The sequence below is a fragment of the Peromyscus maniculatus genome, chromosome X (genome assembly GCF_049852395.1).
Source record: "Peromyscus maniculatus bairdii isolate BWxNUB_F1_BW_parent chromosome X, HU_Pman_BW_mat_3.1, whole genome shotgun sequence".
Classification (NCBI taxonomy): domain Eukaryota; kingdom Metazoa; phylum Chordata; class Mammalia; order Rodentia; family Cricetidae; genus Peromyscus; species Peromyscus maniculatus.
In genome coordinates, this window is record NC_134875.1 from 65484111 (window position 1) to 65628289 (window position 144179).

The 144179-nt window shown below is 37.8% G+C and overlaps 2 protein-coding genes and 1 long non-coding RNA gene across 13 annotated transcripts; 2 read left to right on the top strand and 1 right to left on the bottom strand.

The window, feature by feature from the left end:
• Positions 1 to 22898: 22898 nt before the first annotated feature.
• On the bottom strand, positions 22899 to 65837 carry Fam133a (family with sequence similarity 133 member A). 10 transcript variants are annotated; one of them, XM_042269648.2, is made up of 7 exons: positions 65319 to 65837; positions 64863 to 64913; positions 61434 to 61469; positions 53773 to 53922; positions 46530 to 46610; positions 39823 to 39970; positions 22899 to 25892 (listed from the first exon to the last, which is right to left on the bottom strand). In XM_042269648.2, exon 7 carries the CDS (start codon positions 25785 to 25787, stop codon positions 25035 to 25037), a length of 753 nt encoding a protein of 250 aa, XP_042125582.1. In that variant the 5' UTR covers positions 25788 to 25892; positions 39823 to 39970; positions 46530 to 46610; positions 53773 to 53922; positions 61434 to 61469; positions 64863 to 64913; positions 65319 to 65837; the 3' UTR covers positions 22899 to 25034. The 10 variants fall into 10 exon arrangements, with proteins under 10 accessions (XP_042125582.1, XP_042125578.1, XP_042125580.1 ...); XM_042269644.2 differs by lacking the exon at positions 53773 to 53922; XM_042269646.2 differs by lacking the exon at positions 39823 to 39970 and having other exon boundaries at positions 65319 to 65836.
• Positions 65838 to 65996: 159 nt separating this feature from the next.
• LOC121825864 (uncharacterized) lies at positions 65997 to 72792 on the top strand. Of its 2 annotated transcripts, none has more exons than XR_013048137.1 (4): positions 65997 to 66336; positions 69068 to 69175; positions 69386 to 69426; positions 69589 to 72792. It is a non-coding gene; the product is annotated as an uncharacterized LOC121825864 (long non-coding RNA). The 2 variants fall into 2 exon arrangements; XR_013048138.1 differs by having other exon boundaries at positions 65997 to 66310.
• Nap1l3 (nucleosome assembly protein 1 like 3) lies at positions 66331 to 68953 on the top strand. Its single transcript, XM_006985667.4, has one exon. The coding sequence runs from the start codon at positions 66388 to 66390 to the stop codon at positions 68113 to 68115; it is 1728 nt and encodes a 575-aa protein (XP_006985729.2). The 5' UTR covers positions 66331 to 66387; the 3' UTR covers positions 68116 to 68953.
• Positions 72793 to 144179: the final 71387 nt, after the last annotated feature.

The following is a 144179-nucleotide window of genomic DNA, read 5'->3' on the forward strand; positions in this document are numbered from 1 at the left end:
TATTTATTTATTTATTCATTCATTCATTCATTCATTCATTCATTCATTTTTGTGGTTGAGGAGGTTTATTACCGGTATGACGGAGAAAATAGCTAGAGGCATCTGGAAGGACCAAGAATGAACTGGTCCATGAGAGGTGAGAGAAAGGGAGAGAGAAAAATGAAGAGAAGATGGGAGAGAGGTAGAGGCCAAGAGAGGCCTAAAGATCACCTAGCAAAAGAAAAAAAAGTCTGCTTTGATATGTTAATGGGCACCTCAGTAGGTCATTTGTCATGAGTTTTTTGCTACCTGATAAGGTCCAGGCAAACCCAGTATTCATGCTGTGAGAAGATGTTATCAGACCACACTATTTTTATAGATAGAAAACTCATTATAGATTAAAACATAATTAGAAATCACCTTTTGAATAATTCTGCTCGGACACCTACATCAGAAAAATGTCTCCTTGTTGAAGAAAGGCAGTCTGCCCATGCACATGTGGCCTAACTGTCATATTTTTATTTCAGGGTTTGTTGGCATTCAGTGCTGTGACTGTAGACTTCTTGTAGTGTGGAACCAAAATAAGACCAAAATGTTCTCACCCCAAAACTAAAGGCCTAAAACTGTAAAGGCCTAAGACTGCTCCTTTTAGGTACAGGCCATAAGTTACTGGAACAGGCCAGAAGTTACTGAGACCAGTCAGTTCAGATTCCAGAAACCAGGAAGTGTAAAAGTACAGAGTCACAAGGTAGTCAGGAGGTAATGGCTGCCGGACTATGGAATGTCCTGTCCCTGGCCCCCTAGGCAACTGCTTGACCATAGAATGTCCCAACCCTAGTTTCCATAGTGACTGGGTAATCACCAGATGCCCCCATCTGGGGGCAGCCAATGAAAAATGGTGGTGGGCAACTACTTCCTTAGAAGGAAAACTGAATTGTGATTTCTGGAATTCCTAGACACAAGCCAATCAGAATTGTACCCGTACTAGCACCCCCTAAATGATGTAACCTTGTGATTTTTCCCTTTAAAAACTGAACTTGCAGACAGGTGGGCACTTCCTCCAGCTTCCACTGATTGGATCTGTTGGACAAAGTCCCTGCCTAGGCTTGTATTGCATTTGGATATCCACGATTAAACCTTGCTTTTGCATTCCGGCTTGCTCGTCCTTGGTGGTCTCTCTGGGGGTCGCGATCTGGGCACAACATTTGGGGGCTCGTCCGGGATCCCCAGAGACCCCCCGCCGGGACCCCTAAGAGCTCCGGAGGTCCATCTGCACCGATCGGTAAGAGCGCTCCGTTTTCTTGTCTTTGCTTTCCTTTTCTTATCCGAAGCCGGCGGTTGAATCTGACAGGCTCACCTTGGTGGACGTGCCTGTAAGGTGACCCTGGAGGAGTCTAGAGACGTCTCGACCCCTCGTCAGGACGTGGGGGGGGGGCTCAGAGGACCCCTCCTCCGTCAGAGGACTCCTGTGTGGAGTCCATCCGTTTAAGGGGACCAGGAACCAATCTTAGAGTTCTGTGGCCCTGTCTGTATGGTTTTTGGATCCGTGTACATCAACACGGGTTCCAGAGAACCTCTGTTGCACCCGGGAATCTGTTAAGGCCTTGTCATTTCTTTATTGTCTGTTCTTGTGTTTGTTTTTTGTTTCTCTTCCCTTTGTTCATTAACTTTCTAAACTAACCATGGGGACAACTCCATCTTCCCCCTTGGATTTAACCCTTGCTCACTGGCAGGACGTGCAAGACACGGCGAACAACAACAGTGTGAATGTCAGGAAGCGTAAGAGGGTGAGATTTTGCTCCGCAGAGTGGCCAACTCTTAATGTTGGCTGGCCGGCGGAGGGCACGTTTGATCTGGCCATTATCCAGAAAATAGAGGAAATAGTTTTTAGACCCCGTTCAGGATACCCGGACCAGATTCCATATGTAGTTACCTGGCAGGGCCTGATTGATCGGCTTGAAGGTCCCCTGCCATGGGTCAAACCTTTCCTCCCTGCTAGGAAAGCCAAACAGACAGGTGGCATGCCTGAGGTCCTGCAGGGAGGGACTGATGAAACTGAACTTTTCCCTCCACCATACTCCCCTAGGGCACAACCAACGGTGCAGCCGACAGCGCCACCACCAGAGCCAGCTTTGGCCCCACAACCCCCACGGGGTCCCGCACAGGCAAGGAGAAGCCGCCGAGGGGCAATCCCTCAACCTGACACCACAGTTGCCCTCCCTCTGAGGCCGGCGGGACCCCCAGATGAGGACGGGAATCAGCCCTTCCATTACTGGCCATTTGCCACAAGTGATCTCTATAATTGGAAGGCACAGAATGCCCCTTTCTCTAAAGACCCCCAAGACTTAATTAACCTTTTAGAGACTGTTCTTTTCACGCACCAGCCCACCTTTGACCATTGCCAGCAACTCCTGGGCATCCTCTTCACCATTGAAGAGAGGGGACGGATCCTGGAACACGCCCAAAAGCTTGTCCCCGGGCCTACTGGAGACCCCCTGACTGATCCGGCTGTTATAACTGCTGCTTTCCCTTCTACCCACCCCAACTGGGACTATAACGCGGCGGAAGGTAAGGAGAGTCTCCGAGTTTATCGTCAGGCTCTGTTGGCAGGTCTCAAAGCAGCGGCACGAAAGCCGACAAATATGGCCAAAGTCTATGATATAAGACAGGGAGTGGACGAGAGTCCGGCTGCCTATTTAGAAAGGTTAATGACCGCCTTTAAACAATACACCCCGTATGATCCTGAGTCACCGATGACAACACAGGCGGTCATACTAGCCTACATAAACCAGGCAGCACCAGATATTAGAAAAAAGTTGCAGTCATTAGACAGACTAGGAGAAAGAAACCTCAGGGAGCTAGTAGCGGTGGCGGAAAAGGTATATAATGAGAGAGACAGAGGAGCAGAAGGAAGAAAGGAAAGAGAAACAAAGACAACAAAGAGAGGATAGACGAGATATGAGGCAGGAAAGGAATCTAACTAAACTGTTAGAACAACAGCAGGCACAATTGGAGAGAGTCCTGTTGGCAACTGAGAAAGGAATTCTCCGAGGAGCCGGAACGCCCCGACCCAAGCCAAAACCCAAGGTAGGAAGAAACCAATGTGCGTATTGCAGGGAAGAAGGACACTGGGTCAGGAATTGCCCCAAGAAGAAAAAGGTACCGCATGTCCCAACCCTAGCAACCACTCTGGAAGAAGAAAGTGACTAGGGGGGACGGGGCTCAGCACCCCTCCCTGAGCCCAGGGTAACCTTAAAGAAGGAGGGAAAGCCAATCCAATTTATGGTAGACACAGGAGCTGAGAGTTCGGTCCTCCTGGCCCCTGCCGGACCCCTGTCCTCAAAACGAACCTGGGTACAGGGAGCCACAGGAACTAAGTAATATTCATGGACTACTCAAAGAACTGTGGACTTAGGCATGGGGAAAGTAACCCATTCCTTCCTGGTGATACCAGAATGCCCATATCCCTTGCTTGGGAGAGATCTCCTGTCTAAAATGAGAGCTCAAATTCATTTCTCAGATGAGGGAGCTTGGCTAATGGACCAAAAAGGGAGGACAATACAAGTACTCCTGACAACTGACCTAGTCGACGAATACAGGCTCCACCTAGAAGCTGAGGCTCCCGGGCAAGAAATTCAGGCTTGGCTCCAAAAATTTCCCCTAGCTTGGGCAGAAACTGGGGGAATGGGACTAGCGAAGCATAGGCCTCTGGTCTATGTAGAGATCAAATCAGATGCTGATCCAGTCAAAGTCCGCTAGTACCCCATGTCCCTAGAAGCAAAGAAGGGAATAACACCTCATATAAGGAGGCTTCTGAGTTTGGGAGTCCTGTGACCAATTCAGTCCACATGGAACACTCCTTTGTTGCCAGTCAAGAAACCCCACACAGGGGACTACAGGCTAGTCCAGGACTTAAGGGAAGTGAACAAGAGAGTGGTGGATATTCACCCCACTGTGCCTAACCCATATACCCTGCTGAGCTCACTACCTCCAGACCGGCAGTGGTACTCTGTTCTGGACTTGAAGGATGCCTTTTTCAGCCTCCCTTTAGCCCCCAAGAGTCAACCATATTTTGCCTTTGAGTGGCACGAACCTGAGATCAGGATCAGCGGGCAGCTGACATGGACTAGACTCCCTCAAGGGTTCAAAAATTCTCCAACCATATTTGATGAGGCTCTTCATGAAGATCTGGGTGAGTATCGCACCCAAAATCCAGACATCAGCTTGTTACAATATGTAGATGACTTGTTGATTGCTGCAGTCGATAGAGCAGCCTGCCTTAAAGGGACTGAGAACTTGCTGCTGACCCTAGGACGCCTAGGGTACCGAGCCTCGGCCAAAAAGGCCCAAATTTGTAAGAGGCAGGTCGGGTATCTGGGGTATGTCCTTAAGGAGGGTAAAAGGTGGCTGTCGGATGCCAGGAAGGAGACAGTCTTGAAAATACCCGCTCCTACAACACCAAGACAGGTGAGAGAGTTTCTGGGGACAGTGGGATTCTGCCGCCTCTGGATTCCCGGATTCACTGAACTGGCTAAGCCCCTATATGAGGTCACTAGAAACACAACAGATTTTGTCTGGACAGAGAGGGAACAACGAGCATTTGAGGAACTGAAACGGAAACTGCTGGAGGCCCCAGCACTTGGCCTACCAGACATCAACAAACCCTTTCACCTTCATGTGGATGAGAGTAGAGGCATTGCCAAAGGGGTCCTCACCCAGACCTTGGGGCCCTGGAAAAGACCGGTGGCATATCTGTCAAAAAGGTTGGACCCAGTGGCTGCAGGGTGGCCTCCATTCCTGAGAATAATTGCGGCCATAGCTCTGCTAGTTAAAGATGCAGACAAACTGACTCTTGGTCAAAGACTGACTATTGCAACCCCGCATGCCCTGGAGGGAATCCTTAAACAGCCACCAGATCGATGGATCAGTAATGCAAGGCTCACTCACTACCAGGCCCTCCTTCTTAACCCAGCCAGATTGACTTATCAAGTCCCAACAGCTCTGAACCCAGCCACCCTACTGCCTGATCCTGACCTGGAGGCTCCACTTCACGACTGTGCTGGGATCCTGGCTCAGGCACACTGCATACGCCTAGACCTGCGAGATGTCCCACTACCAGATGCAGAGGAAAACTGGTTCACGGATGGGAGCAGCTACATGCGTGATGGACAAAGGTATACGGGGGCAGCAGTGACTACCAGTGAAACCGTCGTGTGGGCCACTGCATTGCTGCCAGGGACTTCAGCACAAAAGGCCGAATTAATAGCCTTAACAAACGCCCTCCAACTCGGGAAGGACAAGAAGCTGAACATTTACACTGAGAGCAGGTATGCATTTGCCACTGCACATATCCATGGGGCTATATACTTGGAGAGGGGGCTGTTAACTGCAGAGGGAAAGACTATTAAAAATAAACAAGAAATCCTAGAGCTACTAAAGGCCCTCTGGGCCCCCAAGAAACTAGCAATCATGCACTGCCCGGGGCACCAGAAAGGAGAAGGGCCGATTCAAAGAGGAAACAATTTGGCTGACCAGACAGCCAGGCAGGTGGCCATGACGGCCACTATAACTCCTATGCTTGTGGACCCTGGGGCCCGTGACCTTCCCCCTTTACCCCGGTACACGGATAAAGATGAGGCATGGGCGAGATCTCTACCCTTGACGCACATGGTAGAGGGATGGTGGTGGACAGCTGACAATAAGATCATTCTGCCTCAAGAACTGGGATGAACAATGCTCCAAAAAATACATTGGGCATCCCACCTGGGAATCAGTAAAATGCAAGATCTCCTCAGACACTCTGCAGTGAAAATTAAAGAGGGAAACCAGATTATAGAGGACATTGTGGCTAGTTGTCATGCTTGCCGCCTGACTAACACCAACCCACACCCTGCAAACCCAGGGAGTCGCCTCCGGGGCACCAGGCCAGGTACGTATTGGGAAGTGGACTTCACTGAAATCAAGACAGGAAAGTTTGGCTATAAATATCTATTAGTTTTTATAGACACCTTCTCAGAATGGACTGAAGCGTACCCCACTAAATACGAAACTGCAAATGTGGTGGCTAAGAAGATACTGGAAGAAATTCTGCCCAGGTTTGGCTTTCCAGTAATGATAGGATCAGATAATGGTCCATCCTTCGTTTCCCAGGTAAGTCAGGGAGTAGCCACCGCATTGGGGACAGATTGGAAATTACACTGTGTTTACAGACCCCAAAGCTCAGGGCAAGCAGAAAGGATGAACAGGACACTAAAAGAGACCCTAACTAAATTGGCCTTAGAGACTGGCGGTGACTGGGTGACCCTTCTTCCCTTTGCCCTTTTTCGGGTTCGGAATTCCCCTTACCAACTGGGATTAACACCCTTTGAAATCATGTATGGGTACCCACCTCCCATTATACCTACTCTTCACACTGATTTAGTGACACAGTTGGAGGACCAGGACCTCCTGGATGCACTTCGAGGACTCCGCCAGCCCCATAAAGAAATATGGCCCAAGCTCCAGGCTATTTACCAGGCTGCTTCTCCTCCTACTCCCCACAGGTTCAGACCGGGAGACTGGGTCCTGATCCAAAGGCACCAGCGCAAGTCACTGGAGCCCAGGTGGAAAGGACCTTACATGGTGATCCTGACCACCCCGACAGCTCTGAAGGTGGACGGAGTCGCTGCCTGGGTCCATTACTCACACGCGCGATCCGTTGACCCCTTCACGCTTCCTGAGGAGTACCAAGGTGAGGCGTGGGAAGCTACTCAACATCCCTCTAATCCACTGAGGCTCAAGTTACGCCGTGCCAGGAAAAATGATCAGCCTCTACCTGATTCTCCTACTTCTCTGGTGCCACCACGGAGATCAGCCAACCTGATAATCCCCATACACCTTGGAACCAAACCTGGATCATCATCTCTGGAGGGTCCAACCCTAACAGGATAATTAGCAGAATCTCGTCTGTGGCCCCACGAGACACCTGGTTCCCCGATCTATATGCAGACCTTTGTGATCTAGGGGGGCGGATGTGGGGACCTTCTGGAAATGAACCTGACATTCTCCCAAACGGCAAGGAGCTCTCAGCATTCGCTGTAGGATGTGACACACCTGGAGGACGCGCCAAAGCAAGGCAACTGCAATTTTATGTTTGTCCTGGCCACTCTATGACCAAAGAACGGCGTCAGAAATGCGGAGGAGAAAACTACGCTTTCTGTGGCAGTTGGGGATGTGAGTCAACTGGATCAATAAGCTGGGACCCCCCGACAAAAGGAGACTTTATCACGGTACAGCGGGTAGGAGATATGTCCATTCCAGGGATTGGGTGGTGTGGAAATCAGCATTGTGGAAATTGCTATGATATAGAATGCTTTTCCGCTTATGCTGGGGCTAGACGTGGTGGGCACTGCAACCCCCTAATCATTCGGTTTACAGAGGCCGGTAAGCAGGCAGATTGGACCACTGGAAAGACGTGGGGACTGCATTTACACCCAGGGTCAGGCCAGCTAACTTTTACCATAAAGCGTACCCTCACACCAGTGGAAACAGTAGCAGTGGGACCCGACCGAGTACTTAACCCCACAGTAACACCAAGTCTAACCAAACCTGCCCTGATTTCTGCCAAAGGTCTAACTGTTGCACCTAAGAAACCTGCAGAACAGCTCCTCTCCCCTCCGATTCCATCGGATGAGAGTCCCCTGTACACCCTCCTTCAGAAATCTTTCTTGCTTTTGAATGCTTCCAAGCCTGAATTAACTGTTTCATGTTGGCTTTGTTAAGATGCACGACCCCCTTTTTACGAGGGCACTGCAGTAGAGGGCAATTATACAATGACTAGCAAACCACAGGAATGCCGATGGCAGGCTAAGGCCTCACTAACTATCCAGCAGGTACAGGGCCAAGGCGTCTGCGTAGGGACAGTGCCAACCAAGTACCAGGCCCATTGTAATAATACCCGACCCCTCCCTGACCAGGACGTTTACCTGCAGCCTCCTGATAATACTTGGTGGGCATGTTCCATGGGACTAACTCCCTGTGCACATGTTCTGGTCCTCAATAGAACTAAGGGCTTTTGTATAATGATCCGGCTTCTGCCACGGTTGATATACTATTCTGAGGAAGAGCTGGAAAGTCTTGCTGGACCAGTAAGCCTCCGCAGGTCAAAAAGAGAGCCCTTAACCGCCCTCACATTAAGCATACTGTTAGGGACCAGTATTGCTGGGCTAGGAACAGGGGCTGCTGCCTTGGTCCAACAACAACAACACTACTCTAGTTTACATGAGTCTATAGACGAGGACATAGAAAAACTAGAATTTCAGATAACTCACCTCCAAGAATCACTGACCTCCCTAGCGGAAGTCGTCTTACAAAATAGGAGAGGACTAGACTTAATATTCTTAAAAGAAAAAGGACTATGTGCTGCTTTAGGTGAAGAATGTTGCTTCTATATAGACCACTCGGGAGTAATAAAGGACTCAGTAGCCAAGGTCCGAGAGGGTATATAGCCCAACAAAAGAGGGAACGAGAGGCCAACCAGGGATGGTTTGAGGCCTGGTATTCTAAATCTCCCTGGTTCACTACCTTAATTTCCAGTATCCTTGGTCCCCTTATTCTTCTGATACTGCTGTTGATATTTGGGCCTTGTATTATAAACATGTTATTACGGTTCATGAAACAAAGGTTGGGGACCATTCAACTCATGGTACAACGTGGCTATACACCTATTAGCCTCACTGAACCTTATACAGCATCAGAGGAGTTAGGACAAGAATCTTATGAGCTACTCGAGGCCCAAGATTGAGCCTCCTTAGGACCATGAGAAGGGGGAAATGTGGAACCAAAATAAGACCAAAATGCTCTCACCCCAAAACTAAAGGCCTAAAACTGTAAAGGCCTAAGACTGCTCCTTTTAGCTACAGGCCATAAGTTACTGGAACAGGCCAGAAGTTACTGAGACCAGTCAGTTCAGATTCCAGAAACCAGGAAGTGTAAAAGTACAGAGTCACAAGGTAGTCAGGAGGTAATGGCTGCCGGACTATGGAATGTCCTGTCCCTGGCCCCCTAGGCAACTGCTTGACCATAGAATGTCCCAACCCTAGTTTCCATAGTGACTGGGTAATCACCAGATGCCCCCATCTGGGGGCAGCCAATGAAAAATGGTGGTGGGCAACTACTTCCTTAGAAGGAAAACTGAATTGTGATTTCTCGAATTCCTAGACACAAGCCAATCGGAATTGTACCCGTACTAGCACCCCCTAAATGATGTAACCTTTTCCTTCATATTTTCTCTCTTCTTCATGTTTATCCTTTGGCAGCTGTTATCATCTTTCATTTTTGTTTCAAGAAAAGTTCCAGGTGCTTTCTGAAGAATCTCTTTCCCACATGCAAGTCTTACATTACTCAGTCAGTCCTGCTCACCTGTGAAGCAGAACAAAGAGCCTTGGATGGTGAAGAGAGCCCAAGACAATAGCAAAGGATCCAGGTATGCTAAAAAGGATTGAGGAAGGAGTGGGGTAGGTGAACAGGACGTGAAATTGAGTTTTGGCGGATTCTATTTTATTAAATTTATGGAAAATTTCACTGAGAATAATCTTAGATGAGGTACTATGAATTTGCCATTGTTGACAGTGTAGAGAGCAGTCAATTGTTCTCAGTATTTGATGAGTTATGCATCTTTAAAATACCTGTTGCCCACTGAAACCAAAGTTTCTTTGACCCAGACTGAAAGCAGCACCCTGGAAATGGGAGTGAACTGAGCTATTTAAAGGCAGGTTGAGTATTGTAAATGTAGCAAACATCAGTAGTGGTTCTCTGCCTAGAGTCTGTGATCTTCCTTATTATTGCTTTTGGCCAGGTTCCCAGTACATCTATGTATTTCTTTCTGTGGAGTCTGTGGAGCTGGATTTGACACTTCTTAACTACCAGAGAGTAACATTACTCAACATTACTGACTAATCATCTTCACTCACTCAGTGCCTCTACTGTCTCCCAATGCCTCTACTGTCTCCCAATCCCAATGTCATGAAAATTACCTAATATGTAAGAAAGATATGACACAGTACTTGGAGCTACTTATGTCATTCACCCATTCAACAAAAATTTGGTAAGACTTTTACTCCTCACCAGACAGTGTTCTAGAACACCAAAGAACAAAACAACACAAAACCACTTCCTTCATGAAATTTACCTTTAAATGAAATTTGGCAAATTCTCTCTCTCTCTCCCTCCCTGCCTCCTTCCCTCCCCAGCCTTCTCGTGTTTGTGTGTGTGTGTGTGTGTGTGTGTGTGTGTGTGTGTGTGTGTGTGTGTTGGGGCGGGGGGCAGGTTGTGTGTGTGAGATTTGAATTAGGATTTTTGTTTCATAGCTTATGGCATTCAGGACACTTTGAAACAATTTTCTAACTTACTTTACTTCAAAAACACCATAAAGTCATGACTAATGTGGAACTAAGTACTATTGATCTTATACTATATAATAATTCCAGACTATCAGGCATGAGCAACAACAGCGTGTGTTCTGAAGACATACATTAGACCTATTTTCTTGCTTGTGATTGTTGCTATCTGCAGTAGTAACAAATAACATGGTGCTTACTATGTGCTACGTACTAGTCTCTTAATCACACATAAAAACTCCGTTATTGGTAATAATCATGTGACAAGACAGTTACCAAATTCTCAACCTAACGATTATAAAACTAACCAGGTGTAGTGGTGCATGCCTTTACTCCAAACACAGAGGAGGCAGAGTCAGGTAGATTTATGTAAATTCTAGGTCAGTCTCATAAACACAGTGAGTTCCAGGCCAAACAGGGCTAAAAAGTAAGATCCTGTCTCAAGAAAACAAAACAGAACAAGAAGATCATAAAAATAAATATATACAAGGTAAGTTACCAGACTTTTTCAAATATGGTGGGAAATTAAGATTCAAATCTCCATTAAGATGTTGTGTTTGTAACATGCAGTGTTTCATTGTAGTCTCTCAGGGCATTATTATCAAACAATTGTAAAGAAATCCTGGAACATTCAGAAAAGCAGCAATTTTCCCTTACACTATTTGGGAGAGTGGCTCTTGTGCTTTGAATGAGAAATAGTTCCAATAGGCTCATGTGTTTGAATACTTGGTTCCCTTGTTGGTGGCATTGTAGAGGAAGATTATGGGAGCTCTCTTAAGTAGAGTCTCTTCAAAGGAAGTCCATCTATGAGAACAATTTGTGCTGTTTGGAAAGCTGATGAGGTTCCACTTGCTGTTCTCTCTCTCTGCTTCCTGTGTGCTGATGCAAAGTGATCATCCAGCTTCCTCCTACTTCGAACATACACTGCATGCCTGTCATGTTTTCCCAGCCATGGTGGACTCTAAATTTCTAGATCTGTAAGCAAAAATCTTTTTTCCTCTAAGTGCTTTTTTCCCCAGGGTATTTTCTCACGGCAACAGGAAACTAGCAGTAACTAATTACCTTTGTGAACTGTTGACAAAATAACCATCGCCACTTCCACTAATGCTTTCTCTTATAACTAAAATCACTAATTTATCCTCTGCAAATTCCTCATAGAGTCATTCAACTTCTCATTCTTTCCTTTCCATCTTATTCTTTCTCTCATTATTTTCCTTTATGAACTTTTACTTACATTTTTGGATATGTACTGTTTTCTTTCTAGTTGTCATTTGCTCCAAATATTTACCCTCAAACTCATACAAATGACATTTTTGGGGGGGAAATCATGAAATAAGGCTTTTCTATTACAGCAGTTTTCAGATATCTTTGATTTTCTTTTTCTTTTCTTTTTTCCTTTTTTCTGTAACTGGTTTGAAGATTTAATTTCAATCATAAAATCACATTAACTATTATTTAATATGCTCAAAGAGCTTCAATATTCTAATTCTGATCAACTACTACTAATGAATTATATTCAGAGGACAATGTCAATTTTTTAATGCAATTCATTCTTCAAAATAGAATTTATTGGCCAGGTTTACTGAATTTCAAATTTTAATTGTCTTTTATTCTTTGCTGAAAATGGTATTGCTTATTTAAGGCCAACAACAATATTCTGCATTTTTTATATTTTAAATTATAATGCTACATAATGAAGGCACCTAATAAATACTTGGTTTTAAATTGAGTAGTAGAGAGGCTGAGGAGATAGCACAGTGGTTAAGAGTCTATGCTAGTCTTTCACAGAACCCAAGTTTGCTTCTCTGTGTTCACAGTCATATTAGATGACTATAATTCCAGTTCCAGTGGTTTTTTTAAAAGTATGGCCTTTGTAGATACCTTCACTCATGTACACATATTTATGCATGTACAAGTAATTTAAAATAAAATAAATCTTAAATCAAAAGAAAATAATTTAAGTAGTATAAAAAAAGATTAGAACCTTAGTTTTATGTAAAATAGCCTTTCTTGTTCACTTAAGACTCAAAATGAGTCTTGTTTAGATATAAAAACTAACAGCTCCAGGAACACGAACTGCCAAGGCCAGTTTTTCTTGATCCCAGCATGACTTTAGCTGGCACCTCTTCTGGAGAATCCAATCTCATGTCTACAGTTCCTAGGCTTACATTAATGCTTGCCAAAGCTGGCCATATTGGGTTCTCAATCTCCATTGGCATCAGAAGGGTAGATTTTTTCATGAAGACCCATTAGGTCTCTGTCATGTTGGGCTTCAGCAGCAGCCACAGGGCACATTCAGTGCTCAGGAATCCAAAGAGGAACCTCATTGTCCTGAGGAAAGACATAAACCAAACTCCGGGGCCACACCAACACTAGATTGGGTCTCCTCCACGTGCCAGTAGAAAGATCCTTCCATTGCTCCAGAGGGTGATTTGTAACAGGAGCCCTCCCGTGCTTATCTGCATTGGATCCTCCAGCAGAATCCACTGATAAACTCCAGCAGAATCCACCAATAAAAAAATTTAAAATATATAAAACAAGGGAAAGAATAGAATGTGGAGAGGAATGATGAGTCCCTAGTTCTCCCTTTTTTTAATTTATTTTTATTTTTTTTCTTTTATTTTACAATATTATTCAGTTCTACATAACAGCCACAGATTCCCTTGTTCTCCCCCTTCCTGCCCCCCTCCCCTTCCCCCAGCCCACCCCCCATCCACCACCTCCAGATCAAGGCCACCCCCGAGGACTGAGATCTACCTGATAGACTCAGTCCAGGCAGGTCCAGTCCCCTCCTCCCAGACTGAGCCAAGCGTCCCTGTATAAGTCCCAGGTTTCAAACAGCTATCTCATGCAGCGAGCCCAGGACCTGGTACCACTGCCTAAATGCCTCCCAAACAGATCAAGCCAATCAACTGTCTCACCTATTCAGAGGGCCTGGTCCAGTTGGGGGCCCCTCAGCCTTTGGTTCATAGTTCATGTGTTTCCATTCGTTTGGCTATTTGTCCCTGTGTTTTTGTTTTTGTTTTTTTTTTTTTTTTTTTTTTTTTGGTTTTTCGAGACAGGGTTTCTCTATGTAGCTTTGTTCCTTTCCTGGAACTCACTTGGTAGCCCAGGCTGGCCTTGAACTCACAGAGATCCGCCTGCCTCTGCCTCCCGAGTGCTGGGATTAAAGGCGTGCACCACCACTGCCCGGCTTGTCCCTATGCTTTATCCAACCTTGGTTTCAACAATTCTCGCTCATATAAACCCTCCTCTTTCTCACTAATTAGACTCCCAGCACTCCACCAGGGGCCTACCCGTGGATGTCTGCATCCAGATTCCTCAGTCCTTAGATGGGGTTTCTGGCCCAACTATTAGGCTGTTTGGCCATCTCATCACCAGAGTAGGTCAGTCTCGGCTGTCTCTCGGCCATTGCCAGCAGTCTTTTGTGGCGGTATCTTTGTGGATTTCTGTGGGCCTCTTTAGCACTTTGTTTCTTCCTTTTCTCATGTGGTCTTTTTTTAACTTTAGTAAAATGTTTGTTTGTTTGTTTAACATTTCAATTTTGTCTTTTATTTTTATTTTTTAAAATTAATTAATTAATTAATTAATTAATTTTTCTATTATCAGCTTGGTAGAGTATGTATTCTTATCTTAATAGTGAGATGTTTCAGGAGTTGTATCCATGCCAGTGGGTGTCCACACAATCCAGAAGAGAATCTGACATTGCTGCTGCTGCTGTTGCTGTTATAACAATGGTGTACACCACTGCTACTGTTTCTGGGATTACCATTTCATGATTGCTTACAACAGGAAGCACAGTGGAGACCCTGGCAATAAAAGTAGCTAACACAGTTAGTTAATCTTTCATTCTATTGGGCATGATAAATTTAATTTAGTAGTTATATACATCTCGATGGGCTTTGAAAATTATAAACTTATAAACTCAAGTTCCAGTTGCTTTTGGGATACTATCTTACAAGGACTCCAACGTACAGTATGCTCATTAAGGAAGGGAATGGCTCAGTTGCCTTTAGCCTACTGGCTATGGGTGAGATAGGACCTCTGTTGGTCTTTTCTGTATCGAGCACACAGATTGCAAGCCCAGTGCCACTTTGAGATCTTTGGCAGCAATTAACCATGCAGCTCACACATGATTGAGCTGGTATGATAATGAGTATTCAGAGATGGGTAATGCCTGGGGGGCACTCACAAACCTAAGACAGAGCACCTGTGTGGCCTGGGCAAGCATCTCCATGACAGGTAAGGTGACCTGCTGACGTCCCATGCAACCCAAGTCAGAAGCTCATTTTTTAATAAGAGGGGGACCTGCAGGGTCCTGGGCCCCGTTTTGGGTAACTGTTGCCTTGCTTGTGGACCTTGACCTTGATATCCTCCCAATGCTAATTCCCTGCCAGATTCCACCCTCCTGAATGCTTAAGGGAAGTTCCTTGCCTGTGTATCCTGAATAATGGGCGTTAACAGCTTATATGCATGATTGTAAAACATCAGTAGCGAACTTCTGCTCTCCGGGGTCCTCCCATTGTGCTGTAAGCCTGTATTTAACCTCCTACCCCCTTCAAGAAATGACATTCGACATTTAAAATATATTTATATAATTGAATGAAAAAAAAAACTAACAGAAAGAAGATATGATCATCTTTTCCAATTAATTTACTTAAAGTGTTGTTGTAGATAGAATTGTACCCCATAAATGTTTATGCATATCTCACAAACCTGTGAGTTTGTTATTAATAGCTGATATATAATTTTGTGGCTGGACTCAAAAGAAAGAACTTTTAGAAAGAATCAAGGAATGTGAGGAATTTTACCTATTCTTGCTAGAGTGGAATACATGGAAAATTTGTGAGGGAAGGTGAAAAGCAGAACTTGGAAATTAATCACTTGGCTGAGATTTTTGAAGCATACTGATGAAAATTAGGCTAATATCTTCCCAGTGATTCTATTAGTATATGAAAGAGGAGAGAGAAATTAAGGGAAGAACTGTAGAGCAAAAAGGGACCACTTCAGATGTGAAAAGTCATACAAAATGTTCATAGAAGAGATCAAGATCATGATGCACAGATTCTGTCAAGGAAATCAAGAAATCTCTTGTTGTATTAACAGCAAATCTACAAAGTTCTTGAGAATTTTATATCAGTGACACACTGTCAGCATGGCTTGAAAAGAACAGAGGAGGTACATAATTCAAGAAGGCTGGCAAACCTTCAAAATGCTGCTGGAAGTAACCAGGCAGTTAAGCAGCAAGCACATGCAAGCTTCCATGAATAAAGAAGGATGGCTGGAAGGGCTATGTGAACATTCTAAAAAGTACAACAAATATACTTCAGAGAATAGAGAGCAAAGCTGAGAGACACAGGAAATAGTTTCTAGGCACTGAACCATAGTGTATCAGTGATTCCTTTTTTCTTCCCTATCCTTTTTCCCTTTTTGAAAATGTGATGCCTACACTTGCTGTTGTACTTTGACATGAAGTATTAACCCAGGCTTGTGTGTTTAAATACTTGTTTCCCTTCTAATGGCACTGCTTTCAGAGGTTGAAGGCTTACCTGTCAGGTACACCATTTGATACGCAACATAGGGCAAAAGTCTAGTTCTGATTTTAATGTTGTTCTTTGCTTATCCTGTGAGGCTCTCTGTTACATGTTCCTGCAAACAGGGAACTGCTAAACTATGTCTTTTCTGTCAAAATGAAATGGGCCTCCCTTAAATTCTTTGTGTCTGACATTTCAAAAATGTATATTAGGATCAGATATGTTGATTCTTTAGATTCACAAGTTTATAAACAGCGAAGAACTATGTTCATTCAATTGTGCATACTAGACTGTTCTGACTAGTGTTCTGTCTACTTGACATAAGCTAGAGTTATTGGAGAGGAGAGACCACTGATTGAAAAAATTCCTCCATACGATTGGGCTGAAAGCAACAATGTAGGGTATTATCTTAATAACTAATTGATGGGGGAGGCTGCCTGTTGTGGGTGAGACCACACCTGGGTCATGGTCCTGAGCTCTATAAAAAAGCAGGATGAGCAAGCAGTGGAGAACAAGTCAGTAAGCTGTCAGTGGAAATAATGAGATGCTGGTGTGGTAAAGGTAAAACACCAGCCTTTAAGTCTCAGAGATAAAGTATATATAATTAATTCCTGAAAAAGCTAGATATTTTGTTGATCTAAATTTTAGATTATTTATATTCTAAAGAAACTTGAAATAATCAGTTTATCATACACCCCTAGAAATTACTTCAGTAGTAGTCTACTAAGCTGCTGATTGGGAATAAAGGTTGAAAAAATCTGAATTGATTCAGAAGTCCAACTTGAGTTTCTATAATCTTGGCTTCTTCGGAGATTCTAGTGTTAATCCAGTCAAGGCTTTTCAGTTGAGGGAGCAAAGTATAATCTCTGAGGGGTATCCTGAAATGTGGTCACAGGCTTATACCATAAATTTCTGGCAATAGTTTCGTAGTGAAATCTTCAGTTATTAATAACTGAATGTGCACCATACCAAGAAAAACTCTGACCTGAGAGTAGCTATGTACCTGGAATTTGAGTTGTTGCCTGAGATTTCAGACTGACACTGTATCCCACTAGTCAAAGACTAGTCAAAACAGGAGCTTAGTGAAATGACATTAGTGAGGTTCCTTTCACAACACATTCATTTGGACTCTAAATCCATTGTGAATCCCCACCCTACCTCCTCACATGGTAGCAGAATATGTAGTATGAAGAAATATGTGAAGTAATTGACAGGGTTACAAGAACTGATCCTTGTCTGATGGAAGAATAGCTATTATGGCAGAGAAAGGGGAGTGGGAGCTTTTCATGACAGAAAACCAAAGCCTCTGAGGAATTTTTATGTAATCACCAACATCAAATATTTAGGAGAAACATAGGAAAAATTTTTATAACATTTCCTTTATCACACTTGTCTGGATGGTGCAAAAGTAAGCTGGGTGAAGGAAAATAACAATAGGTCATTACAAATAACTAATAGGGAATGCAATGACAGCCATTGTATCAAATGTGAAATATTTATGATAGGAAATCAACACAGATCCTGGAATCTAGTGTATAACTATAGATCTATCAAATTATTTTGTTTCATTTTCTCACCAGCTGGGTTACAAAAAAAAACTACTTTACGTGTTCATGGACAACAATATAATATTGAGTGTATCAACTTAAGGCTATGAACTTACCTATTCTCAGTCAAAATATAGTTTGAACAGACTTTGAGCAAATTGATATCCTTCAGAATATCACTTTGGACTGACCATTAGATTGATAATAGTATGTAAACTGTATCTATTGAGTAGAAAACATTCTACTCAAAAACATTCTACATTAGTTATCAAATTTCACTAACACTGTATCATTTTACCAGATTTCCAATTTAACATATTCGGAAATTATATGATTCATCAATGATTTCTTCTTTTATAAAATAAATGCAAAATTTAAGTCTGTGAAGTTTTTGGATAAGTGTGTATACATTTCAGTTTCTGTAATTATATTCTATTAGACTAATATAAAACATTTCAGATACTAACAAAAGTCCATAGATTGTAAAGTGAGTAGCATTCCCATAGATACTTTAATACGACCTAAAAAAGCCAGAGAGTAGAAAACAAATTATACAGAAATTCATAACTTGCAATATTAATGAATCTCTGCGTGCATTGTTCTTCAATATATGGGGAAAGTTCCCTCCAAAATGAGAGCCAAGTTGCCAAAGTTTTCACCACCAACCATGAAAAACAATTGCAGTGTTTAGTCTATTTCTCAGGATTTGGAAGGCTTCATATCATACGTTTGTTATGCTGTTTTAGCACATCTCTTGGTAACCTGTAAAGCCTCCAATTTTAACTTGATGCCAGGAAAGAATGGTCTTGTCACCAGCTCCAAGTGAAATCACAAATGTACTTTATAAACTAAAGGTACTGAAGGTGTCAGAAGTTTGTGGGGCATAAAGATATATATTCAACCTCTAGCAAATCTTAATGAGAAGATAATAATATATTTCCCTTGGTTGTAGGATATAGGTCTGATTCTACTACATTCTTGACATGAAAATTGTTCTTGGTGGATGAATGAGCTCTAGACAACAGTATTGCTGATTATCAAATAGAATAGTTTTAAATAATCATAAATTTGAATGTGCACAATAACATGCAATTATAAATCAGAAGGTGTACATACCTGGCATAAATAAATCTGGTGAGAATTGTAAAAATTAGAGCAGATGATCCAGCAGTTGCACTTCTTAGTATTTGGTATGATTTGGATATGAAGTGTACCACAAAAGTCTACGTCTTTTGTCCCTGGCTGTTAGTTGTTAGATATATTCTTGAAAGTTTAGGAGATGGAATGCCACTAACACAAATAGAACACATGGGGTGGTTCTTAGGAATACCTTCATTTGTCAGTCTCCTTCTCTCTGATTTCTGTCTGAAATGAAATAAATAAATAAGCTCCTCTGCTGCATGTTCCCACTCCCTTGATATCATGCCGAAATACTTAAGATCAAATGCTTTTGGAATAAATATGAGCCAAAATAAATCTGCCTTCCTTATGTTGTTTATGTCAAAAATCTTGGCCATAATAGCACAGTCCTAATACTGTATTTGTCTCTAAGTAACTGACAGCTTTCGGTCAGACAAAACTTTGAGCAATAATGTTATAGTAGCTTTCTTCATAGTTTCCAAATTTGGATATAACAAAGATATGTTTTGATGGTGAATGGATTGATTGTAGTACACCTTGACAATAGAATGTTATTTGAGTTCCAAAAGAAGTGAATTAATAAGCATGAAGGTTCAGACAGTACAATTAAATGAAAATTGCCAAGTCAAAGTAGTCACCATGCAAAAACTACAATTTGTGATCATAAATAAAAAAATATTCTGGAAAAAGAAAATCTATAAAGACAGTAAGAAAAAATCTGTTTTTCAGTATTTAAGAAGATGGGAGGGATGAAAAGATGAAACAAGGATTTTAAGGCTGAGAAAATATCCTATATAATAAAATTGTGGTGGATACAAATGATTGTTTATGTGTTCAAATCCTACAGAATGTGAAATACTAGGAACTAGCCAAATATATTCTATGGGCTTTGAATAATAATGTGGTATCAATGTAGGATCATAAATTCAATCATATATATCATTATAATACAGAATACTTATAGTGTGGGAAGGTGCACATGTTTAAGAAAGGGGTATTTACAGGAAATCTATAAGTTCTGCTTAACGTTCTGTGAGTATAAAACTGCTCTAAAAATAACACCAATTAAAATTGATAAGCACACATCTTGACCTGTTTTGGTGTCTTATAGAACTTCTTCCTCAAATTTACTACTTTATGAAATGAACCTTAAAATGTTATGCTAATTGGATGGAGGAGAGGGTTACAAGGCCTGATCCATAGCAGAGACGCTGTTGGCAGTTGATGGATGTTGAATGAGGGAGCATCAGTTTTCTTTGGGTGTGTGGCAACTGATAGGTTGCCCATGCTCCAGAGGATGGCTCTATAACCATATGTGTTACCTGGACTCAGTGGGCAATTTTTAAAACTGAGAAAATGGAATTAGGAGGGACCACGTTGTTGGACAGAGTCCAGGAAGAGTTAGATGGAGGTGTTGGGGTACATATGATGAAAATAGATTGTACACATGTTTGAAATTTTCAAACAATAAATAAATATTACTTTACAATCAGTAGAATGACATCTTAAAATGTCTGTAGAGACCAGGAAGCTAGAAAGAAGCCAGGGTAAAAGGGGGGTGTCTGGCATATACCCAAGGAATGTTCAATCACACAGCACAGACACATGCTCAACTATGTTCATAGCAGCATTATTTGTAATAGCCAGAAGCTGGAAACAACCTAGATGCCCTTCAACTGAAGAATGGATAAATAAAATGTGGTACATATACATAATGGAGTACTACTCAGCAGAGAAAAACAATGACATCATGCGGTTTGCAGGCAAATGGATGGAACTAGAAAATATCATCCTGAGTGAGGTACCCCAGACTCAGAAAGACCAACAAGGTATGTACTCACTCCTATGTGGATACTAGATGTAAAGCAAAGGATAGCCAAACTGCAACTCACAACTCCAGGCAGGCTACCTAGTAAAGAGGACCCTAAGAAAGACACAGTGACAATGTGTCTCTGCCCAATGACAGAGAAATGGATGAGATCTATATGAGCAAACTAGACATGAGGGGGTGTAATGGAGGACAAGGGTCGTGGGAAAGAGAGCTTAGGGGAGTGGGAGGTCCCAGATGTTTCAGGAACAGAGTGGGAGAACAAGGGAAGAGACACCATGATAAATGAAGACCCCATGTGAATAGGAAGAAGCAGAGTCCTAGAGAGGTCCCCAGAAATCCACAAAGATACCTCCACAATAGACTACTGACAGTGGTTGAGAGATAGCCCAAGCTGAAATACTCTGGTGATCTGATGGCCAAAAACCCTGTCATGACAGAACTCTCTCTCATCCAGTGACTGATGTAAGCAGATGCAGAGATCCACGGCCAAGCTCCAGGTGGAGCTCCAGGAGTCCAACCAGCGAGAGAGAGGAGGGATTGTATGAGCAAGAGATATTGAGACCATGATTGGAAAAAGCACAGGGACAAAGAGACAAACTAGCAGAAACACATGAACTGTGAACCAATAGCTGAGGAGCCCCCATGGAACTGGACCAGACCCTCTGGATAAGTGAGACAGTTGATTAGCTTGAACTATTTTGGAGGCCCCCAGGCAGTGGAAGTGGGACCTGTTCTTGGTGCATGAGCTGCCTTTTTGGACCCTAGGGCCTATGCTGAGACATTTTGCTCAGCCTTGGTGTAGGGAGGAGGGGACTGGACCTGCCTCAAGTGAATGTACCAGGCTGGGCTGACTCCCCTGGGGAGACCTTACCGTGGAGGAGGTGGGAATCAGGGGAGTATGCAGGGGGGAGGCTGGGGGGTAGGAGGAGGGAGGACAGGGCAATCTGTGGCTGATATATAAAATTAAATTAATTATAAAATAAAAGTATATATAAATAAGTCAAGAAATAGTGCTATTCAGTCCTCTGCAGGAATAAATCTTTTATGGTGCTACATGCCTGTCATCTTAGCTTTCTACAGGCAGGATGATGAGAATCTCAAGGTTATTTTTGGGATACATGTTGAGCTTTGAGGCCTACCTGTGATACACAATATTTTGCTTCAAAAAACAGTTTTTAAAAAGATAGCACACATCGATAATACATAATGTCCTTTTTGCAGCTCAGGAAGGAATGAAAAAGTCATTTCACCTCAAGTACAATACAAGGATGTTTCTGAATATCTGCCTAAAATGTACATAAGGCATAAATTAAGATAAGTATCTTAAATAATTTTGTGAAATATAGCTGAACAGAAATGACTGAGAGCTCTGGAAATTGTGTGGTGGCAAAGTGTTTTCGATAAAAGCATGAGGACCTGAGTTTGGATCACAAGCATCACTTCAAAGGTGGTATATATCTGTAATCCCAGTGCTGCAAGTGGGGTAGGAGAATTCTAGAAGTTCATTGGTAGCCAGCTTAGCTGAATCGGTGAGGTTACAGTTCAGTGAGAGACCCTGTACAACCCAACCCAAAAAATTGAAGGATAGATGTCAACCTCTGGCTTTCAATCATGCTAACCCTCACACACAATTCCATACATACACAAACACTACACACACACACACACACACACACACACACACACACACACACACACACACACACATATATATATACACACACAACTATCACAATATAATTAACAATTGTAATAAATCAAAATAAATTTATAATTGCAAAGTTATCACTAAATGCATAGCCAGGACACTTGATTTTATTCATTCTCTTACCTCAACTTTATCTTCAGCCTGAGATCTTTCAGATCCTTTATGTCCTTGAAATTAAATTCCTAATCTAGATTTTACTGATTTTTCCAATCTCTCTTCTTATTGATGCCCTTGCTGTTTCCCTTACAATAGTAAAAGTTAGTTGAATGTTATAGTTGAAGCTTTCTTACTAATTACATAAGAAAATCATTAAAAAAATGTCAGTGCTTGCCAGGTGGAGATGCTTCAATATGGAGACTACATGTTAAATCTTCACTTAATCTGCCTAGCCTATTAATCCCTACATATTTCTAGAGCACTTTTTCTATCATAACATTTACTCATACCTAAAAACAGTATTCTTCCTCATCAAAAGTAATGAGTATTTTAAAATAATTTTCCTTCTCAAATTGGTTCCTGGAAATTTGTTTAGGCTATAATCAGAGGAATGAAATAGTATATAAAATCAACCTATTTCAGAGTCAGTATGTGAAAATGAATGCAAATAAAATGAACATGTTTTTTCAATGTGAAATATATGATCTCTTTTGGGTTAATCAGCCATCTGTGGAAATGTCTGATAAAGGTATTTCAATTACTTTTTAAATGATAAACAGATGTGAAGTTCTCTGTTATTGTTCAAGTTAGTTTAGGTGGTGATACAAAAAGAAAGGAGCCAACATCTAAGTGACTGAACACATAACAATTTATTTATTATTCTTAAAATTTTCATGGCAACTTCATCAGTTTTCCAGGACAAAACCTTTCTAAAATGTGACATAAAGATACAGCTTGCATCATTCTTGGAGGTTGGCCTTTGCTTTCCAGTTATGGTAGGATGTAAAGAGACAGCTGAAGTGTCATGCAGGAATTGTTTCTGCTTGAGGATAGAAATGACACATCACTTCTGTTTTCAAGTCCTCTGTTGTAAGTAGTTAAATGGGATCCCCTAACTACAAAGAACAGGGAAGTGAATGGGAGCACAGAGCTATAGGATGAATTGTAAATGTTTTTGACATATTCTACAAATAATATAACTTTTAAAAACATTTAATGAATACTCTTGAAAAAATTCTATATGGATACAAAATACTCCTTAAATGCAATAGTTTTATCAGCAATATACATACAGATATATTTTAAGAAACAGTTGTATTTATGAAACTCCAAGGTGATCTAGTATGGCATTACTACATTACTCCAAGAACAATATTGAGAGAGTCTAATATTACCCCTGCGACATCCTTCAGAGATATCAAGTCATTTATCTACTAGATCTTTTATATAATTTTGCTTTAGATTCAAAGAATCTGAGGTTAAATCACCTGTCTGAAAGAAAGAAACACTGAGCCTCTCTCATCATGCCAAAATACTTTGTACCATGACATTACTTGTGTATCTACTGCAATAGGTGTTTTTGAAACATAAGCTTATAATTTATGCTACTCTGATATAGAAATGTAAAGTAAAAATATTTTTCAACACATTTTTAATATTAGTAGTGAACACGAATCAGCAACAGACAGACACAAGGCACCGGATCTTAGTAATATATGGACACAGAAAGATAAATGATGTCATTATTACCTAAATTTAACTTCCATTATACTTCAGTACTAATGTTTAGGACAAAAAACTTTTAATGAACATACTAATATTTTGGCAGTAGTTTATGTAACAAGACACAGAGCATACTAGAAGTCTGGCCCTCAACTTGCTTATTAGTAAACCAGCATCAATATGAAGGCATTACAATTTTTTTACATGCTAAATATTTTGGCAAATGTGAAATTTAAATGCACTAATGAGATGAAATTAATATCCAAAATTTAAGATATGAAAAACTTGAATCTTACATCTTCACCATAAAAATTATATTTAAAAGGATCAACACTCATCATAAAGAATATCACTGGATAATTAAAATGACAGTATGAAGTGTGCAAAAATCATAATGCTTATGAATAAAAACAAAGAAACAAAACCAGGGACAGTTTAAAATGATTCTCCTTCAAATAATAACAGTTAATTCAAATTATGTAGTAATTGAATATTAAATAGCATTTAGTACCGGAGAGTGAATAGTGCTGAAATGGAGGTAAATGTCATAGCTTTGGGGGCTTTATGCTGTAAACTGCCTTCTTGTTCTCTTGATACAGTACAAAACAACATTCTACAATTTCAGCATATAAGAAATAAATGGTTGCTGCACTGGCAAAAATAGGATGTGTAAGGATTAAAGGCACACTATTCAGCTAACCAGAGTAGCAAACACACACCCCTCCCGCTCCCTGACGTGAGCCCTTCCCCAATGTAAACAAAAATGTCTTGAAAGAAAATGCAACACCAACTAAACATAGCTAAAAAATTAATTTTTGAACAACAATGCTGTCATATCTTCAAAATGTCAACTGTAATTGTCACCATGTTTCTGACTGTATTTTAAAGATATGTAAAAATTACATACATTTAACGTTAGATATATTTTTGGTCAAAATTATTCATTATCTAAAACATTTTAATTGAACTCCAAACTTTTTAACATTAGTATGACAACTGAGTTTTGGTTCCCAGAAGAGTACCTATTAGGCATAATGACCGACATTAAACAAACAAAACTCTATATATAAGCTGCAGGCAACAAATACAGCCTTTTCTGGCACAGTGGCATTTTACTGGCAACTTAAAGTCCAGAATAACTCTATTAACACAGAGAATCTCATGCATTTTGGTAAATATAACCTAGCTTTTCACAGTTGAAGTTTCCTTTAGATTTTGCTTCATTTTAAATATGGAAAGCCTGTTTGGTTTTCCTTTCTGTTACACTGACTTGTGACTTGAACTAGACTTCTTCTTCTTCTTTTTCTTACTGTGTTTCTTGTGATGTTTCTTCTTTTTCTTCTTTTTCATCTTTTCCATTTCTCTTTCTTGCTCATCGTATTTTCTTTTCTTTTTTGCCTGCACCTCCTCTTCATAATCTGATTCGAATGAGGATTCTGAAGAGGATGGCTTTTCCTCAGGACAAGTCTTCTTTCTTTTCTTGCTGTAGCTTTTGGTATATTTTTCTTTTTCGGTTTCATCCTTTGCTTTTTTCTTCTTTGGGGGAAGCTCCTTGCTTGGCGATTCTGATTCAGAGGTGGAGTTTTCAGATGATTTGTGGGAACGGTTCTTCTTTTTCTTTCTCTTTTTCCCTTGTTTCTTGGGCTCATCCTCAGAATCTGAAGAACTGCTTGACGAATCAGAGCTTGATGAAGAGGATGTATACCGACAAGACTTTTTCTTTTTCTTTTTCTTTTTTTCTTTTCTTTTGGATGAACTGACATTTCCACTTAATACTTTCTCTCTGCTTTTCTCAAGCTCCTTCTTCCAATTTTCATTCATTTTTTCTTCAAATTCAGCCAATGCCTTGGAGCCTTTCTTTTTATTCTCTAATTGTTTCTTTACTTCTTCCCAGGTAGGCCTTGGTCGATTCAGATAATCTTGTATAGTTGGGCCTGTAGATTGGCTTGCACTCCTCCATCTGGCCATTGCTATAGGATTCATATATGCTACTCGGTTATCACGTTTCCCCATGGTGTGCCAGGTGGTTCTCAGAGTAGACTACCAGTTGCCAAGGGGAAGAAGGTTAGGCACACTCCTCAAGTTCTTCATCTGCTAGTTTACCAAGTAGTCTCCATTCTGTGATAGAAGCAGATCAAAGAATTACTGAACACCTTTAAGACAAAAAAATATATAAGTCTAACTGTTCATTTAATCAATAACCATTATGGAAGAGGAAGGGGAAAGTTTTATAAATGAAAGGTAGGGCTGGAAAAGAGCAAACCAGCACTTTCTGAACATGCAAAGATTGTTGCACTCATGAAGTCATAGTAGCTGTGGTTGTCTGGACAAGATCAAGCAGTCAACATTCTTGTACAGAGCTGAGAAGAGCTCCAGGCTCTGCCTCTAATAGAGGAGCTATTGAGTTGATGGATTCTAGGGAGGAACAGCCAGTTTTTTAAGGGTGTGGCTCCTGGTAAGATGACCATGCTCTAGTGGATGACTCCATACCTATGAGTACTTGAGCAGCACAAATTAAGATTGATAGCATTATTTTAAAAAGAAAACTCAATGTTTGGGGGTAGAGGATGGAAGAGTGGATATGTGAGAAATTAAGAGGTAAGTGGGGGTAAATATGATCAAATTACACTATATGAAGTTCTCCAAGTATTAAAATATTGTATTTAAAAAGAAAATTTCGGGCTGGAGAGATGGCTCAGAGGTTAAAAGCACTGCTTGGTCTTCCAAAGGTCCTGAGTTCAATTCCCAGCAACCACATGGTGGCTCACAACCACCTGTAATGAATTCTGGTGCCCTCTTCTGGCCTTCAGGGATATGTGCAGCCAGAACACTGTATACATAATAAATAAATAAATAAAATTAAAAAAAATGTTTAAAAAAAAAAGAAAATTTCAAAAATATTACATTTTAGGTAATATTATATCAATTTATTTTGCATAGCAAGACACCATTCTATGAATTGTTATAAAATTAAACACATTTTATATATTTCACATAAGAGACTGACAGGTACCAGAAATGTTTAATAAACATTTTCTTTTACATAGCATTTTACATACCATCTTTTCTTTTCTTTCATTATTGCCTTACATGGTAAAAACAGGAAAATTTACAGCTAAATCTACAAGGCAGATAGATATTCTTTAACCTAGGTAAGTACAGAAACATCTATTCCACTTCTTTTGACAGAAACCCAGATATCCACAGAGAAACCCTGTCTTGGGGGGGGGGGAAGAAAAAAAAGAAAACCAGGTGTCATACCTGGGAGATCCTTATTTCTCATTTCTCATGTCCAAACCATTACTAGATTGGGCTGTTTAAACCTTCATGATAGTTTTCATTCTATTCCCTTCTTTCCAAATATGTTGCAATCAGCTTTGTCCAGGCCACTATTACTTCCCATTTGAGTTCAATCTTTAGTATTTATTAAACATTTATAACCATAGACTTCTTTAATCACTAAAATGAATTGTTGCATTCTTATCTCAGCCTAAGACTATGAAAATTTGAGCCTATTATTATACCCATTTCACCGATAAACTAAGGCTTAGAATATTTGGGTATAACTTTCATGGAGAAACAGAGATAAAATTAAGACATAAATAGGACTTAAGTCAAAGCTGCTTTATTTTCAGCCCCTAAGCACATAACACATTGTATTTCTCCTTCATGACTACTTTTAAATTAGTTGTCCTATTTTAATTCCTATCTTCCATTACAGGCTCACAGTAATCTGAGAGATCATGAAAAAAATCTAGAAGCTTTACATTTTATGAGAATTCAATAAAATTGTTATAAGTGTATTATTTGAAATACCTTGTTTCTCACTCTTACTTTAATCTAGTCACTAACTCTTGTTCCCAGTTCTCTTGGTTCATGAAACATGCCAATTTACAAGCTTGAGCATTACAGTTGAATTCATACATCCTTCAAGTTTCAGTTTAAGTATCAGTTCCTCAGTAAGAAAAACTGTAGAATTATATAACTTCTCCAATGTTATAAGACACACTGTTATTAACACCAACAATATTATATAACTCAAACTTATAATGAAGTAACTTGCCCCACTTCCTCTTCATCCTCTTTTTCAACATGTCAGCACCTTTTCCTTAATTTTTAGGACATGTTAAATCAATAGTCAATTTGTTTGTGCATGTGTGTGGACTTCTAAACATAAGGCCAAAAGGGAACATGTTTGACTTTTCGTATTTCTCATGGTGTTCCCATAAGAATGGGAATATAACAACATAATCTGGCCTATACTAAAAACTCAAAACATTTGCTCATTTATAAACACAAGAATTGATACATGGATTGACTATAAGAAAGGAACATTCAGAAGGAGATACCCAGAGGCAGTCTTATTTATTTATTTATTTTGAGACAGTGTTTCATTATGTAGTCCTTGGTGGCCTAGAAATCCCATTGTCAAAGAGATTTGCCTGAAACTCATAGAAATCTGTCTGCCACTGCCTCAGAAGTGCTGGGATCAAAGGTGTGTGCCACCATGCTCAATCAGTGTTAGTCATTTTTTTGTACAAAAATCTGGAGAATAAACAAATTCACCTTGGAAATGAAGTAATCAAAGACATGTCAAGAAGGGGAAACAGTATGTGAAAAAACACTGGGATTACAAAGCATACCATGCAATTACTGATGGCATAGGCTAAAGAGAAGATAGTACAGGGTGGGGGGAGGTATGGCTTCATGGGCAGTTAATAGCTGAGGAGGCCCTTCTGACTCTCAAAATTCTTTGTTCTGTAGTTGCTAAGAAACCATTGCAACCTTTTAAGCAGAAGATAAAGATGATCAGACACATTATAGATTTTTCTGTTGGTCAATATCTTCACTTCTGGCCTGTTAAATCAACCTATAATACCTACCCATCACAATATGGACTGTAAAGACATGTCAGTGAGTAGGTGATAGTTTCCTGTGTTTATTTACTGTGTTCTTTTTTTTTTTTTTTTTTTTTTTTGGTTTTTCGAGACAGGGTTTCTCTGTGTAGCTTTGTGCCTTTCCTGGAACTCACTTGGTAGCCCAGGCTGGCCTCGAACTCACAGAGATCCACCTGGCTCTGCCTCCCGAGTGCTGGGATTAAAGGCGTGCGCCACCACCGCCCGGCTTTTACTGTGTTCTTAATCTTACTTTTATCCCACTCTATGGATCCAAGTTTATGTCCAGCTCCTATCAGGTATTATGTCATTTTCATGCTTACTTCTACCCCAAATACCTGTCCAACTGTATTTTCCTTCTGATCTGAACACCAGAAGCCCATGAGCACTTTAGTTTATATTGGATTTGATGGTTCATTATGTTACTCTATGCATACAATAACAAAATCTATTCTAATTTTCACTCCTTGAGCTTTAGTTCTGACATCAGTTAGAAAATCAGGGTAAGGTCAGTTCAAAAAGGATGTGGACCTATGGTAAGGAGGTTAAGGTTAACTGTAGCAGGAATCTAAAAGTTCTTATTAATAAAATCAAACCCGAGGCCAGTTATTGAGGTCCATGCTGGTAGATCAGAGAGACAGAATAAGCCACAGCTATCTCACCTTACCAGTTCCTCAGCTGGTCCTGTTTCCTCAGACTGGAAGCTTCTGTGTCCTCATCCCAATAGCTCTCAGCTGAACTGTGTTGCTCCAAAGCCTGAAAGCTTAACCAGCCAAATGCTTAACCAGCCAAATGCCTAACCAGCCAAATGCCTCTAGTTTCTGGTCCTCACGCCTTATATATCTTTCTGCTGTCTACCACCACTCCCTGGGATTAAAGGCTGGCTTTCTGGGATTAAAGGTGTGTGTCACCATGCTTGGCTATTTCCAATGTGGCCTTGAACTCACAGAGTTCCAGAGGGATTTCTGTCTCTGGAATGCTAGGATTAAAGGCTATCACTGACTAACTAGTGGCTTGTCTGTTCTCTGACCCCAGGTAAGTTTATTAAGGTACACAATATTTTGGTGACACAATACCACCACAGTTAACTTTATCTAGGGATACATACATCTAGGGAAATTAATAGTTAGATGCTATTTTAAGCAAGAAAGTGGCATGTTCATTTATGTGAGTGTTTAAGAGACCATTTTTTTTTACAGAATGAATGATGGGTTGAAATCAGGAAAAATTTAAGGTAATGAAAATATTTATGCAGTCATGTAATTGGGGATGAAATATTTTAAATAAAAATAATGATGCTATGATTTTTTGAAATGGCAAAATGTATGTAAATTATTTGAATATTTTCACACTGAATTAGTGAACAATTACATATAAGGGACAGAGAAGAGAAAAGAATTAAGGTGAGGCTCCAGTTGAGATACTAGACAAAAGCAATAACATTTATGACTTAACATAAGAAATGAAATAGTGTAAAGGCTCAAGGCTCCATTTTAGACTTATTCTATCTGAAGCACTCCTAGATACATGAATTAATTCATATGTAGAACATTGGATATATGAGTATTGGTACTCTGAAAATGAACTGAGTTAGAAGCATAGTATCAGCAATCAGTCAGTGATGGCAGAGGCCATGAGAGAAAATTTAAGTATAATTTTCAGGAATATTTCAAAGTAAATTTTATAAGATTGAGTCGTAGATTTGGCCAGATAAGGATTGGCAGAGAAAGAAAAGCCTATAAAGACTACTCTATAATATTAGCCAGACTATAAGAGCTAGACAAGAAAAAGAAAACAATGTAAGTGTCTAAGGGTTTCTATTGCTGTGAAGAGACAGCATAACCACTGCAACTCTTACAAAGAAAAACATTTAATTGGGTGGCTTACTTACATTTCAGAGGTTTAGTCCATTATCATCATGACAGGAAGCACAGTAGCATGCAGGTAGACATAGTGCTAGAGCTGAAAGTCCACACATCTTGATCCAATGGCAACAAAAATCAAACTGTCTCACTGGGCATGGCTTGAGTGCATATAAGCCCTCAAAGTCTACCTCCACAATGATAAACTTCCAAACCACCACAATCTACTCCCTGGTCCCCAAAGGCTTGTAGCTATATCATAATGCAAAAAAAAATGCATTCAGTCCAACTTCAAAAATACTCATATTGTATAACAATCTCAACTTATTTAAAAATCTAAAGTTCAATTTCTCTTTTGAGATTCATGCAAGCTCTTAACTGTAATCCTCTGTAAAATCAAAATCAAAATGCAGATCACATGCTTCCAACATATAATGGCACCAGATATACATTATCATTCCAAAACATAGGGAAGGAAGCATAGTGAGGAAATACTGGACCAAAGCAAGACCTAAAACAAGATGGGCAAATTCCAAGCTCTGCATCTCCATGTCTTGTGTCAAAACGCTCTTCACATCTCTAACTCCTTTCAGCTTTGTTGACTGCAACATACTTCTTTCTCAGGCTGGTTCCACTCCCTGTTATCAGCTTTCCTTGGCAGGCATCACATGGCTCTGGCACCTCCAACATCTTGGGGTCTCCAAGGAAATCCAGGCTTCACCTTCATAGCTTCATGCAATGGCCTCTTTAGGCCTCCATTCAGGGACATATCTGACACATGCCTGGCCTCAGCCATGTTCCTTAGTCATGGAGGAGGGTTCCATAATACCTTTCTTTTATTCTTGAAGCCAGAACCACGTGGCTAAAGCTGCCAAATTCTGCTGCTAACTGGGACTGGAACATGGCCCCCTCGTTCAATTACATCTTCAACAGCTTTCTGTTTCAGATAGTTTTCTTCACTGCCTAACCTTGACTATCCTGAAACTGGATCTGTACACCAATTTGGCCTTGAACTCAGGGATTTTTTAATTATAACTTTATCAGTTTTCTGTTTTCCATGATTTCCTTCATTGTCTAAGCTTGGCTGTTCTGGAACTTGCTCTGTAGACCAGACTGGCCTCAAACTCAGAGATCTGCCATCCTCTGCCTTCCCAATGCTGGGATTAAAGGCATTCACCACCACTCCTGACTCTAAGCTTTTCTTTAATTCTTTTTCACAAGTTGGAAACTTAGCTGGGTAGGATCTTACCCTGAGGTCACCACCCATTTTATTTCATTTCTTAATCTGTTTATTTCCTTGAATACAGGACATAACCCCATTCCACTTAACTCTACTTCTGGTGCTCCTTTTCTCCTCAAATTGTTCTACATCTTGTATATTTTTTTCTTGCTCAGCTTTCTCCTTTTCATTATAAATCTTCATTAGAGTTACCACTAATAACCACATGGCAGAGTTTATACTAGGCTGTTTTGAGATTTCCTCTGCCAATGAATTAATCAAAAACTCTTCACTTTAGCCTCAGGCAGACTCTTCAGACAAGGGCAAAAAGCAGCCACATTCTTCACCAAAATATCACAAGAATGTAGGCCACATATTAATATTGTTCTCCTCTTGATCTAGCCCCCCATGATTCAAATCAGCCTCAGCACAACTGTCTTCCATGCTTCTAGGATGCCACATTAAGAGCATTTAAAGCATTCACCTGCTTTTCTAACCCACAGTTCCATGGTCCATGTACTTTAAAACCAAAAACACGGTCTGGCCTATCACAGCATTACCCAAGGCCCTGATACCAACTTCTGTCTTAGGGTTTATATTGCTGTACATAGACTCTGTAACAACTATAACTCTTATAAAGAAAAACATTTAATTGGGGTGGTCCACTGACACTTCAGATGTTTAGTCCACTATCATCATGGCTGGAGGCAAGGCAGCATACAGGCAGACATGGTGCTAGAGGTGTGAATCCTTATATATTGATGCAAAGAGAACAGGAAGTAAACTGTCTCACTGAGCATGACTTGAGCATATATGAGATCACAAAGCCCACATCTACAGTGACACACTTCCTTCCACAAGATAATACCTACTCCAGCAAGGCCATACTTCCTAATAGTGCCTCTCCCTTTGGGGGCCTTTTAAAAAAATCACCATAGTAAGCAACACAAAACAGATAAATCATTTCATTTAGAAAAACAATCCTTACAACTGTGTAATATAGTTTCAGTGATAAGCAAGTACTTTCTATCTTTAAATATTCAGAAAAAAAAGTATTGAAAAAGAATATTAAGTGCAGTAGATGATCAAGTAAATTTACATATAAAAATACCCACTGAACTCTTCTTTTAAGAAACCAAGAGCAACCTCTAATGCAATTCTATCAATTAATCCAAATAATAACATATTTAAGTTCATTTATATGTCTTTATGTCTTATTTAATTTCAGTGAATTGATTTTACATATGATTATTTTTAAAAAATTCTGTTTCCTGGGGGTTTTCTAGTTAATTTTGATTGGAGAACATTTCCATAGAACTAGTGGATTTTGAAGGGGACATATTGTCTTGATCTTGTGTTTTTGTGAGGTGACCTGGGAATGTGGACTTCTTTTCTTGGTTATGTGTCTGATATGACTCTAGTCTGCCTCTATTGACTTAAGTTTGGTTCTATTTTTGCTGTTTCTCTCTCTCTCTCTCTGTCTCTGTCTCTCTCTGTCTCTGTCTCTCTCTCTCTCTCTCTCCTCAAGACAGGGTTTCTCTATGCAGTTTTGGAGCCTGTCCTGGATCTCACTCTGTAGACCTAGCTGGCCTCCAACTCACAGAGATCCTCTTACCTCTGCCTCCCAAGTGCTGGGGTTAAAGGAGTGCACCACCATAGCCCAGCTTGCTGTTTCTCAAGCTTGGTTGATTTTGGACTTGATCTGAAATCCTTTGGATCATTCATGTTGATTTTTGTTTGGAAGAATGGGTAACCAAGAAAATGACTCTTGACTGGGTCTGTCTGAGCTGGTGCACTTGAGCATATTTACAGAATGTTTAGAACACAGCTTCTTAATAGAGTAGCAGAAATATAGGTTGGATCACAAAACACCTGACAACAGTAAAACATTTCTGAACATGGAGCAAACACATTTTAATTTGAAATCAAATATAATGAATACATGGTGTTTCTAGATATACTTATCTGTGTTATATTTTGTGATTTTACTACCATCTTGGTTTGTAATGTACAACATGCCCACTTTGTGCTGCATATACTATCATGTCATGCAATGCCATCAAAAGCTGCCTGGAACACCCCAGGTCAGATAAGAGACTATTGTATATACTGTGTTTGGTGGTTACTACTGTACAGTCAAAATTGGCAAAGCATATAGAAACTTAATGACTTAATTATCTTAAACAAAGACTTCTAATATTTTCCTACCATGATTCCACAGCATATATCTAGCCAATGTTTTGATTGTATTGCCCTAGAATGATTAATTTGCGGGGAGGTTTTCTCTGTGGGTAGCCCTAGCTGTCCTGGAATTTACTCTGTAGACCAGGTTAGTTTGAACTCGTAGAGGTCTCCCTGCCTCTCCCTCCCAAGTGCTATGATTAGCCACCAACACAAGGCTAGAATGATTAATTTTAGTTGCTGCTTGAATTGCTGACTTGGGTTTCATAAAACAATTATGCAGTGATTTTTTTGTCTTGGGATTAAGACAAAATTTCCAATAATTTTTAAATGACACAAAATATATTTCTGCAATGAAACACCATTCTCTGCATTGATAAATGTAATACAAAAATACCAATTATCTCTAAAAAAATGTCAATGACACTCTATGTCCTAGTATCAGTCAGCTAACATTCCATTTTCCTTGGAAAAAAGCACACATATCTCATTAATGAATAGATTTCCTTTCAGTTTTATAAATGGTAAAATTATATACATACCAAAACTATTTAAATATAATTTCCTTATGATTTATGGTGGGTAAATATTTAATTTATATACTAATTTTATATAGCTATCTCAGGTCATGTAAAAATTAATTTAAATGTAAAAAAAGAGGGATCACAAGTGAAAATGTTTGAAAAATCCAAGCCTAGTTTTTATAAAAGTAAGTTAGATATGGGATAACATGTGTGAAACCAAAAAATAATAGAAAACCAACAGGCATGGTAGTACACACCTATAATCCTAGTTTTGGGAGGTGGAAACAGGACAATTAGGAGTTTAAGATAAGCCTGTGTTACATAGGGAGTTCAAGGTTATGCTGGGGCTATATGAGACCCTAAATCAAAAAAGAAAAAAACTAAAGACTTGATTTCAAGGTACCAGAACACTCCCTGTAAGCTTCTCAATGACAGGAGCAATCAATAGTTCCTCCCACCTAGCTATGACAACAAAGGCAGCATGGACTAAAAACCTTAAAGGTGTAGTAATGGCACAGACATAGTTTGTGTGTAACCTACAGATCTCTAATTGGACTTAAGAAGTGCTCAAAAAGAACAGAATAATGCCTAGCACTGGAAACCTAGCGAATTGCTCAGGGCTAGTGAAGTGATGGATCATGGAGGGAAACCTAAAATTGCTACTTTACCAAATCAGCATAATCTGAATTATGTTCTAAATAGATGTCATTTTACCCACATATAAGTACAGAAAACCACAACCAATTGTTGCTGAAATTTTCTCCAGTCCTGCCTGGCCCATGGTCAGGACAAATTTCTCTCACCTGCCAGTCCTGCAGCCACTCAGACCCAACCAAGTAAACACACAGAGACTTATATTGTTTACAAATGGCAGGCTTCTTGTTATCTAGTTCGTCTATATTAAATTAACCCATTTCTATTAATCTATACCTTGCAACATGGCTCGTGGCTTACCAGTATCTTACATGTTGGTACTCATGGCGGCAGCTGGCAGCATCTCCTGACTTAGCCTTCCTGTTTGCAGAATTCTCTTCTCTGCTTGTCCTGCCTACACTTCCTGCTTGGCTACTGACCAATCAGGATTTTATTTATTTATTTATTACAGAGCGATATTCACAGCAACCAATCCAAATGCATAGTTGTAAATCCTAGTCCCAACTGATATGTCTACAACACAACTCCTATACCTAAGGCTCCAGTATCATTGTTAAAGAGGTGGCAGAAAGATTAAAGGAGCCAGAGGGTCAGGAATATTTTCTGAATCTGTGTCTTCTAGGCATGTCATAAGCTACACCTATAAATTCTCACTAACATGATTGCCTAAACAAACTGAACAAGGAGAATAATAATAGATATTTTAAAATCAACTGGGGCAATCTCATGAGACCTCAATGCAAGACAAGGAATTGCAAGTAACTAAGGAGTAATGAGAGGTAGAGAAATAATCATTCCCTGTAAAGAGCGCACCAATTGATCATTCATTGTCAAATGGTAAGTCCTGAAAATATATAAACATCAGTAACAATATTCAGAATGAGAATGCTGTACTTATGCATTTAGGAATATATGTGTATATGTATGTAACAACAGTTAAAGACTAAGAGGCCATGAATTTTAGAGAGAGTAAGAGGGAGTACATGGGAAGGTTTCAAGTTATGAGAGGGAAAGGGAATTGATGTAATTACATTATAATCCTCAAAATATTTTAAAAATCATCTAAAATACTCAAAAAATAAATGGAATCAAACCCACAAGCAGAGGGAATCTTTCCTTGTAAGAACTTAGATGAAAAACAGAACATAAGGGAGGTTGATGGGAGACAAATATATTTTACATATTATGTTGACATAAACATTGGCCTTTGCTTTTGCTCAAAAATATGTGTTAAGGTTATCTCTTAAGAGTAGATAACATAGGAATTTTGGGGTACACTAATCAAAATTTGAAATAAAGACAGAGGGAAATAGAAGGCGGCACTGAAATCAAGCAAATATGTAAAATATGTGAGAGATCTTTGGACCTAAAAAATAAATAATCCTTTTCTAAACGATAATGTACAATTAATAAGAAGAGTCACACTAACAGTCTCCTGATCATATATGACAATACGTATTTTTTCTTATTAATTAAGTTTATTTTTTAAACAATTTTATATATGTATATACTGCATTCTAATTATTCCTTGCCTTTTCTATACTCTTGTTTTCCTTCTATCCCTTTCTCAGATTCATAACCTTTGGTTTTGTTCTGTGACCCATGTAGTTTAAGCATGAACACCTTTGTTACTACTAGATCAGGACTATCCATTGCAGCCTGGTGGGGAATCACCAATGGATGCACAACCAAAGACATGGACTGCCCCTTTCCATGAGTCTATCTACAGGAAATAATTAAGCAGTGGGGAATAGGGAAACTGCAGTACTCCCATCCTTGCCTGACTATTTCATGGGAACATTCTTTTGTAGAACCAGTGCAGTTGAGCAAACTTTAGTTGTTGAAAATTTGGGATGGCAGAGGCTGTCTATTGCTCAGGGATGGAATTTTGAAGCCTTTTCCACTATCTTCTGGCTATTATGATCTGTCAGCCCGGTTTTCCTCAATTTTCCCTGAGGATTAGAAAGGATGGTACAGATGTCCTTTTTCAGTTTTGAGCACTCAACTATTAGTTATTGTCTGCACTTTATATATGTGTCATTCTCTGCCTTTATCACAGCACACAGGAAAGAGCAGGTTCTCTGTTTGAGTCCAAGAGTGGTAATTGTGTTCGAGTATAAACGTGTTTAGAAGGAATCCACACCATTTAAACATTGCACTGTTGTAGGGGTAGTTGTCTGTACCCTGAAGCACCACCACTAGTAGGCAGCAGGTAACTGCTAGGTCCCCCCGTCCCCAGGTGTGGCTGAGACTGGGACTCCTTAAGACCTTAGAGGAGTACGTGCTCGCTCTCTCTTGGCTATCTTGTGGTCTTCGATGCTAGATGCTGGTGCTGTAGATCAAGGCAGAACTCTCCAGAGAACTGCATTGGTCAGCAGCTCCAGCATCCAGCACCCAGCATCCAAGACCAGGAGGTAGTGTCCCTTCTCGGCCATGCCCCCCAAGGGGCAGATACCTAGCAGTTACCTGCTGCTTACTAGGGGCAGTGCTTCAGGGTACAGCAACCACCCCTACATACTGTAGTTGACTTGCTATTTCTATTTATCAGGCACATAGTAGTATCTGTTCATTGTTTCTTATAATCCCATTGTGGCAATCTATTATGTGATAGAGACTATATTGTACGCCTTGGAGAATGTGGTCTAATAAAATAGTCATTTCACAGATATTAAGCAAATGAAAATACAATTATAATTGTAGTTAGAAAGATGAAAGAAATATAAAGGATGTTAAGATAGATACAATGAGGGTCCCGATTCAGAAGAGAAGTTGACACATAATGTTATACCTAAGCTAGGCAGATGAATAGTTCCTTAGAAATAAGAGCCGAAACTAACTGAATATCTAATCTGAAAGAATCACATGGTAAGATCTTGAAGTAAGATCTTGAAGTGGAAACAGAAAAGTTGAATGTAATGCAAATTACTCAAATTTTTATACTGTAATAAACTAATTTATCCCCATTTCTTCCTTCTTAAAAGTGATTATATGTTTGCCATTTGTCAGTGATCATGCTCAGGTAGAACTAAGGATAAATGCCTGCTTTTATTAAAAGCATATATTAACATTTCATAGTATAGTTCCTACTGTACTAAAGCTATTTACTTTATGGATCTCTAGTTTACAAATTGTTATGCTGAATTTTCAGTGATACTTATTACTAGCTCAGAAAGCCTCACATATAAATGCACTTGAGTTGACTGCATTTTTTAAAATGGTTGTCAATTGCTCTGAGACTTAGCTTGAAGGATCCAATTTTTTTGAAAAGATTTGGACACTGAAAAACGCTTAATATTTTTTGCTCACTCTAGCTCATGTAAGATTAAGTACCCTGCTACTAGAACCTCTTGGAAAGCTACTTGAAGGATTTTAGATAGCAACGATTCTACTAAACTATAAAATGGCAATAATTTAGTCATATATATTAGCAATGTTTCAACACACTGTGTTTTGCCATTGCCCACTTGTTGATAACAGCGAAACACCAAGATACACTATAATACACAGGTCAAATAAGAGATAATGAGGATTTATGGGCAAATTTAATGATACTTTGAAATTCTTGGGAATCTTTTGTTCTAGCAAGTATGTATGTATAATCAGATATATTTTCTATGAAATAAAAGTCTAGAATAAACAAACTATTTTGATTATTTACATGACTCCTCTGAAGGAGGATTTGTGGCTCTTATCTTGACTCAGATCAGTATACTAGATAAGTACTATGTTAAAACCATTTTACTCCAGTGACTTCGCTGTAGCATAGCTCTGCCGCTGAATATTTGTTAGTCAGGAAAAAAAACAGTATAGAAATTGAAAATGCTACTTCTAATTTCTTACCTTCTTTGTAATTTTCAAATGCCAAAGGATCAATTTCTACAGTCCTGAAGGTGATACCAGAAAGATTATAGTAGCAATGAAAGATTGCAGATGAAAGAGATAAAATATAAAACAATGGCTGGGGAAGGCACCCAGGCATACATTTAAACAGTTGTTAGAATTAGATAAATGAGTAAAACACCCTCTGATGTTTTTGAAGAAATACATTGTAAATCGAATACTTGGAAGATAAGCCACAGTATACGGTTTAAATGTATAAATTTTATGCTAATGAAGCAATGTCATTTCAAATAGTTAATATGAAATTGGCAAATCATAGTTGCATGTATTTATAGGGCACAAAGTAATGTTATGACTTATGAATCTTTTGAAGAATAATTACATCAAGCTAATTAACATGTCCATCACCTCACCCCCAAAACCAACACTTTATTTAAGATAGCTTTAAATTCATAGAAAAGTTAAAGATAGTACAAGGAAGTTTGGTAGCCCCTATTCTTAGTGTCCCTTATGGTTAAATATATTACAATGTCATGGAATATCTGCTAATATCTATTCTTCATTTAAAGTGTCTTTGTTGCAAGCTAATATCAGTATTCCCCCAGAAATCCATATCCCATTCAATTTAGTTATGTCTCCCATCATACTCTAGTTAGTGAGTATTTCTCAAAGTATGCTTTTGTTGACATGTGTATTTTGAAGAGTAATGATCAGACATTTAATTGGTAGAATTTTATTTCAATTTGGAATTTTATGATTTTTTGACCAGAGTTAGGTTTGGGTTATATGTTATTACAAATAAGAACACATGGAAAAAGTACTATTGCCATTATAGCATATTCATGGTTTATATTACTCATAGATAGGACTTACCACTATTGTCTTTGATTGGCAGACAGGTATTATGCCAGTTTAACTCTAATGTATAATTATTCTTCCTCATTTTGCATGCTGCATTATTTTCCTGAAGGATGTCAGTACATTCAATCCACACTTAGTGATTGGGAAGATATATTCCACTCTGTTGATGGAGAAATATATAAATTATATGTCCCTATGAAAGACTTCTTTTCATCCTTATTTATTTATTGACTAAATTATTCATTTCACTGTGTATTCATGAGTATTGATATTATACTTTATGTAAATATTAACTTATTTTGTCATTCAAAATATATTAGCTTTGGCTATTAACAGTTTTTTAATTTAGCTCCTTTTTATCTTGTGAGCAGGTATTAATTTATTCTGTTGTTTATATAATTTAGCATTAGCCATTATAAATATTTGTCTCCCTTTCACATATACAGATCATTTTGTATTCTTCAGTATTCATATACTTTCTGACTCTTAGCAGGCAGTGTAGAATATTTTGTCTATACCCTGAATTATCCCCAGAATCAGCCTCCTCTACAAAGAGTTCTGGTTCTTTCATTTACAATAAAATTACAACAAGAAGACAAGGGTGCTGAGCATGTGCTCACTGCCATTGTGTATTGTGATGTTCAGATTTATCAACTAGACACAATCAAGAAACACCTGGGGAGAGAATATCAACCAGGATTTGTTGGGTTTGTTTCTACGCATATTTGTGGTGTAATGTCTTAATAAACTCATATGGAAAGACCCAGGTAACTCTGGGTACCAGAAATTCAGAGCATATAAATAGAGTTCAGTGCAAATAGGAAATTGAGCATGTTTCCATTGATTTATTTCAGCTCTTGACTGTGGATATGATGTGAACTAGCTGTTTGAAGTTCCTGTATTGACTTTCTCACAATGATAAACTAACCTGGAGTTATAAACAAAAATAATCCTTTTCTCCCCTAAATTGTTTTCTTCAGAATATGTTTATCACAGAAATAGAAATCAAACTATGACACGTACTATTTTTCTCAGACTCTCTCACATACTGAACTAAGAAGTATGCAAACTGTTTCTAATAACATATTTTATGAGTTACAGATATAAATTATTTACAGATGCTATACATACAACTTTACTGCCTATAATATAATATCTAAGTATTAAGATTGATTCATCTTAACTAGGCTTAATCTTTTAGTTATTACTGAGGTAGTGGGGAGAGATTTCTGCATATATTTCTGAAATTACTTGAAAACAGCAGGAATATGGTCTGAAGAAAAGAGCAAACTACATCAGAAAAAAAAACTAATGTTGCTCTCCACTTTGTTTTATCCAAGAAACCACTGACAAAAATGGCAATAGCCTATATAGTGCCAATATGAATGGTTAAAGCTGGATGTACACAAGTTCCTAATTTAATTAAGCATTTCCCCAAATTTTATTTATTCTGTCAAAGAATTTCACAAATTTTCTATGTGCACATTTTCATTCTTTGACAAAATATATTTTTCTAGAGTAGTGTCTTTTATGAAGTGAGACATGGTAGCTATATGTTATAAATTCAAAATATTCTGTAAATTCTAGTTATTCTTTTTAAGAGATTATCTAACATATGCTGTGGATATCATTCTGTATAAATAAAATACTGATTGGCCAGTGGCTAGGCAGGAAGTATAGGCGGGACTAACCGAGAGGAGAAAAGAAAGAACAGGAAGGCGGAAGGAGACACTGCTAGCTGCTGCCATGACAAGAAGCATATGAAGATCCCGATAAGCCACCAGCCACGTGGCAAGGTATAGATTTATAGAAATGGGTTAATTTAAGGTATAAGAACAGTTAGCAAGAAGCCTACCATGGCCATACAGTTTGTATGCAATATAAGTCTCTGTGTTTACTTGGTTGGGTCTGACTAGCTGTGGGACTGGCGAGTGACAAAGATTTGTCCTGACTGTGGGCAAGGCAGGAAAACTCTAGCTACAAACATAAACCAAAACTAACTGAACACTGGTTATTTTTCATCCATGTGACAATATGACTAAAATAAATGTATTTCTCAAACAAATATGGTTTTTACATATCCTCTCCCCATAATCCCAGTTTCTATTTAACAAATACTTCACAGTATAAATTTTATAGAAGTTCTTAGCCAGAATTCTTAAATTGAAAATTTAAGACAGTATAAAGTTCCACTATAAGCATCTACAGATTAATTTAATTCATCACCAGTATGCAAATGGGATATTTTCAAAGTAGATTGACTTACCTTTAATTTATTCCATATTTACACATATATATTGTGGGTGTTTGTTAAATAGAAGTGATATATGTTTTAGTAAAGGAACATGAGATACTTTTAGAAGCCCAACACTGAGCAAAGAGATTTATATTATAAAATGTGTCAACTTTCCCCTAGGATCCAGTTTTACCAAGATACACTTGTCATCTCTTCTAATAACTTATAAAATATTATGGCCCTACATGGAGGAAGCAAAATACCTTGGGAACTATTAACTATTTTCCAAATAACGCAGATAATTTAAAAGTGATTTTCAATCACTTTACTTGTTTTTTTTCAATGCTACCTTCTGCAACCCCCCCACACACATAAAAAGGTTTCTTTTTATAAATTTTTGAAAACAGAACAGAGATTTGTGATGCACATGTTAATAATTTCACAGCGAAAGAGGTAAATGCAATATAATTATCATTGAAGCTATGGATATTTATATGTCACAGGGCTTCTCCTGGTACAAATGACAGCATATGCACATTTCCTTAAAATTCCAGGTCCACAACATATCAATGTGACAATGATTTAATTATAGATAGCTACTAAAAGTAATGGTACAGTATATTCAGAAGCATCAGAAACTGAAATTTGTATTAACATAACTTCATTATGCCAGAAGCAAAAGGTACATCATTTGCATATCTAGTCTAGTTTGAAAAACTATGCAAAGAGATCATTTAGTGTTCATCCTCGAGGGTATGGGGAGAAGAAAGCTGAAAATTGAGAAGAACACTAAGCTAAATAAAGCATGTTAAGACAGACAGTTCACTTCATATGATGGCCTAGTTGTTCTGGGATCCATTGCTGAATGCTCACAGCCAAATGGTACAACCTCTCTCCATTTTATTTTCTGAAAATGGAATTGGTATAGGATCATTACTTTTTACAGTCCTAGCTACTGTCCCTGTTTTCAAATAGAATCCTCTTTAGGATTAGATTAGAAATTGAAAATGTTTATATAAATATAGAGATGATATACTTATGACAGTTATCATCAGTCATATATAATGGTTGATAGCTGCTATCAACACTCATGGTGAGCAGGTACTGTTCTGCGTGGTTTGCATGTTTTGTCTCATTTAACTTTAGATAATTCTATGGATTAGGTACAATTCTTTTCCTTAATTTACAAGTGAAGAAACAATCTCAAAAAGGTTAAGCATTGTGTTCAAATTTCCCATAGCTAGTAGGGAATAAAATGAGATTCAACCTTCAGCAGTGTGATTTCAAGTCTGTGCTGTATAGGAATGTTACAAATAGAAGAGTGCTTGTATTATTTGTAGCTGTATATTGCACTTGGTGTTCAGGTCAGAAGTCAAATATTTCTTTGAGAGGGTAGGAGACAATTTAATAAAAGTAAAATATAAATTATCTGACAAAATCCATTTTTATACACTAAGACATCTTAATGAAAATATTTTGCAAATTTACCAAATAAATCTAAAAGTTTCAGGAATTCATAGCAAAAAAATCTTAGTTATATGGCAGGACAGAGATGAGACTCGAGGATAGATTAGTCAGTAGATTATTCTGCATTGTCATATGACTACTTGGAACTTAACTTTCACAATAGTCTGTATAATTTTGGGAGAAAGGAGATAGGTAAAATATAATTTATTACTTTACAAGTCTTTCCTTCCTTATTCAACTTGCTTATAAGTACTGTTAAACTTACACTGATTCAAGTTTTCACTTGTCTTTATACCCATGAGAAAACTGATGGTTAGTTAATAGAGTTATTTTAATCAACAAAAAGGAAAAGAAGACTACCTAATTCTGTCTAAATAGTCTAGAAACTCTACTAAATATTTTCTCCTTTTCTATTTCAGATTATTACTTATATCTATTATTCAGCAAAGCAATATGTTTCTTCCATTTTATCTTTAGATTCTTATTTGAATTTTTCTTTTGCCTCACTAGATTGACAGTCCCTAAGGATCTAAAAGCATAAGCCCCACATTGTTCCAAAGTGAGATTGCATCTGTTTTATTTTTCATCCTTTGACTGATATTGAGCTAACTTGCCTATATAGTTGCTGGAATTATGGATATAAAGTTCTCAATCAATTCATGTTGTTTACGCTAAGCCCAGTAACTTCTTTTTCTTTATGTGATAATTTAAGAATTTAACTTTTTTAAATGATTTCAATACTTTTTTTCTTTTATTTATTTTATTTTACAATACTACTCAGTTCTACATAACAGCCACAGATTCCCTTGTTCTCCCCCTTCCTGTCCCCCTCCCCCCCAGCCCACCTCCCATTCCCACCACCTCCAGATCAAGGCTTGATCTGTTTGGGAGGCATCTAGGCAGTGGTCCTGGGCTCGCTGCATGAGATAGCTGCTTGAAACCTGGGACTTATACAGGGATGCTTGGCTCAATCTGGGAGGAGGGGACCGGACCTGTCTGGACTGAGTCTATCAGGTCGAATTTAACTTTTTTCCTTTATGAAATTAAGTTTTAAATTCTAATTCAGCAACAACCATGAATGTGAGCACACAGATAAATTATTTATTACCCTAAGTATTCTAATAAGCACCTCTATAAACATCTTATATTTTATGTGCTACATGACTCCAAAATGTGTCAATACAAAATGCCTCATCAGAATAAAATCAATAATTAAACAAAACAGACAAACAAGTAGCAAAGTGTGGCAGCAGAATCCTATAATTTTAGCATGTAGGAGAAGAATTCCAGCTTAGCCCGCACTATATAGCAACAGATTTTCTCAAAATCCAAAGGGGACAAATAGAGAAACACTTTAAAAGTTTATAAACAGCTCACATGGAGGGCAACTTGCTTTTCATCAACTTAGAAAATGAATCATGATTAGGTAACTTTAATATAACCATAATCATTTATAAATGGGAAAAATTAATTGCCCCAAAGTTTATCCTGAATGGCAAAACAGGCAATCATAATTTTGGGGCTTAACTTTTAAAGGAAGGAATAAAAATTAGAAAAATTGGGTTTTTGCTTAAAATATGTCAAAAATGAGTGGAACCAGTACTCTGTCAGCAAATAATGAGGATGTGTCATGCAAAGTAGACAGAGGAACAAGTTAAATGATATAGTGAGGAAGTGTGAAAAATACAGAACTTGAGATATTCTGTGAAACAACTAGTTACATAGAAAAAAAGAGGCCTATTTAAGAAAGGAAATATTTAAATAGGTATAATTAAATGGCATGGTTTGTTTTTAATTTGGTTTGATAAAAATATATATGAGTAAAAATATTAAGACTCTGTGACTTTAGATAGTGCATATATAACTGTAATAGTATTTAAAATATTATAAGCTATGAAATATATTAAATTACAAGAGAGAAAAAAGCCAGTAGAAGATATTTAGTGGTAGCCATAGTGATTTGTTACTTATTATCTCCAGAAACCTGTTTATTGTGTGATTTGAGCAGTTATAAAATCTCTCAGTTGCTTGCTAAATTCTAAAAGAAATAGTTCATTACAAAATAATTATGAAATTGCAGATCTTCTTGGTAAGACATTCATGACTGCAGCATCATGAATATTGGCCACACAATTCACCTTTCAAAATTTCTTCCTAACTCTTCTACTTTTTACTTTTCAGTTTTGGTTGATTCACTTTTCATGAGCTCAACAAATAAAACCAAAGACCTTCATGGCTCTTAGCAAACAATCCAAAAACCTCAACTGAGTCTATAATATCCAGCCTGAACAACTTCATCACTGTGTTTCTCTTCTACATTACCTTTTAGCACACTCATCCTTTCCTTTCTCTGTACTTCCAACTCAGTGGTCTTCCATCACTATTTCAGATATACCACATTCTTTCTATCCTGGGCCTTTGCATATAGTATTTGCTTCTGTGAGCATAACTTGATTGTGTTTATTTTTGAGAAGCCTTTTTATAACCTTGAAAAAAGTCAGGTCTCATAAATATACTTTTATAGCATTTTATACATTTTATTTTATTACTTATCACATTTAACAATTGATTATTGGTATAAACATTTTTATTTTCCTCAACCAGATTATGCTTTTGTTGTTGTTGTTGAGTTTTATTATTTATTCATTCATTCATTCATTCATTCATTCATTCATTCATTCATTCATGTTTTTTACATCCTGACTGTCACTTCACCTCCCTCCTCCACTCTCAGTATCTCCCACATTCACCCTCTGCTCCCATCCCCCAAACCACTCCTCATTTTTATCTGTTTAGGAAAGGGCAAGTCTCCCACAACTATCAACATAACATGGCATACTAAATTGTAGTAGGACTAAGCACCTCCCTTAGTTATAAGGCTGGACAAGGCAACCTAGTATGAGGAGCAACTTCAGTTGTCTATTTTAGTAATGACTTGATCAGCATTTTTCTTCTCCTTAGCTCCATTATCAGCACCACATGAAAACACATCATTCATCATTCCTCAATTACTTACCTAATTTGGAATCTGGGATAGCACACACTTCTTTTTTCTTTCACCTCTCCAGATTTTCCCTTCCAAATTCCTTTTCCGGTTCTTTCCCATTTAACATATATGAAAGAAATGAGATAGTTTATTAAAGTACTTGTGGTGACTTGGCAATAAGATTTAGGTTATAGAATGAAAACTTAAAGTAACAACAATTGCAACTAAAATTAATGAAGAATGCTAAGAAAAAAGAAATGTTCTTTTATTCAGAAAAACCCTCTGAGAAAAAGTGGATGAGTATTTTCTCAGTATTAGTCATTTATTCAGTTATCTATGTCCTACTATAAACCAATAGATATTACATCCCCCCTCATGTTTTTGTACCCACACTTGTGTACCTAATCTATTTCTTCTTCTTGGCTCATGAAATTCCTCTATCAACAATCACATATATGTCCATATTAAATTTCTACAGTGCTTTAAAATTAAGAAAGTAATAAGATATATCTATTTTAAAGTTTGTATTAGCATAAACTAATTATACTTAATATCAGATTTCATTATTACATTTTCATGAACTCATTTTATGTATTTTGATTATATTCAACTCCCATTGCACATTCTTGCCCCCTTCTACTCCCTCTTATCTCTTTCCACTTCCCAACTAGTTCCTTTCTACTTTCAAGGCTTTTTGGTTTCGTTACCCAGTAAGTTTAGTAAGGGTTTGCGTACAGGAGTGTGGTTGAAGGGTGATTTATAGAATGGGTAACTTACCAGGATATACTCCACTAGAGAAAATGTCTCTTTTTCTCCTAGCAACTGTTAACTTACTACAAATTCTCAGGGGGTGGGGCCTCTTGAGCCCCTCCCTCTCTGTGATCTCATGTACAGGCAACTTAGCTGCTGAGAGTTCAAGAATGCCCTGCCATATCATGAGTAGAATACAGTGATTTATACTTCTCTAAACTTCATGTTCTTAACATTCTTTTGGCCCTGCTGTGGGATGTCCTGTATGCTGTAATATATGTTGCTATGATTGACTGATAAATAAAATGCTGATTGGCCAGTAGCCAGGCAGGAAGGATAGTGTAGGCAGGACAAGGAAGAGGAGAATTCTGGGAGGTAGAAGGCTGAGGCAGGAAGACAGGACCAGCCACCATGAGGAGAAGCATGATGTAAGACAGCAGTAAGCCATGAGCCATGTGGCAAGGTATAGATTTATGGAAATGGGTTAATTTAAGATATAAGAACAGATAGCAAGAATCCTGCCACGGCCATACAGTTTATAAGTAATATGTCTCTGTGTGTTTACTTGGGGGATGCTAGTAGGAGAGATTTGCCCTGACTGCTGGCAGGCTGGGACACAGGAAAACTTCAGCTACACTTGCCCCTCTTTTCCATGATGTTAATTGACCCTTTGAGTGGTTGATAAAAACTTTACTTTATGGAGTAATTAATTTTCTATTTTCCATACCGCTCCTAAATTTTAATGTCCAATATAAATTGATTAATATAGAAATTTTTAGTAACAGTAACACATCTAAGACAGAACGTCAAAGTGTCATTGCAGTATATATGTATCTTCAAGATTTTTCTCTTCCTAAAATGGTATTACAAATAAGGCTTGACTGCATTTATGTACTTCAGCTAAAATATACCTACAGGAGACTACATTTAGAAGAAGATATGAAAATTATTAAGTTGTATATGAAAGAAAATTGGAAAACATAAAGTGCTATTTTCTTGGCACTATTTTCATTTGGAAAATATGATATTTAACCGAAATTGTATCTAGATTGCACATAGGTTTGTGATTGTTATTTTTAAATATTTAAAATATGTATTTTAGTTTTAAAGCCACAAATTCCGATTGGAATGATAGAGATCACAAACTATTTACCACATAAAGAGATGCCCCTTAGGGTCCTCAATAATTTGTCAATAATGGAAAATATTCCTTATCTGGTAAAGATTAAGAACCATAGCTTTGAAAAAAATTGCCTTTCAAATAATGTCCACTGAACACCTGAACTAGAGTCATGTGGGACACTATAGATCTTGGAACTCTGCATGATGACAGAAACCTGTCATCCCAGAACATAGTGTGGACAAAGGAAAATTACCCACTTGATGGCACCTTCAGGCACAGAACAAGATCTACACCTACCTAGATTACACTGAGAGTTCCAGACAACAAAGACACTGTGTTGAAGTCATATATCAAAAACAAAAACAAAAAAAAATTATATATAATGAAACCAGCTCTGCATGCTTATAAATCTCAACATTATATTTCCCTTCTCTTATTTTCCCCTACCATAAATCTGGGGCTGTCTTTCACATACATACTCAATAAAAGACATATTTATTTAAGGAGGCTCAAAATGGTTTACTTATATCAACACAAGCTTTAGAGACTGCAACGCAGGCTTTGGGAAAAGATAATTTTTATGTTTTTCTTTCCCTATAGTCTCAGCCATCAAGGAAGCTGAACCAGGAGGAATGTTTAAGCCTTGAGGTGGAAACACAAGGAGACCATGTCAGAAACAAACCAACCATGCTTTTCTTTTAGTTTTAGTGGCAGTAGGAAGATTTGGTAATTTCACAGGAGGCATGGGATATCATAAAAGAGTACAAGGTGGGATCATGCAGTGAGGAAGAGAATTCCGCATACTAGAGAAATTCAAGCACTGAAAGAGCTCAGATTTCCAAGGATAGGAGAGATCTACCCATGGTGAGGTAGAGTTACCAGAGAAGAAGGAATGCTCAAAATGTGAGGGCAGGGGTTTCAGAATCATTGGGTGCTACAGAATGTGTGAGCTGAATGTGTGATTGAGGAGGAGGTTCTTTCCAGATGTAGGGGTTTATGGGGTGTGGGGGGGCATTCTGGAGGACAGGTGTCCAGGAGCACAAGTGTTTTCTGATGTGGAAAATTAAAAATATGAGGAGCACCCAGAAGTTAGAGGAACTGGAAATTTTGAGACTTAAGGCATTTACACAGGAGGGTGGTTAGGGCATTCTGGAGGGTGAGGGCAATAATCAGCGATTTCTAGCAGGGTGTTTTAAGGGGTACAGTGCTTCAGAAGTGACGGTGGCAGTATTACATATGTGGGAGAAACCATTTTCAAGAAGGTATGTAGAGCAGATTGTGTAACAGAAGTTGTACACTGTTAAGAAGTGAGAAAGGAAGTGGGAGAACAAGGAAAGAGAGACCATGATAAATGTAGACCCCCTGTGAATAGGAAGAAGCAGAGTGCTAGGGAGGTCCCCAGACATCCACAAAGATAACTCCACTATAGACTACTGGCAATGGTCGAGAGAAAGCACAAGCTGACCTATTCTGGTGATCTGATGGCCGAACACCCTAACTGTCATGATAGAACTTTCATCCAATGACTAATGGAAGCAGATGCAGAGATCCACGGCCAAGCCCCAGATGGAGCTCCAGGAATCCAACCAGCGAGAGAGAGGAGGGATTGTATGAGCAAGAGATATTGAGACCATGATTGGAAAAAGCACAGGGACAAAGAGACAAACTAGCAGAAACACATGAACTGTGAACCACTAGCTGAGGAGCCCCCATGGAACTGGATCAGGCCCTCTGGATAAGTGAGACAGTTGATTAGCTTGAACTATTTTGGAGGCCCACAGGCAGTGGAACTGGGACCTGTCCTTAGGGCATGAGCTGGCTTTTTGGAGCCTGGAGCCTATGCTGAGACACTTTGCTCAGCCTTGGTGTAGGGAGGAGGGGACTGGACCTGCCTCAGCTGAATCTACCAGGCTGAGCTGACTCCCCAGGGGAGATCTTGCCTTGGAGGAGGTGGGAATGGGGGAGGGAGTATGGGAGAGGAAGCCTTGGAGGTGGGAGGAGGGAGGACAGGGGAATCTGTGGCTGATATGTAAAATTAAATTAATTATAAAGCAAAAAAAATGTAGAAATAAAAATAGTAGTGAGAAAGGGAGCATGGGGTTTCAGAAACTAGGGGACTGAAGAGGTGTTATGTGTCAGGGAGTAATGGGAGAGGCAAGAATTCAATGGTCACATGGCCAGGTGTTTTGTAAGTAAAATTGGAGAGGTTGGAGTTGCCAAGGTGGTGGATTTTTCTTAGAGAGGTGTTCAGAAGTGCTTAATCCAGTTCCCTGAGATGGTAGTCTTTGAGAGTTGAAGAGGTAGTAGTGTATCCCTGGCAGATCCTTGGCACCCGCACTTATTATTTACTTCTGCTAATGAATAGAGAAGGTCTGCACACACAGAATCTTGGAAGAATTCCATCTAGGGATTATTATATAGTTTTGAGACTATAATCATATGGTAATATCTGTTAAAATTATAAACAAAACAGAAAATAATATCCCCTCACATCAAATAGTTCTTTTATTGCTTACAAACAGCTAAATGTTGTCATATACATGATCATTCATCTAGACATAATGTTTACTTCCTTTCATGGAAATACTTATTTACCATCGTATCAGCATGCCAGTAGTAATCAGGAATATGAAGGCTAGTTCATGCTAGCTGGCACGACAAACTATGATAGTATAAGTCAGAGTACTCTATTTTTCAGCTTATAAATAAAAATTAGTGAAACATTAATGTAATCCTAACATGTGGAAGGCCAAAGCAGCTATATCATATTCAAGGCCACTGAGAGCTACATAATGAATGTCAAGTTACCCTGGGCTGTATGTATAGGTATATGTATGTTTGCATGTGTATACAGGAAGAAAGAGAGAGGGGGAGAGGGGCAGGAGGGGAGAAGAGAAGAGAGGAGATTCTGAGACAGCAACAAAGACCAGTTAATTCACATGAATAATCCAGCATAACCCACAGCGATTCATTTTATTTTTGCTTTTAATTTCTCTGGTTTTGTTTGTTTGCTTGGTTAGTTGGCTGGTTTTTCTGAAGCAGCATCTTCTTATTCAGTCAGACTAGTTGTGAACTTGAGCCTCCTTTGTCAGTCACTTCAGTGTTGGGATTATCAAACTGTCACCAAGCCTGCTCACTGTGATAATTTAATCATCACATTAAAGTCAGAAAAATCAACTAAATATGAATACTGTGAATCCTGATATGTTGAAACCATAGATCTTACACATCTTGTTAACATTAATACTGTTTAGCATCCTGAGTCTATGTTTTTAACTTCCTCTCTCCTCAAGAACAAATTCCATGTACATCATTAATAAATCAGTCATTTCTTAAGGAAGCTCAAAAATTTCACATATCAGTGAACTTGCAGAGGCAGAAATATAGAAAACAGGAAAAAGACTTTCCCTTTTCCTTCTATTCTCTGTTATTTTAAATACCATAATCATGTTTTATCACTAAATAGTATATTAAAGTCATTTTTTCTAGGTTTAAAAACCTCTATCACTGTTGATCACTGATTAGTGTTATTTTCTGTAGATGGACCAGTATATTTAATTGGATTATTGCTGTTACCAAAAATTTTAAACTGGAAAAGGTTGCTTTACCCTTTTGCATTAAATCTAATTTTATAGTACTATCATTGAAAATAATTTTCAATTTATATATTCTACAATAACATCTTAGTATTTTTTAATTTTATCCTTTTATCTCAAAATTGCCAGTCAGCTGTACCTCAGATTTATCTATTTAAGCCTTGCTTTTAATATCATCTCATATCAATAGCACCGATATATAAAATTTACACATGGCACTCTTAACATATTTGAATAGTGGATTTGCTGTCCCGCGTGCTTTTAATTATTCTTTTCTAAATTAGTTTGTAAGCTATTCCTAAAGCAAATTTCAAGTTGGTTTTAATTCCATACCTTCAAAGCAAGCAACTACTACATTGGTGAATATATAGTATGTGGCCACTATATTAGTATTAAGTGTTGGTTGAAATGAATGATTTACATTATTGTATTCAGGATTGTGAATGCATGCCTTTTAATGAGCTTAATACTGGAATAAGTTCTATAAAGGAAAAACAGAGTAAATGACATCAGATCATGTCTTTCACGCTTATAAATCTAGCTATGAAAATTAAATCACATGAGTGGTTAAACAAGATTGTCATTCCAAAATATAATCTATGATTAAGAGAGAATGAAGGAAAAGCAAATCAGTGACTTAAGTATTGAAAAATGTGCATGTACTCTTGAGCATTAAAATATATTCTGAGCCATTTTTAAGCAGGAGAAATACACTGAGTAACAAGGAAGGATGTGAGAACTTGGGGTTTATGCATAAAATTTGAGAGAAAATTAAACTCCCAAATGCTAAGGCCAAAAAACAAATCACGATGAATGCCAAACAAAAGAGTCTATACCTCTTAATATAGTCAATTACTAAGCTCTTATGTGAATTGTGCTTTTCATGCATAGTGGACATCTATTTTGTGATAAATTGTTGGACAAATTTTCTTATAATAGTCCAATGTGCTCATAAACAGAGGCTTACCCTACTGTAGCAAACTACCAAGTAATTAAGTTGACAATAAAGGAAGTTCTAGTTTATTTCAGATTTGACATTATGATTATTTTATTTATTACAAACTGATGATGTCCTCTACATGATTGTTTCATGTAGACATACTTAACTTCCTTCCATGGAGACACTATCTTATCAGATAAAAGGCAGAGAGAGGAAAATTAGCAAAAGCTGCTATCTAGCAATTAACAAAGTAAATGATGTTTTAATATTTAGAAATTGGTTGCTAAAAGGATAATACCATAAACCTGAAATTTTAGTGCACTAATGTGATTTGTTGTGTGGCAGTAATACAATTTTAAATTAGGCAAATTAAGTGGACAATTTATATACAAATTATGATGTGATTAAATGACAAAAAAGCTTATTAGAAATAAGTATGTTCTTTTACAAAGAAACTCTGTGTGAGAATGAAGGTTAATACATGAGGAAATAGCTTGCTCTTTTCCTAGGGGAGCTGAAATGTATCAGAAAAGAACATAGGTGTGCAGGTATGAAAAATGACCTATGCAGTTCTGTTATAATGCTTAACACACACACACACACACACACACACACACACACACACACACACACACACACACTGCCATATAAAAACCCTGCCTCATTGTAGAAGCAAAATCCAATTCCCAGAAGTTGTTCTCTGATCTCCACATATAGTGTGACACACATGCACATGTGTGCACATTACATACTTATCTCTCAACTCCCACAGACAATAAATATATAAATCATTAAAAACAGGAATTAAGAAATTTACTTATGATTATCACCAGATAAAAGAGATGGTTTATAACTAGGTCTTACTCTGGACAGTGAAGTATTATTGGAAGTAGAAAATTAGATGGGGCTGGAGACAAGGCTTAGCAGATAAGAGCACTAGCTTCTCTTCCAGAGGATGTGGGTTCAATTCCAAATGCTCATATGGTGTAACTCCAGTTCCAGCCTCTGCAAGTACTACACACATGTGGTGCAAACACATACATGTGAGCTAAATAATTACACACATAAAACAAATAATGTTTTTGTGGTATTGTATTCCCCCAAATATTGTGCATGCTAATAAACTTATCTGGGGTCAGAGACAGAGCAGCCACAATATTAAACATAAAGGATAGGCAGTGGTGGCACACGCCTTTAATCCTAGCATTCCAGAGGCAGAAATCTATGTTGTTCAAGGATACAGGCAGGCATGGTGACTCATCATGCCTTTAATCCCAAAAAGCAAGCCTTTAATTCCAGGGAGTGGTGGTAGAAAGCAGGAAGGTTTAAAGGGTGTGAGGACCAGAAACTAGAAGCATTTGGCTGGTTAAGCATGTGGCTGGTTAAGCTTCAGGCTTTCCAGCAGCACAGTTCAGCTGAGATTCATTCTGGATGAGGACTCAGAAGCTCCCAGTCTGAGGAAACAAGACCAGCTGAGGATCTGGCCAGGTGAGGTTAGCTGTGGCTTGTTCTGTCTCTCTGATCTACCAGCATTGACCCCAATAACTGGCCTCAGGTTTGATTTTATTAATAAGAACTTTTAAGATTCATGCTACATGTTTTAGAAGAACACATAGAATTAGAGAACATATGAAATGTATTTTTAGGATAATTTTTCAAAGAACTGCATACAGTATGTGTAAAAACCTAGGGAACAACTTGGAAGCTTCAGTAACCATAGTGGTCAACTAGCTTAAAAATTTGTGTAATTTTATTCATAGCTAATATTTACTCCAAATTAAAAAGAAAGGTAGAGAAACTCTCATGATGTCAGATAATGAAATAGTAATGATTGGAGTTTCTGGTTACTTGAAATCAGAGAAGACATCATAAAAGATAATGCTTATAAGAGAATCACATTCAATATAATGATTAAAAATTGTTTATAACTATCTTAAGATATTCATTTAAGAAGTAACATAATCAGTGAGTTTTATGACTCTTTTTCCTGTTTCTTTCTCAACAATTAAGAGATTTTTTTTATGAGACTTGAAACAGTTGCTGATTTATGAGACAACTTTCTTATTTAGTACTTGTATTCAATCATGGTGCACTCGCCTTTCTTCCTTCATTACTGAGTTAAAGAACAATAATGTATAAAGTAACTTCACATTGAATGCATTAATATTAGATTGCTGAAGCATTGCTGTTCTCTACATGCAAGAATATAATTTAAGAGAAAAGCCTGCCAGAGGACAGAATAAGTGATCCAAGGACTCCAGTGGTCATATAATAAAAAATATGACTTTCAGTTACAAGGAAAATTTTACATATTCCCTAATTTTAAAGACGTGACACACTTGTAAAATATACCAAATACAGATCAATTAAGTCCATTAGCCTTAATGCTAGATCATACATATTTAACTGAGATGGGAATTTCTACGTATCCTTGCAAAATGCATAATAGAGAATACTTATTGGTATGCAATTTACATAAATTATCAACATTTATTTTGTAATTAATTAATTACTTTTTTGTGTATGGGTGTTTTGCTTGCGTGATGCTTATGTACCACATGTATGTCTGGTACCCACAGAAGCCACAAGAGGTATGAGATACATTGGAACTGGAGTTAAATGTTGTGAAGCATCACGTGGAATCTAGCAATAGAACCCAGGTTCTCTGGAAAACCAACAAGTGCTTTTAACCACTGAGCCATCTCTCTAGACTCCATCATTTTATTTCTTACATCGTTACCAAATGGTACAATTTCTATATTTATTTATTTATTTATTGGATAAGAAAACAGCTTTAGGGAAATGTGATTTATCCAGGGCCATAAAAACAATAATATGGTAAGAATTAAATCCTGGCACTTTGTCTCCAGAGCTGTTCTAATGTGAAACTCACAGGGATATGGATCATTATAATGCACCTTTCTAAGTGAAAATCTTACACAGGACTAAGAAATTTGATTCCATATAACAATTAGTATTAACAAATTGAATAAAATAGTTCCAATATTTAAAATAATTATATTTAACTGTGTAAATCTCAAAAGAGTTTCACATATTTTATAGGTAGCCTCATTTGCTCAAAGTAAAGGGCCCTTCTGTTCCGAGGGATAATTATGTGGAAATGTTTTGGGGGTATTTTTCACTTAATTTTGAATAAAATACTTTGGTATTACCTTTGAATGTATTAGAATTAATGAAACCTATCTTTTTCTCTAGGTAACTTTGTATTCCTTGTTGGATCACTATAAAACTTTTGTGTAAATCAGAGAAATTTGAGGACCGGTGCTCCTAAAGCTGAAGGTAAATAAAAGGTATTAATGCAATAAAAGAGTGGTCATGACTGTAACATAATAATTTTAGTTTTAGTTACAGGAGTTCACTTTTGTTCATTAAACGTAATTCTTTAATAGAACATATAGCCAGGCAGTGGTGGCACACGCCTTTAATCCCAGCACTCAGGAGGCAAAGTCAGGAGGATCTCTGTGAGTTCGAGGCCAGCCTAGTCTACAGAGTGAGATTCAGGACAGGCACCAAAACTACCCAGAGAAACCCTGTCTCGAAAAACAAACAAACAAACAAATAAAAAATAGAACATACAATGCCAAACCATCTGTTTTTATATCGAGGTTGTTCTAATAATAAAATATAGGACTTTGAGAAGTTAGAATACCAAGGAACCTCTTATTGTGTTAACTAAAATGTTACAGTTAAAGGAATGCATTTAGTCGAATACTACAGTAAAAATGATGAAGTTGGATATTATTGTTCAATCACAGCTATGACCACTTTCCACATAATGTTGATGATAAGTATTCACTATTAGTGCACTTGAAAGCTGGATTTATTCTATGATCTACTTCTAAACCAAAATCCTAATAACAATTATCTATGGGATACATAATAATAAAAATAAGTATAGTAACCCCCAAATTTTGTAGTGATGAGTATACAGAACCACCTAGAATGTCCATCATACGTTCACTCAGTGGACATTAGACTGAATTGGATAGCTCTCAAATACCTACCACTTCTAAGGACAACTGATAACTCTAAAGTTCATATAATCAACAAAAAAAAAAACTAAGTGAAAATAAATGTATTAGCTGACTACGTAAACCTAACTCACACAACACACTACATAGAATCTTACTCTGCTGGGTGTGGTGGCACATGCCTTTAATCCCAGGACTTGGAAGTCAGAAGGAAGTGGATCTCTCTGAATTTGAGGCCAGTTTTGTCTACATAGAGTTTCAGGACAGCCAGGGCTACATGGACAACTTTTCTGAGAGAGAGAGAGAGAGAGAGAGAGAGAGAGAGAGAGAGAGAGAGAGAGAGAGAGAGAGAGAGAGAGAGAACACACTCCAAAAATGCTAAATTTTAGCCATAGACGAAGTTCAAAAAAAAAGAGGGGTTATCAATATCAAGAACAGAAGCTATTGTTTCACAAATTTGATGCTATTATATTTTAAGATATAGGTAATTGCAAACAAATTTAATTTTACATCTTTATAATGGAATAAAAATATACAGAGCCTTGAGATACAGTAAATTTGTGTTAGATAAGACAGACCATGTAGCTTAGGAGTAGGGAATTTTCATGATGAATGGGGACAAATTATAATGTGCAAATATTAAATGAATATTTATTTGTCTTTAAAGTTATTTTATTATTATTTTTATTTCTATGTGTATCTTTTGTGTTTTGTTTTGTTTTTGCCTGCGTGTATGTCTTTGCACCATATGTGTGTTTGGTGTCTGTAGAGATTAGAAGACAACACAGATACCAAGGACTGCTGTTGCAGAATGTTGTGAGCATTTATGTGGGTGCTGGGAATCAAACTAGGGTCCTCTGGAAGAGCAGCCAGTGTTCTTAAACACTGAGCCGGGACGAAGAGATGGCTCAGTGGTGAAGAGCACTGGCTGCTCTTGCAGAGGATCCAGGTTCAATTCCCAGTACCCACATGGAACCTCACAACTGTCTGTACTCCAATTCCAGAGCATCTGTCACCCTCACACAGATGTACATACAGATAAAACACTGATACACATAAAATAAACTATTAGGGGCTGGGGAGATGGCTCAGCAGTTAAAAGCACTGACTGACTCCTCTCCCAGAGGACCTGGGTTCAGTTCTCAGCACCCACATGCCAGCTTACAACTGTCTATAACGCCAGTGACAGAGGATCTGACACCTTCACACCATTGTACATAAAATAAATTTAAAAAAACACTGAGCCATTTCTCTAGGCTCAGGTATTTTATTGTAAATGTGATTTTGGGGTTGTTGAAATGAAAGAGGACATTCTATATGTAAATATTAGACAGGCTGTTTAATGACCTTATAACTATTTGGATCAAATAATGTTATAAATGTCAAGAGATTCTCACCATACATTGTATTTCTCCCCTCAGTCAAATTACAGTTTGAAAGGATTTGTCTGTATGTAGATTCATGTGTTACCTCTAAAACATAAATTAGAGCATGTACAGGAGAAATTGCTAAGAGTGTTTAAAATCATAACAAGAAAGGTTTTGTATACAAATTAATGATAATAGACAAAATGCAAAATAGCAAATATCTCTATTTTACGATCCATTGTTAACACTCTTTCAAAGATGGAGAACAGATGCAGGAAACTGAAATGAACTGTCCAATATTTAGAAGAGTTAGTACAGGAAGAAAACAGAATCCAGCTCTGGGAATTAATTGTGACTCCAGAGTCTATACCGAAGAAAAAATATTTTTATGGAAATAAATAAAATAAAATGTTTTTGTTGCAAATCTCTCCACTTTAACTCAAAGAAAAGTTTCTGTGATATATATATATATTTCTGTAAGAAAATGAACAATGGAAAACATGCTGTTTTTTTACTTGTAATCATTCACTTAAAAATAGAATGTAACCACATTATAAAAACAGAAAAGAAAATGAACAAGTTTGAATAGTAATGCATATGTATTTGGTTCTATCTGCAAGGATATCTGCATTACCATGAGACTATTTTTCCTTCAACATAAGCATAAAATGAAATTAACTATGTTTCTTTTATTCTGCCTTGAAGTTGACAGATAATATATCAAGCCATTATGCTACTCCTATCCAAATAAATTATAAATTTTTGAATAAGTTATTGAGGTTAAATACATATTAACACTGTTCTCTACTTAAATTCTTTGACATTTTCCTGTCTTCAATAAGATATACAAAATACAAATAAACTTATAATTTATAAATGGGTATTGTAAGAAAAAAAATCCTTGAATACCCCTGTAAAAGTATCCCTCTGTGATATGATGTTACATCCTTGAACAGTGTATGCAGTTTTAATTTGAAAATTATCATTAAACATAAATAAACAAACTAGACAAATGGGATTACAATAACCTGAAAAGCTATGATCGGCAAAAGAAACAATCAACACTGTAAAGAGTAAAAATGTAGAATGGAAAAATACGTCTGCAAACCATTGATCTCGTAAGTGACTAATACTCCAAATAGATAAAGCATTCAAGGAATCAAAAAAATAACTAGGTTTCAAAATGGATAAAGGAACTAAATATACATTTTCAGAGTAAAACATACAAAGACAACAGATACATGAAAAACAATGTTGTATTTCATTAATCATTGAGGAATAAAAAATTAAAACCACAATGAAATATCATTTCACTCCTGTTGAAATGGTTATCATGAAAAAGAAAGAATACTAATCATTGTTAAGGATGTAGAGCAAAGGGAAACCTTTAACTCTCTTGAAGCAAGTACTAATTAATAAGCCATTACAAAAATGAGTATGCTGAAGAAACAAAATCATTATGTCAGGAAAATAGCTGCTGCCTGTGTTCACTATACCACTATTTGAAATGAGCAAGATATAGAACCAATCTAAGTGACTAAAAACATGAGAAGAAAATTGGAATGCATATAAAATTAAGAGTAGTTAGCATTTAAAAAACCAAAAAACACTAGAAATCTTATTATTTGAGACAACACAGATGAGTATGGAGGGCATTATGTAAGAGAAGTAACAGAAACATGCACCAAAACAGGCACAGAAACATGAACAGATGATCTAGCAGTCTATGACCTAGCTAGCTAAAATGCATATGTGAACATATATGCACACATATGTGTCATGTTATGTGCTATACACACAATTTTACTTGAAAATTCTTTTAAATTATATCAATTATTCAAATCATTTCTTTATCTGCTATTGCATTAACTATAACCTTAGTTTGTACACTTCACTGCACATTGACTAAAATGTAATTAATTCACAGGCAATTACTTTTAAAAAATCAAAAACCATGTCTATACACATTCCGTTCCTTTGTATTTTTTACGAAGGAATGAGAATGAAGTATATTATACTGAGAATAATTTTGTGAAATAATAGACTATAGTTTTAATATTACTTTTCCATCACAATCTATATCATCTTAAAATTATTTGTATTTTAATTGTAGTAAACAGGTGTTTCTGTTGTAAGAAGGACAAAGGCATTATTTATGCTCCTGAAAAGTGCTAAATACAATTTCTATAGTTATACTGTATATATCTATACACTGACAACTCCATAAAATCAACTTGTCTTTTTTTTTATTTGTTCTCTGTATTTATCCTGCTGCTGTGTATTTCTATCTCTCAAACATTTGGAGTAGAACTGAAAGATCAATGATGAAATTTTTGCAGCTTAATTGTCTCCATTGTAATGAAATTCCGTTATTCCACACTGTGGTTCTTATTCCTTACTGAATATATCTAATAAATGCATACCTACCAATTAGGAGGTTAAAACCACTAGACACTGGAACATAATGGACTATCATAAACCCACACATATATAGTCAATTAATGTTTGACAACTGTGCAAAGTCAAATAAGTGGAGAAATAAAAGTCTCTTGACATTGAACCAACTGTATATCTTTATGAAAAATACTAAATTGACATCAATCCACATATTTTTGTCATACACCAAAACATCAGCTTTATTAGCACACTGAAAAGCATTAAATTTCTAGAAAAAAATGAAAAAGAAAAATATCTGTGAGTTTGGATGACACATGGTACCTGGAAGAAATATTACTTGGACTTCATAAATGTAAAAAAAAAAAGCTTCTGCTTTTCGAAAATTATGAAGGGCAGTGTTGAGAGAGGATACAATAAGTTCAGACTAGATTTGCCAGTGTTTTAGTTGATGAAGGACTCATACAAACAGTATAAAAGACCACTCATAGAATAATGGCAATGCAAATAACATGCATTTTTAAAAAGGGAAAATATGATTACACACTTCATAGAACATAGGTGACTGGTAAATCATCATATGAAAAGATGGTCAACATCAGTAGTCATTAGGGAAATGCAAATAAAAACCACAAGACTATGCTACCACTTATCTATTAGGATGGTTACATTTAAAAACACTGACCACACCAAATATTTTTACTCTTGGTAGAGCTGAAAATAACTTATTTGAGAAATAGGTAATTTCTTTTAAAGGCAAACATGTACCTACCATGTGATCCAGCCATTCCACTCCTAGGAATGTTTTCTAAAAGAAATGAAAACATATGTCCATTCAGATACTTGTACACAATGGAATCATAGCAAGTATATTCAAAAACTCAAAATCACACAAATGAATAAGAATAAATTATTGTACTTACAGAACATATCACTACTCAGTTAAAAATAGGGAAAACACTTGATACATACAAAGTGGATAAATTTCAAAACATTTGTGCTAAATAGAATACAGGCAAAAAGTTGTGAATATCCAGTGATATTGTTTATTTACAAATGTAAAAAATGAAAATTGATCTATAGGAACATAAAACAGATTAGTGGTTGCCAATGGACAGAGGGAGAAATCACAGATGCATAGATGTATGAGAAAATTTTTGGTATGACAAAAAAGTCCATTATCTGAGTGGCAGAGATGATGTCAAATTGTAGAGATTTAGTAAAGTTTGTTGTGTATATTATATTTTAATAGTTTTTTAAAATAGGAAATGGGAGTTTAGTCCGATAAAACTGTCAAGATGATCCTTGATCCCCAACTGACACACCATAGGAAAAAAAATGAACTAGTGTCTGTAGCATGGCTCATTGGTAAAGATGCTTGCCATGCCAACTGAGACACATGGTAGAAAGAGAGAAGCAACTCCCAAATTTGTCCTCTGACTTCCATATGTACTCCCGGGTAGTACACACACACACACACACACACACACACACACACACACACACACACACACACACACACACATTACAGAATTTTAATTTAAAAGCTTAAAACAATGAAGCTGCTTATGCATAGCTTTAAAGATATTTTTACCTGAATACAACACTGTCAGTGTGTGTGCGCGCGCATGTGCGCGCGAGGTAACAATACAAGGGACTATGTATATTTATTTCAGGAAAGCTCTAAACAGTTCTCAAAAAGCTATGTGTAGCCTGAGTAACAAATTTTGTGACAAATATTATCTCCTGTAAAGAATGAGAATTTAGTATCTGCTAAAACATCACAAAATAATAGAATTGACACAGCATTCATTGGGGAAGAAGTTTATACATTATCTTTTGATGAAAAGCAGGCACATAATGTACTGGAACTAAATCATGTAAATATACTTACAGTATAAAATATATGCTGTATATGGTGCAACATAAATTGCTTACATGAAGAAATGCCTATGACTTTAAAAAATATATATGTATATATATAATGTTATATAATATAAATAATAGACAAAAATGTCACATAATAACTAAAGAAGAAGATACGCACTTTAAAGTGTACTATGAATGGAAACTGTCATTTAATTTCAAAACTCACAGTTTATTGAAAAAATTCATAAAATCATAAAAATTCATATTTTGTATGAGTTATTTATGAGTTTCTCATTTCTTATCTAAGAATTTCCAATATAAGTTTGTGAATATGAATTTATAATTTAAAATTATAAAAATCTTCTAAAGAGATAACTTTAAATTTAATCCTACAATAGAGTATTATATGGTATATTAGAGCAGTGATATTTTCTAAAATATTCATGGTTGCCTTAATTCAAGGCCCAAGTAACTTTACTTTTTGGATTTCAACACTGATTAATTCTTTTTTTCATTCAGTTGGTGATAAGAAGATAACAAATAATTGCTGAATAGAAAATAAAACTATGAAAAGATATTGAATCTTACTGCTAATCTATGAAATGGATGTTTATAGCATTGAGAACATATTTGGAAATATTAGTTAAACTGAGAATAGTAATAGTCTCTTGCAATATCTTGAGTTACATTTGATTTATTAATTGTATTTAATATACTAATTTATTTCAATCAGTTCATGTAATTTCAAAAAATATAAATTGACCTGAAAAGTCCCTTACTGTTGAAGCAGATCTGCTATACACAGAAAGTTTTGAGGCCACCTGGGACTCACAATGTGACTGTCTCTAAAAACAACAACAAAGATTTGCCCCATTCTATTATTTGCTGAAAATTTGTGTCCAATAAATCAATAAAGAGAATGTAGAAATAGATCTTTTGGATAGATCAATTCAACTTACATGGTAAATAAGGGGATTTAATATGTACAGAAGGAGAGATTACTAAATAAATATTTCACAAAGAAACAGGTAGCTACAAAAATAAAAATTTAAAATATCTATGGTTATAGGTATATCTCAGTGATAAAGCACCCTAACATGTGTGATTCCTGTATTCCAGACCCACCTCAGAAAAATAAACAAACAAATCTAGATCTTAACTCATAACTGACTCAAAAATAGGTAACATGTAAATTACACCATTAAAACAATATAAAATATAAGTATCTTTATTTAAAATGTCTATTATTATAAGTACAGATAAGTGGTAGTACAATATTTATCATGCAAACCCTCTCATTTGAATTATTGTTGACACAGTGTATGTTTACATTAAAATTACAAAACAAGAAGTGAAAGGAAAACACGTTCTATTTAGCATTATATTGTCATCTATCACTAGTGTGTCTGTCACAGGAAAGACACGGGCATTATTGGTTGAATGTTGGAATGGATGAACTCTTATGTACGTTAAATTATAAGAACCTTCATGGACATTTGTGATAGGCACAAAATTACAAAACAACCATAAGACTTAGTTCATATTTCAGTTTCCAGGAATATATCCTATGTTAATGTTCTGAAGTGCATACTAATGCATGCCATAGTTATTCAGGATATATATCTTCCTCACAACAGGACTCAGGTTACATATGTCAAGGCAATTATTATAATGGAATATAGATCTATTTAAAAATAAGGAATTGATTATTTCCTAAGAAATCATAGCCATAAATCAGCAAATTACAAACCATCATATCATGTCACACAGATAAGACAGTATACATAAAGATGCAGGTGTATACAAGCATAAGGAAACTTCTAGAAGGAAATGCATAAAATGTTAAAAATGGATATCATTTGGTTGTTAAAATTAAATGTTGACTATCATCAGAATCTTCTATACTGAATTTTAATCTTTAAAATGTACATATAATTTGACAGTTACAGATAAATACAAATTTATTTTCAAACTAAATGCATTTCTTAACTTAAAAATGTTACTAAATGAAAAGCACAAACTCTCTAATGAAAAGTACTACACAAAGGCTAGTCTCATTTTAATACGTTTCTTCATTTGAAATTAATAATGGAGTAGATTTTATATTTTAACATAGCACTTATAGTCTATGACCAAGTTTAGAGAGTGAATGTGGCTAAGTAGGTTATTTTCTCATTTGTATGCCAAGTCACCTCTGTGGATTTTTTTGCTTGTCTGGAAATATCAAGATATCTTCCAATCAAATCTTTAACAGATTATAGCCTGTGAATTTTTATTAAGTACAGATGAACAATTCTGGTCATTCATAAAAAAGGGGCTAATACGTCCTTACCTTTCAATGAAAAGTAAACACTGGTCTTTTTGGTTGTAGCAGAACTGAATCCTGTAAATAAAAATAGCAAATATCTGTTTTTAAACTTCATTTAGCAAAAGTTTGTTTACATATTACTGGACTTGTAAATCATTCTTTAATATGGATACAATTCAAAATTAGAAGGAAATTGGTAGCAGATGACACCTTAAACACTTACAGATGATGCACTTGCGTTAGAACAAATCCCCCCTCCCATCCTGCTGTTCGTGGAATTGAAACCTGCTGCACAAAAGTCTGAAACAAATCCTCCGCTTTTAAAAAATATTACCTTACGTTTGAATACCCCTTTGTTTTATCTAAAATTTTGCTACAAGCATTGAAAAGAACTACGTGGCAATTTAGCAATAAGATTAGAGTACATTTTATGCCATCTTTAAAACAGAAATACGTTATAAAATGGTGTAACTGACTCACGGCAACATGGGTTCGCAAACCTTGTAGATGGATATAAACCAGGCTTGCCAAACATCACAGACAGCACTTATTAAATCTGCTACGTGGAATGCAATATGCCTGCTGTCTAGCCCCTCCCCCCTCTGCCAATAAACGACTCCCCCTTTTCCAGTGTGAAAACACATGCTCATGGAATATTTAGAGAAAATCATGTTTGTTTGCGTGTTTTCCCCACGTCAGTCATCCGTAGTCACACTATCCAATGACGCCACTTGGAGCGTTTTCACTCTTTTTTTTTTTTTCTTTCCATTAACAGTTTGCGGTGCGGAAGCCGTGATCATCCAAATGGGAATTCAGAATGGGCAGTTGAGCTAAAGGGATCCTTCTCTTCGGTTGCTAGGAACTATAGCTGGCGTTTTTAACCTCATATCTACGCTCCCCCCCCTCACCCCCCGTCTCTCTCCCTCTGAATTAAAAACCACATAGGGAGAGAATTTGGGGAGGGGGGAGGGAACCCGACTTTCGGGGGTTTGTGCCTCAGCTACCAAGGCTCATCTGGGAATGTGGGAGGAGCCGGGAGGAAGAGCGGCTGCCTTCGGCCATTTATTGGTTGTAACGCTCGTCAATCAAGGCTGTCCAACAAATGAGAAGCGAACTAATGGCATCCTGGGAACGAAAATAACGGGAGGGGTATCAGCAAGGGGAGGGGCTCGCCATCCTAACCCAGAAGACCATTCTGTGTTCGGTACTGCGCCATTCGACTGCGGCACGTCTCGGCTTCTGTCTATTGCGGCCTAAACAGGCCAAGGCTCCCGGCCGGCTTCCGCTACCGCGGCTTCCTGCGCGCCGCTGCCGTGGCCCCGCCCCAGCCGCACCACCACCGCAACCGCTGCAGTCCTTGCCGCTGTGGGTCGCCTGCCGCAGCCACCTCCACCACCGCCACCGCGACCGCCGCCGCCGCAGCCGCCGCCGCCGCACCAGCCCGGGCCTTCGCAGTCACCTCCAGAGCATCCGTGAGTCATTTCCTGCCCATCTCTGGGTGAGCGATCTCTGTTGTCACCACTTTAAAGAGGTGTACGGGGCTAGCAGCATGGCAGAAGCGGATCCTAAAATGGTCACAGAACCTGCCGCCCATGGGGTTGCTGAAGAGGCGATGGCTAGCTCAGCTAGTGATTCTGGGGAAGAATCTGACAGCAATAGCTCTAGCAGTACCTCTAGTTGCAGCAGCAGCAGCAGCAGCGGCAGCAGCAGCAGCAGTAGCAGCAGCAGCAGCAGCAGTAGCAGCAGCAGCAGCAGTAGCAGTGGCAGCAGCAGCCGTGGCAGTCAAGTATACCGAAAGAAGAGGGTACCTCAGCCTCCCAGAAGGGCCCAGAGGCCTCCCTCCGGGAAACATTTCTTGGATAAGCTGCCTCAGGCTGTGAGAAACCGGGTGCAGGCACTCCGAAATATTCAGGATGAGTGTAACAAGGTAGACACCTTGTTCTTAAGGGCAATTCATGATCTTGAAAGAAAATATGCTGAACTCAATAAGCCTCTGTATGATAAGCGTTTTCAGATCATAAATGCAGAATATGAGCCCACAGAAGAAGAATGTGAGTGGAATTCAGAAGAAGAGTTCAGCGGTGATGAGGAAATGCAGGATGACACACCTGATGAAATGCCTCCCTTAGAGGGTGAGGAAGAAGAAGAAGCTGGAGTAAAGGAAGAAGAAAAGGATGTTCCAAAAGAAGTACCTGAGGCAAAAGTTGAAGAAAACAAGGCTCCCAAAGAAATTCCTGAGGTGAAAACTGAAGAAGAAGAAATTCCAAAAGAAGTTCCTGAAGAAAAAGTTGAAGCAAAGGAGGCCTCTGAAGAAATTCCTGAGGTAAAGATTGAAGAAAAGGAAGCCTCTGAAGAAATTCCTGAGGTGAAGATTGAAGAAAAGGAAGCCTCTGAAGAAATTCCTGAGGTGAAGATTGAAGAAAAGGAAGCCTCTGAAGAAATTCCTGAGGTAAAGGTTGATGAAAAGGCAGACTCTACAGATTGTATAGAGATAACTCCTGAAGAAAAAGAAGACCCCAAAGACGTTCTCCAGGCAAATGCAGAAAATAAGGATCAGCCCACAGAAGAATCTAAAGTAAGGGCTCCAGTAAGAGAGGCTCAAAAAAGAGTTCCTGAGACAAGGCCTGAAGGAGGGAAAGTTAAAAGAGCTCGAAAGGGAAAACCTAAGAGAGAAGATCCTAAAGGTATTCCTGACTATTGGCTGACTGTTTTAAAGAATGTTGATAAGCTTGGGCCTATGATTCAGAAGTGTGATGAGCCCATTTTGAAGTTCTTGTCTGATGTTAGCCTGAAGTTCTCAAATCCTGGCCAGCCTGTAAGTTACACTCTTGAATTTCATTTCCTGCCTAACCCATACTTCAGAAATGAGCTCCTGATGAAGACATACATAATAAGGTCAAAACCAGATCACTATGACCCTTTCTTTGCTTGGGGGTGGGAAATTGAAGAGTGCAAAGGCTGCAAAATAGACTGGAGACGAGGAAAAGATGTTACAGTGACAACCACCCGGAGTCGCCCATCTGCTACTGGAGCAATTGAAGTCCAGCCAAGAGTGGTTCCGAATGCATCCTTCTTCAATTTCTTTAGTCCTCCTGAGATTCCTTTGATTGGGAAGCTGGAACCAAAAGAAGATGCTATCCTTGATGAGGACTTTGAAATTGGTCAAATCTTGCATGATAATGTCGTCTTGAAATCAATCTATTACTTCACAGGAGAAATCAATGATCCCTACTACCATGATGTCAGGGATTATGGAAACAGGAAGTACTACAAGTGAAAAAGGCAAGCTAAAAATATTTTTGAAGAATGTTAAAAAGTCAAGCAAGCAGAAGTGAAACAGATTCACCTAACCTTGTAAAAGATAAAACTTGCCCTATTACCTGAACACTATTACTCCTTATAGTCTGGTGTTTTCATTTTTCCTGGTAATGTCCTAAAAAAGTGTCTTTAAGCATCTGTCTATTCTACCTTGCCTGTTGTATTGTAATATTCTTCAAAATATGTAAACTGCTGTTAATTTTCCAAAGCATGGTTGTTTTTTTTGGTGCTACAGTGTTGGTTTTGTGAAGTCCTTTCGTCATGTTCCTAGTAGATTGTACCTGTGCAAATTGTCAGACTTGTTAGATAAATCTTTGCCTGAAAAAGCAAAACTTTAAATGCCAATGTGTAAGTGTTTTCTCTTTCTTTTTTCAGCCCAGAAGTTTAAGGACTTAAATCTGCTTGCACTAGTTGTGCCTTCATTACTTTGCCATAGAAATGTAGTAATAATACTAACTAAAACATTTTATTGTGAAATGTAGTTGCTCGAGAAAAAAAGATGAGAATATATTTAAAAATATCTGTCAGTGCCACATTAGAGTTTTGTGAGTTTGTTTATGTGATGTATTGGTCTATAAACAAAAGTATTATTTACCACTAAGGTGTTAAATATGATATAGTATTTTAAAAAGTTGCATCATTGTATATTGTGTAATTGAAAACTAAAGAAACTATTTTATTTGTAATGTGTTCTGCTTTGCCTTTCGTTGAAAATTAATACATTATTTGATACTTTTTCATGTTCTTTTATTGCACCCTAAAATAAATAAATGTCAAATAAACTGCCATGCTATAAAAACGTGCCATTTTCTCTTAATTATAAAAATGTGTTTATCATAAAAGGAATATATTAATGAGTTTAGGACTGTTCAGTAAATATATGACTACTAACGTTCTGATATATTTCCTAGATCATAATTCTTCAACTGGAGGATACCAATGGAGAAACTGGAGAGGAATGGGACAGGAGAAGGAGGAGATCATGGGAGGTAGAAGAGGAAAGTGGAAGTAGATAAAGGGTGAGAAAGAAGTAAATGGGAGGAAGAAGAGGGAGAAATATGTGTATAGGGAAGGGGAAGGGAATGAAGTAGGGGAGGGAACAGTTGGGAGGGGAGGAGGAGAGTATCTTACTCAGAAAGATGTGAGCTGCTGGTTTCAAATGCCCAGGGCCTACCCCGTTCTTTGATCTGCAGGAGGTCACAATATCATGACTTTTGTTTTTTTTATAGGTGACATCATTTTTCATCTGTACATCACAGCTGGTCCCAAGGTAATCACATCCTAAAATTTGGGGTTGAGTCTAGCCAGAGGACTAGGCTCCTTAAATTTAGTTTTACTAATGTGCTCTGTACTGGGTATTAAGACTATAAAGACATAATAAGCACTAGAAGTAATAAAGTACCTTATTTCACATTACTATTTCTCCATACAGATGTTTTCCATCAAGATGATATGAAATGACTGTGACAGGAAGAAGACAGGATTACAGAATTTCTGGGTCTTTGAGCATAAAATTTGGTAATAATCATCCCAGATCCCACCATGTTTCTGCGTATTTACCTTTTCATTATCAAAAACACAGAGAAAAGCTGCTAAACTTTAGTAAGAGTTCTAAGAAGGATGTTGCATGCCAGGTAAAAGTTTTAAAGGTACTGCTATAAATGTTGCCTAGCAGCTACAAAATATATCCACTTTGGCAACCTATGCAGCCACAGAACAAAGCATATTATATTGTTCATAGTTCAGTATCTTTCTTTTATTCTTGCTTAATAACAGTTTTCTATCCCATTTATGTAAAAGGAAAAATATGTATAACCCATGACATGTATACATAACTAGTCAAGTATACTTGGATCTTTAGGTTATAATATAAATGTCAAGAAACACATTGTTTATTTTTACAGTACTGTTAGGCAGCCAAGAATGCCCCCCCCCCTTTTTTTTCCCAAGACAGGGTTTCTCTGTGTAGCTTTGCACCTTTCCTGGGATTCACTTGGTAGTCCAGGCTGGCCTCAAACTCACAGAGATCTGCCTGCCTCTGCCTCCCGAGTGCTGGGATTAAAGGCGTACGCCACCACCGCCCGGCAAGAATGCCCCTTTTAATTGAGATTTTTTTGCACTCATCAAGAGTCCTTAGAACATAGGTAATCCATCTTCAGATGAGCACTCAGTTATTTATAATCAGCACTTAGATCAGTTATGGGTCTCTAAATTAGCTGTTATCCAACGCAGAAAGGAGTGTCTCTGACCAGAGTTGAAAACAGTGTAAATCTATGAGAATAAACAAATATTTATAATGCAGTTTGTCGGCATGACCAGGTAGCATGTTCATATGGACAACACTAACAGGACTCAGGGTTATAACACTAACAGGACTCAGGGTTATAAATATCAAAGATATAAAGATGGGAGGGAGATGGAGAGGAGAGATTTGGGGGGAATTAGAGGGTGGTAGTGGTGGATGGCTATGGTTAAAACATATATAAATATATGGAACATTCAGAGAACATAAAAATTATTTAAAAAAATTTATTGGGTAGATTTACTTGTATGGCAGAGCCAAAATGAAGACTAATAAATATAATATGCTTTGTTCTGTGGCTGCATAGGTTGCCAAAGTGGATATATTTTGTAGCTGCTAGGCAACACTTAGAACCTTGAAAAGTTCTACCTGGAATGAACATCCTTCTTAGAACTCTTAAAAGTTGAGCCGCTTTTCTCTGTGCTTTTCATAATGAAAATAAACACACAGAAACATATTATATTAAAATATGACTTGCTTACAGATGCTGTTTCATTCTCCCAGTCGTTAACTCAAGACCAAAGGTGAATTACAATGGATAGGTATAAGAGAAGCTAAATGGAGTTTCCTGCTATTTGTTTAACTTTTAACTATTGAGAATGGAGAAAGGGATGAAATTACAAAAGAAGGTGTGTAATGGTAACATTAAGATTTCTGAAACACAAGCAGTCTGTGCAGGATGCATCAACTCCTCGGGAAGATTAAGAAGAGCAGGGAAACCTATTAGCCTACAGAATTCATTGGCATGCATGTTTATCTGTTGAAACTCATAAGCCAATGGATGTTGTAAAAAGAAATCTCCAGAGAATGAAGCTAGTGGCACCGTGAAAGATGCTTAGCAGGGTCTTCCATACCTTTCTTATATTCTTTTTTGCTGTTATTCAAAGCTGAAGCCAACTGCCGACCTCAATGCTGCCAACCTGAGCAAGAAAGTGACCTCTGCCGCTTCATCCTTTCACTCTTCCTTAACAGTTAATACCATCTGCTCCATGATGAGTTTATTCCTGTTCAGAGTTGGTCTACCCTGGTCAATCTAAACATTTGCTATTTTCTTTAACAGGCCAGGCTGAGATGACTGGAGACTAGCCCAGGCTACTTGAAAACCTACCTTTAAAAGAAAATAGGGGCTAGAGATGTGACTCAGTAGTTAAGAACAATTGCCTGTATTTCAGAGCACCTGGGTTCAGTTCCCAGCAGCCATATGCCTTTTCACAACCCTTTTCAAGTCCAGTTCCAGGGGATTTGTGCTTTCTTCTGGCCTTGGGAAGCAGGCATGCATGAAGTGCACATATATACATGCAGGCAAACACAATACATATGATTAATTATTGAATATAATTAAGTTATAAATAATGAGCACTATGTGAGGTTTACTGTTATAACAGATTAAAAAGCTGAATATCCTGAAAGTGATAGGGATTTAGATTTTAAGAGGAATAGTAAAGTTGAGAAACAATGGCAAAAATTGAAAACAAAATTAAGAGGAAAATTGTTCAACTATACATTTATGTTACATCTGGACTTGTATATTTCAAAGGAAATGTGTAGCAGATCTAAGCTAGTGTTACACTGAGATTTGATCTTCAGAATATTCAGAAATTGTGAATTGCAATAGTATCACGAGACCAGGGGAAATAAAAAATACCTTTCTAAAAACAATGATAATCACATTTTAAACGGGACGTTCAACATATAGTGAATTTCCATGTTTCTTCTCTTGAAATTTTACAGTGCTTGAAACTGGAATTTATGAAAAAAGAGAAAAGAATGTTAAATTGTGACTTTTGTGAGCTGGGGTTTATTCTGCATGCTTTCTAATTCGGAGAGGAGAGAATGCAGCTCTAGGATGAGAACAAAGTGAAAGACTAGCTGAGATCCTCACTGAAATGTTTATGAGCTCCATGGGGAGTTTTCAGTATCTCAAAAGGATTTTCAGCACCTGACAGTAGTGCATGTTAGAAATTGGCAAAAGCAGATTGCCATTTCTTGCAGTACAGCTTCAACAAAATCACACAATATTTAAAGGGTTTTTTTTTCTCTTTGAAGATTGTATTTTAAAATAGCAAAAATGAAATGCTATGTATTAAAACATATAGGACTTATGAGAAACAGCTGCAGCAAATTTCCTGAAGCATCTTCAGTCATTACTGTGTAATTTAGTTATTACAGTGTCATAAAACTGTAAGAGGAAAGCAGAAAATTCTCAGAACTCTCCATGAAGGTGACATTTTCATGTGGACAAATATACTTATAGAGCCATTGGAGGGGTTTTGGTTTGCTTTGGTTTGGGTTTTGGCTCTAGCTCAAAAATAGGAAGAATTTGCCTGGTGGTGGTGGTGGCGGCGGCGGTGGTGGCACTTTTAATCCCAGCACTCGGGAGACAGAGGCAGTCGGATCTCTGTAAGTTCGAGGCCAGCCTGGTCTACAGAATGAGTTCCAGGAAAGGCACAGAGCTACACAGGGAAATCCTGTCTCGAAAAACCAAAAAAAAAAAAAAAAAAAAAAAAGGAAGAGTTTAAGCCAACTTGTATCAGTTTACCTACATTATTTTGCTGTAAAGACGACAATGGTACTTTATTGGCTCTCATCCCTCATCTAGCTCCCCTTCAGGCCACCCCCAAACCCACTCCCCATCCCCTCCTCCAAAAGAGAAAGGCCACCCATGGAGAGTCAGCAAAGCCTGGTACATTCAGTTGAGTCAGGACTAAGCCCCACCCCCCTGAGAACATGAGGATCTCTTATGTTCTTAATTTACTTTTGCTGAAACTCACAGCCAGAGTTAATACACCTTGAGGTCACTTAAGACTGCTAGCCTATTCTGTACTCTCTTTAATTAGCTTTTAAGAGAACTATGTCTTAAACTAGTGGAAAAGCATGAATTGTGGACCAATAGCTGAGGAGCCCCCATGGTACTAGACTGGGCCCTCTGGATAGTTGAGACAGCTGTTTGGCTTGAACTGTTTAGGGGGCCCCCAGGCAGTGGGATCAGAACCTGTCCCTGGTGCATGAGCTGGCATTTTGGAACCTAGTGCCTATGGTGGGACACTTTGTACAGCCTTGTGCAGGAAGGAGGGGCTTGGACCTGCCTCAACTGAATGTACCAGGCTCTCCTGACTCCCCAATGGGAGACCTTGCCTTGGAGGAGGTGGGAATAGGGGGTGGGTTTGGGGGAGAAGGCTGGGTGGTGGGAGGAGGGAGGACAGGGGAATCTGTGGTTGGTATGTAAAATGAATAGAAAATCTCTTAATAAAAAAAAGTATTAAAAGAACTACATAACAATTAACCTTGGATTTCCTGTGTAATCAGCTTTTACAGCCTAAGCTAATACAAAGCTGCAATCTAAATTACATTTTAACATGCCCCAACCCAAAGCAGTACAGGTATTTCATTTGCTGAAGACAGTAAACACAGAAGTTGAAAATAACTTCCTAAAGTCTACCATAAAGTTTGAAAGGAACTTTTCTGAATTGCTAAACAATGACATTTATTATCTGAGCCAATTACGATCAGCTTGAGCCAGTGAGCTTTCCTTGTAAAACTGTTAAAATTTTCTGTAAAGTATCTCATTCCTTCCCTATAGGATGCTTTCTGCTTTTAAATGAAGACAAAGTGAAGTTCTTTGTTAGGGACAGACACCACTCACACAGGTACACACATAGTCACATGACAGACATACGTAAGGACAGACGGGGCAAACAGGTCCATAAGACAGCCTTCAAGGGGACAGAGATTCACAGTCATGCAGACAGGATGGAAGACAAGGGAAGTGTGAAGTAGAGAATTCAAATCTGGAGTCTCTCTTGGGTAAAGGAGTTCAAGGGCAAGTGCTTTTCTTTCTTTCCTTAATGGGACACCAATTCATTATGGGTGATTAGGAGCTAATCACTAATAAGTATAATCCACACACTACAAATATTTGTCACTTGATTAAAGTAGTAAAATATGGACTTGTGTTGCATAGCATAATGAATCTATCTATAATCCCAGTACTTAGGAGGATGAGGAAGAGAGATCAAGAATTCGAGGTTATTCGGGACTACATAGTGAGTTCCTGGCCAGACTGAACTGCATGAGACACCCTCTCCAAAAATAATGATAATCATAATAATAAATTAAAAATAAACAGTGGAGAACTTGCAGAAAAGAAATAATATAAATTATTGTATATTATGTATTTTTGCATGTACTTGGATTTATACAGAAAAAAAATAATCATAATGAATTATTCCCCAAAGTGGTTTAGGGAAAGTGTAACCTTTTTAAGTTTCTCTTTAATAATATAACCAAATGATTAGGCATATTTTCCTTGCAATAAGACTTATATTCAACTTCATGTTCTGATTAATATATTTATCTGTAAAATTCGGAAAATGTACAAAGCAGTATAAAATACTTCTCTACATTTTGAGCAGTTGTGGATCTCTGTGGTAGTCTGCATTTGTTGCAAAAGGAAGCTTCTATGATAAGAGTTGAGAGCTATACTTATGTGGGCATAAGGATATGTATTTAGAATACAGTTAGAAATTACATTAGTTTAGGGAAATAGAAATAGGTTCTCTTCTAGGGCCTGTGACCTCTTCAGCTACAGATAGCTGGTTTAAGTCCCATTGACAACTGTTGCTTTCCCACAAGATAAAAATGCCATTATACCTTTGGGAATATCCTGCTGGATAAGTCATTACGGTTTATAAGCTTTAATGCTGCATAGGACTATTACTTCTTTCTCTGTGTGGTCTCTTCAAGTTTGTGAAGGAATGGCCCAAGTATTCACAGGGTACTCTGTAGCATGAATCTTAAAGAATCTTATTAATAAAATAAAACCTGGAGCTGGGTATTGGGGTGAATGCTGCAAGATCAGAGAAGCAGAACAAGCCACAACCACCTCGCCTTGCCAATTCCTCAGCTGTCCTGTTTCCTCAGACTGGAAGCCTCTGAGTCCTTATACAAATGTGTCTCAGCTGAACTGCTTCTAGAAGACTAAAAGCTTAACTAGCCTTCTAGTTCCTGGTCTTCACGCCTTATATACCTTTTTGTTTCCTGCCATCACTTCCTGGGATTAAAGGCATATGTCACCATGCCTGGCTGTTTCCAGTGTAGCCTTGAACTCACAGAGATCCATATGGATTTCTGCCTCTGGAATGCTAGGATTAAAGGCATGTGTACCACTATTTTCTGGCCTCTATATCTAGTGGCTGTTCTGTTCTCTGACCCCAGATAAGTTTATTAAGGTGCACAATATTTTGGGGAACACTATATCACCACAGTACTCATCACCAGTTGCTACATTTGCAGCCAAGTCCCTATGCCTAAACTTCAGGAAACATCACAAAAGAGGTCACAGGAGAATTTGTAAGAGCCAGAGGACTAGCATGCCTCTTGCTATACAGTGTCCCCTATACATGACAGGGAAAATGCACTGATAAACTCAAAATGTGGTTGCCTGAACAAGACTGGCATAATTACAGCATGAGTTGACATGCTAACATGGACAACGGAAATTCCACAAAGTCCTCCCACAATCTCAAGAGCTTCAAGTGGTCTGGTGGCCGAGAGGGATAATCAGTTCACTTGAGGGATGAGCTCAACACAGTTTATCCAAATCTCAAGTCGTCACCCCTGAACACATGTATGTACATATTGACATGTTCCATGTGTGGTATAGTTTTCTTTTTTATATTTTTTATTATTAAGAAATTTTCTATTCATTTTACATACCAACCAAAGATCCCCTCCCCTCCCTCCTCCCACCCCCCATCCTTCCCCCCATCCCATGCCCCATTCCCACCTCTTCCAGGGCAAGGCCTCCCATGGGAAGTCAGCAGAGCCTGATACACTCAGTTTAGGCAGGTCCAAGCACCTTCCCCTGCAAACCAAGGCTGTGTAAGGTGTCCCACCATAGATACTGGGCTCCAAAAAGCTCGCTGATGCCCCAGGGATGGGTCCTGATCCCACTGCCAGGGATCCCTTAAGCAGATCAAGCTGAATAACTGTCTCACCTATGCAGAGGGCCTAGTCCAGTCCCTTGGAGGCTCCACAGCTATTGATCCACAGTTCATGAGCTCCCACTATTTTGGTTTGGTTGTCTCTGTGTGTTTCCCCTTGATGCCCTTTGCTCATTAGAATCCCTTTTCTCTCTCTTCGACTGGACTCCTGGAACTCAGCCTGGTGCTTGGCTGTGGGTCTCTGCATCTGCTTCCATCAGTTACTGGATGAAGGCTCTATGATGACAGGCTGGCCTTGAAGGCAGAGTTCTACCTGGTTCTGCTTCCCCAATACTAGAATTAAAGGCATCAGCCAACACAGTTGTTCCTAAGACTTGGAGGTTTTCTCCTACACTGCAGAAGAGTGTTAATTTTGATATTGCCCCATTTATCTTTAACCATTGTTGAATTTTACCAATTCTATTATAAATATCTTAGCACACCAAAATATTTTTTATTTGCTTATCTTTCTAGAACATTTACAGTTTTTACTTGCATCATAAGAAGTTTTGTCTAATGACATTAATTAACTGTTGACTAGCAAATGTAAAGAGCAAGTTCTGTCATTGTCTAATGCATCCTTTTATGGTATAGGACCTATTTCTAATTGTTCATTTTCAGTTATTTTTTTGTGATAGTATACTGCTATAATATAAGGTAAACTAATTTCCTCATGACAGTTGTTTTATAATTTTATTGACATTTTAGCCTACTTTTCCCCACAAACTGCAGCACCATTGGTTTTACAAGACTGACTTCTTTCATCAAACAAAGATAATTAATATTATGATTGGGGTCTGTTAGAATTTGTAGTTTAATTTACAAAGAATTGGGAGCTTCATATCCAGTCGTTACATCCAAGGGCCAGTGTGCCTTGCCATTTTAATCAAGTCTGTCTTATGTCCTTCAGGAGAATTTGTTTATCTTAAGTGGTTTGTATTTTTTTAGAAGTCTTTTCCTGGGCTATTTTCCCCCTTTTCTCTGCCTTTTGCTTAACTATTTTCCTTCTTAGTGTTAAATCATCTGTAGTTAGAAGCTTCAATCCATATTTGTCCCTTACTGGTCTCTTTCCAAATTGTCACATCTGCTAAAGGCCATTTCTCTGTTCAATTGATGCTGCTCTTTACATTCTCAGCCTTCATCATGAGCTATAGTTCAGCATGATTCAGTAAAATGCTGTGAGTCAGAGATGTTTCTTGTTGATCTTAAAGTTAATTTCTGCTCACCTAACCAGCTCTCATCTCTCTAGCTACTTGTCTCTTATCTCTATAGTCTCTTACAAGTGAAGATGATATGCTGCTGTGATTTCTTCTTTACTTCTGCTCCCTTTACAAGTTGTGAAACTGTTTCCTCAAACAGCTGTTCTCTGCTGCCACCGACCTTAATTGAATGGTCTTGGCTTAAGTGAAACTGTACCATGCTTGAGATGTGAAAAGAGGCATTGATTTGGAATTCTACATCATTTTGGCCCAAATTTCACTAACTAGAAGGAAATCTCTAAGAGGCAAGTTTGTAGCAGTCTCCAAATGTATTAACTTGGAAAGAGTTTTGTGTAGCACAGCCATTAACTACTTATCTGACTGAATAATGCTGCAAAAACAATGGTTTTATGAGCAATGGCTTTATTCAACTAAGTAAATCAGCTCAATTTTACCTATAGGTAAAAGCACCCTTTATCACTAATATTTTAATATGTTTTAATTTTGAAAGAACAGTCACAGACGTTTAATAGAAAGTTCCTTTTTGTGTTTCACTCATCAGGCCCCAGTGGTAGCATCCTACATCACTACATTTCAATACAAAATGTAGAAACTTAACAATGGACCAATATTAATGTACAGTGATTACAATCATAAAATTGACATGTGTGTATGTGTGCATCAGTGTCTGTCATTCTATGTAATTCTTTACATATGTAGATTTGGGTAATTACTATCAAAATTAAGAAACATTTTTTTTTTACCATAAAAACATCCTGACTGCTACTAACTTCTCTCCTCCTGTATTTATTTTCTGATAATTACAAATTCTCTCCCAACCCCCACCCCTCTCTTGCTCCATTTGTTTTTTTCTTTTTCTTTTTCTTTCTTCCTTTTTTTTGAGACAGGATCTTATGTATCCCTGGATGGCCTTTAAGTCACTAAATGCCTTAAAATGGACTTGAACCCCTAATCATCTGACTTCAGCCTCCCTCGTACTGGGATTACACATGTGCACCACTATGCCCAGCTTAAAGGTCATCCTTTCTAAAGTCTTAAAGTTTAATATCATCAGTAACAAAATTAATATAATGATTTCTGTATGAAGACATAAATGTTCCTATGGCAATCCTCTCTACAGTCCTCTTAAATTATTATTATTATTATTATTATTATTATTATTATTATTTCTATTTAACAAATGAGGAAATGCAATATATAGCATTTAAGAAATATGTACATGCTCATACAACTGGTAAGCATAAAAGCCAGACTGTAAACTTGGCAATCTATCTAGAGGCCATGCTTTTAACTATTATAGCATGCAGCCATTCTCTCATACTACTCCATGTAGGAAAACATTGTCTTCTCCACACTCAGCGTAAAAACCAAGAGAAATAGCAGAGAAGTAATAGACTATATTCAAGGGGTATGCTTGTCTAGAGGATATCCCCAAATTCCAGCTTACTTAGAACTGATGGTTTATTGAATCCTCCTGTAACCCATGCCTAAGTCATTCTGTAAAGTTGAATGGCTTAGTGGTACCACTGAGTATTACATGGTATGTAGTTCATAAACATTAGATGCAGGGGTACAAGAAATGCCTTGGCAAATTTGTATTTCCATTAAATGGAGGAAATCTAATACCAATTATTATTTGTCTTGGCTTTCCAACCTTCTATATTTTTTCTCACCTCTTTATGGTTATCAACAAACAACAATGAAATCAGAGGAAAAGCTTACTTTGAGAGAACTCTACGGAAAATTGGCAAGTAGTACATTTGGTATTGACTCACACTTTTTCCAACTACCACTTTTTCCAACTACTGGTTATGTGATTATAATGCTAATGTTAATTGTCAACTTGATAATATCTACTATTACTTGAAGACAGACCTCTGGGACTACTTTGGAGAGATTGTCATGATTATGTTAATTGACATATGTATACATCATATTATTATGATTATTAGTTATGTGCAGAACCAGGCCCTAGGCAGTAGATCCTGGACTGCTTAACACATGTTAAGATAGCTGGGCAATAATATGCATGCATTCATTGCCCTCTTTTTATTTTTTTATTTTTTTTTAAATATTTATTTATTTATTATGTATACAGTATTCTGTCTGCATGTATGCTTACAGGCCAGAAGAGGGCACCGGATCAAATTATGGATGGTTGTGAGCCACCATGTGGTTGCTGGGAACTGAACTCAGAACCTCTGGAAGAGCAGACAGTGCTCTTAACCACTGAGCCATCTCTCCAGCCCCCTCTTTTTATTTTTGAGGACATAATGTGACCAGCTATTTCAAGCTTCTGAAGCCTTGAGTTCTCCACCATAACCCTTGAATAGTGACCTAAAATATACTCTTAAGTTACTTTTATAAAATTTCATCTTCTATTCTATATGAAAGGGCCAATTACATAAATAATATGTTTAAAATGATATTAACTCACTAGTTAATATTTTACTTCAAGAAAAAAATATCCCCTGATTCTCATGGACTTTTATGTAAATATTCACTGTTTTGCAACTCAATAGGACTTAACTAATAATCTGGTGTAGCTGCCTTGATTGTCAACTTTATGGAACTGGAACGTAGAATCACCAATGAGACAAATCTGGTATATGTGGGAAAGTGGAGCCAGAGAACTTTAACTGAAATAGGAGACACATTTGAATATAGGAGGCAGCATGCCATGGACTGGAGGGTTTCTTACTGGATAAAAGGAGAAAGCAAGCCGGGCGGTGGTGGGGGTGGTGGTGGTGGTGGTGGTGGTGGTGGTGGTGGTGGTGGTGGTGGTGGTGGTGCACGCCTTTAATCCCAGCACTCGGGAGGCAGAGGCAGGAGGATCTCTGTGAGTTCGAGGCCAGCCTGGTGACCCAAAGTGAGTTCCAGGAAAGGCACAAAGCTACACAGAGAAACCCTGTCTCGAAAAACCAAAAAAAAAAAAAAAGAGAGAGAGAGAGAGAAAGCAAGTTGTGCATCAGCATTCATTATACTTTTTGCACTGGGTGTCATGTGACCTGTTAGATCACAACTCATCCTGCGCATTTCCTGCCAGGATTGAACTATTCCCTCAAATCACAAGCAAAAATAAACCTCTCTTCAAGTTGCTTTTGCCAAGGATTTTGTCACAACAATGAGAAAAGTAACTAATGTTCATGCCAAGCTCTTACTGTCTGTTGTCTCTGTCTTCAGTCTTTCAAAGCCATATTGAATTTGTATTTATTCCTTCAATTGGTCAAGATTTGCTGTCTGACTGAAAGTCTACTATTTACACTCTTTAGCAATATGAAATGACAATGTACCTTTTTGTAGCCCTTAGCTCTCATTTCTTTGTTTATATTTTAGTAATAGACACCAACGAAATAATACAAGCATTTGAAACCAATTTGCAAAGATAACTCCTTTTTCCCCAAACTCTTCTAGTTCTAAGCAGGATATTATTAAGGGGTACAGAAATGGGTAGGTAAATTTCTGACATGGATTTTTTAAATGGAAATTTTTTAAAAAAATTAATCTTTTTAAAATTTTTTCCCATTTTTTATTAAGAAATTTTCTATTCACTTTACATACCAACCACAGATTCCCCCTCTTCCCTTTTCCCACCCCTCCCATCCTGCCCCCCAACCCACCCCCATCCCCACATTTTCCAAATCAAGGGGGAGTCAGCAGCCCCTGGCACACTCAGCTGAGGCAGGTCCAAGGCCCTCCCCCCTGCACCAAGGCTGTGCAAGGTGTCACACCCTAGGCACTGGGCTCCCAAAAGCCTGCCCATGCACCAGGGATGGATTCTGATCCCCCTGCCTGGGGGCCCCCAAAACAGTTCAAGCTAAACAACTCCTGTGTCCAGAGGGCCTAGTCTAGTTCTATGGGAGCTCCATAGCTATTAGTTCACAGTTTGTGGGTTTCCACTAGTGTGGCTGGTCCTTTCTCTCATTGATTGGATTCCTGGATCTCATCATGGCACCCAGCCATGGATCTCTGCATCTGCTTCCATCATCTTTAAGACCTAATTTTATATAGACATTTAAGACAATACAGGAAGTATAAGGCAAGAATGTCCTCCCAGATGATCCCTATTTAAAAGATTCATACCATACCAAGTGAGAAATGAAATGCCAGAAAAATAGTATATTCCTAAAACGTTCACTGCTATTTAAAACTTCAAGTAAAATATCACTATTATAGACTTGCTGAATTAGTATTAGCTCAACCTATTTTTACTTCAAGTGAAAAAAAATCAATAGAAAAAAACTCTGTGAATCCCATACATGACTTATACATATCTAGGTGTACATTTTAATAAGCCTCTTCAGTCTTTGAATTGAAATACAGAAATAAAATGTGTGAAGACTGATATGATAAATTTCTTGTTTATTATCTTGATTATTGCTGAGTTCAGGGTGCAAGGAAAGTACATAAAAATATTTAGTATACTTTCAAATATTGAAAGCGTTGGATTTTCACAGCATAGTAACTGTGTCAGATTGCAAGTTAATTGTTTGAAATTCTTTTCTAAAAACTGCTATATTTAACTGTGCTGAATGACTAGAGAATAAAACACCTATTTTTTAAAAGCCTGTATTTAACTGATGATGAAGATTTAGCAAAAGGAAACCTGACATTTTGCAATTTGTTGTAAGTAAAAAGTCTCTAAGTAACATATTAGGCAATTTTGTTGAGGAAAATCATTGATTAATTTTCTAAACAGTCTTTGAAATGATATTTTAAAGTGTTGGTTTTTGGTTTATTTAGCTTGTTATTCATTATCTCCATAAGCATAATTAGTACTGATTTAATGACTTTATAAGATCAGACAAAACAAATGCCCTACATTAAAGGATGGGTTTAAAGACATATTTACCAAGCACTCTGATGTTGATTTTTAATATATTTATGTATTTGTAGGTTTTAAGCTGATGTTAATTATACATGTGATTGTTCAGTATATCTCCATGGTGGACACACATACCATGAGTTGTTCATATCCAACCATGATTCTTCTTCCTCGGCTTTCCATACCCTTCCTCAATCTTCAGTAATTGCAGTTCTACTTTCAGGCAAGGATTTTTTAATGTCCATGAATGAAGGAGAACATTGGGTACTTCTCATTAACATGTTTTCTAGTTACATCCATTTTGTTGCAAGTGACAAGTTTTAACATCTCTGTGACTTAAACAAAATATACATATCATATTTCCTTTCTTTTTTAAAGGTACTTATCTTTATTTTTGTTTATGAATGTTTGTCTATTGTGGTGGTAATGTAATTATACTGAAATGTGATTTTGATTGTATATTAATAAATAAAGTTGCCCGGGGGTCAGAGCTATTAGAGCCATTGCAAGAGTGTGGCGGTGGTGGCACACGCCTTTAATCCCAGAAAGCCAGCCTTTAATCCCAGGGAGTGGTGGTAGAAAGCAAAAAGATATATAAGGAGTGAGGACCAGAAACTAGAAGCATTTGGCTGGTTAAGCTTTCAGGCTTTGGAGCAACACAGTTCAGCTGAGAGCTATTGGGATGAGGACACAGAAGCTTCCAGTCTGAGGAAACAGGACCAGCTGAGGAACTGGTGAGGTGAGATGGCTGTGGCTTGTTCTGTCTCTTTAAATAGACGAACAGACAGGAAATAGAGCGCTCATTCGGGAAGCTGGGACACCGCAGGCGGAAGGGTGAGATTTTGGCTCTGAGCTCTGATCTCTCGGCTTTCTCTTTTGCATTATTTCTGTGTTTCTTATTTAATAAAACGGTTGGTTACATCAATAGTCTATGTGAGGCTATGTGAAAATGAGGACATGTGCTTGTGGAAGACAGAAGATAGTGTGAAATTCCTGTAAATATTAGCAGACCTGAGAATTCACTGTATTTTGTAGTAAGAATTTGCAGGAAATAAAATATAAATTGATTTATTTGAACATTAGTTGACTATAGATTAGAGTGCTAAGACAAGAGTTTACCAAAGGTTTGGTATAGTAGAACAGTTTTTAAAGTACTTGTTGCTTCTTGGATTTGTGATGATGACATGATGCTCCTAATACAGGAGTTTAGCATATACTTGGGAAGATGGAATAGTTTTTGTTGTTGTTTGTTTGTTTTTTGTTCTTTTGATCTTGGCAATTTTGGTACTTTGAAAGAAAAAGGCCCCCAAAGGGAGTGGCACTAATGGGAGATGTGGCATTGTTGGAATAGTTATGGCCTTGTTGGAGGAAGTGTGTCACTGTAGAGGCGGGCTTTAAGATATGCTCAAGCCATGCCCAATGAGTCAGTCCACTTCCTGTTGCCTTCTGATCAAGATGTAGTCAGCACCATGTCTGCCTGCATGCCTTTATGCCCCCTGCCATGATGATAATGGACTAAATCTCTGACACTAGCCACCACTTTAATTAAATGTTTTCCTTTATAAGAGTCACCATTATCATAGTGTCTCTTCACAGCATTAAAAACCTTAACTAAGACAGATGTTGGTACCAGGATTGAGGTATTGCTGTGATAGGACTGACCATACTTTTGTTTGAAGGAATATGAACCTTTGTAGACAGATTTTTCTTTTGGCCTCTAGGTCACAAATAATGACAGAGACTTATTAATTATGAAAGCTTGGCTTTGGCTTAGACTTGTTTTTGCCTTGTTCTTATAGCTTAAATTAACCCATTTCTTTAAAAAAATTTTTTAATTTATTTTATATACCAACCACAGTTTCCCCTCCGTCCTCTGCTCCGGTTTCCTCCTGTTTTCTCCCCCCACCTCCTTCCTACCCCCATCCACTCCTCACAAAGGGTGAGGCATCCCATGGGGGTCAGCAAAGCATAATTTATCAAGATCAGGCAGCACTAAGCTCATGCCCTCTGCATCAAGGCTGAGAAAGGCATCCCACCATAGGGAATAGTTTCCAAATAGCCAGCTCATGCACCAGGGACAGATCCTGGTTCCACTGCTAGCGGCCCCACAAACAAACCAAGCTACACAAGTGCCACCCACCTGCAGAGGGCCTAGTTCAGCCCCATGTAGGCTCCCTCATTGTTGGCCTAGAGTCCATGAGCTCCCACAAGCTCAGGTCAGCTGTCTGTTTGGGTTTCCCATTCATGACCTTAACCCTCCTGGCTCGAATAATTCCTTCTCCATCTCTTCAATGGGACTCTTGGACATCGGCCCAATGCTTGGCTGCGTGTCTCTGCATCTGCTTCCATCAATTACTGCATGAAGGTTCTATGATGACAGTTAGCGTAGTCACCAATCTGATTACAAGAGAAGGCCAGTTCAGGCACTGTCTCTACTATTGCTAGGAGTCTTAGCTGGGGTCATCCTTGTGAATTCCTTGGATTTTTCTTGGCACCAGGTTTCTAACCCCATAACGACTGCCTCTACCAAGATATCTCTTTCATTGCTCTCCCTCTCTGTCCCTCCCCCAACTCAACCTTCCAGATCCTTCATGTTCCCAACCCCCATCCCCTCCCCTTTATCTACTCCCCAGGTCCCTATTTTACCCAGGAGATCTCATCTGTTTCTCCTTCTCAAGGTGACCCATGCATTTCTCTTAGGGTCTTCCTTGTTACCTAGTTTCTCTAGGGCTATGGATTGTAGCCTGATATTAATCCATTCCTATTAATCTACATTCTGTCATGTACTGCACATCCTGCTTCTTCCATTTCTCCTGGCATCTCTATATACAGATTGCTGGCTTATCTGTGGCCAATTCCTATCAGCTAGTCACCACACCTACCCCTGATTCAATGTATAACTTTATTGGGCAGTCTAAGGAGTGTCAGAGTGTGATAAAACTATCCCACAATAGACCTTGGGACTAAAGATTAGAAAAACAGTTGAATGATTTAAGTGCTGCTTAATGGGCCATACTAGTAGGAACATGGGAGATAGGAACTGGGGCTGATAAGGTGTGGGGCTGGCTCAAGAGGTTTCAGAGGAAAAGAATTTTAGTATGTTGCCTAGAGATTTATCTTGTGATATTTTTTGAAGAATGTGGCTGCTATTTGCCCTTGTCTGGAGAGTCTGCTGGAGGCTAAAGTGAAGAGTTTTGGATTAATTCCATTGACAGAGGAAATCTCAGAATAGCCTAGTGTAGACTCTGTTGTGTGGTTATTAGTGATAACTCTACTGAAGATTTATAATGAATAGGAGCAAGCTGAGATATTAAAAGGCCAAAGTGTACAGATTGAGAAAAGGTGCACCAGGAAGTGGAATAGGGCTCAATCTTCTGTTCAAGGAGATAAATGGATTAAGAAATGCAATAAAGTTATGACCACAAGGCAAGATCCCACCCATCTAAGTTTCCAACTTGTGAAAAGGAATTAAAGAAATGATTAGAGCCAGGTGTGGTATTGCACACCTTTAATACCAGCACCATGAAGGTACAGGCTGGCAGATCCCTGAGTTTGAGGTCAGCCTGGTCTACAGAATAAGTTCAAGGATGGCCAACCTTAGGCAATAAAGAAAAACAGAAAGCTGGAGAAAATGTAATTAACTGAGGGGGTCATGTTCCAGCTCCAGCCAGCAGTAGAACTTTGCAGCTTCAGCCACATGATTCTGGAGTTAAAGTTAGAAGAAAAGGGCTATGGTATTTGCCTCTGTGACTAAGGAAAGCTGCTGAGGCCAGGCATGTGTCAGGGCTGTCTCTGAATGGAGGCCTAGAGAGATCATTGTGTGAAGCTATAACATTGAAGCCTGGATTGCTTTGGGGAACCCAATACATTGGAGATGCCAGAGCCATGGGATACCTGCCATGGAGAGCTGCTAACAGGGAGTTTAACCAGCTCAAGAGAAAGAAGCTTGTTGGAATCAACAAAACTGAAAGGAGTTAGGGATCTGAAGAGCATGTTGACATCACATATGGAGATGCAGAGTTTGGAATTTGCCCAGCTGGTTTTCAGTCTTGCTTTTGCCCAATATTTCCTTACTATGCTCCTTTCGTTATGTTTTGGAAAAGTAATGTATATCCAGTGCCATTTTATATTGTAAGTATATGATCTGTTTTTTATTTTTATTTTATAGGGAATTACAGTTAAAGAGACTGAATGAATCTCAGAAGAGACTTTGAACTTTAGAATTTTAAATATGTTTGAGACTGTTATAAACAATGGGGACTTTTGATAGTGGACTTAATATATTTTTGCATTATGATATGGCTACAAGCCTTTGGAGGCCAAGGAGTGTAATGTTGTGGATTGAAAGAAAATGGCTCTCAAAGGGAGTGCTGCTAATGTGAGGTGTGTTCTTGTTGAGGTAGGCTGGTCTTATTGGAGGAAGTACATCACCATAGAGGCGGGCTTTGAGGTCTCATATATGCTCAAGCCACACTCAATGAGTCAGTCCATCTTCTGTTGCCTTCTGATCAAGATGTAGCTGTCACCATATCTGCCTGCATGCCACCATGTTCCCTGCCATGATGATAATGGACTGAACCTCTGAAACTGTAAGCTGCCACACCAATTACATGTTTTCCTTTATAAGAGTTGCTGTGGTCATGGTGTCTCCTCATAGTAATAGAAACCTTAACTAAGATAGTCATTTATCTTCTTGCCTATGACTGAAGTTAGGGAGCTTTTCACCTGATGATTATCTTACATTATCTTTTAAATACCTGCTTTGTATGAATATTAACATCTTTATTGGTAACATAAAATGCTGTGTATAATTATCAAAGGGATTTTTTGTTTATTTTTATTTAAATTTTTTCATACAAAATACTTTTATCAATTTTCCCCTGCCCCATTCCTCCTAGATCCTCCCCAACCTCCCTACAGAACCAACTTCATGTTCTTTCTTGCTCTCTCAAAAAGATAAAATCAGGAAAAAACAACAAAAGAAAAACAAGAAAAAAAAAGAAAATTAAAACAGATACACTAAAAGAGAGAAACCAATAAAACAAACAAAAACAACAAAACAAAATGAAAGGGCACAAAATAATGTATGGAGTCTGTTTTGTGTTGGCCAACTACTCTTGGACATAGCATATGCCGTGGAGAATGGTTGATGTCCCTAGTGAAACTCCGTTGGAGAAAACTCATTTTCCCTTTCCTAGCAGGTATCAATTACAAAAAGCTTCTTTGTTAGGGGTAGGATTTTGTGTCCACTTTCCCCTTTCAGAGGTAGGACTTCATTGGGATTGAACCTGTGCAAGTCTTAGGCTTGCTGCCAGAGCCTCTGTGAGTTCATGTGTATATCAGTCCTAATGTGACTAGATGGCACTGTCTTTGGAATCATCCACAACCTCTGGCTTGTACAATATTTCTACCTCCCCTTCTGCATAGAACTCTGAGCCTTGAGGGGAGGAGTTTGATGAAGAGATCCTGTTTAGGACTGAGTGCTCCAAAGTCTCGCCCTCTCTAAATATTGCCCAGTTGTAGGTCTTTGTGCCATTTACCATCTCTTTCAAAAAGAGGCCTCTATAATGAGTGTTGAGTGATGTATTGAAATATGTCATTATAAGTCATTTAATTGCTATGTTCATTTAGAAGAATAGTAGTACTAAGTTTTCCCCTAGGCCCATGTCCTATCTGTTTATAGGTTCTCTGACAGATTAATAGTGTCAGGTATAGGTTCCATCTTATGAAGTGGACATTAAATCCATTCAAAAAGCAGATGACTACTCTCATAATATTTATAATCACTGTTATACCAGTATATCTTACATGTTGGCCTCTGTTGTTGGTCACAAATGTTTGTATATGGGTGAAATTGAAGATTACTTTTCTCTTCTGGTACCATGCGAAGTACCTGCCAGCACCATACTCACTAATCAGTAGAGATAAATCTTCTAGCTGGGGACTAGCTGCATTTCTCCATATTCAAAGACATAAGTGCTGTGGGATGTTCTGTATGTCCTGTGGGAGCCCTTCTTGGGTTCTTTGTGGCGTTACCCAGCAGGTCCGCATAGAGGATGATTAGGACCATGGGCCTGAGTGCAGGTGTCTGAGATGGTCTGCACTTGGCTGTGCTGGGGGATGGTCTGTATGTCAAGTTGTTCTGATTGATCAATAAATAAAACCTGATCGGCTGTGGCTAGGCAGGAAGGATAGGCAGGACTAACAGAGAGGAGAAATAAAAGGACAGGAAGGCAGAAGGACTGACTGCCAGCCGCCGCCATGACCAGCAGCATGTGAAGATGCCGGTAAGCCACCAGCCACGTGGCAAGGTATAGATTTATGGAAATGGTTAATTTAAGCTATAAGCACAGTTAGCAAGAAGCCTGCCACGGCCATACAGTTTGTAAGCAATATAAGTCTCTGTGTTTACTTGGTTGGGTCTGAGCGGCTGTGGGACTGGTGGGTGACAAAGATTTGTCCTGACTGTGGGCAAGGCGGAAAACTCTAGCAACACATAAGCAAGTTTTATCTTCCACTATAGTGCCTTATCATCAGCATATAGAGAGTAACCAATAATTTTGTCAGTAGCCTGAGGTGTTTAAGAAATCTATGGGAGCCCTTTGAGCAACAACTCAATAAGACATAACACATTCCTAGTGTTGAAGGTTTTACTTGGAGCATAAAATATCTAGTTGAGGCATTGTCTCCATTATATAGTAACATCATTTAAATTTCATACACACACACATACACACATGTGTGTATGTGTATATATATTGAGGAAACTTCTACAGTAGTACATATTTTCATATGGCATTTCAGAAAGCCTTTTGTGTTAGTTGTTTCACCCCATATTCCATCCTTACCATGCCTTGCCATTCATCTACTTAATACTATTATTCTAGTTTCCCCTTTATCTCTTTATAACATTGTACTCTATTTCCCATCTCTTGGAAGATCTCCTCCAGGCCCTAGTCCCTTAATAGCTACCTAACCTCTGTGGTTATACAGATTGAAACACATATATCTAAACTTTAATGTCTAACATCAACATATAAGAGGAAACTGAAATATTTGTCTTTTGGGGTCTGGGTTAACATATTAGGGATAATTATTGCTTTTAACTGCATATTTGATTATTTCAGTTTTCTTAACGGATGAATAATATTCCATTGTATAAATGCACCACATTTTCATTATCCAGTTATCAGTTGATGGATATCTAGGGCGTGTACATTTTCTGGCTATTCTGAATAGAGCAGTAATTAACATGGATGAACAACTATCTCTGTAGTAGGATGTAGAGTCATTTGTGTATACACACAGGAATTCTATAGCTAGATTTTGTGATAGATATATTTGCAACTTTCTTCAGAATGGCCATACTGATTTCTATGGTGGCTGTACAAGTTTACACTCCTACCAGCAATGAAGAATTATTCTTGCATCATCACCAGCGTGTGCTCTCATTGTGTTATTGACATTCCCCATTCGAACTGAAGTAAGTTGAAATTTCACAGTCATTTTATTTTGCATTCTCCTAATGTCCAGATACGTTTAACATGGTTTTTAGTGTTTCTCAACCATTTGTGTTTCATGTTTTGACAACTCTGTTTAGTTCTTTACCCCATTTTAATTTGATAACTTGTTTTATTGATATTTACTTTTAGTTCCTTATACATTCTAGGTATTAAACCTCTAGCAAATGTATAATTAGTAAAGATTTTTCCCATTCTGAAGGCTTCAACTTTACTCAAATGATAGTATGTGGTGATATTTTATTTATATGTTAATAAATAAAGGTTGCCTGGAGATCAGAGCCATAAACAGAAGTCAGGCAGTGGTAGCACATGCCCTTAATCCCATCACATGGCAGGCAGAGTCTCTGTGTGGTCAAGGACACAGCCAAGCACACACCTTTAATCCCAGTACCAACCATAGGGACCTGGAGGTCTATATAGACAGACAGTGAAGAGGAAGTGATGTGGCTGGGCTTAGAGCCAATGAGAAGTCAGAACAGGAAGGAAATAAAAGCACAGGTTAGACAGGAAGACGCTCTCTCTGGGGAAGCTATGGCATGGTGGTAAGCTAAGGCTAGTTGTGGCTATTCGCTATTTCTCTGATCTCTTTGGCTAATACCCCTGTATTTGGCTCTGTGATTCTTATTTAATAAGACTGTTTAGAAATTCGTCTACAATAGTGTCCTCTGATGCTTTTAAGCTTCATGAGCTCTATTTACTAATAATTGGTCTTAATGCCTACGTTAGTAGTGCCCTGTTCAGAAAGACCATTCTTGTGCCAATAAGTCCAAACCTTTTCTCTCTCAGATTCAGGGTCTCTGGCTTTATGTTGAGGTCTTTTATTCATTTGGAGTTTTTTGTTTTTTTGGTTCTTGTTTTTTTTTTTTTCAGAGTGATAGGCATGAGTCCATTTTCATTCCTCTATATGCAGCCATCTAATTGGATAAGCACCATTTCTTGAAGATGCTGTTTTTTCTCCAGTGTGTATTTTTGGCTTATTTGTTCAAAATTCAGGTGTCTGCGAAAGTGTGGAGCTATGTCCAGATCTTCAATTCTATTCCATTAATTAATATGTCTATTTTTATACCAATACCCTGTGTTTTTATAACTATAGCCCGGGAATACACTTTGAAATCTGGGATGGCGATACCTACAGCAGTCCGTTAATTCAGCCTAGTTTGAGCTGTCTTGTTTGCTTTGTGTGTGTGTGTGTGTGTGTGTGTGTGTGTGTGTGTGTGTGTGCGCGCGCGCATGCGCACACACTTCCATACAATGGTGAAGATAATTTTTCCAATTTCCATGAAGATTTTTGTTGAAATTTTTATTGGGATTGCATTGAATTGCTAGATTTACTTCGGTAGGATGACTATTTTTACTACATTAATTCTACTGAACCATATAGGCCCTATGCTTGCTGCTTCAATCTCTGAATTCATATGCACCCTGCTTACTTGATTTCAAGGGTCTTCTTCTCTTGGTTGTCTTCATCCACTCTGACTCTTACAGTCTTTCAACTTCCTTTTCCATGGGATTCCCTGAGCTCTAAGAGGAGGGATCTTATGGAGACCTTCAATTTAGACTCTCTCTCTCTCTCTCTCTCTCTCTCTCTCTCTCTCTCTCTCTCTCTCTCTCTGTGTGTGTGTGTGTGTGTGTGTGTGGCTATGGGTCTCTGTATCTGTTCCCATATGCTGCCAAAGGAAGCCTCTTTGGTGATGACTGCATAAAGCACTGATCTATGAATAAATACTTACTCTTATATGCTTGGATAAGTACAGTTCTCACATGTCATCAAAGATTTTGTTTTTCAGCATAGAAGGGCTACTATAGAAATCAACAACTGCTTAAAGGGGAAATAATAAGTGACTTTGGGCTGCTCAGCCTCAATTGGGATATCTACAATACAAACCCTATGCCTAAAGATCAGAGAACATTACAGAAGAATTGGTAAATAATATTACAAAAACTAGAGAATTGAGATCCTTGTTGCAAGATAGTGTATTCTAGACATGACACTCAACCTATGAACTGTAAACCACATGGTTGCTCACATAAGGCCTGCATGATACCACACTATTTCACAGACAAACATGGATGGAGGAAAATTTATCAATGCCAGGTCTCTGATTAGGAGCTATAGGCAGTCAGTGGCTACTGCGTGAGTGAGAATTAGTTTTCTCCAGGGATGAGCTCATTAATAAGTTTCCTCTTCCTACAGGATCAGATTTAAACATGTGTATGTAGACAACACTAATTGGCCTCAAGAAGTTGAATAGACATCTGTATGTGTCTGTGTGTGTTTGTGTACGTACACCAATAATAATAGAAAAGACCTTGAGTTTGAGAAGGCGTTGTAGTGGAAACAAGGGAGGAGTTGAAGGAAGTGAAGGTCTGGAAATTATGTACATGTAGTACAGGTGCATATGAAATTCCCAAAATTTAAAATTAAAATCAATTTAAATACCAAATTTCTTTGTATTTAATATTCTTTGTCTGTCTTTCCTTAAAAATTGTCTTGTGATTGTTTTACTGTGAGTAACTTTGTACGTAATTGTTGTGTGATGTTTCTTGAAGACACAAACAAGTAGGGCATGCATGACAAGCCAAGGAAATATTTCCATCCAGGTTTAGTTGGAGAACCTCAGTGTTTACCATAATTGTATACAGGAGCATGAATGAACACCGATGAATGTTTCAATATTATGGCACTGTACACAACTTTCAGGTAGCTCTAAAATAAAATCTACTCTAAGACAACAAGTTTTTACTGCTTATATAGCTCTGAGTGTGGACTCCTGAGTCTTGTAACTTCTGAGCTTGCAGAACCTTATGAGCCCTTTCATCTCCCAGGAGGGAGTACTGAAATTCAGAAGTAACTACAAAAGTAATGAAACTGTAGAAGATATAGAACTCTAGGTTATATTTTTCATCATATTTTAGGATTTACTTTGATATCTTCAACTAAAGTCTGTACTGACACCACTTATAAAACAACATGCAACATGAATGATAAACTTAGAAGGAAACTATTTACTAATGGAGGAATGAAAAATCCAGGGAACTTAGCCTAATGAAATAATAGTAAGTGAAAGCAATTACAGCATCGTTCCTCTCAGTGCTGCTCTTAATTCTAAAACATGGGAATCAATTTAAATGTCCAACAATATGTCAGCTTTTATGTTATTCATAAGATTGAATAAAATGAAAGCATTTAGCATAATAATAGAGACATGCCAACATTGCAATCATTTAACAGAAATATATTCATATATATTATGTATATGTATATATAAATTATGTAGATGTTTATACTGGATTTAACACAAAACATGTTTGAATAAAATTGTATTTGCAAATTTTGGTGTTCTACATGTTAAATGACCAGAATTTTCCCTTGTGATTAAAAAATTGTGGGAAGTACAGGGATATGCAATGCTCATGGAGTCTAGGAAACAATTCTGTGGGGCTGCAGACACAGAGAAGAGGCACAGAAATGTAGATGTGCTCTATGGGTATCAGTGCAAAGTAGTGCATCAGAAGGACACACATAAGTGTTGTTCTTTTGGATGCCTATATTTATTCTAAAAATGCTGATACTAAGAGAATGTTAAATATTCCCTAGTTTGTCTTCTCATAGATAGAAATTTGGGGCTCATTTCATCAAAACACTCAAGGCCTAACAATAGGTACCTATTGGATGGTCCTCAAAGCTTTATGCTTTTACCTTCACATTGTTTTGTTAGCAAAGAACTTTTACTATACGTTCAGTTTTCCAACAGCTATGCTCTTCAAGGATTCAGATGACCATATACTCCCTTTAATATCTTAGAAATTTTCAGCCTTCTTCTTCCAAGTAACCAAACTAACCTGACCAAGTAACCTATTCCCAGTCTTCTTTTTTGTTCAAATATTTATGGATATCAACAAAGATTACATGATTATATATTGCAAAAGTACATATGCATTCCGTTTTTAACTATTTCTTAGGACAAGTGCTTAAAAATATTTTTACTAGTAATTCTATGCTGTTTCATGAATAACTTGGCATATTTCTGATACTGAAATCTGCATGACACTGAGAACTAAAATATCACACTGAGGAGCAACTCCTTAAGTCTGAGTTAATGTATAAGTTTAATGCTTGTACACTAGCATTAGTTTTCTGATAATGTGGGGGTAGTGAAAGTAATATGAAAAGGCAGCAAAAAGAAATATTCAAACAGGCTGTCAGAGATCTATTGTCTCTATCTTCTCACATGTGTCCCTTAATCTCAGTCTATTCAATGACATTGGCACTGCAAATACCAACAAGTTTTCCACACTCTGAGTCCCTTGATCTCCTTTCCCAATTTTCAAGAGACTTTGTTCCTGGTGCTTAGGGAACAAAGAAGGATTTTTTCAATCTGTGTTTAAGGATTGGTTTCTCAGTGGGAAACTGAAAACATGATACATTTAGTTCAGTTGAAAGACCACTCTTGCTATAGCTAATCAAGTCACTATATTCCAGACAAAAATAATTGCAAGACCACATTTCAAAGTCTATGTTATTGTAATATATGTGTAGTGTGTGAATTTCCTTCAGTGGGCTGACATGAGGACTTTAAATTATACAGCATGAACAGGATTTCCAGATGGCTCTTTATTTCCTGCTGTCTCTATTTCACCTGATTTCTTTCATGTTCCCTCCCGTTCCACTTTCTCACTAACATTATTTCCCTTACTCTTCTCTCTCTTCCTTTTATACACCATCTTTTCTTTGACTCATCAGACAGATGGTTATGTCCATTTTGCTTTGACTACTACTTTTTGTGCTATTTCTATGCAAAGTTCAGTATGTTGTAATCTATAAAAAAAATTAACTCTTAGTACAAGCCATGGAATTTGTTTTACTTCTAAAGTGGGTAAGGTAATAAGTCTATCAGTCAAATTAATATAATTCTATGAACTTCAGCCAAGTAACATAGATCAATATATTCATAAAGATACAAAATAAATTAGCAGCAAATGATTCATATGTACATAATGTGATTGTTGCTTTTTTAAATAATTCTGAAGTGTGTATCTTTATGAAATGACACCAATATAGCAAAATGTCACCTGCACATCCATGCTTATCACAATACTGGTCAAAATTCCCAAAATACAGAGCGAGTCTTCATGTCTATCACCTCAAGAATGGATTTTAAAATGTGGTACATGTATGCAATGAAATAGTTATGTGGCCATTAAGCAACAGCTTAAATGTAACTAGAGAGCATTATGTTAAGGTAAATAAGCCAGGCACAGAATGATAAGTATTGTATGATTTTACTCATATGTGAGATATAGAATGTTTATTTCGAGGACGTTCAAAGTACAATTGCTATTAACAGAGGTTGAAATAGTAAGAGGAAGAGAGTATTAGAGACACATTTAGTTCTTATGTTTTTGTCTATAATAAATATGAAATTAATTTTGAGTATGGTAAGATTTAAAGGTTGTTTTTCTTGTGGATGTACAAGAATCATTTGTTGAAAAAATATTCTCTCTCCATTGAACTTTCTTTGGTGCCTTTGATCATTTGTCTTGTTGACATCTGGACTTTATCTGGGATCAACCAAGAAGTGATTCATGAAAGTATTTCTTAAAAGAATTAGCTGAGGGAAGATGATCAGGATACTCACCAGGAATCCTCCAAACTTCAATTCCTAAATGGACTACTGAGGCATCCAGCCTTGTCGATTGGGCAGCTTCTGGTTTTAGTCTCTCAAGTGTGCATTTATTTTTGTACTATCCAGCCCATATTAAGCAAACCCATTTAAAAGGTTTCCTTTGCAATATACATTCACATTATTGGTTCTATTCCTCTAGAGAACCTGATTAATAGAGCACTCTTTATAAAAAAAAAAACAATTAATAATGTAAATATTTCTGTACTCAGTTTTCTTTAATTGATTTATATGTCTTCCCTCATGTCAGTGCTGCAAAGTATTATTAGTGTACTTTGTAATGAGATTTAAAATCAGAAAACTTGAGTGAGTCAACTTTTATTTTCTTGAAGAATCTCTCTATACCAATTTTGGTGTCTGTTGTATAGCAATTTTCTAAAGATTGTAAGATTCTACCAAAGAGGAAGACTAATTAAGACTTAGGAAGTAAAGGATTGACATATCTCAGGAAGTTTCTGAAACTTAGAAGACTTGCAAGTTCCCTCTCTAAAGCTTATATAAACAATAACAACTGTTGGAGAGGAGAGACTTTCCAAATTATAAAACTGCCATGCAGGTGAGTGTTTTTTTTTTTTTTTTTTTTTTTTTGTGTGTGTGTGTGTGATGTAGAATCCTTGAGTCATCCATGTTCCTGTATCTAACCCATGCACAGACTCATATAAGTAATGTCAGTGAATTCCTTGTTTTCTGTGGATGAATTTTAGTGGAATCATTGCTTTGGTCCATCTAGAGTGATGGTTCTCAACCAGTGAGTTGTGAACCATTGGAAGTTGAAAAGTTCCTTTACACTGGTCACCTAAGTTCATCTGTATATCAGATATCTACATTGATTCATACCAGTAGCAAGATTACAGTTATTAAGTAGTAATGGAAACAGTTTTATGGGTGGAGGGGGTCACGAAAACATGAGGAACTATATTAAGGGGTCACAGCATTGGGAAGTTTGAGAACCACTATTTGTAGATATTTGTCTAGTTCTCTCCAAGAAAAGTCAGACATCAGTTTCCTTGATTTTCACTATGAATTTTAAAATCAGCATCTCAAGTGCTAAAAAGGAATAAATTTGCATTTTATTTTTTTTATTGAAAATAAATTTTTCACACAATGTATTCTGATCACAATTTTCCCTTCCCTGGAACTTCTCCAAGATCCTCCTCACCTCTCTACCCTCCCAACTTCATTTCTTTTCCTCTCTCTCTTTAAAAATCAAACAGGCAAACAGAAAAGCAAAACAAATAAATAAATGAATACAGAATAAAAATAATAGAGAAAAATAACAAAGAGAAAGCACAAAAAACACATTCCTACACAATAAAAATATAACACTAGAAATCATAATGTCTAACCAAAAGACCAGTAAAACAAAACTAAATAAACAAACAAATAAATAAAATAAGTGCCCAAAGCAATATGAGAAAAAAAAAATCTGTGAACATACTATTGAGTTCATTTTGTACTACCCATAAGAGTTACACTTAAGTGTGGTTAATAGACCCTGTGAGACTCCTTTGGAGAAAATTAATCTTTCCTTTGCAAGCAGATGTCAGTTGCAGACCCTTTCTTGGTTAGGGGTGGGAACTTATGTTCACTTCCCCATCTCAGTGCTTGGACTCTAACTGGCTTGAATCTGTGTAGGCCCTGTGCATACTTCCACAGTCTCTGTGAGTTCATATGTATATCAGTCCTGTTTCTTCCTGGACGAAACAGTTTCCTTGGTGTGATCCATCCCCTTTAGTGCCTACAGTCTTTCAAACTCCTGCTTTGCATAGTTCCCTGAGCTCTGAAGGCACGGAGGAATCTTAGATTTTACAAAAGAATATGTGGATTTATAAATAATGTGGAAATTATGGATGCATTGACAATCTGAGGTCCATAAATGCTCATAAATCCAAAAACATGTGATGACTTCCATCTAATTAACACAAATTTCTTATTAGAACTTTTTGGTCTTTTTTTTCTATACATTTCATTCTACTTGATGCTATTGTACATTGAATTAAATTGTTACTTAATTTTATTTCAGACTAAAATTCCATATCTTAAGTTATGTATGTACATTATTTAGATTCTGTACATTTTCTTTTAGTAAAGTTTTAGAAATTTAAAACTATTTGTTCTGATGAATAAAATACTTTAAACACCAATTTGTAAAATACACACTCTTCTTTGCATACTGGTATAATACAGATATATGTTAATCTGTCAAATGTATTTAAATTTAGATATAAGGAAAATGTAGAATGTGCAAATTTAACAGTTGTGGAAATTGAGCACTCTTTAGGCATGGAAAATGGAAACTTTCATGCTTCACTATTATACTTTACATAGTTGGATTGCAAAATAATGATGCATTAGTGAGCCTTTGGAAATGCTTTTGATCCATCTGAATACTTTTCATTTTCTTGAACCAATTCTCTTTTTAAATGTTCTACTTTGCATTACCTTATGTTTCTATTAATTTATTTATGATATACATTTTTCACTTAAAGGAAATTACTAATTACTCATTTGCCTCATCTTGGGGAAGAAATAAGAGGAAATGTAATCAAACATGAAGTTATGTGAGAATTCCCATTAAAAATATCACTTTTCCTTTAATTCAATCACAGAAAATGTGACTGTGATATTTTAGAAGATATACCCTCTGTGTATTTCTTAATTAATGCTGGACTAAGCAGGTGGAAATTGGTGATGCTACTATTTCACTGAGCAGAATTTGTTTTTGTGCAGCACAATACTGACTCCTAGATGCAATGCTTAAGGGTTATGTTACCTATGCTACTCTACTAATTATACCACTCGGGTGATTATTATGAATACTTGAGTTGTACAAATTCTTTAAGGGAAATATTTAAGGTTAGACACTTAAAGTTTTACACACCTTGTGGAATTATGTTTTAAATTATCTATCAGCTGGCAGTTTCAAATTTATTACATTTCCTCCCATCCCCAAGAGGGTTATTTTAAGAGGGTTGCTTCTATCAAGTCACCACTTTAATGGTTTATAACCAGTGTAATTATTAACTTAATATTTTACCTTGTCTAGGCCATGAGGTGCTCACATATTTGATGAAACATTATTCTAGCTTTATTTGGTTAGTGATCTTGAGTAAGGCTAACATTTGAATTGACAAACTAATTACAATGGATTGTCCTCACTAATGAAAGTGGGTTCTATCCAATCACTAGGAGGCAGGGGGGGGGGGACACTAAATTGCTGACTCTACCAGGAATAAGAGAGAATATCTTCTGCCTGGCATTTTTAAATTAGACATCAGCATTTTCCTGCTTTCATACTGGAACTCAAACATAGGCTCTTATTTTGTCTCTAGTCTATAAGAATTTGAATGTGAGCGACATCATTTGTTCTTTTTTTTTCCAGCTTGCTGATTACAGATCTTAAGATGTTTCAAACTGTATAACTATTAAAACCAATTCTTTAAACAAATATCTCCATTTATTTCCTCCTTGAAATATATTTTGTTGTGGAATATTACTCTAACTATGCAAAGATGTGTTACATTTGTTTATGCTGCATTTGTTTAACTATGTGAAGTTGTTTTGCTTTGCCTGTCTGAAGCACCTGATTAGTCTAATAAAAAGCTGAATGGTCAAGAGCTAGTCAGTAGAGGGATAGACAGGGCTGGCAGGCAGAGAGTATTTTAGGAGGAGGGATCAGACCTAGGCTTGAGTGTAGAGAGAAAAGAAGAAAGAGAACAAAGGAGAAAGAGAGGGAGACGCCTGGGGCCAGCCAACCAGGCAGCTGCCAACCAGCCAGACACTGAGTAAGACATACAGAATGAAGGAAAGATAAAGTGCCCTGAGGCAAAACGGATAAAGAGAGAAATGTTAAATTAAGTTTTAAGAGCTATCAAGAAATGAGCCCAAGATAAGGTCAAACATTCATAACTAATAATAAGTCTCTGTGTCATGATTTTGGAGCTGGTTCGTGGCCCAAAAGATAGCCTGATACAATATTTCTTACGGATTCTGATTCTTTGTAAAAAAAAAAAAAAAAAAAAAAAAAAAAAAAAAAAAAAAAAAAAACCCACGATCAATACAACCAGTATCATACATTTATTTTATTTGTATTACTTCTACCCAACACCTATAACTACTGTGGAAGTTTGAATATAATTGGTCCCCATAATGTCATAGGGAGTGGCACTATTAGGAGGTATGGCTTTGTTGGATGGGGTATGGCTTAGTTGGAGGAAGTGTGTCACTGTGAGGGCAAGCTTTGAGGTTTCTTATGCTCAGAATACTACCCAGCATCTCAATCAATGTAGGACTCTCATTTACTTCTCTAGTACCCTGTCTGCCTGCATGCCACAATGCTCCCTTGACATGATGATAATGGACTGAACCTCTCAAACTGTAAATGAGTCATGCCAATTTAATATTTTTTCCTTTATAAAAGTTACCATGGTCATGGTGTCTCTTCACAGCAATAAAAGCCCTAAGGAAGAAGGAGACCTTTGGGATTTTGGAGCAAGGCTCTGCCATATCTGCAGACAACTATTATCTCTTTGAAAGACAGCTCTTCGACTGCTATTGGGCCTTAAAAGAAACTGAGCAATGGGCCACCAAGTTACCATACAACCTGAGCTTGGTGTTATCAAACCCACCAAGTCATAAAGTAGGATGTGCCCAGCAGCAATCTATTATCAAATGGAAATGGTATATAAAACATCAGGCCTGAGCAGGTCCTGAAGACACAGCAAGCTACATGAAGAAGTTGCACAAATGCTTATGGTTTCCACTCCTTTTACAATGTCATCTGCTGCCAAGCATTTACCTATAGCCTCATGTGGTGTCTCCTGTGATTGGTTGACTGAGGAAGAGAAGACTAGGGCCTGGTTTATTAATGGTTCTGTAAATTATGTGGGCACCACCCAGATATATGCAGCTGCAGGACTACAACCACCTTCTTGGACAACCACGAAAGATACTCATGAAGGAAAATCTTCATACTGGGCTGAACTTCGGGCAGTACACATGGTCATACAGTTTGTTTGGAAGGAGAAATGGACACATGTGTGATTGTTCACTGATTCATGAGCTGTAGTCAATGGATTGACTAGGTATTCAGGGTCTTAGAGTGAGCATGATTGGAATATTGGTGAGAAAGAAATAGGAGGAAGAAGCATGTGGATAGATCTCAACGAATGGGCAAAAGATGTGAAGATTCTTGTTTCCCATGTAAATGCTCATTAAAAGGTGATATTAGCTGGCGAGAAGTTCAATAATCAAGTAGACAGGATGACCCATTCTGTGGACAGTCAGCCTCTTACCCCAGCCATCCCTGCCATTGCCCAATGAGCCCATGAACAAAGTGGCCATGGTAGCAGAGATGGGGGTTATTCATGGGCTCAACAATATGGACTTCCACTCACCAAGGCTGACCTGGCCACAGCTTCTGCTGAGTGCCAGATTTGCCAACAGCAGAGACCATCACTGAGCCCCAGATATGGCACTGTTCTCCAGGTTTAACCAGCTAGCAACCTGGTGACAAGTTGACTACATTGGACCACTTCCTCTGTGGAAAGGACAACACTTTGTCCTGTAGACGAAATTCTAAATGGTCTTATTAAATAAGAAACACAGAGCCAAATACAGAGTTAAAAGCCCAAGAGTCTGAGCACTAGCAAAGAACTAAGACCACCTTATCTTACAACTCGCTGCTGTCCTTTCCTTGAGAGAGAGAGACCTTCTTCCTGTGTGTCTTGTGTTTTATTGCTTTCCTTTTCTGCCTTCTCATTGGCTCTAGGCCCAGCCACATCACTTCCTCTTCACTGCCTGTCTATACAGACCTCATGGTCTCTATGGTTGGTACTGGGATTAAAGACTCAATGGTCACCAAGCTTGGCTGAGTCCTTGACCACAAAGAGACTCTGCCTGCCATGTGATTGGATTAAGGGCATGGGCTACCACCACCTGACTTCTATTCCTGGCTCGCTAATGACCTCTGATCTCCAGGCAAACTTTATTAACATACAAATAAAATCACATTTCAGCACTATTAAAATATCACCACATTGTCCTTACTGGAGTAGATACTTATTCTGGTTATATATTTGGCTTTCCTGAAGGTAATTCTTCTGCCAAAACCACCATCTGTGGACTTACATAATACCTGATCCTACTGACATGGATTCCATGCAGCATTACTTCTGACCAGGGAACTCACTTCACTGCCAGAGAAGTGCAATAATTTGCTCACAGTCATGGAATCCATTGGTCTTACCATGTTCCCCACCATCCTGAAGCACTTGGCCTGATAGAAAGATGGAATGACCTTTTGAAGACAGTTACAGTGCAAATATATGGTAGCTCCATGGAGGGCTGAGGTAGGGTTCTCCAGAAGGCAATACTTCCTCTGAATCAGTGTCCAATATATGGTATTGTTTCTCCTGTAGCCAGGATCCACGGATCCAGCAATCAAGGGGTATAAAAGGGAATAGTTCCACTCACTATCACCCCTAGTGACGCCCTAGTGAAGTTTTTGCCTCCTGTTCCCACAACTTTAAGTTCTAGAGACTTAGAAGTTTTGGTTCCAGAGGGAGAAGTGTTCCTGTCAGGAGCCACAAACAAACATTCCATTGACCTGGAAACTCAGACATCCCCCCTGGCCATTTTGGGATTCTAATGCCCTTAAACCAACAGGATAAGAAAGGAACAATAATGTTAGGAGGGATGATTGATGCAGATTACCATGGGGAAATTGAATTGCCTCTCCACAATGGAGGTAAGAAGGATTATGTCTGGAGTGTAGGAGATTCTTTAGAGCATCTCTTTGTGCTACTGTGCCCTGTTATTAAAGTTAATGGGGAACTACAACAGTCTAATCCAGACAGGATGATAAAGGGCACAGACCCATCAGGAATGAAGGTATAGGTCACTTCTCCAGGAAAAGAGCCAAGGCCTGCTGAGGTGCTTGCAGAGGGTACAGGAAATACAAAATGGGTAGTAGAGGAAGGTAGTTCTAAATACCATCTAAGACCATGTGACCAGTTGTAGAGATAAGGATTTTAACTGACATGAGTGTTTCTGTTGTACTTTGTTAAGAATATTTTTGTATAGATGCTGTGGGATGGACTGTATGTCAAATAAAACACTGATTGGCCAGTGGCCAGGCAGGAAGTAGGTGTGACAAGGAGAGAGGAGAATGCTGGAAAGCCGAAGGCTGAGGCAGAGAGACACTGCAGCCGCCGCCATGTCCAGCAGCATGTGAAGACGCCGGTAAGCCACCAGCCACGTGGCAAGGTATAGATTTATGGAAATGGATTAATTTAAGCTATAAGAATAGTTAGCAAGAAGCCTGCCACGGCCATACAGTTTGTAAGCAATATAAGTCTCTGTGTTTACTTGGTTGGGTCTGAGCGGCTGTGGGACTGGCGGGTGACAGAGATTTGTCCTGACTGTGGGCAAGGCAGAAAAACTCAAGCTACAAATGGCGCCCAACATGTTGGCAAGAGTTTCCACCTAAAACCTGAGAAAAAAGATTCTAAAACGGAGCTAAAAACAGTTCCTAATTGTCTCTCTCAAATGAGTGGCAGCTGCCGGTTTGAGCTACTGGCGGGTTCCTAGTGTGCACGCTCGGTCTGCAGTATGGCAGGAATGAGGCCTCTGCAAGTGGCACATTAAACTGTGTGGTAGATTTAGCCTTTACTAGTACAAAACAAAAAGAGGTTTCTGGGCTACACGCTGCTTTGATAAAAGCACAGACCCACGATGGCTCCCAGAGCTGGTGGAAAACGTACCACCGCCATGTTGGGAATCTGAAGTGGGTGGAGCCAGCAGCCACAGTGCCGTTTCAGGCTTAAAAGGCTGCAGTTTAAAGCAATAGGCTCAAGGTAATATAAAACATAAGCCACATAAAGATGGCTACCACACAGAGAATCTGGATTATGTTCTCTTTGATATTCGTAACTGAAGAGAAACATTTGATTGCAAAAGCTGTTAAGTTATGCCAAAATGTGTATTTTAAAGGTACCTTAACTTCAAAATTTGGATGTAAGGATATGTTGCTTTGGAAAGGAGGCTCTGATTTTGTTTCTACAGAAAGCCAGAGGCTATGGATTTGTTCCAGATTAAGATACATCAGGTTTGACCAGCCAAGACCACCTGAAAGGTCTCCGATGACACCATGGCCCAGATGGTCCAACATCCAGAATCGTTTCAAGGCAACTGGCTCAGACGATATGATCTCATGGACTACTCCATGATCCTAAAATTTTCTTTGTGTCCCCTTAAGATACAGCGCCCCCCTCCAGCAGGAAGTAGTAAGAGAAGCTACGCCCAAATTCCCAAATATACCAAGCTGGCTTTGGAGATGTATAAAAGTTAAAACCTTCCTTTTTAAACAAAGAAAAGGGGAAGTGCTGTGGGATGGACTGTATGTCAAATAAAACACTGATTGGCCAGTGGCCAGGCAGGAAGTAGGTGTGACAAGGAGAGAGGAGAATGCTGGAAAGCCGAAGGCTGAGGCAGAGAGACACTGCAGCCGCCGCCATGTCCAGCAGCATGTGAAGACGCCGGTAAGCCACCAGCCACGTGGCAAGGTATAGATTTATGGAAATGGATTAATTTAAGCTATAAGAATAGTTAGCAAGAAGCCTGCCACGGCCATACAGTTTGTAAGCAATATAAGTCTCTGTGTTTACTTGGTTGGGTCTGAGCGGCTGTGGGACTGGCGGGTGACAGAGATTTGTCCTGACTGTGGGCAAGGCAGAAAAACTCAAGCTACATATAGATATTTGTGTTTTCTTTCAGTTTCCTTGTTGTAACATCAATTAAGAGAAAGCTGGTGGCTTTCATATGCAAGTTTGAAATACTAGAAAGATGTCCCCCAGTGGACATTGCCACTATTTTAAATTTATAATGAATTTGCAGTTGTATGAGGGGATAGTTATATCATGTTAGTTGTAATTATAACCTAGTTAAATATATAATGCTTTTATAATTGTACCTGAGATAGTTCTATTATATTTAGGCATAATTATGACCTGGCAATTGTTTTTCATTAGTAAATTAATCATGACATAAGGAGGTATGATTGTGTGTCAAGTTGACAATGGGTGAATTGTTATGGTTATTCTTGGTTGTCAACTTGACTATGTCTAGAATGAACTATAATCCGGAAATGGAGGGCACACTTGTTATCTGGACCTTGAGGCAAGAAGACATGCCTTCAATCTAAATCTTGAGCCTGGGTGATACATGCCTTTAATCCAGACCTTGAGGCTAGAAGCCATATCTTTAATCTGGGCCACACCTTCTCCTGGATTGACATGGGAAAAAGAAAGGTAGTGTGGTGATATTTTATTTGTGCTGAAATGTGATATAGTATTTGTATGTTAATGAAGTTTTCCTGGAGATCAGAGATCATAGCAAGCCATAAAACAAAAGTCAGGTGGGGGTAGCACACGTCCTTAATCCAATCACATGACAGGCAGAGTCTCCGTGTGGTCAAGGACACAGCCAAGCATGGTGAGACACGAATTTATTCCCAGTACCTACCATAGAGACCAGGAGGTCTGTATAGACAGGCAGTGAAGAGGAAGTGATGTGGCTGGGCTTAGAGCCAATGAGAAGTCAGAACAGGAAGGAAATAAAAGCACAGGTTAGACAGGAAGAAGCTCTCTGGAGAAGCTACGGCGTGGAGGTAAACTAAGGCTAGTTGTGGCTATTCGCTATTCTCTGATCTCTTTGGCTACTACCCCTGTATTTGGCTCTGTGTTTCTTATTTAATAAGACTGTTTAGCAATTCAGGCACAAGGTGGTGTGTTCATTTTTCCCCTGCTTGCCTGGCCTTGTCAGCATATCCATTTCTTCACTGGCATTGAAGTATATTTCTTCAAGATTCCAGTATATGCAGAAGACCAGATGAGACACCCATCCTCATGGGAATGAGCAACTCGAGATTCTTGGACTTTCCATTTACATCTAGCTATTGTTGCAGCCTATAAGTCATTCATCTACCTATCTATCTATCTATCTATCTATCTATCTATCTATCTATCTATCTATCTCTATATACATATATATATATATGTATATAAAGAGAGAGCGAGCGAGAGAGATTGATTCATTCCATAAGTTCTGTGATTCTAGATAACCCTGACTAATACACCTAACTTCAGAAAACTCTTATTTTTTGTTTGTGTTCATTTGCTTGCTTAAGACAGAGTCTCACTATGGACTCCTGGCTGGTCTAGAACTCTCTATGTAGGTCAGGCTATTCTTGAACTCATAGAGTTCCACCTACTTCTGCCTCCCTACTGCTTGGGGTTAAAAATCTGTGTCACCACATGCATCTGCTTACTCCTGTTTCATAACTCTTTTCTCAATTTTTTATGCTTCTTACATCCCAGCCAGTTTTTCCTCCTTCCCCTCCCCCTCACCTCTCCTGTCTTATGTAATCTCCAGCTACAATTATTCTTTTGAGAGAGATAATTCTTAGTTACTCTTAGAGTATCTGTAATCCTGCCTCTCTGTCTCTCTCTGTCTCTCTCTCTCTCTCTGTCTCTCTCTCTCTCTCTCTCTCTTCTCTCTCTCTCTCTCTCTGTCTCTCTCTCTTCTCTCTCTCTCTGTCTCTCTCTCTCTGATGTGTGTACGTGATGTGTGTGTCTCTCTGTGTCTGTGCCTGTGTGTGCACTCATGTGCCTGTGTGTGCACCCACTTTTGAAGGAATAGGCCTCTTCTTGGTGGTCATTTTGTATTTTCTATAAAATTCCCATTTTTAACAATATTTAGCTTTTATTTTGGGATTATAGTTGGAAATTCTAATATAATGTTCAACTGGAATGTTTTGTTCACTAGTAAAAGAAGGAAGACATTTCATTATTATTATATTTTCTTCTGTGATTATTTCACTAATACACATATGTTCTCCACACAGAATGATCTACAGAAATCGTGGATTTAGTTTTGAATGAGCAAGTTTATTAAGTTTCCAGCAAACAGGAGTAAAGCAATTAAACATAAAGCACCAGTAATACAGTAGAGCATTAGGTCAGATCCATATAATATCCAGCAGAAACTAACTGGAGAATCCTTGAGAAGCAAATTTGTCACCGAGAGCCTTTGACTAACAAAGGGAGTCCCAGGCAGAATGTTTTTCCAGGGGTGGGTGGACGGGGGGGGGGGGGCGCGCTTCCAATAATGGCTTAAAGGTATCATCACCACAATCAAATCAAGGGCTTACAAACATCTGGAAGAAACTCACTGAAGAAATCCTGTTAAGGCAGCCACCTGTAGTCTCCCAACCAGAGTCTGGGGCAGGGCCAAGTGCCCCCTCAAGTGAGGCTTGCAAATAGCAACAGAAATGATATCATCAAGCCTGTGCTCATCATATCCAGCAGGATTCAACTGGGGGAGTTGAGACAGTCAGTTGGAGTTCCCAATTGAGCTTTCTCTCTATAAATGAACTTTCAGTTTCTATTTCCCACTGTAGGCTTTTTATGTTGTGGTATAAGCAATAGTAACCTCCTTTGAAAATAGTGCACCTTCTAGCTATTCTCAAGCATACATTGTTGTTTCTCATGAAATATCTTACTGTTCTGTTCCTCCCTGTCACAATTAGGTAAAGAAACTCATCCCCATAGAAAGGGTCTTCTTTTTGTTTTGTTTTGTTTTCTTGAGACAGGGTTTCTCTGTGTAATTTTGGTGCCTGTCCTGGATCTCACTCTGTAGACCAGGCTGGCCTCGAACTCACAGAAATCCACCTGGTTCTGCCTCCTGAGTGCTGGGATTAAAGGCATGCACCACCACCACCCAGCCAGAAAGGGTCTTGAAGAAAGGTCCACAGTCCCACATACAGAGCCAGCTTCCCAAGGAACTCAAACAGCACATGAGAATTGACCAGTATAATGTACTGTAATGCACTGTAATGAGAAGACTTCCTTAGGACTCAGAAAAATTCAACATTAAGATAGGTGAGGCAATTTCAACAAGTTGAGAATTATTGTAAGTAAATTTTTAATAATGGTTGCACCTGCCTCATGTTGTGTGAAATAGCTGAGGTTGGTGTCCGAAGTTGCCTTCCCGGGTTTCGGCACCAGTTGTGGCGCGCTCCTCGGCCAGCGAGGAAGAACGACCACCATGCGAGGATCCGTCTCAGAACACACTTTATTGGAGCGCCTCTTGATCAAGGGAGAGCGGGAGGTGAGGGGCCCCGAGAACTAAACTGCAGCTGCTTATAAAGGGAATCAGGCAAACGTGCCGTACTGTGATTGGGTCCCGCCAGACTGTGAACACGGGGAGCCACGGGATAGGCTAAGGACATAAGGACAATTACCATACTCGTGCATCATAGCCAAATATGGAGTTGTTTACAGCTAGGCTACCAGGAAGCCAGCGCCATCTTTGAATAGCGGCTCCCTACATCTCCCCCCTCTTTATTAATTAAGCCGCAGGAGAGAGTATAGGTCTGATTTCTGCAGCACAAGTATTTCATCTGATCAGGTCCCCACCTCATGATGTGTTGACCGATCGAGGATGAGTTAACTGTGCATAATTGCCTGCATACCTTCCCGAGTGCAATGGACTAACCAGTCCCTGGGGTGCAAAGGCTATGCATGTAACAGTTGTCCACATACCTTCCCATGTGCAATGGACTAACCAGTCCTAAGGGTGCAAAGGCTATGTGACTCCATGTGCAGTCAGACTTGCTCTCCTTGAAGGAAGGAAAATGTCCTACACTTCAAGTGCAGTGCACGAGCCTGGCATCCTGTGCTCAATACAAGTATGTGAAAGCTATCCACATACCTTCCCGAGTGCAATGGACTAACCAGTCCTGGGGGTGCAAAGGCTGTGTGGATATTAGGTAAAGCCAGATCTGGGGGAAGGAGCCACACTCCAAAGCAGCTAATGCTTGAGTGATAATGACCTTGTCCTTTTTTAGTACGTGCTCGCAAACGGCAGACCAACCACAGACAAAACACGCATCCTCCAAGGCAGCATGCCAAAAATATACCCTACCCCCACCCATTCTAAACAGGGAAAAGGTAGAAGCGATCCAGGAGGACAGTCCCTCCGCCACGCTGAGATCCACTCGGGTGGAGTTGATGGTCACCACCGCCACTCTCAGTTTCTCCAAGGTCTCTTCAAATTCTCCGGACCAATTTCCTATAAGATAACTGGACAATTGTTTAGACAAATTCGCTGCTCGGGAACCATTCTGAAACTGCACACTAGTGACACAAACCAGGAGGCATTCTCCACTCACAGCCCGATTGGGCCAGCTGCCAAAGGATGTCAACTTGTTCTTGTACCAAGTCAATGCACTGGTTAAGCACCATAAGGCCACCTTTCAACTGTGCATTTAGAAAAGTAGAGGTATGAAGGATGGTTTGGAGCCATTAACTCCTTCCACCTGAAGAGGCTGAAATGGCCAAGCTTGCATCTCTGGAGACAGGGACCAGCTGCAGCAGTTTGAACCTCCACTGCAAAGGTGATGCCTAGCACCTGGCCCCCAGCCAGCACAAGGATTCCCCATAACATCTCTGAGAATGATTAGAATAACAAGTAATGTGTGATATCTGTTTGCGGATCTTCAAAGACTGGAAATGCGGACGCTAGCCGCGCCCAGGTGTCTCTCCTGATAAAATGACAACCTCCACCTGTTTGCAGATACGAAGGTGTTGCCGAGGGTGGATGTGGTCCCGAAGGCGCCGTTGGTTCCACATTCACCCCAGCAGAAACATTATAAGGAGGAGGTCGCTGCCGCCCATGTCTCTCTTCCTCATATTCAGCAGCAGCTTCCTCTAAATCCTCCTCCTCATCAGGGTCTAACTCACTGTCTAATACTGGATATCCTTCCTTTTTAGGCCTACTTAAGTTCTCCCCTTTAACGTCTGATTCTGATAGACTATCCTGGTGCTTAATTAATGCCTTGCGTCCCTTTCTAATGATTTCCACATTGCGTTCTTCCTTGAAACATGCATATACAAAACAGCAAAGAAGAACAACAATTGTCATAGGAATGAACACAAAAGCAAGCACAAACGGATTTATCCCAACAATCAGCATACCTGGAGAACTTACCGACGTCATTGCCGTTCCTGGAGAACTTACCGACGTCACCGCCGTTCCTGGCGAACCCACCGACGTCACCGTTCCTGGAGAACTTACCGACGTCACCGCCGTTCCTGGCGAACTTACCGACGTCACCGTTCCTGGAGAACTTACCGACGTCACCGCTCCGTGTGCTGAGTTCTGAATCCTCTTCGACCCCTCACCTGGTGTCCCGTCCCCGTCCCGGGTTTCGGCACCAGTTGGTGTCCGAAGTTGCCTTCCCGGGTTTCGGCACCAGTTGTGGCGCGCTCCTCGGCCAGCGAGGAAGAACGACCACCATGCGAGGATCCGTCTCAGAACACACTTTATTGGAGCGCCTCTTGATCAAGGGAGAGCGGGAGGTGAGGGGCCCCGAGAACTAAACTGCAGCTGCTTATAAAGGGAATCAGGCAAACGTGCCGTACTGTGATTGGGTCCCGCCAGACTGTGAACACGGGGAGCCACGGGATAGGCTAAGGACATAAGGACAATTACCATACTCGTGCATCATAGCCAAATATGGAGTTGTTTACAGCTAGGCTACCAGGAAGCCAGCGCCATCTTAGAATGGCGGCTCCCTACATGAGGTAATAAAACTTTTGCCATAATTATTATTATGGCAAAATATCAATAAATTATAACTGTTATTAGTAGAGATATCTGTTGTGGTGGTAATCTAATTATACTGAAATGTGATTTTGATTGTATGTTAATAAATAAAGTTGCCCGGGGGTCAGAGCTATTAGAGCCATTGCAAGAGTGTGGCGGTGGTGGCACACGCCTTTAATCCCAGAAAGCCAGCCTTTAATCCCAGGGAGTGGTGGTAGAAAGCAAAAAGATATATAAGGAGTGAGGACCAGAAACTAGAAGCATTTGGCTGGTTAAGCTTTCAGGCTTTGGAGCAACACAGTTCAGCTGAGAGCTATTGGGATGAGGACACAGAAGCTTCCAGTCTGAGGAAACAGGACCAGCTGAGGAACTGGTGAGGTGAGATAGCTGTGGCTTGTTCTGTCTCTTTAAATAGACTAACAGACAGGAAATAGAGCCCTGATTCGGGAAGCTGGGACACCGCAGGCGGAAGGGTGAGATTTCAGCTCTGAGCTCTGACCTCTCGGCTTTCTCTTTTGCATTGTTTCTGTGTTTCTTATTTAATAAGACGGTTGGTTACATCTATAATCTGTGCTATTCAGTAGATTAATTAAATCCAATTCTTACTGTTTCTAGTTTATTCACTAGTCACTAAGATATATTTTCTTCATTTTGCATATAAAATTGTCTGCAAAATGTAGTTCATGCTATTTCTCTCTGCCTGTAAAGAATGCATACAAAGATTGGTGAAAATCAGAGATGTTTTTTTTATCCACCCTCAATAAGTGACAATAAATTTCATCTCTTAGAATATGTGATGAATCAAGATGGATAACAGAAAGAATTATTTATGGTTATAGAAGAAACAATGAAATTATTTATCAAAAAGTGCATACCTAAGACATTCTAGTTGAAAATTCTGATTAAATATAAGGGAATTTCAGATATAGTTTTCCAAAGTAGTCAACTTTAACACCACCTATCATAATACAGTTCCAGTCCTTGAAGAGTTTCTAAGAAAGCTGTTAATAATATGATACTCTGATTTCTCACAGAGAACTTAGTTTTGTATTTTTATGAAAGTAAAATTAATTGCCTAAATAATTTTGCAAACATCTTTGTAGACATGGGTACATGTACATTCTCAGCAAAATGTTTATTATTATTGGACTATAGACATCCAAAAACACTTATCCTTTTTGAATGATATACTTTTATAACTATGTTTAATTTTATTTTAATTCTTTTTATTTTTGAAATTATTGATTCTTTTTATTTTTGAAATTAGTGTTATAGTCTAGCCAATTAAAATATAATTACTATAGCCAGAAGATTTCCTGTGTCCCGGCCTACCGGTGGTCGGGACAAATCTCTCCCACTTGCATCCCTCAAGTAAACACACAGAGGCTTATATTAATTATAACTGCATGGCCATGGCTCAAGCCTTTTGCTAACTAACTCTTAAATCTTAAATTAGCCCATAACTATTAATCTATGTATCTCCACATGTTCCATGGCTTACCTGTGTCCCATTACATGTTGCTCCTTGGGCAGCTTGCTGGCGTGTCTCTCTGCCTTCTTCCTGTCTCTCTCCTTGAATTTCCCATCTGCCTCCAAGCTGCCTTGCAATAGGCCTAACAGCTTTATTTTTCCACCAATCAGAGCAACACATATTCGCAGCATACAGAAAGACATCCCCCCATCAAACTACATCACTTCCCCCTTCCTACAGGACCTCCCATGCTACCCTTCTTTTCAAATTCATGGCCTCTTTTTCTTTAATTATTATTGTTACATATTCATCTATGTTTTATATATATATATACATACATACATATATATATATTACACACATATATGTTACACATATATGTAAGTGTGTGAATATAAATATATATATATATATATATATATGTAAATGTATATAAAACTTGCTGAGTCCATTTAGTGTTGCTTGTATTTGTAAGCTTTTAGGACCAACCACTTGGTATTTGATAACCAATTAGGAGACTCATTCTTAGAGTAGACTAATTCTTTCTCCCTTCAGTAATTAATGGCCTATAGATATTCATCTAGGGTGGTGTCCCATGAGTTTACTCCAACCACATTGGCATGTCAACTAGTGTTGTCATTGTTCAGGTCTTGCTTAGGCAACCATACTTATGAGTTTTAATGGGTACCCTGTTATATATAGATACAGTCTTTCAGCAACCATCTTGATACTCTGGCTCTTGCAGTTGTCCCATTTCCTCTGACCCATAATAAGCTGTGTTGTTTTTGTATCAATTGGAGTTAAGAACCCAATAGCCAATTACTCTCTGCATTGTAAACAGTTAGGGATTCCTGTAATGGTCTGCATCTGCTGCCAGAAAGCTCCTTTGATGAGAGGAGAGCTACACTTACCTGTGGATATAAGGAAAAGCTTTAAAATTCAGTAAGGAATTAAACTGATTTATGAAAGTGGTAGTTGTAGGATCCATGAGTTCAATAGCCTTGGCTACATTTACAGAACCAGGCATGAATAATCTGTTGAAAATGCCTTAATGCTAATAAACAACTATTGCTTATTCCCAATATATGTGTGACTCTATTGCATATTTAGGAATATCAAGCTATCTCAGTTAGGGTTTCTATTGCTATGACATGACACTATGACCACAACAACTCTAATAAAGGAAAACATTTCATTGAGGCTGGCTTTGTTCAGAGGCTTAATCCATTATCATGTTGAAAAGCATGGTAGCATGTAGGCAGACATGGTGCTGGAGAAAGAGCTTAGAGTTCTACATCTTGATCCACAGGCAACAGGAAGTGAACTGTGTCCCATACTGGGCATAACTTAAGCATATGATACCTCAAACCCTACCCCCAGAATGACACACTTGCTCCATCAAAGCCACACCTACTCCAACAAGGAAGCATATCCCAATAGTGCCATTCTCTATGAGTCAAGCATTCGAACATATGACTCTATGGGGGCCATACCTATTCAGACCACCACACAAGCCTTTTTTGTCACTATTGTGGTTCATAGGCTTTACAGCTAAAAAGGATTGTTGATTGTTTTTCTCCCTTGGACATTCACATTGCATATCCTGGTACTATGAATGTTAGTTCTCAGAAGCAGGCATTAAGCACAAATCCTTCAAGTCCTCTGTCCAAAGTGCATGGTTTCTTTAGCAATAGTAACTTATTTTCAACTTCCAGAAGGCAACAAAATTAACAGCAATAGCCTATCTTGTTTGGGAAGTCTCATGAACTCCTCTAAGCAACAACTTAAAAGGAGATTTCCTGTACCTGGCACTGGGGTTTTTGTTACATACTCCATGGCTCTTAGGGGATGCATTATTACTTACCCCAAGTGGTATAACTTCACTTAAACTATACACATCTGTCTATCTATATCTATATCTATCTATCTATCTATCTATCTATCTATCTATCTATCTATCTATTTATCTATCTATCATCTATCTACCCACCTACCTACCTACCTACCTACCTTCTATCTCTGCATGCATACTTACAGGTATTATATATAATTTTTTTTTTTTCGAGACAGGGTTTCTCTGTGTAGCTTTGTGCCTTTTCCTGGAACTCACTCTGTAGCCCAGGCTGGCCTCGAATTCACAGAGATCCACCTGCCTCTGCCTCCCGAGTGCTGGGATTAAAGGCGTGCGCTACCACTGCCCGGCTATATATAATGGTTTTTTTTTTTTAACATCGTTAGTGTGACTTATACCTCCACTCTTCTTTTTCTTTATTGTTCTCTCACAACACTAACCAAATAAAGACCACCCTGTTTTTCTCCTTCATTTCACCTTTATCCTGCTATTCTCCTCTCTTGTTCTTACCCCACCCCATGTTCCCTTTTTAATTTGCTTGTTTCTGATGTTACTACAGGTTATATACTCAGAATAGAATATTTGGAGTTAGAAATCTAAGATGAGAGAGAACATGAAGCATATGTCTTTCTGGTTCTGAGTTACCTCATTCAATATAATATTTTCTAGTTCCATCCACTTACCTACAAATTTCACAATTTCATTTTTCTTTACAGATGAATAGTATTTCGTCGTGTGTGTGTGTGTGTGTGTGTGTGTGTGTGTGTGTCACATTTTCACTATCAATTCATCAGTTGAAGGCGGTTAGGTTGTTTGCAGGTAATGAAATGCAGAAAATAGGTTGGTTCTTGGAAAATGGAAGATATCAAGTGGTTATTAGAATACTAAGTTTTTCTAAGAGAATAATGAATCTATGAAAAAATTTCTTGTCAATTTTCCATAGATATTGACTCATGACAAACAAAGAGACAATTTAGAAAAGCAAAACAAAAAGAAATATTAACAATGATCCAAAGTTAGGGGCACTGGTGTGCTATTTGAGTATGAATTATGTGCAAGGAAGGAAGTTCTACACTGAACTGATGCCATAGAATTTCTTTTTTTAACCTCTAGAATGTAAATTGGAATAGTAGGATGCCCTTGGGCTTTGTAGTATCAATGCCCAGGTTTCAAATAATATTCTTCCAATTATTCATCTTTCTGTCTTCATTAAGTGAATCATTTTTAAAATCAAGGAAAATATAAAGTTAGGAGAAATGCCTCTGGGTTCGAATTATTTATATTGCGCATTTTCCTTCTGCTTTAAAATTTTAAAACATGCATGGACAATTCATTTATATCATTAAATTGATTCTATTGTAGGACATTGTTAGAGAACAGGGAATCTATTATATAAAATACTATTAAACTAATTAAGAATTATTAGTTCATATATATATATACAGAATTTTAAGTATGTACATATCCAAATTTTTTTAAGTAAACCAGCCTGATAGCTCCAAATCATGACATTGTCCGTTTTCAAGAATGTACATAAATGTGGTAAGATATTTCCAACAGCCAAGAGCACACCTATTGAATAAAATATTCTTCAAAAATTCCATTAAACATATATTTACTATCAAAATGTATTTTCCAATGAAAGAATTTAACAGTTCTACCCACCTGCAACACCTATGAACCATGAAAATTACCTGCATGGCAAGATATGCATAAAGATACAATAAGTGGCATTCACATGTCAGTAGCAATGAATAGCTCACTAATTGCATGTAAGGCTCATTCCACAAGAGGGAAATAATGCTTGCTACTGGAAACCAATCCAGCTTCCTGGCGCTAGTAAGATCATGTAACTTAGAAAAGAATCTTCTACTGCCACTTTGCTAGAGAGGCATAATTCCTTACTATATTGTAAACCATTTCCTTATAATCACAGATAAGTGTACCTACTATCCCTCATCAAAAAAGCCATTCCTTACAGCATGTAGAGAACACCAAGGAAATTTAAAAAAAAAAAACTGGACATAATGCAAAGATCAACAAATTGTGGGGAGACTAGCCCCACTATATATATTTTCATTACAGTTCCTGAATCTATGGTTCAGGGAACATCACAAAGGAGTTGGCAAAAGATTGTAAGAGCCAGAATACCAAGAAATCTGTGACACAGTCCATCCTAGAAATGGCCTCATAAATAAGACTGGGCCAATGATAATATCAGTGGACATGTTATTGTGGAAGGGAGGAAATTTCATGGATTCCTACCTCTAGACAAAGAAATACAGGAAATCAATGACTGTTCAAAGAAGGATTAGCTTCTAACAGTGATTAGCCTGCGTTTTGGTTGTCCAATGCAGAGTGGTCAGCCCTAAAACCACATGTACACAAACAACAAAAATTATATATATATATATATATATATATGTATATATATATGTATATATATGTATATATATATATGTGTGTGTGTGTGTGTACATATGCTCATGTATATGTACAAATAAAAATGATAAAAGAAGCTATCAGTTTGTGAGTGAAGATAAATTGGGCAGGTTTTGAAGGGAGGAGTTTGGCAGGGTCTAGAGGAAGGAGAAGGAAATGATGCAGTTTTACTTCAATTAAAACTATTTTTAAACAAAGGACATTTTTGTTGTAATATTGGCACTGGGAGGACATATAGTATTGATATATATTTGTAAATTGTAATCTAACCCCCCTTTTTAAAAAAGAATTTAGTTTTTCTTTTTTTTTAAAAAAAAAAAGATTTATTTATTTTGTATACAGCATATATGACTGCAGGCCATAATAGCGCACCAGATCTCCTTACAGATGGCTGTGAGCCACCATGTGGTTGCTGGGAATTGAACTCAGGACGTTTGGAAGAACAATCAATGCTCTTAACCTCTGAGCCATCTCTCCAGCCCTGCCCCCACTTTTTTTTTTACAAAATATTTTCTGAAGAATCTAGGATCCAAACCTTCATGACCATTTTTGGGATGTTTCTTTAACATCAATATCAACTGCAGCAACAGCTAAAACTGTCCTGTTATTTACTGTATAGCAATTTATAAATCTATTCCTTTCCTTTAAAGCAAGTAAATTTTGGAGTCTACCTGTCAAACTTCAGTTCCAACTTGGCCACTAACTGATTGCATATTAGTAGACAAGTATTTACCCTATCTTAGTCTCACTTTCCTCATTTATTAAAAATTAGGAATGAAAATAATGCTTGATCTAAAAATTGTTGCATTTCTGTACATCTCACAAAATAGTTATTTATGCAGCATAAACTTGCTTAGTAAATGGCTAATCAAAATGAAAACAATAAAAAGTTATGACTTAATGTACTGCCTTAATCCTGGTATAACTCAACCAATGTCATTAAATATTTTTAGTTTTAGCTCAGTTCAGTCTTAACTGATTTCCTTGTTCAGTAAAATATTCTGCGTAGTTTGCAATTTCTCTCTTTATATAAAAAAAGAATCAACTGAACCATCAGCAGTTATTTTTATTGCATACTTACTAGGTGTCCAGCATATAATTTTGCACTATGTAGAATACAGAAGAAATACATGCTGCAGTCCCTGCACTTAATGAACTCAGCATCTAATTAGAGAGGCAGGATAAAAATCATATATGTATGAAAAGCTAGAGTAATACAAAAATATCAGCAGAAACTGCTTGAGAGAAGAATAGGATGTACTGCTTTTGTGTAATTCCCATTGTATACTATTTGTCATTAATGATTACTATTTCAGTATGGTTTAATTCTATGTAATAAAAAATTATGTAAAATTACAAATCAGTGTTAAAATGAGATGAAAATATCATTGCAATTTAATTCCATGTTTTTGAAGTCCACAGAGTAAGGTACATTCACTCATTATTTAGAAAGCAAACATTTCTGGAACCCTGTTCTGATAGCATGATTGGAGCTGAGATTTGAGCAGAAATGAGAATATCAAAAGAAAATCTGCCTTATTTCTATATTTTTTTTTTTTTTTGGTTTTTCGAGACAGGGTTTCTCTGTGTAGTTTTGCGCCTTTCCTGGAGCTCACTTGGTAGCCCAGGCTGGCCTCGAACTCACAGAGATCCGCCTGGCTCTGCCTCCCGAGTGCTGGGATTAAAGGCGTGCGCCACCAACGCCCGGCCTATTTCTATATTTTTAAAGGAAGATGAAGACATACAAACAATATCATCTGGTAGTGGCTTTAATTGGGTGTGCATGGAAATATACATGAACAGAGCTGAAACTTCTGAGTCTGAATCATTAAATCACTTTTCCTTCTGTGCTGAGCTCCAGTGCATAAAAAGCCTTTCTTTGGGAAGAAGTTGGAGAAAGGCAGTGCATGGTGCTATATGATGTAACTTAGGATGTCTGCATAAGGAAATCTAACACATTAATCCATTTTTGTCCTGCCTGCAGTATTATTTGCCTTGAAATCTTAGTACTCCAATTTCTACTGTGCCCAGAATGTTTGTTTGTTTGTTTGTTTTTTGGTTTTTCGAGACAGGGTTTCTTTGTGGAGCTTTGCGCCTTTCCTGGAACTCACTTGGTAGACCAGGCTGGCCTCGAACTCACAGAGATCCGCCTGCCTCTGCCTCCCGAGTGCTGGGACTAAAGGCGTGCGCCACCACCGCCCGGCCCAGAATGTTTTGAGTCAGTAACCTCCCTCTCTCTTTCTTGTTGACTAGCTTACCTGATTACCAGGCAATTTCATTTCAATCCTATTACTTGCTTTAAGACTGTCAGCTTAATTACCTAAGGGAAGAGGTGAAAAAGAAAAACATAGATACTACAAATGTGGGGGACAAAAAATTGTGCCTCATGTCATATGTGCCTCAGTGACAACTACCACCTTTGCAGATATATATTCTAACAGAATATTTGTATGATAAAAATATTAAAGTCTTACCTAAGGATTTATTTTCATCAATATCTATTAGAACAGACTTCTGTTACCCCATGTTAATAAAACCAAATGAACCAGTTCTTTATACATTTTTGATAATTATATGTATCTAGACATGAAAATGTCTATTTCATCTTAGCTTTCTTCTCCAACTAATACACAGGTACCATTTGACCTTAATGGTAACAATAGGAATAAATATGAATTTTCTGGGATAAATGTCTGTGAAGAAATGATGTTATGAAATTGTTTTATTTTTTTTTTAATTTGTTTGGTTGGTTGTGAGACAGAGTTTAATGTATCTCAGACTGGCTTTGAAATCACCGTGTAGATTAGTGTAGCTTTGAAATTCTCATCTTTTTTGCCTCTACCTCCAGTAGGCTGGAATTACATGGGTATGCTACATACCCATTTTTTTATGTTCTTAGATTTTAGCAATTTAATCACAGTCCCCATATTAAAGCACACATTAGACATAATTGCCAGGTTATTAGAATTTGAAGCCTTAGTAGATGTATACAAGATAATTTGATTACATCCAGTTTTACCATTGTACATAATCCTCCTAGATATTATTTCATAAAAAATTACCTCAGAGGTTGAAAGTGAAAACTTGAAAGCAACTGACTCAACCTAGTCATTAGCTAAAGAAATTTTGTTGTTGGCGCTGAAGAGGTAGTTCAGTGGATGAAAGCACTGGTTACACCTGCAGAGGCCATGGGTTTGATTTTCACACACACATGGAAACCCACAACTGTCTTTAACTCCAGTTCTGGGGGTTCCACACTCCTTTCTGGCCTCCATGGACACTGAACACATGCACTGAACAAACATGCAGGCAGACAAAACATTTACAAATATAAAAAAAAGTAAAGAAATCTTTTTTTAAAAAAGTAAATCTGTTGTTTTCCCTGTGTCTTCTGCAGTTTTTTTTTTTTTCTACTGGAGGGAAAACAACATGTGACTATTTCGCTTGGTGAATCACAATAGAATGTATTCAAACTAGGTTTAAGTGTACAATGACAGAGAATGGCAAGGACCAGGCTATGATCTTTGTTTTCACAAATTACAGAATTATTGTGACACTGTAACTTTTGTGCATATATATATGTTGTTATATATATATATATATATATATATATATATATATGTTGTTATTTTCTATATATTTGTTGTTAACAAAATAGGTAGGGTAAAAGTTCTAGATGTAAATTCCAAACTTGAAAGCAAAATTACTAATATTAATATATAAGGTTTATGATGCCCACATCCAAGGATGGAAAATTATAATCTTCAAAAGTTACAAAAGACAAAGTTTTAAATTTTTAAATTATATTTATTTATTTATTTATTTATTTATTTATTTATTTATTTATTTATGTGGAGAAAGAACTATGTAAGCAAGACCCATATAACAGTCTGAATTGTTAGCAGTGCTGATACAAGAGGAAACAGGTTCTTGAGAATGATGGGTACTTTCTCCTCTCAGATAGGCTTTATTCAGGTGCCAGGGTGCCAGGCATATATGGTCACCAAAGTCTCCACTGAAGTCAGCAGCTCCTGGTCCTTTGCCTTGTGAACTCAAAGAATGAATTTCATGGATTAATGAAGAGTGAGTTTAACGAGCAATTTAAATTGAGAGAAAGTTTGCAGAGGATGTATTGGAAAGACATACATAGAATTCCTGTATAGCAGGAAGGTTCCCCAAAAGGGCCTTTGTCTAGTAGCTAATAAGGCATTTTATTTTATTTACTAAGGAAACAAATTTGTCTTTGAAATGACTGGGCAGAGATAATGGGAGTTAGGCTAGACAGTCCAGCTAGCCCAACCATAGATCTCCACAAGATGTCCATATGCCTCTTCACTTAGTGACTGGACTAGGGTTCCATAGCATATCTTCAAGGGCCAGAGAAGTGTCTGATCACACATAATTTTGAGACAGTTGTGTTCATCAGGTTGTTGTATAAAAGAAGAAGAAACAAAAACAAAACAAAACAAAACAAAAACCAACAAAAAATCCTCATGAGTCACTGTCTCTAGCAGAAACTTTTCTGGTATTTTGGGCTTCTAGTTAGAACGGAATTTCCAGTAGAACCAAGGGCATTCCTGTCTTCTTTTCAGGATGGAACTGTCTGCTTTCAAGGTCCCTGCCTTAGGTTATTGATGATTTCATTTCCCCTATATTTATCAGGAACTTTTGTCCTCTCTTCTCTAACTTTATACAGTATAAACAGTCCTGTGGTAGTTCTTTGGGTCATCTAATGAATTAAACAGGCACCTGTAATCCCCTTCCCTGACTCAATCAATAAAATGGAACATTGTATGCTTGTCAGTGGTAATATTATGATTAAACTATTGCCGAAGTTACTACTAGACGGATGCTGAACCTTGACAGCTCCAATAAACCAGGTTTGACCACCCACCTTTAATAAGCAAACTGAACAAACAAGTAGTGCCAAAAGCAGAAAAAAGGATATATCTTCAAATTTGTGACATTTGGAAGACAGACAAGATCTCTACTAACCACCAAGCACATCTTTAGGTTGAGACTGGAGGTTTAGGTTTATGAGGAATGCAAAAGACAGTCATAATTAATCAGTATTCATCAAGATATGGCCATGCCCATGAGTGAACCTTCATTATCTGGGCTTCAGTCTCATCCTAAAGGGAGTCATTAGAACTGTGTGAAATCTCTTTTTAGGATACAAGTTCCTCATATGGCTGGCACTAAACTGCATTATTTTGTTTCTCTCAGTATAAAACAATTGAGAAAATTCCAATTCCTTAGGGTCCATTGTTTCAATAATAGTCAAAGGTAGGGTCAGAGGTTCCTATTACCATTATGCCACATTTCTCTCAGGTCACTTACAAGATTATAGAGAGCAATCACAAAAAAAAATACAATACAAGAAACTGAAAATAAGATGGATTGTATTTAAAATGCTTTTTTGGTACACTTTTTACAAAAGCTTGAAAGATAGTATAAATATTACATAATTGCAGAAAGATATGGTTGCATATGTCCAGTCATAAAACTGACTTTTCAAGAGGATGTAGTTTTTTTTTGAGAGTTACACATAAGATGCTTTACTCTGCTTTCTTTGAATATATGTTTCTTAATGCATGTTCAAAAAAGTCATTTGCCTTAAGATATATTAATAAAACCCTTAAGCCATATCTGCATTTTATATACTCAGTTTTAGTAGTAGGTAGAAAAAAAGTCTTTTAAAAAGAAAGCTGTTTACTTTTTACAACTTTGTTCTTATTGGAGGTTAAAATACAGCACATTCATGCCAAAAAATTAAAAATAAAAATAAAATTCCAAAATACACTATTCAGTGTAGGCAGTTGAAAGTTAGGGAAGGATGAGAAAATTAGTAAATTGTTGTTACTGTAGGAATCATTACAGAACAATGAGTCGTTGTCTATGCCATTTATATCCTTTTAGAGGCTGTGGTATACATTAAAGAACCTAATTTGATGAATACATGACTTTGGGGGTGACGACAGCATGGAAAGAGAGATAGATTGAAGAGAGAAAAAATAAATGATATATTTTATGTATTTATATTTAAATAATTGCTTGTTCTCTTGGAGGACTTTTCTCTAGACTTAAGAGAGACATGACCATTAGCTCACACAGGTATGTAATTTCCAAATCTCTGTGTTTCTTTAATTGATGCCTCCATATATGAACAAATATTTCTTGATCTTTCTTATTAAGATGCTTGAAGGTTAAAGTTTTATCTCTCTTATTCACTGTGGATTTCCAGGTTATTATAATAGGGATCAAATGAAAAGAAACATGAAAACTAATGAGAAAATGTCATGAATTTATCATAATTCCTTAATTATTACATACTAATTTTTCTGAATTTGGGGTTGATGGTAGTTTGAATGAAAATTGCCCATATTGGCTCATAACTAGTGACATTATTTCAAAGGATTAAGACATGTGCCCTTGTTAGAGTATGTGTGACCTTATTGGAGGAAGTGTGTCAAGGGGCCTGGGCTTTGAGGTTTCAGAAGTTTAAGTCAGGCCCAGTGGATCACTCTCTCTTCCTGCTGCCTGGTGATTCAGATGTAGAACTTTTTCTCTAGCACCACATCTGCCTATATGCCACCATGCTTCCTGCCATAATGATAATCGACTAAAACTCTGAACCTGTAAGCTAGTCCAAATTAAATATTTTCCTTTATAAGAATTGTTGTGGTCATGGTGACTCTTCACAGCAATAGAAACCCTAACTAAATCAGGATAATTATAACTAAATCAGGATAATTATAACCATTTCCAACATGTTAGATGTATTAGACAGGTTTCTCTAGAGTAACAGAATTGATAGAATGAATGTGGTGTGTGTGTGTGTGTGTGTGTGTGTGTGTGTGTGTGTGTGTGTGTGTGTATGTGTGTGTGTGTGTGTGTGTATGTGTGTGTATGGGGAGTGGGTGTGTATGTGTGTGTTGATTTATTAGAGTACTTAAAGTAGTCTAGCTAATAGTCTAGCTAGTCCAAAAATGGCTATCTACAAACGAAAAGCACAAGAATCACCATATTTATTTATTCCATGAGGCTATATGTCTCAGCTGGTCTTTAGTATATTTCAGAATTCTGAAGTGGGATCTAAGGCCAGTAAAGGATTAGATTTATCAGCTAGAATGAGGACAAGCAGGAAAAAGAACAAAAGCTTCCTTCTCCCATGTCCTTTATATAGACTACCACTAGAAAGTGTGACCCAGATTTAAGGTGGATCTGCAAACCTCAAAAGACCAGGATTAAGTTTAGGTCTTCTTATTTCAAATTATTTAATTAAGAAAAATCCCTCATAGGTGTATCCAGCTGCTTGGACTTTAGTTAATCCAATATGCATTCTAGTTTACAAATAAGAATATCCATCACAAGTCCACCCTTTTTCACCTTGATCCATGTCTAGGCCCCGGGTGGAGGTCCAGGAGTCTAATTATCGAGAAAGAGGAGGGTTTATATGAGCAAGAATTGTTGAAACCAAGGTTGGATAAAGCACAGGGACAAATAGCCAAAACAATGGAAACACATGAACTATGAACCAATGGCTGAGAGGCCCCCAACTGGATCAGGCCCTCTGAATGGGTGAGACAGTGGATTGGCTTGATCTGTTTGGGAGGCATCCAGGCAGTGGGACCGGGTCCTATGCTCATTGCATGAGTTGGCTGTTTGAAACCTGGGGCTTATGCAGGATCACTTGGCTTGACCTGGGAGGAGGGGACTGGGCCTGCCTGGACTGAGTCTACCAGGTTGATCTCAATCCTCGGGGGAGGCTTTGCCCTGGAGGAGGTGGGAATGTGGGGTGGGCTGCGGGGAAGCAGAGGGGAAGAGGACGGGGGAGAACAAGGGAATCCGTGGCTGATATGTAGAACTGAATTGTATTGTAAAGTAAAATAAAATAAAATAAATGGAAAAGAAAAAAATAATTAGTGCCAATTCTGAACCAGTATCCAACAGACCTAGGAAAGACTGATTGTTTCCTTTCCTCTGGTGTACATTTATCCTTGTAAAAGGACTCAGATACCTCTGGGTATGGACTGGAGAAAAGGTAACAGTAAAATTATTAAATATTTTAATGAAGTCCTTCCACAGGGGGATCTTGTTTTCCCTTCATTCAAGGGGTTTTGGTTCTGAAAACTGTCTCAAGTGTAGAAACTGGATTTACAGGCTGAGATTCCCTTGTGACATGATTCAGTGAAACCTTTCTTGCATATTTGAGAATTTTCCTGCTTACACAGATCAACAAAAATTCAATAGGCTTCTTATCTATTTCATGCCTGGAAATACCATAAATGATTAGCTAGTCCTAAAGGTCCATATGAGTCATGCTATCAGAAAAATCATTTTGCCTGTGCTGCTCATTACAGGTCAGGCCATTATAGACATTGCTTTGACTATACTGCCTATTATGATAACTATGATCACATTGCCTTTGGCAATTCAGTGATGCAACCTGGACTATGCTACTTCTCGCCCTGATAATATTCATCCCACTGAGCAGCAGCATCCAACCCTAATAAATAAATCCGTGTGTTTGTGTGTGTGTGTGTGTGTGTGTGTATGTGTGTGTACGCACGCGTGCACACATGTGTGCACACCTGTGCATGCACACTCACTGATGCCACTCCTGTATGTATGTATTAAGGGGGTTCATTAGAATGGTTTATAGTCTATAGTCCAGCTAGTTAAACAAAGTATACCTATGAACAGAAGGCCCAAGAATTCAGTACTTGTTTAGTATATGAGACTGAATGTCTCAGCTGCTCTTCAGTATTTACTGGAATTCTGAAAAAGTAGGCTCCAATGTCACTGAAGGAATGAAGTACTAATGAGAGGGAGATCAAGAAAACAAAGGCAAGTTTCCTTCTTCCATATCCTTTATATAGGCTTCCAGTAGAAGTTGTGGCCCAGATTAAAGGTAGATAGATCTTCCCACATCAAATGGTTTAATTAATGAAAATGCCTCAGAGGTATACCCAGTCATTTCAGGTTTTAGTTAATTCCAGATGTAGTCAAGTTGACAACCAAGAATAGCCATCACACTGGTACATCAACATGACATAAAAATTACTCTCCTGTATTCTTTAAAAATAATGTGGCTGATCTAAAAAAAATAAGGAATAAAGAAAAACTCCTAAGTAATGTCAAGCCTTTGTGAGTCAGAGTTCCTGGAAAGAAGCTGTGACTATAAAGGCTAATTGACTGATTAGAATTTCAAAGATTAAGAGAAGTTGAAATGATATAAGTACAGAGCCAAATTATCATGGAACATCTGTAGTCTGCTTAATAGCCATTTTTTCTATGATGGTTAGTTTTAAATGTCAACTTGCTACAGACTAGAATCATCTGAGAAAAAAAGCTTCAGTTGAGGATCTGGATCATGTTGGCCTGTGGGCATATCTTTGGGGGATTGTTTTGTTAAGTGATGTATGAAGATTAGCTCATTGTGGACAGCACAATTCCCTGTACAAGGGGTCCTGAATTATATAGAACAGGAGAAAGCTAGAGGAAAGATCAATAAGTGACAAGCAGGCAGACTGGAGTTATTTGTTTCTCTCTTCTCTTGACTACTGATGTTGATGTAGATGATGAGTTTAGCTGCTTGAGTTTCTGCCTTCATTCCTCCTCAATGATGGTTTGAAACCTGGAATTGTATTTCTAATAAACTCCTTATACCCCTATTTTGCTTTTTTGTTGGAGTATTTTAACCACAGGAATGGAAATGAAGCTAGGACAATTACTCACATATCTTTGCAGTCTAAAATCTTGTAACACTAAATAAAAAGCTAAGCATCTGAGCCCTGTAGCTCAAATTTCCCAGCTTCTCTGTAAATACTCTGCCTAATGGTCTACCAATGTATTTGAAAAATATCTAGATTTATTAATTTCTTTTTCTTTTTCCTGTTACTATTACCTTCATAATATGACTTTTATGTTGGACCATGAAATTTGGGGTGAAATAATTCTGTGTTACCTAGCCATGGTCAATCATATTTAGCTCCAGAATAAAATGTCCCTTATAAACTTTGAAGTGAGAATTTTGTTTCTTGTATGGACAATATTTTACACAAATGATCTCAGTCAGTTCCCAGAACAACTCTGGAAATGACAACCGAGTATACTACTGTACCAATTGACAGATGAGGAAATAGACTAAAGAAAGTAAATTTCCAGTTACATAGCAGCACTGAAGATAACAAACTCTGAATCTTATATTAGGCTGCTTTGTGTCTTCTGTGACAGCTCACCCTATGTGTGCTAGCTAGTTTTAGGCCAACTTGACAGAAGCCAGAGACATATCTTTGAAGAGGGAATCTTAACTGAGACAACATTTCCATAAAATTTACTTGTAGGTAAGTCTGTGGTGCACTTTCTTGATTGGTGATAAATGATTGGGGGCCAAACACATTGTGGGTAGTGTCACCCCTGGAATGATGGTCCTAGTTGTTATAAGAGAGAAGGCTGAGCAAGCAATGAGGAGCCAGCCAATAAACAGTACTCTTTCATGGCCTCTTCATCAGCTCCTGCCTCCAGGGCCCTGACCTTCCTCAGCAATGGAATGTTACCTGAGGGTTATAAACTGAAGTAATCCCTTTCCCCCTCCAGTTGTGTTTGGTTGTAGTGTTTATCACAGTACTAAAAACCCTAAGAAAGACACTGTTTTAAAAAATCAGTATGCCATTCTAAACAGCAAAGACTTTTTTATTCCCTCAAGTATAATCTAGACTATGTTGTCTCTTTGCAAATCATGGACTTTGATAATAAAAATATTTCTACTATTATAAAAGACTTGCAAATTGCACAATAATTATTTAGAACCTTATTCATGATAACCAAAATATGAAACTAGTCTAGATGTTCAAAGTTAGAGAATGCTTAAAAAGCTGGCATAATAATAAAATGAAAATATCACTTTGTAGTAAAAAGTCATGAACTAGTAGACACAATATACATGAATTAAAGAACATTGTTTTGAGTGAATGAAGTCTTACACAAATTATGAACTATGTGAATTTATTTATACTAAGTCATAGAGAATACAAAACTAATCTGTGGTGGAAATTAACCAGTACGATAGTTACTTCTTGCAACTGGAGCTGAAGATTCTTACTAATAAAATGATAACAATGAAAGTCAAGGGCAAATTGCATTAACTAGTATAAAGAAGTTAGAAAAAAATGTCCGATATCTTCATTTTTATTCTGAGACAGGATCTCGTGCAGCCAGACTGGCCTCACACTTGGGCTATGTACCCAAGGTTGCCCTTAAACTTTCGATTCTCTTTCTTTCACCTCTTGAGGGTTGGTACCTAGGGCATATGCCAGCACAATTAGTTTTTTGCAATACTGGGGATTGAATTCAGAGCTTTATGCATGCTAGACAAATACTCTACCAACTGAGTTACATCTTCAGTCCCTGGTAATTTCTTACTCAATTGAACATAGGTCTAATTGTATAGTGAAAATATATGTTCATAATCTTTATCTTCAGAATTCATGAGCACTGAATGGAGGATAACTGGAATTATGAATAAACTTGGAAAAATATCAATGTCAATGGTAACACTGAATAAAAAGTTTGCAAAAGAAAAGCTTCTTGAGCAGATTTTTCCTACAATGTCTTGGAAACCATACTGAGAATCAATGGGATAGTACTAAAGAAAACTGAAATTAATATTAAGTAGAGGTCTTTGGTTTACATGAAATAAATGCATACAGAATATTGCCTAGAAATTGAGAACCTAAAAAGCAAACATCTTTGATGTGTGTAAGCTCATCAACTCAATATTGGTGTGAAAACGTTTCTTGGAAAGTTGAAAAGGGAGGGATGGTGGTGAGGACTTTCTGCTACATTACTATATCTGCTAAATTACTATATCTTCCTCAATGACTGGCTCTCTGAGAGATGATTTACAAGGAATGTTTTGGAGATTTGAGAGTGGAAGAATGAAACAAAATTTTTGATTTCTGCACTCAAGCTTAGGAACATTTCAGAGAGCTGTAAAGGACTACTCACAATAACACTGGAAGACACGATGCAGCTTTTACACATAACAATAATAGTCTTTCTATTATTATTCTATTCAGGAAGATAAAACTTCTAGGCCAGGTCAAATTTATTGTCACAGTTGGAGAGTCCAGGGCCCCTACAATTCCGGGTTAGAGAATACCTCTACAACATTTAGCTAAGCATTTTTTTTTTCTTCTCATCAATCTGTCAATCACAGAAATTGCTCCTTTTCTCCTGGGAAGGAGTGAATGTTCTTTCCTCTGTTTTCCTATAAAAGAAAAAGAGTATAAATTTCCTCCCTTTCATGTTCCAATCAGTCTTCATCACTCTGTTGAGGATCAAATTCAAGGTCTTGAACATACGAGCCAAGCTTTCTACTACTTGACTACACTTCTTAGTTATCACAAGTCATTGAGGATGAACTTCCCACATTATTTCAAGATGTTTTGGAAGGGTCTTAATTTAGAGGTACACATTTCCTTCTTTGTGCTCACCTCTAGTTATATACAAACCTTCCAGTCTACCACAGGCTTGTAATACGGCCTGGTTCTAAAATTCTTCGTTTATTCTCAAAAAACCTTCCTGAGAGGTATATAGCATATTCATTATCATCTCCATTTCACAAATGGGGTAATAGATTCAGAGAGATTGATTTATTACACAGCAAGATTGGAACTAGACCAACATACTCCTGAGTAATGCTTTTATGCAAATTCATAAATTATATTCAATTTCTCAATGTCTCATTTATTCTCTTACAGATTTATTAAGTTATTAATTTATTAATCATTTTCCATGCATCAGACACAGTATATACTGGATTTATTTTGATATGCATTTCAATACATAAATTCATTGTTATAAGTCTATGTTTTGACAATGTAAGTTAACAGTAAATATTTGATGAATCAAACTCTTCTTTATTTTCAAAGGTATTGATTTATATTAATAAGCTGAGGTTTCACATTGTGGCAGACAATTTTATGTTGAACATTTCTAAAGCATTTAAATATCACATTATAAAAATAATAAGACATATTTTAGAAAATTAGACACTACAAAAAAGAAAAATCTCTGTAATTTCTCCAACATAAGTACTGTTACTGTTTTTATTCAGTTATATCTGAAAACTAGTATTGGAAGGATTTATCCTATCAGGATCTGTGTACTACTTTCATGTTTTATTTAATTCTTACAATAATCTCCATCATGAGCAATGTTTTAGCTCTAATTTAAAAAAATCAGTTCCAAAACTGAAAGAAAACAGGACTTTTAAACCTACAGCTTATCATGAAAGCTTGCTGAACATGGGCTAAGGAACAAGTTCTCTCTACTAAAACCCTTTCTGGAGTTCCTCAAAAAGAACTGTGTGCTGTCATCATGTTACTGACCATTCATCTTATGGCAGTTAAGTCCCTTCTATAATCAGTCTACTAAAGTAGCCTCTGCACAACAAAGCCTCCAGTGCCACCAGGACGAATGAAGATTTGTTGGAGAGGCAGGAAAGAAGGAAAAGTGATTTTTTCTGTTGTTGTGGTGATTTTTTTTTGGGGGGGGGAGTTGTTTTGTTTTTGCTTTTGTTTGCTTGGTTGCTTACTTTATTTTATTTTCTTTTGTTGGGGGACACAGCAGAGATGAGGGGAGGAAATGGGGGGATCTGGAGGTGAGCAGAATTGGGGTGAGTGATGTGAAACTTCCAAAGTGTCAATAAAGAAGTTAAATAAAAAAAAATAAAGTAGCTTCTGGAAATTTCGCTAGTGACCTTGGAAACACCAAATCCCATAAGCAATTTCCCATAAGCATTTTAGTTGGCTGCTGGTCTACAGGAATTGACCTTTAATCTGTGCCTTCTTGAAACTCTTATCTTCCTTTGTGTGAAAGGAATGACTCCCATTTCTACTCTGCTGTCTGTAGTTATGGAAGTGTTTATGGTATGCTTTTCTTTCTTTTGAGTTCCACAACACTATTATTCTTGAATACAGTTTTGGTTAACTTTTTCATCTAATTTACTCTTAAAGACTGTCATCCACATAATTGGCTTATCCTGTATTTTAAATACTAATGACCTTCATATCTAGTTTACTCATTAAAAAGAATATATATTCATGGATGTTACAAAAACATTCATCCATTGAGAAAAATTTAGAACATGCAGAAATGGGGAAAGGAAAGTAACGTGATCCTCCTATCAGCTAGAGATAATGATTGTTATTTTTGTGTTTTATCTTTTAAAATATTACTGTGTTTCTTAATAGGTTTTCACAGTAGTGTATATATACAATTCTAATTTGCACAAATGAAAATATCTTTTCCTTGCCTTGAAATCCTATTACAAAACCAAGCTACATTAATCAGTGTTATTCCACTTCTAAGAGTAAGTTTTCTTCCCAGAAACGGCAGAAGAGTGTTCCAGAGCCCATTCTACAGAGTAGCTTCTGAAAGTTGCTTTTTAAAATCTGCTTCTTTTCAGTTCCCTCCACTACTCCCTGTGTTCTTTTTGGTGTTAGACTGCTCAGAAAAGGCCTGTTACTAAAAAGATCTTCAGACAAAAATTTCTTTTACCTTGTTTTTGTATATCCTTCTCTACACTTAAGTAGTCTTACCATATCACAAAAGTATGATGAGTAACAACAGCCTACTTATTGCTCATTTTACCACATATTACCAATTTTAAAAAATATTTAAGAAGAAAATATTCAGCCTGGCAGTGGTGGTGCACTCCTTTAATCCCAACCCTTTAAATCTCAGCAGAGGCAGGCAGATCTCTGTGAGTTCAAGGTCAGCCTGATCTACAAAGCGAGTTCCAGGACAGGCTCCAAAGCTACACAAAGAAACTCAGTCTCAAAAATTTAAAAAAAAAATTAAAGAAGAAGAAGAAGAAGAAGGAGGAGGAGGAGGAGGAGGAGGAGGAGGAGGAGGAGGAGGAGGAGGAGAAGAAGAAGAAGAAGAAGAAGAAGAAGAAGAAGAAGAAGAAGAAGAAGAAGAAATTCTAGATTACACATTTTTAGTTTATTCAAATAATTATGTTTATTAGTGTTTTACTTACATACATGGATGTGAACCATGTAGAGGTCAGAAGAGGGCACAAGATCCCCTGGAACTTGAGTTACAGATAGTTGTAAGCCATCATGTGGGTGCTGGGAATGGAACCTAGGTCCTCTTAAGGAGCAATAAGTACTCTTAACTAAGCTACTTCTCCAGCCCTGAAACTGGTCAGTTTAAAATTAATTATTGGTGACTCTCTTTCCACCCTAATTGCCTTAATGATAAACTTTAAACTTTCAGTCTAGAATGTAAATCCCTTTAAGACATAAATGAAATTGTGTGTAGTATTAAGTCTAGTACAGTTTACCTGTCCTCTTCATGATCTGGCTCTTGTCCACCAATCTGTGATTATTTCTCCTTATATTGCCCGAATCTTGCACACCAATAATTCTGAACTACTTTGTATTTTCCAGAAATTTCTATTTTCTTGTTTATTTGAAGGTATGAAATTTACTTGAGGTGGTTCCCCTTTCTTTGACTGCCACTAGACATGCCAACTCAACAACACATAACATTAGTGTTCAGCAGAAAGTCTCTGCTATCACTAGTGACTTCACATAATCCTAAAGGACAGCCATGTGGTTATTAAATATTTGGATGATTAAAATTTTGTGGTCTAGAATTGCCTATAGTATATTTATAAACAAGAAAATAAAAATCACTATGTATAATTTTATTGCTTACATAATCCCAATTATATAATAAATGAGAAAAATATATAAAAATGTTATAATAGATTAGGTTTAGATGGCATGTTATAGAGTAATTATATTTTTATACTTTTAAAAATTAAAGTTTACATAATGCTTATGTTTTGCATATATCAAAAATGTATTTCAAAAGCTTTCATACTTCATTCATCAGAATATTTAGGGACCATCTTTGTATCTCCAGGAGCAGCTTACATAGGTTTTGGCAGAAAATAGGAACAAAAATATAAGACATCAGCTAGTTTGCTTTGGAAAACTTCTGAAGTAACATTTATTCTTAATTATGGCTCACATAAACACTTGAAGTAATGAAAATTAACATCAAATGAACTCATCTGTGTGTTTTTAAACTGAACTTTGAGTGGTGAGACAGGAGATGATTAAGAAAATGGCAATTTTTTTTATTGTGGTGGGTTATTTTTATACAAAGAAAGTAATGTGCCATAGTTCCAAATACAGAAGGATATAGTATGTGGAGTTATATTCTGTTAGCTTAACTTAATTAGCTTCATGAACTAATGCCTTGGACTGGTTACTAATGATGGTGTTGGCTGAAAAAGAGATGGCTGTCAAATTACAGAATCATGACAGGAAAATAGAACCCACTTAAAGATATGTAATGTATTGATTTTATTGCTTGTAGAAGGTGTGATTCATCATTTGGGTTTAGTTTTAAATCATTTCTAAAAGGCTGTCACTGACAGCTATTTCACACTATTAAAACCCCCAGTCATTTGTCGTGCATTGATTCAATTCCAAATTCCATATACCTTTTATTATTTTAATTAAAATTTTTCTTTGCCAAGTATTATATTCTCACTCTGAAATATTGAAGCAATCCAAATACCTATAGAGTAAAAGGTGAAGTTTTCTTCACAGTTCCCTTAACTTCTATTACCAAGTGAATGTTTTCTTCTAAGAGGTAGCCATCATGAAGGTTGATATGTGTCTTTCCAAAATTCTGCCTATGGAACTAAATCTATACATATGTGCAAACACTCATGTATTTTCACACATAGGTATTTATTTGCATATATATTTATAAAAATACCTATATTTGCATTTGTATACATATATAAATATACATATACAAATAAACATACACAAAATATCTGCAAGTATGTGGTACTCCTACATTCTTTAAATGACAACATCTTGTATAAGGAAGTCTACAATTTAATTTTCCACTGACGACTTTTAACTATATCAGTACAAACAGAGCTATCCCTCTTTGTTTCTATTACTTCGAAGTTAATAATATCAATGTACCACAATTCACTAATCACTCTCTTTTTGAATGATAGGACTTTTAAAACGGTTTGTTTTTATTTTATGTGCATGGATGTTTTGCCCACATGGATGCAGGATCATTTAGAGGATAGAAGATGGCATCAGATGCTCTAGAACTGGAGTCAGAGGCAGTTATTAGCTGGCATGTGGGCACTAGGAATTCAACCAAATTCCTCTGCAAAAGCAACAAATACTCATAAGTGTTGAGGCATATATCCAGACTCTTGAATAATAGTTTGATGTTGACTTGCTTATTTGATAGTATTTTCCTATAGAATCTTGCAGTAAACATTCTTATACATGTTTATTTGGGTTCAAGTTCAAATATTTCTTTATCACAGTTTAAAACTACTATTGCTAGGAACACTTTTATCTTTACAATGTACTACAAAATGTCCTTCAAAATCATATCGTATCCCAACTAACAATTGATGGAACTATCTATTTCTACATACTCTGACCAACTTTTCCCTCGATGGGGAGGGGTTGTTTTCTTTCTCATCAATTAATAGGCACTTACTTAATGTTTCAGGTCATTAAAGTTTGGCTTAATGGTGATGTATATATAGAAAATACATTTTCCCAGAATATTGCTTGTCTTTTCTTTCAATGTCTTCATTTTACACTCTATTCTCATTTTGCTTTCAGGTTTCAGACCAGAGTCCACAGTGATTCTTTCCTTTATTCCTGTACATTTAAAGTTGTACTTCCTTCCCTACCTGGTTCCTACAAGAGTTACTTTGTTAGTTCATTTTCTTTAGATCCACTGTTGTATAGCTGCATCTATTTTTCTTGTGGGTTTGGTAGTGTTTCTGGCATTATACCACTGTGTGTTTTCCAAGCTTCCTGATTTTTTAGACATTTTGTTTGGTGTTCAGCATTAATTTAGTAAAAGTTTCTCACATTGGAGGGCTGAGGATGTGTGTGTATTACCCTGGTTTTAAGCTCCTGTAACATACTGCTGTGTCAAGCTTTCACGTTGGAGGGAAGGTCATTATGACAGAAGATTTTCTGAAGAAAGGTGAGAGAATTCCATCCTGCAGGAAAGTTCCATAAGAAACAGGATGTCCTGCCTGTGTCATCATTGCCCCAGCACATTATGCAGGTGAGAGTGGCCAACCAATGTCTGGTTTAACTTGAGGCCCATGCCACAAGAAAGAGCCCATACCCTACTCTGCCTGAATGCCAAGGAACCAGAGACTGGATAACACAGAGACCTAGTGAAAACCAAACATGATAGGCAAAAAAAAGGCAGTGAAATGATTGCTAATGATATTCTGCTATACTCCTTAGGGTGCCTTGTTTAATTGTCACCAAAGAGACTTCCTCCAGCAGTATATGAGAGCAGGTGCGAGCCCCATAACCAGACATTATGCTGAGAGAGTATAAATTGGAGGGCTCCATTGGGCTCTCCTTGGAACTTGGGACACCCCACAGAGGAGGGAGAGGAAAGACTAGGAGTCAGAAAGGATGGAGACACTAGAACATGTCCCACTGAATCAACTAGGTAGGGCTCATATGGGCTCACAGAGACTGTTGCAACCACAGGTCCTGCATGGGTCTGTACTTGGTCCTCTGCATATATGTTATGACTGCTAGCTTGGTGTTTCGTGAGAATTCTAACTGTGGAAGTGGGCATACCTCTGACTGTTTTGCCTTTCCTTGAGACTCTTTTCCTCCTATGGAGTTTCTTTGTCTAGCTTTGATATGGTACTTTCGCCTTGTCTTATTGTTTCTTATTTTGTTATGTTTGGCTGTTGTCTCTTAGAGGTCAGCTCTTTTCTGAAGAAAAAACGGAGAGGGAGTAAATCTGAGGGAGGGGGAGGGGAGCGAGTAGCTGGGAGGAGTGGTGGAGGAAATTGTGCTCAGACTGTATAGTATGAGAAAAATATATTTTCAATTTATAAAGAAATATATTTTCAATTTATAAAAAAGGAAACATGGTGTTCAAAGATGATAGGGTGAAGCAACAGGGTATTCGAAGGGGAGGCAGTTCTCTGTCTGGGGGTAGTTCATGTCTCCCCAGGAATAAGTTTCATAAAATACACATACATTGCTTAGCACTGTCCCTTCAATGTCATGTAGAATGTTCTATAAGCTCCTTATATTCCCATTATGAATATGTTTAACATTTTTACAATTGTCCAACAGCTGATTGTTTTTTATTATTTTATCTTTACCTGCCAGAGAAATTTATGATTACTAATTCTTTTCCATATTCTTGGATTCTCCATGTCTCTGCCTGTTTGCCTCTTCATGAATGCTGTTTGCATTTTCAATCCATGCCCTTAACACATTAGTTACTACTGTTGTAAAATTCTGATCAACTGTAATAAATGTGTCATATCAGAGCATGGTGAGATGCATACATAAACTGTTCGCACTGTTTCTTATGTTAGAATGTTCTCTGTGATTTTTCTGCATGTGAAAATTTTATGTTGTATACACAGTGTAACAGAAAATGAGGCTAGTAACCCTATAGAGAATATCACCATGTGAACATGGTGAAGTATTGAGTTTGTTTCATGTTTTAACTGGAGAGGATGAACGTCTTCATGTGTCTCCAGTGACATTCTTTATCTTCTTTATTGTTTTTTGACTTCCCTAGAACTCTACCTAAAGTCAGGTCTTTAAGTTCTTTAACTGACAAAGTCCATTGTTACTAATGTGAGCTCTGTGGTCAAGTATAAGATATGGAATATAATCTGTCATTCAGCTTTACATATCTTGTATCATATCATTTAAAAATCTATTATTTTGTAAAGCTGAATCTATTGTTCTTTCTTCTCATACTTTCTGAGATTTGTTGTCTTGTTTAAGTTAACTTCACCACTTTAGTATTAGCCCAAGATTTATGTGCTGTCAATTTTTATCTTTGTGATAAATTTACTTTTTAGACCGTGTATGTCTGGATCTAGGTATCTGTGAAGAGAATATATCTACATATCTAAAAAAAATGAACAAATAACATGTATGTATGAATTTGGCACCTGGGTTCAGAAATGAGGTATTTTGAAGTAAGGTATTATCAGTAACTCAAAAGGCCCATTTCCCTTCATGAAGTAACTAGTACCATGATTATTGTAAATGTTATTTTCTTGTCTTCTTTCTTTTCTCTTTTAATATCTTTTAACTATTGTTGGTGTTTTTGGAGGTATGTGTGCAAATGTACTTGCCTGGGAATATATTTGTGGAGGACAGATGTTGATGTTAGGTGTTTTCTTCCATCATTTTCCAATTCATATTTTGAGATACAGTCTCTCACTGAACATGGAATTTTCCAGCAAGCCCCAGGGATCCTCTTGTGTCCACAACCAATACTGGTACCAGAGGTGTACTCTTCCATGCTTTGTTTTTTTCACATGAATTATGTTGTTCCATATGGAGGTACTCATGCTTACTCAGCAAGTACTTTGTCCGCTGAGCTACCTCCTCAGCCCCTGTATTTTTTTCTGTATGGTTTTACCACTTGTGTATGTTCCAGAATGACTTTTTTACTTACTTTGTGATTTTATGTAAATAAAATCATAGAGTACCATGTTAGTCATGATGCTTCAGAAGCAAAAGAATGTTGGATTTTATAGAAGGAGGTTTTTGAATAGGGTATATAATAGGATGTCAAGCTCTAAATGTGCTGCGTGGAACAGTAGCTAGCCACTCAGGAAAGGCTCTGTTGTAGTTTCCATCTGGATTCTCAAAAGAACTGATACTCCAGTTCAGGTATAAAGGCTGACTACTATAAAGTAGGAAAAATTGATATTGTAAACAATGTCCAAAGAGAGGTTTCTGGAAAATTCTTTCTTGATCAGGTGAAGATGATTTTGTTTTGTCTATTAAATCCTTCAGCTCATTAGATAAGGGTTATCTAACATATAGAAGGCAATTTTATTCATGATTAATAAGCCAGATTAAATAGTACTATCTCCTCAGAACATCTTCATAGAAACATCTGAATAATGTTAGAACAAATATGTGGACATATTATGAACCAGCAAAATTGACACATAACATTAAATCCCCTATTAGTAGATTTTTTTTGCCTAAAGTTACATTATTGCAGATCACAATGTTGGTAAATGTCAAAGTAATTGTTTTCATTCAGATTGTTGACTGTGTCACAACGGTTGACAGATATTTGGCTTGTCTCATGTAATTATGTGTGCAAATTTTATCATATCTCTTTGAATGTGCATGTGAAAAAGAATTTTTGTAGTATTGAGTATTGAAACAAGACAGGCAAAAGCTCTGCCACTGAGTTACACCTTAAATCTTTTAAGAGTTACTATTAGGTAATCCTAGGAGGGGATATGCTGAGTTGAAGGTATATACATGTTCCATTGACTAGGTAACAGCAAACTGTATTTCATTCACATTCCTCCAACTTCTTCTAGATTGTCTTTCCTGTTCCTTTCGTGTTCATTCTTCCCTGTAATCTTGAGATCATCACACTGTGACAATAAATCACTTATTCTTTATTATAGCTTCTGAGGTTTGTATTTTGAATAAGAATCCCACTCTTGCACCCAACGTACAACATATAAACATATAAATTTTAACCCATTACAGTTTTGCTTGTGTGCTATACTTAAGTTTGTAATCAATTTTCTAAAACTCATCCACTACAGTTTATTTGATATACTGTATTTCCAATAGTTATGTAAATAACCACCTTTATTGGAAGGTAAATTTATATATAATTGATAATTAAGATTTCAGTTTTTTTCCAGAACAACATTTTACTTGCTAACATTTTTTCTGTATGATATGGTCTCTGGAGGAATATCTTTGTGTTCTTTTGCTTCTGCAACCTTTATACTGTAAACTTGTTGGCTTCAAACAAATTTATACTTTCATACTGACCAGATGCACAAAATTAATGTGTGGCCGGAACCACTTGCCTGACAGTCTGCAAGTGAGGTTTTGTTCCATGAACAGTCCTGCTTCTGGGGGCCACAAGCTTTTCTTAGCTCGTGGCTAAATGACTCCAGGGTTTTATTTCCATCTTTGCTAGGTTTTTTCTCTTCTTCTGTGTAACAACCTCTTAATTCACATCGATATGCACATTTGTCATAGATTCAGTGTCCACCCAAGCAATCCAAAACAATTTCCTCATTTCATTATCCTCTTCTTATTACATCAGGAAAAGATTTGGCTTCAAATAAAGTAATATTCAGAAGCTCTGAAGATAATGATGTGAACTGGTCTTTCTGGGTAAGTTGTTTAACTCTCTTTATAAAAATAGGTGTATGAATGTTTGGCCTTTAAACATATGTATGTATGTGCATCACATGTATATCTGGGATCCATGTAGATCAGAAGAGTGTGTAAGGGCCCCTGGAACTTGACTCGCAGACAGTTTTGAACCACCATATGGTTTCTGAGATCCAAACCTTGGTCTTCCTCAAACAATAATAATGTGCAATGAAGTGCAAAAACAGCAATAAGTGCTCTTAAGGATTGAGAAAACTCTCCAGACTAGTTTAATCCTTTAAAAGAGAATTACAAAGGCGAAGGATCCTTGAAATTTTCCTCATCAGAACATGATCCATTTTATACTCTATATAAATCTTAGATGGTTTTACAATGTCCTTAATGTATTTTATTATTAATAATGTTTTGTAATGACACAACTTATAGACTCATTAGACAAATTTCATGTTCATAAATGTGATAAATCTCTCAATCTTTTCAGGACTTCTTTTCATTTGTTTGAAATATTGTATTGGAGATAGGAGAGATTTCTCAGTGGTTAAAACACTTATTGCTATTAAGATTCCTGGGTTCTTTGTTGAAAATCCTATGTTCATAGCTGTGTGGATTAATGTCAGGGTCTTCAATTCATTTCCATTGATCCACGTGTCAGATTTTTAAAATATTTTTATTTTATAGTTAATTTAATTTTACATATCAGCCATGGATTCCCCTGCCATCCCTCCTCCTCCCCCCCGCCCCGTGTTTTCCCCAATCCAACTCTCATTCACACCTCCTGCAATGCAAGGGCTCCCCTGGGGAGTCAGCAGAGCCTGGTACATTCAGTTGAGGCAGGTCCAGTCCTCTCCTCCCTACACCAAAGCTGAGCAAAGTGTTTCAGCATAGGCCCTAGGTTCCAAAAAGCCAGCTCATGCACTAAGGACAGGTCCCAGTCCCACTGTGTGGGGGCCTCTTAAATATTTCAATCTAATCAACTGTCTCACTTATCCAGAGGGCCTGATACAGTTCCATGGGAGCTCCTCAGCTATTGGTTCACAGTTCATGCGTTTCCACTAGTTTGGCTATTTGTCCCTGTGCTTTTTCCAATCATGGTCTCAATATCTCTTGCTCATATAATCCCTCCTTTCTCTCGCCGATTGAACTCCTGGACCTCCACCAGAGGCTTGGCCTTGGATCTCTGCATCTGCTTCCATCAGTCACTGGATGAGAGTTCTATCATGGCGTGGTGTTTGGCCATCAGATAACCAGAGTAGGTCAGTTCAGGCACTCTCTCGATCATTGCCAGTAGCCTATAGTTGCTGTGGATATCGCTCTATATAAATGAAACACTGATGGCCAGTGACCAGGCAGGAAGTATAGGCGGGACAAGGAGAGAGGAGAATTGGGGAAACAGGAAGAAGGGGGAGAGACACTGCAGCCACCACCAGGACAAGCAGCATGTAAAGACACCGGTAAGCCACCAGCCACGTGGCAAGGTATAGATTTATAGAAATGGGTTAATTTAAGATATAAGAACAGTTAGCAAGAAGCCTGCCATGGCCATACAGATTGTAAGCAATATAAGTCTCTGTGTTTACTTGGTTGGGTCTGAGCGGCGGTGGGACTGGCGGGTGACAAAGATTTGTCCTGACTGTGGGCAAGGCAGAAAAACTCTAGCAACATATAGTGGAGGTATCTTTGTGGATTTCTGGGGACCTCTCTAGCACTCTGCTTCTTCCTATTCACATGGGGTCTTCATTTATCATGGTATCTCTTTCCTTGTTCTCCCACTCTGTTCCTGATCCAGCTGTGACCTCCTGCTCCCCTAAGCTCTCTTTCCCCTGATCCTTGCCCTCCACTGCCCACCCCCTCACCTCCAGTTTGCTCATGAAGATTTCATCCATTTCTCTGTCATTGGGTGATCCCTGTGTCTTTCTTAGGGTCCTCTTTACTAGGTAGCCTCCCTGGAGTTGTGAGTTGCAGTCTGGTTATCCTTTGCTTTACATCTAGTATCCACTTATGAGTGAGTACATAGCATGTTTGTCTTTCTGAGTCTGGGTTACCTCACTCAGGATGATTTTTTTCTAGTTCCATCCATTTGCCTGCAAACCTCATGATGTCATTATTTTTCTCTGCTGAGTAGTAGTCCATTGTGTATATGTGCCACATTTTATTTACCCATTCTTCAGTTGAAGGATATCTAGGTTGTTTCCAGGTTCTGGCTATTACAAATAATGCTGCTATGAACATAGTTGAGCATGTGTCCTTGTGGTATGATTGAGCATTCCTTGGGTATATGCCCAAGAGCGGTATAGCTGGGTCTTGAGGGAAGTTGATTCCCAGTTTTCTAAGAAAGCACCATATTGATTTCCAAAGTGGCTGTACAAGTTTGCATTCCCACCAACAGTGGAGGAATGTTCTTTGTAGATGTAACCAACCGTCTTATTAAATAAGAAACACAGAAACAATGTAAAAGAGAGAGGCGAGAAGTCAGAGCTCAGAGCTAAAATCTCACCCTTCCTCCTGCTGTCCCAGCTTCGCGAAAAGAGACCTACTTCCTGTCGGTTCGTTTTTTATATAGTATGTTGTTCTGCCTTCTCATTGGTTGTAAACCCAAACACATGACTGCCTCGTCACTGTCTGAATGTACAGCCCCCTAGGTCTTAAAGGCATATGTCTCCAATGCTGACTGTATCCCTGAACACACAGAGATCTTATGGGATTAAAGGCGTGTGCCACCACCGCCACACTCTTGCTTTGGCTCTAATAGCTCTGACTCCCAGACAACTTTATTTATTAACATACAATCAAAATAATAATTCAGTACAATTAGATTATCACCACATTTCCCCTTTCCTATTTTAATAAAAAGAAAAAAAGCAAAAGGTTATAACTAACAAAAGAAAAACTATATACAAAAGTACAATAACTATATACACTATATACAGGTAATAAATACCTAAACAGGTATTTGACAAATCAGAGAAAATAATTCCATTATCTATCCTATTTTGGTAAATCCAAGATGTATCTAATGCACTTTCTATCCTAATTAATTTTCAACTATAACTAACTAATCTTCAACCATAACTAACTAATCTTCAACTCCCTCAGAGACCCAAGAAGGGAATAATATTAGCTAACAAAAATAAAAACAGGAAGTGCATGCAAGCAACTTCCAAAAAATTTTTGTGAGTTGACAGAAACAGCCAGCTGCCTGGGCATCACCTGAGGTTTCTCCGCAGTGTTGGGGCATCATCTTCAGCCTATAGGCTTAGTGTATCTGACAGACTCATTTGTGAAGTAGGATGTACACAAGGTCAACAGTTCAACCTCACATTGGGTGAGAGCAGTCCACGTACCAGAAACACCTGAATTCCACTAGTGTCATGTCATGATTCAGGATTTTAAATTCTGGAAATTGTTGACAGTTTTTTAATTCAGCTGTCCATTCTTCTTGGCTGTGTATATATGGCTTCATCTCAGCATCCCCTTCTTCTCCACATCCCTCTATTAAATGCCAGTCTACTTTTGAGAGGCATGAGCTTTCAGCTGCTGTTCCATTGTACAACAGAATCCATCGGCCCTCTGCCTGTTAAGCTGCCTTCGAAGAAAAGGGCACCGTACCTTTTCCGGATGCGAAGGCCACTTCAGGGATGGGGCCATATTGTCCTGGCCTCAGAAGATGCCTTTTGATAAAGCCATAACCACACTTGTTTTGGCAAGAATCAGTAGTCCCTTGTTTCGTGATCTGTCTGTCCATTTTGTCCTGTTGATTCGAGGATACTTTGTTGTCCAGTGGCTAACTTTTGCCAGAATGAAAGTTGACTCCATATGCAGTTTCTTCAATGCCCATATTTTCTCTAAAGTAGATTGGTACTGCCAGGAGCCGACATGTCTCAAAAAAGAAAAATTTTCTAAGTTATTAAAACATTGTAAATGCCATATTCTGTAGATCTCTGAAGGGTTTGAAGATGACCTGTCTAAAACATCTCTGCTCAATTTTTAAAACATATCTAATATGACTACAAGTTCTATTGTAATGTCTAACTACTAACTTTCATTTCTTTATATCCTAATAGTTGATAATAATAACATTCAAGGATCAGAAATTTGCATTACATTGTTAAATGAATTGTATAAATACAATTAGGAATATACATATAGCATTTTCTAACAATATCAATTTCAAATTTGTATACAATATAAAACAATCCAATCCAATGTAAAGTATTTAAAATTAGTAATTGTCTTTTTCTTTTCTTTCTTTCTTTTTCTTTTTCTTTTTTTTTAAACAAGAACCTTAAATCTAATCTCCTTTGCTTAGCCTTTTTCCTAACCCTTGACAATAACTTGTAACCAACCCCCCTAAACACTGAAAATTATCCCAGACCCAAAACCCATTAAAAAGACCAAAAAACCACCCGCCCCACACCACCTCTTTGGGAATGTGGGCGTCGTATTCTTAAAATTGCTTCCTGCTGGGTATGGGCGAAGTTTTCTTTATCCTGAAAGAAAAATTTTAGGTTAATTGTCAAATTCTAGGAGAGGTAACTATATCCTTCATTATCCAGTCTGTGTATAATGCCAAAGTTCAGGGTTTATCTCAAGTCCTTATTCAAGTAGTCTTTGAGACTGGATCATCTCAGCTAGTCATCTCAAAATTGCTCTGAGCACCTTGTAGTTCAAAGCTGATCTATGGATGATGTTTGTCAGCTTAATGATATTATTATTGTCCAAGTGGAATTGTTGTTGTTGTGGGGCCCCATCTTCTTTCTGGAGACTTCAGTTGATGTTAGGCCTGGCCATGATTTCCTGCAGAAAACTGATAAGAGACTCGAACACAAAAACATATATATGCAGCTAGCCTTTTTTCTAGAATTATTTAGTACTCTATGTGACCATACATATCTTAACAAAGTTTAAAATGTATATATATATTAATCTTGTAAATTTTGATATAAAATTTATTCTTTGAGAAAAGTTTAAAGAATCAGAATAGAATCAAAGAGTTGAGATTAGTAATAGAATAGTCCCTTAATTAATTTTGCTTTTGTCCTGTACCATAGCAGAAGATGGCTCTTATTCTGGCATGATACAGGGAGTTTGCATTTTCCTTTTAACAACATGCTTGAGTTTAAAGAAGGAGAGAGCCATTCTCTAACTCCAAAGTCAGCTTTAAATTTTAATTGAACTGGGACTATTAGAAAACCAATAGTGTTAAATCTTTAGAGAAAAGCAGAAACAAACATTTAGGAAGACATAAAATTTTTTAGATAATATATACCCATACACCGTTTCACTCTGTTTCTTGGGATAGATGATTTGTCACTTTTCTTCAGTTGTCTCATTTGTCCAGTGTTCTTCAGATTCCTTAACCTTCATTCTCCTAAAAGACAAAAACAAAAACCTTTCCCCAAGACTAATTTTGGGGATGTTTCCTTTTGACAAGTTATTATCTGATTAAATGAAAAGGCATGTGTTATTGATACAAGTTAGTTTAAATTGGATGTTCATGCTGGTTAATGAACTATCACCTCCTCAATTAAGAGGTCTCTCTTGTTCAAATCGAACCTTTATCAATTTTGATGGTACCCACAGCTTATCTTCTCCTGTAGAAACAAAAGCAAAACCTCGTCCCCAATGTAATACATACCCTGGTTTCCATTCTGAGGTCAGCACATCCTTAAAGTATATAGGCTGATTTAATTCTGTAGTTTTTTCTATTATCCAATGTCTCTCTGCAGCTGTTGTTCCTTTCTCATTGGCATTCAGAAAATTCAAAGTTAGAAGAGCATAATGCAATCTATTTCTG

What these genes read in the sequence shown, in the direction of transcription:
- Fam133a (XM_076562339.1), bottom strand. Translation starts at nt 25,787, where the DNA reads ATGGGGAAACGTGATAACCGAGTAGCATATATGAATCCTATAGCAATG.
- Nap1l3 (XM_006985667.4), top strand. Translation starts at nt 66,388, where the DNA reads ATGGCAGAAGCGGATCCTAAAATGGTCACAGAACCTGCCGCCCATGGG.